At 43.5% G+C, this 144,179-nt stretch overlaps 2 protein-coding genes across 3 annotated transcripts; one reads left to right on the top strand and one right to left on the bottom strand.

Moving 5' to 3' along the window:
- The first annotated feature begins 78,002 nt into the window (after positions 1-78,002).
- On the top strand, positions 78,003-105,975 carry LOC141106332 (glycine N-acyltransferase-like). Of its 2 annotated transcripts, XM_073597014.1 has the most exons (6): positions 78,003-78,159; positions 79,022-79,115; positions 79,191-79,298; positions 94,172-94,298; positions 104,072-104,210; positions 105,545-105,975. In XM_073597014.1, the coding sequence occupies exons 1-6, from the start codon at positions 78,041-78,043 to the stop codon at positions 105,948-105,950; spliced, it is 993 nt and encodes a 330-aa protein (XP_073453115.1). In that variant the 5' UTR covers positions 78,003-78,040; the 3' UTR covers positions 105,951-105,975. The 2 variants fall into 2 exon arrangements, with proteins under 2 accessions (XP_073453115.1, XP_073453116.1); XM_073597015.1 differs by lacking the exon at positions 79,191-79,298.
- A 1,559-nt stretch (positions 105,976-107,534) lies between these two features.
- LOC141106333 (snaclec botrocetin subunit alpha-like) lies at positions 107,535-140,432 on the bottom strand. The gene is made up of 6 exons (XM_073597017.1): positions 140,301-140,432; positions 127,382-127,452; positions 121,255-121,523; positions 113,726-113,863; positions 109,854-109,962; positions 107,535-107,990 (listed from the first exon to the last, which is right to left on the bottom strand). Exons 2-6 carry the CDS (start codon positions 127,443-127,445, stop codon positions 107,902-107,904), a joined length of 669 nt encoding a protein of 222 aa, XP_073453118.1. The 5' UTR covers positions 127,446-127,452; positions 140,301-140,432; the 3' UTR covers positions 107,535-107,901.
- Between the last annotated feature and the right edge of the window lie 3,747 nt (positions 140,433-144,179).

The following is a 144,179-nucleotide window of genomic DNA, read 5'->3' as shown; positions in this document are numbered from 1 at the left end:
AATCCAAGCTGGGTGATGTCCACTTTTAATTGATAAATAGTTATTCCTATCCATTGGCTTAAAGTGCACCTTAGTGGCAAGTTCATTCCCATATCTTTCAATAGTAACATCCAAAAAGTTGACTGTGTTGACACTAAATTGGTAATCTAGTTTTATATTATTGTCATTATGGTATAGGTGAGATATAAATTCTAGTGCAGACTCCCTTGATACCTCCCAAACCATTAGCTGGTCATCAATAAATCTTTGATAGAACCTCAATTGAGGTCTATGTCTATTAAAGACATGTCTATCCTCCCACTCAGCCATAAACAGATTGGCTAGGCTGGGCGCAAATTTTCCTGCTGGGAAAAAAAAATGTCCATGGTACCAAAAATAATTATGCGAAATGCAGAAGTCTAGTGCCTTTCCCTAAATACATTTCTGAGTATGTGGGATATCATCCCTTTTACTCAGAGCCCAATTTAAGGCCAATAAGACCCCTTTCACACTGAGCCGCCCTGGACGTCAGCGGTAAAGCGGTGTTATTTTTAGCGCCGCTTTACCCGCGCTATTCGGCCACTAGCGGGGCAGTTTTAAGCCTCCGCTAGCGGCCGAAAAGGGGTTAAATTCGCCTGCAAAATGCCGCTGCAGCGGCACTTTGCCGGCAGTATCACGATGCTGCCCCATTGTTTTCAATGGGCAGGAGTGGTGGAGGAGCAGTGTATTCACCGCTCCTCCACCGCTGCAAAGAAGCTGCTAAATAAATGGGTGTGTTAAAGTTCAGCCTCAACTCTTTCAGTGACTGCAGAAGATCCTCAGTACCTTTCAAGTAGGCTTTTGGCGTTCTTACACTTGGCTGGAGGAACTTGTCCAAGTATTCTCCCAGCCTCTATGTGATCAAACCTATGCCATTAATAATTGGCCAATGGCCATGCAGGAGGTAGTTGTGAATTCTTATTCATTTTAAGTAATGTATAGATTATAGGAATTCTACATGCACTGGTATTCAGGTATCTTTTTTCTTTATAATTAATAGCTTTAGTTCAAAAGCCCAAAAAACAGGGAATTGCCCTGGGACTTTAAGGTGAATACGGTAATCCAACAATTGACAGAGTAAATGATATAATCACACATATAGGTTGGACTTGATGGACTTGTGTCTTTTTTTGACCTCAACTACTATGTAACTATGTATGTAACTATGTAAATGCAGTCTCAAAATGTATTAAAATTGTCATGCAAACATAAACATGAATCATAGCCAAGCCACTGAAATGATACATGCAGTAAAATATTTCATTCACGTATCATGATATAAAAATGTAAATTGTAAAGTACACAGGCATGGAAAGTACCCTGGCGCGTTTCGAAAGACCATGCTTGCTTTATCAGGGATAAATGCGTGTATAGTACATCTGTAGGTGGTATAATGAACCAAATAAGTATCAGCACATACATGGTATCATGATAATTAGTCAAGAGGGTCCAAAACGCATGGCCCTATACTCACCAAAGGCTGGATCAGACTATCAATTGCTTGATACCCAGAGGCGGCAGTAATGAGTGTCTGACTCCGGAGCTGAGGAGGCAGAGGAAAAACCAACCCAACAGAGCACAAACACACATACAACCATTCTGGAAGACAGTCCACGAGGCAATTACCAGAATCACAACTTATACCCCAGACTTTGCCCCGGCCCAATACTTGCTACATCACACATCTATACCTCAAATCAGCATATAAGAAATCCCTTACACTTCACCTCATCAGTGCTGCAAAACAATGTATACCTGTCCTTTGGAGAAGCTCCAATACCCCTAAACTTACTGACTTGCTGCAGCATGTGGAGAAAATAGCGGAAATGGAAAACCTAATCCATCAAGCTAAAGAGAACCCGTCGAAGTATCAGAAAACATGGGTCTATTGTCTACATTTCCGTAATTCCTTGGATTAGCCAACAAAACACATAACTTAACCATGTTGTGGAAACAAACAGACATTCCTCACACATGTCCTCATCCTCAACTAGGAGAGAGTCCTCACCCCCCACACCTACACCTACCCTCGCTTACCCATACCTATCATACCGTGCTTTCCCCCACACATTAATGGGAGAATATTAACTCCTAATGCTATATTAACATTCACAGAAAGGACCAACCTACAGATCTTATGTAGAGGAGCTCCCATACACAAATGCCTATTGCCGAAGGTTGGATATGCACACCCTCATACCTTGTGAGAGGGTCAGTCATGCCGATGGGTTAACCAACACTGATGAGCCATTGTAAAACGGTAACAACTGCCTCCTCCCTTTCACAGTCTGATCCTGTTAGGGTAAAATAAAAAACAGAACAATACCGCACTAGAGCGCTACATAAATAAAGAATAGCTGCAACAAAAACCATCAAATATCCCTATGGTGCGAATAAAATAATAAAAACATTTGTTGCGCTAAACATGAGAAATTACAATTGAAGTGACATAAAATGCAAGTAAAAATTAATATTAGAAAAGTGAGCATTCAGAAATTGTCCATAAGCCCAGATAAATAAGTGTAACAAAAATTGAAAATTAATACAAAAGAAGAAAAAGAAAATATTGATGAATGGATGAAAGGATGAAAAAGTGAACAACTAAGTCCAATGAAAATGATAAGTTCCAAAGACCATCCACCTTCACCGAGAGGGAGGGACGAGGGAGGAAGAGAGAGGGTCTCAATCTGAAGAGAGGGAGCTCTGTTAGTGGGAACCCTTACCAGAACAGGTGGATCCCCTCAAGAGCGAGGTCTGATATGCAGGCAGGTTACGCCCTCTGCGGGGACTGATGGGTTTCCAACACCTCCGAGATCCTCCAATTACGAGCAGGTATCACTTCAGCGAGATACGGTAAAGAACAAGCAGAGACTCCAATCTGGAAACATACACTTAAACTCAAAGCCGCAAGTGTAGAAGAGAGAAGGACTCCAATTGTGAAGTAACGTTTAAAAAGGGAAGCCTTTAATGCTTATAAAAACAAGTGGTAACAACCGCAATGTAAGAAATACAAATAAAACAGCCAGCAAGCTAAAAAATAGACAAACACCCGTGTTTCGGGGTCACATGTGGCGTGATGGCGTCAGCTCATAGCACCGCCCTACATGTTTTGTAATACCTTATGTCTTCATGGGACATGGGCGATGCGCTGATCCATCACTTTTATATCACACAACTGCAACCAAGCCTCGTGTTCGTCTAGGTGCCATATTGTGACTCACAGATCTAATGCAACGCAAAAAAGAACCAGACCTCGATCTGATGCTCATAGCTATCACATGACAACAATGAAAAGTGGTCTCTTCCTTTTCATTGTTGTCATGTGATAGCTATGAGCATCACAGTTAGGTTGGAAAAAAAAAAGACACAAGTCTATCCAGTTCAACCAATAGAAAAAAAACAAATAGAAAACCCTGATGTGCACAATACTATACCCACAGTTTATCCAGAGGAAGGCAAAGAAAAAGCCCAATAAAGCAATTAGCTCCAGTTGGGGGAAAAATCCTTCCTGATCCACCAGGGGGTAATTGGATATTTCCTGGCTCAACTACCCCTGGTGATAATATTCAGTTATCTTTTGTGCATTTAGAAATGCATCCATTAATATTGCGCTTGTAGTGTGAGTACAGAGATGACTGTGCTCATCGTAGAACTTTTATTTCTCTTCCATCTGTTTCAAACAGGAAGATGTATGTTTAGCTACCAGCTGTGTGTATTTGCACTGCCCTTTTATTATCACTAGCTCTGGAAAAGTCACCTTTATTTGCACTTTTCTTACAAGAACCCCTGTTTACTACCTTTGTGCCAGAGACATGATTAGGCTATTTGTCACTGCAGTTACACATAGGGTAATACTACATTTTTAACACTATGAATTTCAATAAAATGATACTGGCAGAGCATCTAAGGTACGAAAATAGTTTGTCATTTCTGTCCAGTGAGATAGGAGGAAAGTTTCATATACTAATGGTACCGGACCTGTAAGAAGTGCCTTCACTCAGTGAACGCTAGTGTCTGATTGTAATGCACCACAGCATTGTGTATGACTTTAATAAGCTATTCCTGTTAAACCAACTAGTGCCTTAATTCTGTTGGACTGATTCAGTTCAACTCCATTAAACAATGAAGGATGTGCTGTCTTTTTTTTTTTTTTTTCTTTTTCTTGTGTACAAGAAAACAACTGTTAGTGTAATCTTTGGATTATCTGCACTAGAGAAGCTTCTTGCCACAGGCACTGAAAGAGTACTGTAAGGGCAATTTGTACCGTGGTGAGAAATAAGTTATCTCATTCCACATTTTCCCTTTCTAGAAGAATCGTAAATAACAGATGTGTTCAAAATGAATGATAAATGAAGATAAAGATCAGGCATACCACTGTGAAAGCACTGTCAGTATCTTGCTCACTGCAGTTCCATGCAGGTTTCGAATATCCAGGCTTTGTAGAAAGTAGGGGATAAAGATCCAGGCTTTTGAGGCCTTGAGCTGGATGATTGTTACCCACAGCGATTGTCAAATATTCAAGATTTAGTGCAAAGTTACTATTGGGCACTTGGCAGAATAAACCAAATATGAATGTTTTTCATGTGAACATTTGGTAAGGAATTGTGGTTATATTAGATTTACTTTACATATGTCCTTGAAGTATAATTGTTACATTCTTACTTTGTTAAAGAGCAAGTCTCACTTTCTCTTCACTCCATAACAGAGTATTGTTTGCCTATCAAGTCTGAGTTTTACAAATAACGTAAATTTCCTGAAGAAGGTTCAGCTTCTCTCTGTGTGTGAAGATCTTAAGAGGAGAGAATTTAACTTAGCAAGCTTTGACTTGTTATGTAACACACATTCCATCTAGGTAGACTATTTTTTAGCAGGTGCAAAACCATAATGCATGACCTCTCTGCTGTCTTATTTTAAACTCTGACAGAAGTTATATCTAATAAACTGTACAGACAACTCCCAAAAAAAAAAAAGAAATGCATCCATTAACACAGTTAGTCTGGTTGAAAAAAAAAAAAAAAAAAAACAAGTCCATCTAGTTCAACCAATTAAAGGGGGGGGGGGAAATCCTAAAAAAAAAAATCATACAATCCTATTTACACAATCCTATACCCACAGGTGATAGAATAGTGCACATCATAAACAAACAAATGCGTTTGCAAATGCGTGCTAACTAAACCCCTGTTTTTAACGCAGACTGTTGGACAGGTTAATTTGGTGAGTTGGCAGACTGGTTGGTGAGTTGAGCTATGGAATGTTCTGTTTTTGTCTTTTATGTGTTTGCCCTTCCATGTGCTCCTTGCTGTGAAGGCCAGTTATAGGTGGGGGCAGGGGCCATTTGTTTGTTACTGGTGTAAAATACAATATACACCTTTGCTGCCACAGTGCTCGTGCTGGGTGTCCAGTGTGCTCCTGTTCCTTCAAGGGGGATTGGGCTGCCTCCAGGCCCACCTGTCCCTCATCTATCCATTTAATGCATGTGCTTCCATTGTGGAGACGCTTATAAATTCAGTAGTGTTAGGACTGCAAAGCATACACAGGGTGCCGTGAAGAGACTTTGCAGCTTATGCATGCGTTTGCAAATGCGTGCTAACTAAACCCCTGTTTTTAACGCAGACTGTTGGACAGGTTAATTTGGTCAGTTGGCAGACTGGTTAGTGAGTTGAGCTATGGAATGTTCTGTTTTTGTCTTTCTAGTGCACATCATAGCTGTAGGTTTTTGTGACAGGCAATATATATTTTTTCAAGATGCACAATACAGTTTTAGAACACAACTTTGGGCTATTTTTTTCAAATAATGCTCCAGGCAGCATTAATCCCCCAGGCAGCATGGGTTCACACCCATGCGAACTGATTGCTGTCCAAATCCACAGTTCGCACTGCGATCTGTGAACCGATCTGGGGCTGTCATTAAGATTATATTGACACCCACAGCAGTTCACAGAAGGCAGTGTAAACTGCCTGCGGGAGAGATGCGATGCGGGAGGGGGCACTGGAATAGCGCTGGTTCCCGCATTGCAATAGTGTGAACCCAGGCTTAGATGTCCACATTCTTCCAGGATGAGTGTTAACACAGGATTCACAGGATGTTATGAGTTTTTACAAAGACAGATAGCTTTTAGGCAATCTGTGTCTGATTGCAATGTCTGATGGAGCTAAATAAAGGGAGGGAACGAGAGGACCCACTGCTTTGACTCACTCAGTTGTGTGTGTTTACTGGAGCTTAAAGAGCAACTTCACGCTCCCCTCCATTGTTTTTTTTCTCCCCTGCTTACCTGACGCTGGCACAGCCACAGTTCAGATACTTACCCACACAGCAGATTCAGCAATGTATTTAAATTCTATGAATATTTTACTTGAACCGATAAATGGGAAGTTGTCACAAGAGAAGGTAATAAATCCGATGAGTTCTAGGCAACAGTGCCAACTTAGCAAAAGAATTCCTCCGAAAGACACAAGATAATATTTTAACAATGACAATGCTATATACATATACAGTATCTCACAAAAGTGAGTACACCCCTCACATTTTTGTAAATATGTTATTATATCTTTTCATGTGACAACACTGAAGAAATGACACTTTGCTACAATGTAAAGTAGTGAATGCACAGCTTGTATAACAGTGTAAATTTACTGTCCCCTCAAAATAACTCAACACACACAGCCATTAATGTCTTAACCGCTGGCAACAAAAGTGAGTACACCCCTAAGTGAAAATGTCCAAATTGGGCCCAAAGTGTCAAAATTTTGTGTGGCCACCATTATTTTCCAGCACTGCCTTAACCGTCTTGGGCATGGAGTTCACCAGAGCTTCACAGGTTAGTGTGTACCGGCGTTGAGAGAGAGAGAGCGAGAGAGAGAGACAGTGTCATTTGATTTAAGTTAGATAGAGTAGGCAGGCGAGTCAGTTAGGTGCACTTACAGTGTATTATGTATATATATATACATCCCAGGCAGCTGTAGTATTTACAAGTTAGTGTAGTGCGTCCTCTGCACAGTGTGCACCTAAAGCTACCTGAATAAAATTGGTGGTGTTCTTCTGATCCTATTAATACCACAAGCAGGCAGCTACAGTATTTACAGTTATGCCCCGTACACACGGTCGGACATTGATCGGACATTCCGACAACAAAATCCTCGGATTTTTTCCTACGGATGTTGGCTCAAACTTGTTTTGCCTACACACTGTCGCACAAAGTTGTCGGAATTTCCGATCGCCAAGAACGCGGTGACGTCAAGCACGTACGACGAGACTAGAAAAGGCCGGTTCAGAACCAAGCGCAGCACCCTTTGGGCTCCTTTTGCTAATCTCGTGTTAGTAAAAGTTTGGTGAGAGACGATTCGCGCTTTTTCAGACTCGTGGCTTTCAGATCGTTTTCTGCCGTTCAGTTTGTGCTTGTGGGTTTGTATCTGCTCTTCAGTGCGTGCAAGCAAGTTCCGCGTGACTTTAGTCACTGTATTCTTGTTCGTTCGTTACTGGTTTTCAGGTCGCTCTTCACAGGCCTTGCTGTTCTTCAGTGCGTTCTGTTACTTCGTTCTGAGCAGCCGACCGTTTTATAGCCATGTTTCGTATGCGTACTCCTCGTAGAGTTCGTGCTGTGCGGGGGCTTGGTGTTGGGGTCCTGACCTTGACACAAGTCCAGTCCATGAACAGGGTGGGGAGGAGTTCATGGACCAAGAATTGGTTGCTTCAGCGTGACCAGTTCTGTCATATGCCTTTGCTCCGTGAGATCCGTGAGAATAATCCTGATGATTTCAGGAACTTTCTCCGGATGACGGACCCCGTGTTTCACCGTTTGTTGGCTTCGCTGACCCCCTATATCAGCAGGCAGGATACCTGCATGAGGCAAGCCATCACTCCGGAGCAGAGGTTGGTCGCTACCTTGCGGTATTTGGCCACAGGGAGAAGCCTGCAGGACCTCAAGTTCTCGACAGGCATCTCCCCCCAGGCTCTGGGGATCATTATCCCAGAGACCTGTTCTGCCATCATACAGGTCCTGCAGAAGGAGTATATGAAGGTAAGATTTTTTTCCTTTTATATCACATTTTATTGTATTGAATGTTTGCTAATATATTGTATTTCTTTCCTCATTCCCTAATTACCATGATTGTATTATGCTGTGAATGTCCCCTTTGTCCTCATGCATGCTAGATTTTTATGTAATTATTATTTTATGTCCTTCATACATATTTCCCCTTCAATAACCTCTCCAGCATGGTGTCTCCTGCCCCTATATTCACCTCATGTAGTCACTTAACAATGTATTTTATCAGCTCCATAGTAGTGCTTTACCCCAAACACCCCCTAAAATGTTTGGAAATGTTATTTTGGATTTAAATTCAGGCAGAGGGCCAGAGGCTTTTTTTTGTGGTGTCCCCAAATTTTTGGTAACCCTCCCTCCCCCCAACTGCTAAGTCAGCTGATCCCAATTCTCTATCCTCAATCATCTATCTGCTGACTTTGCCAAACCCATACACACTATACCCATCTTTTTACTGGTCAGATTTATGGATGAATTCCCCAAAGCATGTAGTGCAAGGGCCTGCCTGTATACTTTCCAATGGTACTGTTTAAAGTTCTTGTATCCTATTATGATCTTGATAGGTAATAGCAGAATGTCCAAATGTGCTCAAATGTGTACAGTGTGTATTTATATCTTTGTATTATGACACTTCTTACCTGTCCAGTGGGCTGCCAATAGTGTAACAAAGGAGGGGCTGTTCCAAGTAATACCCTGTATTTAGGCATTCATCTCTCAATGAAGTGAAGAGGGTTACCTGTCCAAGAGTCCCCCCCCCCCCCTATAATGTTAGAAATGGCCCATGAGAGGGGGGGAGGGGGAATATGATAGGTGTACCTTATACTTTGTTGTTGTTAAATTCCCCTTAATAAATGCTATCTGGAGGTTGACCCATAATGTTTGTGTCTAATCTGCTTGCCAGGTTTCTGTGAAAAAATAGTAATGTTTTTTTTTTTTTCCTCAACAGTTTCCTTCCACGCCACAGGAATGGCAGACTGTGGCCTCCCACTTTGCCCAGCGGTGGGACTTTCCTAACTGCGGAGGGGCAATTGATGGGAAACACGTCCACATCGTCCCACCACCCAACTCGGGGTCGTACTATTATAACTACAAGGGGTTTAATAGTATAGTGATGTTGGCGGTGGTGTCGGCTAATTACGAGTTCTTGTATGTGGACGTGGGGAAGAATGGCCGGATGTCCGATGGTGGAGTCATCGCCCAGACGGAGTTCTACAGGCGTCTCCAGAATGGCAGTTTGGACTTGCCACCTCCAGAGGACAATGTTGAAGGTCTCCCATTTGTGTTCGTTGCTGATGAAGCATTTGCGCTGGGGGACCACCTGATGCGGCCATTCCCGATGAGGACCCTCACCCCGGAACAGAGGGTTTTTAATTACCGGCTGGCCAGAGCCCGAAGAGTGGTGGAGAACACATTTGGAATCCTGGCCAGCCGGTTCCGACTATTTCTGACACCCATCCATATGGCGGAGTATAAACTGAACCATATTATACTGGCGTGCTGTGTTCTCCATAATTTTTTAAGAAAACATTCAGCCAACTATGCTGGCTCAGTTGGGCCTGAGGCCGAAATCCCAAATACTTCCACAATGACGGCACTTGAAAGCGGCCGTCCTGGCTTGCCCTCCCTGAATGCCCGTGATGTCCGGTTACGATACCTGGAGTTCTTTGTGGGTAGGGGGGCTATCAATATGCCAGACAATATGTGACACCTTTTTTAAATAAAAAGCAACCAAAAGCAATTCTTGGTGGACATTTACTGCTTGTGTTTGTTTTAGCTGACCCTGACAGAAATGTGTTGAGTGCAGAAAATGTCGTGATTGGGTAACCTTATAAAAAACAGTGTTGGCTGGTACTTCCTAAATGCAAAAACACATTTCACTTCAAGTGCACTTGCAACTGCACTGAACCTGCACTTGTAGTGCAAAGTGTATTTGCCCTTAGGAAATAACCCCCATTTGTGCATAAAACAACAATTACATCACCCCAAAAGTGTTGTTGTAGTGTTGAGACAATAATCCACACATTCATGAGTAAGGCACTTTTTTATACCTGCACAATCAAAATGTGCATTTACCAAAGGTTTTTAAAACAAACCAACATGTTTGTAGTATAAAATGTTTGCAGTAGCATTATGAATAATCAAAATATCCATTTCAGATAAAACAGGCCTGTGTAAAACCAACAAGAAAGCCAAAAAACTAGAACTTACAAAGTTCACATTAGGTAAAACCTGAAGGCTATATCAGACATCAGTATTTAGGAACTGGGTTTGATATAGCGTTCAGATGGGGGGAACTCACCCCTGGAAAAGCCAAATTTGGAAGATGCACACCAATTTACGAATGTCAACATGTGCTATCTGCCATCAGGGGGGATCAAGGGACGTGTTTTGGGGGAGCAAGCCCTTCCTCAACGCTACTTTATAATTGAGGAAGGGGTTGCCCCCCCAAAACGTGTCTATTGATCTCCCGTGATGGCAGATAGCACATGTTGGCACACTGTGTGCATCCTCCAAATTTGGCTTTTAAAAACATTGTTAAAATTGAAAATACTGAAAACCGGTCATTTTGTGGGGTTTAAATTCGCCCCAAAACATCAATGATGTTATTATTTTTTGTAATAACATCACGTATTTGTTGCTGGATGTTTTGCAATTGGAGATTACACCCCATGATCTCCCCTATCAGTATCTGGGCACTTTCAGAAGTAAAGCGTTCTGGATCCACAACATCACGATCACCTAAAAAGAGATAAAGAACAAAAAAAAAGGTCTCAAAAATCTGCCACCAGCCATCTCTTTTACCTGAGTCTGTGGTCGCAGACACTCACCTCTTGTGGTGCCAATCTCCACTACATCTTCTTCTTCCTCCTGCTCAGCATCTTGGGTTTGGGGTAGTTCCCCTTCTTCCAGAGGGGGGGGGGGTCTGTGGTCTCCTGGGATGAGGGGTGTCCGAGTCTTTTCTCCCCTATGTAAAACAAAAATGGTATACTTAGCACACAGATATTTGATGGCAGAACTATAGAAATAGGAAACATTGCTTGGAAGTGGGGTACAATTGTCTATTTTAGCCGAGTTCAAAGATGTCTTTTTTTTATTGCCCTTTGTCAAGCTGCAATACTTTACCTGTTTGGTACAAGCTTCACACATGTAACCCCCCCTATAGTATACACTGGAGCACCTGTGTGCCCCCCCTAATAAAAATGGTGTTCTTGTGTCCCACACTAGTGCTCCAGTGTCCAGATGTGAAAACAGCTGCTCAGTGTCCTCTCCTTACACACAATCTAGTTTGCATTTCATTCTAGTAACAAACCCATCTACCTAAACAAATATTTGGCATCCAAGTAGGCCCCAAAAAAATGTGGGAAAATGCATATGGCCTAAACAATGGTGTTCTAGAGGCCGAACGAAAAATGTTTGATACGAACGAATAATGGGCCCATGAACATTAAAGTTGACCTTTTTAAACGTTACAATTAATAAAAGCATATGGAGCAGAACGAACGGAATAAAGCCAGAAAGAGTATAAACACAGCACAACTACTTACTTTTTTGCAGCACTCTCCGGATCTTTCGGTACTGCTCCGGCTCTCTCAACTTCAGGTCCGACCACCGCTTCCTGAGCTGATCTTTTGATCTTCGGACCCCGAAATTCCGCTCGAGACTCCTGACCACTTTCGCCATGATCTTGGCCTTTCGGATGTTCGGGTTGGGGTAAGGCCCATATTTGCCATCATAGTCGGACTTCTTCATGTTGTCGACCATCTCCAACATCTCCCCAAACGACATATTTGTGGCCTTAAAATGTCTCCTTCTGGATCGGGACGTGCCTGGATCCGGGCTTTCCTCCTCCTCGTTGCTACAATTAGCACGCACCTGGTGTGACTCCGCCATCATGCTCTTCCCCCACTGCGCCGAACGAAAAGGGGCGGGGAATAGAATAGAAAGAACGTCAGGGGCGGGCGGAGTTACACACATGCGCAGTGTCTATAAAGCGTAACACGCGTGCGTATTACGTACGATCTGTGAGCGGAGGAAGGAGCATTGGACGCGCCGATCGTAAGAACGAAGGTAAGAGACAAACTTGGGCCTATACTGCTTCTAGATTGAGGACTATATTGTAACAAGATTAGGAGAGTTTTGTCTGACATTAGGCTTTGTCTTGTGTTGTGTCTTGCAGTGAACATGGATATCTTAATGAGAGATACTGACTTCATGTCACTATTCATTGATATGCTAAGGGAGCTGCCCTGTCTGTGGGAGATTACCCACCCCCATTTCAAAAACCAAGCAAAGAGGAAGGCAGCACTGGAGCAATTGTGTGAAATTGTGAAGCAGGTGATCCCCACGGCAGACATCACTTATTTAAAGATCTTAATTGGTTGCCTGAGGAGCACATATCTGAGGGAGCGCAAGAAAGTCCTGGATTCACAGAGATCCGGAGCAGCAGATGACATCTATGTCCCCAGGATGTTGTACTACCACAGGCTGCACTTTCTGGCAGGCCAGACTGAACCCAGGCCATCCCTCTCCAGTCTTCCTTCCACACTTCCTTCCCCCCCGGCTGAGGCTTCTGACGCCCAACCTGGGCCTTCCAGGCCACATGTGGAGGAGCCCAGATTGAGCCAGGTATAGCATTCCTCTAAATATTTCTGCTTGTACTATCAATGATGTTACCTAGATGTTAGTTGGGAGTACTAATTTATGATTGTGATTGATGATGCAAAAACTAAAACCATGTCCCTTTTTCATACATAGGGAAGTCTCAGCCAGGAGGTGGCTGATCTGCAGGTCCCTCCACCCACCATGAAAACAGAAAGTGGCAGCAGGAGGAGTAGCCTAGAGGAGGCGGCTATCAGATTTTTTTGGAGGGCTACAGAGGTCCTGGGAGCACCACACACCAGGCAGGAGAACCTTGCGGCATTCATTGCCTATAAAATGCAGAGGATGGAGGAGGGCCAACAAGCCAGGTGTCAGGCCCTCATTTCAGAGGCTCTGGAGAAAGGTGTGAGGGGCCAACTTACACCTCACACACAGCTTTGGGATGGTCCTCCTCCTCCTCCTCCCTCTCCTCCAGGTCCTCCCAGTCCTCCTCCAGGTCCTCCCAGTCCTCCTCCAGGTCCTCCCAGTCCTCCTCCTCCTCCAGGTCCTACTCCTCCTCCTGCCACATCTCCTACTGCACAGCCACAGCCCGGAAGGAAGTGTGAAAGGAAGACCAGAGAGTGATTGCCCTGGATCCAGTCTGGTCGGCCAAAAGATGCAGCCTCTTGTGGTACCACAGCCTGGGGACACTGATGTCATCTGCTGCTATCCGAGTCTCTGTGAATCCCGGACCAGACTGCCCTCCCTTATATATGGACTCCTCAGGCCACCAATTTTGAGGTTTAAGAATTGATGTCTGCCGTGGGGGTCCCAGGCTTCACTAATTTCTGCTGTTGATCCAGTGTTGCCTTCCTCTTTGTTTGGTTCTGATACCTTAATAAAGGATTTTTGTTTTGAATTCTACTCTCCTATGTGTTTTACTTCAAAAATGACAGTTGGTTTGTGAGGATTCAGGTACATTGCAAATATACAATGTGAAATGAACAAGGGACACCAACAACAAAAAATCTCATGGAGATTAAATAATAAAAGATATCAATGGTGTTGGGGTAACTTGACACACAAAACACACACAAAAATATTCTGGAGTAAAAATAAAAATAACATTGAACAAAGATCAGCCTTGGAAAAAATCCAAACATTAAAGAAAAAAAAAGGCTTAAAAACCAAAAAAAAAATATAAAAAAAATATAAAACTGTCAGATGTGACAACTAATAACAATATATTGAGGGAATCCCACTAAAAAAACACAAATCAAACTTTGTGAGAAGTGTGTGTGAATATGAGCAGCAAAACCACTTAATTCTTGTCACATTATAAAGAAGAAGAGAGTGCGCTGTATTAAACCATTTTTTACATTGCAGCGTGACGAAAGTGGTGTATCCATTGCGAACGCTAAGTTTACCAGAACAAGCTGTCCCGTGTCGGAATTTCTTCAGAGCATGCGTGGCACTTTGTGCGTCGGAACAGGCCACACACGGTCGGAATTGACGCGATCGGATTTTGTTGTCGGAAAATTTTATCTCCTGCTGTCCAACTTTGTGTGTCGGAAAATCCGATGGAAAATGTCCGATGGCGCCCACACACGGTCGGAATTTCCGACAACACGCTCCGATTGGACATTGTCCATCGGAAAATCCGACCGTGTGTACGGGGCATAAGTGTACTGCATCCTCTGCACAGTGTGCACCTAAAGCTACCTGAACACAATTGCTGTTGTTCTGCTCCTATTAATACCACAGGCAGGCAGCTACTGTATTTACAGTTAGTGTACTGCGTCCTCTGCACAGTGTGCACCTAAAGCTACCTGAAGAAAATTGGTGGTGTTCTTCTGATCCTATTAATACCACAGACAGGCAGCTACAGTATTTACAGTTAGTGTACTGTGTCCTCTGCACAGTGTGCACCTACAGCTCCCTGAATAAAATTGGTGGTGTCCTTCTGATCCTATTAATACCACAAGCAGGCAGCTACAGTATTTACAGTTAGTGTACTGCGTCCTCTGCACAGTGTGCACCTAAAGCTACCTGAAGACAATTGGTGGTGTTCTGCTCCTATTAATACCACAGGCAGGCAGCTACAGTATTTACAGTTAATGTACTGCATCCTCTGCACAGTGTGCACCTAAAGCTACCTGAAGAAAATTGGTGGTGTTCTTCTGATCCTATTAATACCACAGACAGGCAGCTACAGTATTTACAGTTAGTATACTGTGTCCTCTGCACAGTGTGCACCTACAGCTCCCTGAATAAAATTGGTGGTGTTCTTCTGATCCAATTAATACCACAAGCAGGCAGCTACAGTATTTACAGTTAGTGTACTGCGTCCTCTGCACAGTGTGCACCTAAAGCTACCTGAACACAATTGCTGTTGTTCTGCTCCTATTAATACCACAGGCAAGCAGCTACAGTATTTACAGTTAGTGTACTGCGTCCTCTGCACAGTGTGCACCTAAAGCTATCTGAAGACAATTGCTGTTGTTCTGCTTCTATTAATACCACAGGCAGGCAGCTACAGTATTTACAGTTAGTGCACTGTGTCCTCTGCACAGTGTGCACCTAAAGCTACCTGAATAAAATTAGTGGTGTTCTTCTGATCCTATATTAATACCACAGGCAGGCAGCTACAGTATTTACAGTTAGTGTACTGTGTCCTCTGCACAGTGTGCACCTAAAGCTACCTGAATAAAATTAGTGGTGTTCTTCTGATCCTATATTAATACCACAGGCAGGCAGCTACAGTATTTACAGTTAGTGTACTGTGTCCTCTGCACAGTGTGCACCTAAAGCTACCTGAAGAAAATTGGTGGTGTTCTTCTGATCCTATTAGTACCACAGACAGCTGTAGTATTTACAAGTTAGTGTAGTGTGTCCTCTGCACAGTGTGCACCTAAAGCTACCTGAAGAAAATTGGTGGTGTTCTTCTGATCCTATTAGTACCACAGGCAGCTGCAGTATTTACAAGTTAGTGTAGTGCGTCCTCTGCACAGTGTGCACCTAAAGCTACCCGAAGACAATTGCTGTTGTTCTGCTCCTATTAATACCACAGGCAGGCAGCTACAGTATTTACAGTTAGTGTACTGTGTCCTCTGCACAGTGTGCACCTAAAGCTACCTGAATAAAATTGGTGGTGTTGTTCTGATCCTCTAATAATACCACAGGCAGGCAGCTACAGTATTTACAGTTAGTGTACTGTGTCCTCTGCACAGTGTGCACCTAAAGCTACCTGAAGACAATTGCAGTTGTTCTGCTCCTATTAATACCACAGGCAGGCAGCTACTGTATTTACAGTTAGTGTACTGTGTCCTCTGCACAGTGTGCACCTAAAGCTACCTGAAGAAAATTGGTGGTGTTCTTCTGATCCTATTAATACCACAGACAGGCAGCTACAGTATTTACAGTTAGTGTACTGTGTCCTCTGCACAATGTGCACCTAAAGCTACCTGAATAAAATTGGTGGTGTTCTTCTGATCCTATTAATACCACAGGCAGGCAGCTACAGTATTTACAGTTAGTGTAGTGCGTCCTCTGCACAGTGTGCACCTAAAGCTACCTGAAGACAATTGCTGTTGTTTTGCTCCTATTAATACCACAGGCAGGCAGCTACAGTATTTACAGTTAGTGTACTGTGTCCTCTGCACAGTGTGCACCTAAAGCTACCTGAATAAAATTGGTGGTGTTCTTCTGATCCTATATTAATACCACAGGCTGGCAGCTACAGTATTTACAGTTAGTGTACTATGTCCTCTGCACAGTGTGCACCTAAAGCTACCTGAAGAAAATTAGTGGTGTTCTTCTGATCCTATTAGTACCACAGGCAGCTGTATTATTTACAAGTTAGTGTAGTGCGTCCTCTGCACAGTGTGCACCTAAAGCTACCTGAAGAAAATTGCTGTTGTTCTGCTCCTATTAATACCATAGGCAGGCAGCTACAGTATTTACAGTTAGTGTACTGTGTACTCTGCACAGTGTGCACCTAAAGCTACCTGAATAAATTTGGTGGTGTTCTTCTGATCCTATTAATACCACAAGCAGGCAGCTACAGTATTTACAGTTAGTGTACTGCGTCCTCTGCACAGTGTGCACCTAAAGCTACCTGAACACAATTGCTGTTGTTCTGCTCCTATTAATGCCACAGGCAGGCAGCTACAGTATTTACAGTTAGTGTACTGCGTCTTCTGCACAGTGTGCACCTAAAGCTATCTGAAGACAATTGCTGTTGTTCTGCTTCTATTAATACCACAGGCAGGCAGCTACAGTATTTACAGTTAGTGTACTGTGTCCTCTGCACAGTGTGCACCTAAAGCTACCTGAATAAAATTGGTGGTGTTCTTCTGATCCTATTAATACCACAGGCAGGCAGCTACAGTATTTACAGTTAGTGTACTGTGTCCTCTGCACAGTGTGCACCTAAAGCTACCTGAATAAAATTAGTGGTGTTCTTCTGATCCTATATTAATACCACAGGCAGGCAGCTACAGTATTTACAGTTAGTGTACTGTGTCCTCTGCACAGTGTGCACCTAAAGCTACCTGAAAAAAATTGGTGGTGTTCTTCTGATCCTATTAGTACCACAGACAGCTGTAGTATTTAGAAGTTAGTGTAGTGCGTCCTCTGCACAGTGTGCACCTAAAGCTACCTGAAGAAAATTGGTGGTGTTCTTCTGATCCTATTAGTACCGCAGGCAGCTGCAGTATTTACAAGTTAGTGTAGTGCGTCCTCTGCACAGTGTGCACCTAAAGCTACCTGAAGGCAATTGCTGTTGTTCTGCTCCTATTAATACCACAGGCAGGCAGCTACAGTATTTACAGTTAGTGTACTGTGTCCTCTGCACAGTGTGCACCTAAAGCTACCTGAATAAAATTGGTGGTGTTCTTCTGATCCTCTATTAATACCACAGGCAGGCAGCTACAGTATTTACAGTTAGTGTACTGTGTCCTCTGCACAGTGTGCACCTAAAGCTACCTGAAGACAATTGCTGTTGTTCTGCTTCTATTAATACCGCAGGCAGGCAGCTACTGTATTTACAGTTAGTGTACTGTGTCCTCTGCACAGTGTGCACCTAAAGCTACCTGAAGAAAATTGGTGGTGTTCTTCTGATCCTATTAATACCACAAACAGGCAGCTACAGTATTTACAGTTAGTGTACTGTGTCCTCTGCACAGTGTGCACCTAAAGCTACCTGAATAAAATTGGTGGTGTTCTTCTAATCCTATTAATACCACGGGCAGGCAGCTACAGTATTTACAGTTAGTGTACTGCGTCCTCTGCACAGTGTGCACCTAAAGCTACCCGAACACAATTGCTGTTGTTCTGCTCCTATTAATACCACAGGCAGGCAGCTACAGTATTTACAGTTACTGTACTGCGTCCTCTGCACAGTGTGCACCTAAAGCTACCTGAAGACAATTGCTGTTGTTTTGCTCCTATTAATACCACAGGCAGGCAGCTACAGTATTTACAGTTAGTGTACTGTGTCCTCTGCACAGTGTGCACCTAAAGCTACCTGAATAAAATTGGTGGTGTTCTTCTGATCCTATATTAATACCACAGGCTGGCAGCTACAGTATTTACAGTTAGTGTACTGTGTCCTCTGCACAGTGTGCACCTAAAGCTACCTGAATAAAATTAGTGGTGTTTTTCTGATCCTATATTAATACCACAGGCAGGCAGCTACAGTATTTACAGTTAGTGTACTATGTCCTCTGCACAGTGTGCACCTAAAGCTACCTGAAGAAAATTAGTGGTGTTCTTCTGATCCTATTAGTACCACAGGCAGCTGTAGTATTTACAAGTTAGTGTAGTGCGTCCTCTGCACAGTGTGCACCTAAAGCTACCTGAAGAAAATTGCTGTTGTTCTGCTCCTATTAATACCATAGGCAGGCAGCTACAGTATTTACAGTTAGTGTACTGTGTCCTCTGCACAGTGTGCACCTAAAGCTACCTGAATAAAATTGGTGGTGTTCTTCTAATCCTATATTAATGCCACAGGCAGGCAGCTACAGTATTTACAGTTAGTGTACTGTGTCCTCTGTACAGTGTGCACCTAAAGCTACCTGAAGACAATTGCTGTTGTTCTCATACTAATAATACTACAGGCAGGCAGTTGATTTTGCTAGCTGCAGTATTAGTATATATATTCATCCCATCTTTGTGCAGCTACATCTCACTGCAGGCCATTAGTATGTCTGGAAGGCCATCAAGGAGAGGCAGACAGTCACAAGCCAATAAAAGAGGGCAAGCAGGCTCTGTGTCTAGAGGCAACAGTGCTGGTCATAGAGGCGGTGCATCCTCATCAGCACGTGGCCATGGGACACGCTTGTCCTTTTTTTCGGCAGCTGGCCGCGTTGAGCCGCAACATGTGGAAGACTTGGTAGAGTGGATGATCAAGCCGTCCTCATCCTCTCTCACCCAGGCTCAGGGTACTTTGTCTGGCAAAGCAGCTGCCAACGGGGCCTCTTCCCTCGGCTCAATGGCATCAGTCGCTCCTTCCCTAGCCCGGCCATGTCCTCCTGAGGAGTCCCCCGAACTGTTTGACCACAGTGTTGGGTACATGCTCCAGGAGGATGCCCCGGATTTTGAAGGCTCCGATGATGGTACCCAGCTAGAGGAAGGCAGTAACGTGAGCCCAGAGAGAGGGGGTGCAATCAGGCAGTCATGTTCCCCCAGCTGCAGCATACTGCCAGCTTTTCTCCAGTGATGAGGAGGGAGGGGATGATGAGGTCACTGACTCCACTTGGGTGCCTGATAGGAGAGAGGAGGAGGCACATCACCAATGAGGCAGGATGCCCTCCATGGGCCAGCTTAAGGGCAGTATACCGACTGCATCACACCGCAGAGCTCTGCATGTGCAGGGCGCTGCTGTCTGTGCGTTATTCCAAAAGTTCTTTGGTGTGGGCCTATTTTGAGACGAGTGCATCAGATCCCACCGCTGCTATTTGCAACATATGTCTCAAGCATATCTCGCGTGGCCAAAACATCACCCGCTTGGGCACCACATGCTTGACCAGACCTATGTCGACCTGTCATGCAATTCGTTGGCAAGCGTACCTAAAAGACCCACACCCAAGAACAAAGAGGACCTCTCCTTGCTCCTCATCAGCTGGGATCTCCAACCCCACTATACCTTCCACCCTCTCTGAGACCTGCATTGAGAGGAATGAAGGTGTAGAATTAGGTGTGTCACAGCCAAGTACTTGGGGGCAATCTGCTATCGGTACACCGACGTCAGATTGTACCAGGCAAATTTCCCTGCCCCAGCTGCTGCACCGCCGAAAGAAGTTCACTCCCAGCCATCCACATGCCCAGCAGTTGAATCAGGGCCATCTTAAGAGCATTATAGGCCCCCGGGCAATACAATGCACTGGGGCCCTGTCTACACTACACTATATCCACTGGCCACTACACACCACACCACACTGACCACTACACTACACACCACACTAACCTACCTGATTCCTATACTGACCACTACACTACACACAGACCACTACACTACACACTGACTTCTACACACCACACCACCCTACCTGATTTCTATACTGATCACTACTACACAAACTACACTATCCACTGACCACTACACTACTACACAATACACTACACACACACAATACACTATACACCAAACACACGCACACACACACACACACACTACACTATACAATACACACACACAATACACTATACACTACACACAATACCTTATACACTACACACAACACATTACACTATACACTGACTTTATGGCTGCTCATTCTCCCCAGACCATATCTACTCCCCCCGGGCCAGCAACAAATCTCACAAATTAGTCTCTTATCTTTTTTTCTTTCATGATCTGCTCTGCCTCTGCGCCGCCTGTCACACTGCCAGATTGCCTGCCCCGGCAGGGACATGACCTGGAGAGGAGGAGGAGAGGAGGAGAAGAAGATATCCGGCACAGACTGCATCCCCCGGTGGGGACGTGATCGGTGACCCAGAGAGGAGAAGGAGAAGACAGCGGCCACAGCTCACAGTGAAGGCCAGCCCCGCTCTCCTACGATTGAGGACAGGCCAGCCCCACCTGCCGCACAGGACCCCTTTCACCCAATCACAGGGTGCCAGGGGCCAGCCTGAGGCTGGACATAGTCACAGAAAACTGGAGCGAGGGTGACACATAGATGCTTGGCTGGGGTCGCTGGGCAGGTGGGGCCCCCCAGGCAAGTGGGACCCCCGGGCAACTGCCCAGCGTGCCCAATGGAAAAGACGGCCCTGGGTTGAATGCTAGCTTGGCTAAATTGCTAGCACTCCAACTGCTGCCTTTTCAGTTGGTAGACTCTGCCCCCTTCCGTGAGTTTGTGGAATGTGCGGTTCCTCAGTGGCAGGTTCCCAAACACCACTTTTTCTCACGGAAGGCGATTCTGGCTCTCTACCGGCATGTGGAAGGCAATGTCTTGGCCTCGCTGGACAGGGCAGTCAGCCGTAAGGTGCATATTATCGCTGACTCATGGTCCAGCAGGCATGGACAGGGACGTTGCCTATCTTTCACTGTGCACTGGGTGACTCTTCTGGCAGCTGGGAAGGATGCAGATAGAACATATAATACAGTGAAGGGTATATAGTGCAGTGTACAATATATAATATAGTGTATTGAAGTGGTTAAGGGGGGCCCTATGACAGAATTAAGAAAAAAACGGCATGGGTTCCCCCCATCCATACCAGGCCCTTAGGGTCTGGTATGGATTTTGGGGGAGGGGGGACCCCATGCCATTTTTAAAAAAAATGCTGGCATGGAGTTCACCTTAATATCCATACCAGACCCGAAGGGCCTGGTATAGACTGGGTTGGGAAACCCACGCTGTTTTTTTTTTAATGATTTTTTATGTATATTGCCAGGATCTGGCAATACATTACAGCCGTGAGCAATTTTAAATGACATTTTTTCCTTTAGAAATGTCATTTTGCTGCGGTGCTTTTCTAAACATGGGGAAAAATGCATTACTTTAAGGCAGACTAAGGGGACCCCCCGGTCACGATATTTAAAGGAATATTTCATTTTTATTGTTTCACTTTATAAGCATTCTTAAAATCACTGCTCCTGAAAAAAATGGCCGTTTTTAAAAACTTTTTTTTTGCATTGATACATGTCCCCTGGGGCAGGACCCAGGTCTCCAAACACTTTTTATGGCAATGATATGCATATAAGCCTTTAAAATGAGCACTTTGATTTTTCACATTCGTGTCTCATTGTCAGAAACCATGAACCAGACCGAGACAGAAGTACAGTAAAATCACACTTGTTTATTAATAAAAATAAAAAGGTAAATAGAGTAAGCGTAGTCAAAGCATAGCCAGAGTCCAGTAACCGGATCGGGTAGTCAGCCAAGCCAGAGTTCAGTAACCAGATCGGGTAATCGGTCAAGCCAGAGTTCAGTAACCAGATTGGGAAATCAGTCAGGCCAGAAGTCAGGGATCCAAGTAGAGGAACAGCAAGCAGGATAAGGAGCCAGAAAAAGATGTCAGCAAAGCCAATCTTAAAACAGGAACCCAGGAGATGGTTTCTTGTGATGGGACCAAGGCGAAGGCATTGATTGAAGTGAGCTGGAGATCTTTAAGTAGGTGGTACTGATGAGCAGATCCACAACAGCTGGTTAACTGTGGAGGGAGATGAGAGCTGGCAATTAGCCAACAGCTGACCGGCCAGCTCAGAGAAGGAAGGGCTGAGCCAGCCCTGACACCCATAGACTTTAACGGTGTTCGCATGTTCGCACAAAGTTTTTGTCTGTTCGCAAGTTCTGGTGCAAACCAAACTGGGGGTGTTCAGCTCATCCCTAGTTGCCAGTAGCAGAATTCAGGTCTCTTAATCGTTGACTTTTCTCTTCCAACAGAGCCTCTTCCTCTCAAACCTGCCTTATCAACTCGGGATAGGTGGGTACCACCTGAGTTCTTTTCAGCAATAATTTCAACACAATAGGATGATTGGTCCAGGCCCCGTGCAGAACCTGATCCAGACAGGCCTGGTCAACATCTTTAGGGTCAAGGCCTTTATTGAGGATGATTTGATGTAGCATCCGGTCTACTCGAGAGATGTCTTCAGACATACTTCCCCCCCCTCTGTTTGTGAGTGTGGTTGAATTTCTACATCAAATCAGCAGTAGTTTCAACTCTTCCGAAGATAGCACATAAGGCTTCGATGTAGTCCATGGCAACACAAGTCCTTATGCCCATCCTCAGTTTACGAATTACATCAGCTGCTGGGCCTGGAAGGCTCTCACTAAGCCGTTGTCGTTTCACAGCCTCTGAAACACTCCACTCTTCCATAGCCTGTAAAGCTTGGCTCATCCATGTTTCGAATTCTTCTTCTCCCACAGGCGTCGGTAATTATCTTGAGAAAAATCGAAGTCTTCGAGAACTCTGATTAGCATTCCCAGACCCATACTTCACCAGACTATTGACTAAGAGACTCATATCTGTATAGAAAGAGAGAGGAGGAGCACTGGCTCCTCGTGAGTCAGCTCCCACAAGTACAGGACTTTTGAGTTTTTAACAAGGGTGGCTTCTCGGTTTGTCCTCTCTCCAATGTGAGTGGAAGCACCCTTGCAGTCACTTCTTCCGTCAGACGGACCTCTTCCACCTGAAAGCACTCTGGCACCCCTTCTTGCCATTCTATCAGTGCCCTGACTTGATCCAATTCCTCTGAGGCTTCAGTCTCCACCACTTCACTGTCTTCTGACAGTGAAAAACGGGTGGGCAAACGGGCGGGTGGACCCCCCACAGTGGCGGGACTCCATGGCTCTGACGCAAGTGCGACTGCTGCGACCCTGGTAGTTCCGCCACTGCCCTAAATATTAGTAACAATGGCTTTGAAATGACAGAGCTCAATTCTTTTAGGATCCGTGGGTGGATGACATCTGGTCCAGGTGCTTTATACACCTTTATTCTGTTTAAATATTTCTGGACCATATCCCTCTTGAGCCATTGTGGATCATTTGGGGCTGTGTCAATACCACCCCCATTATGAACATGAGCTCCCCCATGCTCCTTTGTATACACAAAGCTGAAGAAAGTATTTAATAAATTAGCCTTCTCTTTGTCCCCAGTCACCCACTCTAGATTATTTTGTAAAGGGTCTACATGCTCAGACCTGACCTTTTTTATTATTAATATATTTGAAGAATTTTTTGGGGTCTGTCCTATCGTTTTTGCAATCTGTCGTTCGTTTTGACTTTTTGTGTCCTTGATTTCCTTTTTACATATTCTGTTATATTCTTTGTAACATTTAGAAGATGTTAGTGTTCCTTCATTTTTATATTTTTTTTAAAAGTTACTTTCTTATTATTTATAGCCATTTTAACTTTGGCCATGAGCCACATTTTTTATTTAGTTTTATTTTTAGCCTTTTAAACTTATTGCCCATGGGCATATACTTTGCAGTGGGTTTGCATACCGTCTTTTTGAAGAATTTCCAGTTCTGTTCTGTGTCCATTGATGCCAATATTCCCTCCCAGACTAAGTCCTAGAGAGCAGCCCTTAAAGTTAAGTTTTTTTTATCTTTCCCGTATGCGTTTGTTGCTTACAGCTAACATTAAATGAAATCATGTTATGGTCACTGCTACCCAGATGTTCTTTTTTTTTTTTTTTTTTTTTTTTTTTCAAATATTTTATTGAAGATTATAAAGTCTTTACAGCAATTGTGATACAAACAACAGTTAACATAGATTATAAAGTCTGTTACAGTATGAGTTTATGACTTGAGAGATAACCCAGCCGGGCTTGAAGTTCGCAGACATACTATTATGTTTGATGGGGGGTTGCAAACCCAACATGTAACTATGGGATGGTGTAAACCTCCCTATAACTCAGACTCCTTTGGCTGTGTTTTCTGTTCTCCGCCATATATTTCGTGAGATGTAGAGAGTTGATTTTATATACTTGGAGGAACTCAATCAGAGGAGTACTTTTTGTCGGTGATTGAGTGGGGGGTTTCTCTTTCTTCTTATCAGAAACTCTCATATACCTCTGGCATGCTTTTCACCAGTTGGGTATTCAATTAGTATGTGGCGTGAGTGACTTAAGAGCTCGTATTGGTTACATGAAGCCTGGCATGGGGGAGGATAGGGAGGGGGGAGGAAGGAAGGGTGGGTAAGGGGGGGGTGGGTCATGAGGGAGGGGGGCAGGGAGGAAGGGAGAGGTTGGACTGGGATGTCTCTGACTCCTCTAGGTAATATTGACATTGTCTCATTGAGTACATGTTATTTGAGTGTTTTGAAATAAGGGGGTAAATCTTTGGCAAGGTGGGAAGAAAGGATAATTGTATCTTGTTGTGTGCGTGTGGGAGATAGCCTCAGTAGCTCCTATCTCGTTATGTAGGAAGATTCAAGATGGTCTTGTATTCAGTCTGGGTCTGAAAGTGAGTCCAACATGCCCATATGTGACTAAATTTCGTTGGTGTGTCTTTAGCGGTATGTATTAGTTTTTCCATTTCTGCTATTTTGTTTATTCTGCTGAACCATTCTGCCAGGGTGGGTATCTTGTTTGATTTCCAATGAATAGGGATGCATTGTTTTGCCGCGTTGATCAAAAGCATCATTAGTGATTTATGGTAGGTGTTGTATGGCAAAGGGGATAGGTGTAGGAGAAATTGAGCTGGGGTGAAGTCTGGGTTGTATGTGGTGACCTGTCCGATTATTCTGTGGACCTCCGACCAAAAGGCCTGTAGAGGGGTGCAGGACCACCAGATGTGGAGTAAAGTGCCCCTTTCTTGATGGCACCTCCAGCACGTGTCGGGGATGTTGGCTTTAAATTTGTGTAATAATGCTGGGGTATGGTACAATCTCGACTGAATTTTGAACCCATTTTCTTGAGTGGAGACATTGATAGAGCCTTTGTGTATGTGTGAGAAAATTCGCCCCCAGCTCTCTTCCGTTATTTGTATGGCTAAATCTTTTTCCCATTTCCTGCAGAACCGACTGTCATTTGCTTTGTGGTCGATGAAAAGCAAGTTATGTATTTGAGAGATAAGGTGTGTTTGTGGCGTCGTTTTGGTGCATAGTGTTTCGAAGGGTGTGAGCTGTCTAGAGCATTGACCCTTCTTGTCCAGATTTTGGAGGTAGTGTGCTATCATTAAGAATGTCCATTGTGGGATAGGCGTTTTTTCAAAGCGTGCTGCAATTTGCGTTGCAGGGAGTATTTTGCCCTGTTGGAGGAATTGGTGGGCTCTGGTTTGTTCTGGTGGTAGATTGTCCTTTAGAAACTGATGATGCATACCTGGTGGGAAGTCCGGATTCAGTTTTACTGGTGTCAGTGGACTGGGGGTGGAAGATATTGGGACAGTTTTACATATCTGGTTAAAACATCGTAAGGTGGGACCAATCGTCGGGTGTGTTTGGATATCTTGTGGGATTTGGTTAAGGGAAATCCAAGGGAATGATTTCAACTCTAATTTCGTGACGGAGGCTTCAAGGGACACCCAATCTTTCTGATGTGTATGAACATTCCAATCCACTATCCTAGTAAGATGAGTGGCTATGTAGTAGTTGGAAATGTTGGGAAGGCCTATTCCTCCTAGATTTTTCGGTCGTGAGAGCAAGAGGTGGCTTATTCTGTGTCTATGCTTCCCCCATAAGAACTTAGAACTGATCTGTCTATATGTTTTGAAGAACATGGGAGGAATCTGTATCGGGATCGTCTGTAGGAGATATAGTATTTGGGGAAGAGCGTTCATTTTTAAAATGGCTGCTCTGCCAAACCATGAAAATGTCAGTTTGTTCCATGTATCGAAGTCGGAGGAAAGTCTGTTTAAGAGGGGGAGGAAGTTTTTGACATATAAATCAGAGAGTGTAGATGGGATCTGAATCCCTAAGTATGTTAATGAGTCTTGGAACGGAAAGTTGTGCTTACATTGGATTACTATACTTTGGGTCAATGATATGTTTAGAGCAAAAGATTTGGTGAAATTGATCTTCAGATTGGATAGGGATTGGAACAGTTTAAATTCCGCTAGTAAAATTGGTAAGGTAGTAAGTGGTTGTGAGAGGAATAAAAGTATGTCATCAGCATAAGCCGCATACTTGTATTCCTTGTCTGGTGAATGAATTCACTTAATGTCTGCATTAAGTTTAATTTTTCGTAGGAAGGGTTCTAGGGTTATTACGAATAGGAGGGGTGAGAGAGGGCACCCCTGTCTTGTTCCATTGCGGATCGGGAAGGCGTTCGACAGAGTACCATTGACCCTCACTTTCGCCGAGGGAGTGCTGTATAATGACATAATAAGTCCAATCATCTGAGGACCAAGCCCTATAGCTCGTAGCGTGGCCAACATGTAATCCCAAGATACTCTGTCGAACGCCTTCTCCGCGTCCAGTGACAGGAAGAAACCTTTTTGTTTAGTACGTGTGATCAGGTGATGTAAGTTAATTGCTTTGCTCGTATTATCCCTGGCTTCACGTCCAGGGATAAAACCAACTTGATCCAGGGATATGATGGAGGGAAGAAGGGTTAGCAGTCTGTTGGCTAATATTTTAGAGAAGATCTTTATGTCAACATTTAACAAAGAGATCGGTCTATAATTGCTCGTGTGGGAAGGGTCTTTGTCTTCTTTGGGGATGACTACTATATGGGCTTCTAACATTCCATTTGTAGGGGAGAAGGAGTTAAAAGTCCTAAGGAATGGGGTTTGGAGGGTGTCAGCAAATGTTTTGTAATAGGCCGCCGGGAGTCCGTCTGGACCAGGGCTTTTTCCAGGTTTAAGCTGCTTAAGTGCATGAGACCATTCCGTGGAAGTGATTGGTGCTTCCAGAGAAGCTGCTACTTCCAACGTTAATTTCCCGGGGGTATATTGATCTAAAAATGATTGGATGTTTCGGGCTCTCAATGCGGCGGGGGTAGGTGTGGGCTTGGATGTGTGTAAGTCGTAGAGGGAGGAGTAATATTTTGCAAATTCCCTTGCTATGTCTTCGTTGTGTGTGAGGGTCATTCCGGACGCGGATTGTAGTTTGTGTACCGTATTATTAGCTTTTTGTTTACGTAAGGCCCTAGCTAAGAGTCTGCCACTCTTGTTACCAAACTCATAAAATAACTTGTGCGAGAGAATGAATTTTTTCCTGAGGTTTGAATATATTTCATCTTTGATAAGTGTGCGGGTCTCCGTTAGTTCTGCATGGGTCTGTTGTGCTAAAGTTTGTTTGTGGGAAGCTTCGAGTTTCTTTAGTTTCGTGAAGAGATTGTATAAAGTGGCCTTCTTGGCTTTTTTGATGGAAGCTGCGAGGGATATCAATTTCCCTCTTATGATACACTTGTGTGCCTCCCATTGCGTCAGAGAGGATGTGTCTGGGGTGTTATTTTCTGTGAAGTAATTCTTCAGACAGGAACGGATTTCTTCTACCTGTATGTTGTCTGTAAGGAGTGTGTGATCAAGTTTCCACATATAGGGTCTGTGGGGGGTGTCTGAGAGATTGATCGAGATGGAAATAGGATGGTGATCTGAAAAAGTCATGGGGTCTATTGTCGCTGTTGAGAGGGTGGGGAGGTCCGGTTGGGAGAGGAACAAGTAATCAATACGGGAGTATTTATTGTGGGGGGCAGAGAAGAAGGTGTAGTCTTTGTCCTTAGGGTGAAGGATTCGCCACAAATCATGCAAGGATAGTACTTGTAGGCAGGTTTTTATCTGTTTTAGAGCTCTGTACGGTAGGTGGGATTTTCCTGTAGAAGAATCTACAATAGGGTCTAGAGGGATATTAAAGTCCCCTCCTAGGATCAACATACCTTCCTGAAAGGTTGTTAGTTCCCTAGTTATCGTGCGAAAGAATGGTACTTGGGAAGTGTTAGGGCTATAGATGTTTGCTAGGGTGATTGTTTTGTTTTTGAATGTGCCTTTTAGGAAGATGAATCTGCCCTGTTCGTCTATTAAAGTGTCTGTTATTTGCAAAGGTATGTTTTTGGAGAGGAGTATAGAGACCCCTTTTGTCTTAGACTTTGGTGATGTGGCATGATAACAATGAGGGAAGAAATGGTTCGTCAGTTTAGGAATATTTGTGCTGCAGAAGTGAGTCTCCTGTATGTAGATCACGTCCGCTTTTGCGCTACGCATCTGAGCAAGTAGCTGAGATCTCTTCTCAGGGATGTTTAGACCTTTTGCGTTGATAGATATGACTTTCAGCGAACGGGTAGCGGATGTAGTTTGGCGAAGAGCCACGATTACTTTGTCAGGGCGTATTTCCTAAAGTTTTTGGTTTTTATCTAGGAGGAGTCAGAGACTAGGTAGTAGTTGTACTGGGGTTGAGGGTTGAGAGCTAGCTGAGGAGGGAGGAAGGAAGGTGTTTGGGATGTGAAGGTAGGGATTGGAGTAGGGAAGAGAGGGGAGGATGTATGAGGGTGTATCTTTAGGGAGAGTACTCTGGGAAAACCGGTTATGTGGGTTGACCAGCAAACCCACTTAACAACTCGGTGTGGGTCAGCAGGAACCACTGGATTCCGCTGTTTGTGGGAGTGGAAGGAGATACTCGACAGAGGGTGGATGTCCTGTGTCCCAAAGAGGTCATATAGGGCTATCTATATAATTGCTTGATATGCAAATCAGGGCTCTGTTATGTATGTTAAAGAGGCTTATCTGTGAGCCCGATTAGAACCTGAAATGTTGTCTGACTATGGTGTTGTAGAATTATTAATGCATCCATAATGTGGGAGGTCTACAAGTTGTGGAGGGTATTCCGTGTCCTATGTCTCTGAGAGGTTCTAAATTAAACAGTATATTTAGGGAGTTGTGGATACCTATTGTAGGTATCAAATGTCTGCGGAATGGTATCAGCATCCTTCCATCTCTTAAGAGGGATGACCTGTAGCTATTTAGAATTAGAGTGTATGTTGTAACCAAACATTTAGAGAAGTACACAAGCGTGGAGTACAATTCGTGGGTGTGTAATCATCCTAACCCTTTTTAACCAAAAAAAAAAAATACAAACAATACCTTGAACAAACGTGCTCAACTGGGGTCTAAACAAGCTTATCTTAGTAGCAGTTTTATATTGATATTCGTACCTGTAAAAGAAAAGATGAGTCTTCTGCGAGCTCACTCTGGTGTCGAGGGGGGCACGCTCTGATGTAATCTCGGGGTATTAACCCCGTGTTTTGACCTCCATGGGGTGATAATTAGTATGTATGATAAATTTTTGAGTGGAGGGGTCAAATTGGACGTGCGTGTGGGCTTGTAGAAAGTTGTGGTGTGTTTCGCTTACCTGAGCCCGCCCCTCTCGACTTCTAGGCAGTCTGTAGCATTCTATATTTCCTATGGTTTAAGTGATAGAGTTAATAAAATAAAAATAAAATGGAAGAGGGTTGAGCCTTATGGCATAATAACAAAAAAAAAAGTAACTAAATATAAACGCCTCTATTTATCCAGCATGTAGTTATTAGGAAGAGAGACCAGTGTTTGAAGGTGAAAGCATTAGGATGAATCACAGAAGTATTTCTAATGGGGATAGAATTAGGGAGAGTGCCCTGAGAGAAGAGAATAAGTAAGGGGAAGTATAGTGGGGGCGTGCAGAGAGAAAGAGGGAGTTGTAGAAGTTCATATATTTACTGCAGGAGTCCTTAGCAGCGTATCTAGGCAGCTGTTCTTGACCCTCCTTTCAGGCGGTATCGTGTGCTAAGTCTGTATGCTTAAGTAAGATGAGCTTTTCCGACAGTCTCTTCTATGCTGTTCGAGGGATGACACAGGTATTGCATTTCAGATTGTGGAGGGAACAGTATCCATGTCTATATAGATCCAATTTCGGTTAAGGGTGATGACATTCTCTCAGTGGTGTTGCTACGGAGGTAGTGACATGGGCAGAGAAGTGGTATTCAAAGTCAGAGTAAGTAAAGGGGTTGTCTAAGATCTATGTGCCAGAGAGGGCTTTGGTGCGTTTATGCGACTTTTACAGGTATTTGTAATCGTATCTCGAAATAGGGTGTCTTTTAGAGCTACTTTGATATTGTCTCCTATGTCATACAGAAGGATGAGAACAGTATTATCATTCCTTTAGGTGATCCGGGCCCTGCGATGTGCAGGAGAGGATGTGGGGCTACCGTTTCTCGGCATACCTGAATCTCTTTGAGGTGAGTGATGAGGCACTTGGTGATGTCGGCGACGGCCAAGATGGAAGTTGCCTGCTTTTGCTATGCCGTCCATTGACGTAGCTCTGTGCATCTGTGGAAGACGGAAATCACTGTACCAATCCGGCAGAGCAATAATTGGGATGTCCAGCGTAGAGCAGAAATGTTCCAGGTCTTCTGGGACCCTGAGGAGTGCCGTTCGGCCCTGGTGTGTCGCAGAAAGGCCGAAAGGAAATTTCCAGCGGTACACTATGGATCTGGCTCTCAGAGTGTCCAACAGGGGCCTCAATTCACGTCTTCTCTGCAGAGTGATGTTTGAGAGATCCTGATAGATCTTAATGTTGGAGCCTTAGAAGAGTATCTGGTTTCTGTTTCTGGATGACCTCAGGATGTCTTCCTTAAGGGCAAAGTCTATGAGGCAGCAAACTGTGTCCCTGGGGGGAGCTGTGTCTCTTCCTCTTGGTCTTAGTGCTCTGTGTATGCGTTCGAAGGCAACCGGGGCATCTTGGGGTCTGTCTAGTAGCTCGTTCACGATGGTTGTGACCGAGCGAGACAACTTCTGTGAGTCGATCGATTCCGGGATACCTCTAAATCAGAGGTTGCGGCGTCTCCCGCGATTGTCGAGGTCCTCCATGTGGCGATTGATGTCTCTCAGGTGTATAGCGTGGGACTCTGTGAGCTGCTGTACATGGCATAGTGAGGCCTCATGGCGCGTCTGGGTTGTTTCAACCTCCTCCACTCTGAGCGAGATTGCTTGTAGGTCAGACCTCATGTCTGAAATCGCAGCCATCAGGGTATTCTTTATGTCAGCGGCGACATTATGGAGATCCTCCAGGTTGACAGCGGGTGGGTGCCTCTGCTCTGACCCCATGTTTGATTGGCTCTGATGTCCCAAGCTGGGGGTGCTGGCGCTCTGAGGTTGTAATCTACTCGAGGCGGCCGGCTGAGCGGCTGCATGGCGCCTCTGGGCCGGGGTCGGCAGATCTCAGGGATGTGCTCTTCCCGCGGGAGATTTTGGTTCCGAGGGGACCTGGACCTGGATGCTGAGGTACTGCGGGCTGTCCTTACCATAGCAGAGTGGTATATAGTGGCAGTTCGCTGAAGAAGCTAGACCTCATGAGCGGGAGCCTCAGCACATCGCGTCCATCTTAGAGTGGCTCCAAACCACGCCCCCCAGATGTTCTTTTATATAAATATTGGTAATAAGCTCTGCATGGTTTGAGAATACCAGGTCCAACAGAACATCATTCCTAGTCGGGGACTCAATAAACTGGACCATAAAATTGTCTTGTAATAGGTTTATACATTTTTGCTCTTTAACTGTCCCAACAATGCCATTACACCAGTCAATTTTCGGGTAGTTAAAATCCCTCATTATTATCACTGTCCTCAGTCATTATCACTATCACTCATTTTGAGATCACTTCTCACATAAAGACAGATACCACCACCCATCTGTTTTACCCTGTCTTTCCGAAAGAGTGCATAGCCAGGAATATTAATAGCCCAGTTATGAGAAGAATCAAGCCAAGATTCAGCAATACCAATTAGATCATAATTCTCCTCATGCACCAGAGCTTCCAACTCACCTATTTTGCTTGGCAGACTTCTGGCATTAGTAAACAAACACTTTAATTCATTGTCACATTTTGCAAACATGTGTTGCATATTTTTTATTTTAGTACAAATAGTACCATTTCCAATCGTTGTCTGTAACATAGGAATCTTCATATCATCTGCCATAGCCCTCTCTCCCATTTTTCCCCGTTCCACCCACCAATAGGGGCTGACCCCTGTCTGACCTGTTTGCCCCATTATAATCTAATTCACTCTCCCCCCCCCCACAATTCTAGTTTAAATACTCCTCCAGCCTTCCCATAAACCTCTCCCCAGCACAGTGAACCCCCATCCATTTAGGTACAAACCATCTTTAGCATATAGCGTATACATGTTTGCCCGGTATTGTGTCAAAACAGCAATTTATCGAAATCTCCAATTACTGATAGTTTACAGTAACCAGAAGTGACTAAATTGGATATCTCGATGAATTGGCTATTTTGACAGAACACCAGAATACCAGACCTTCAGAACTCTGTGTGGGAGCCACAGACTCCTGCGCGCATGCGCAGGAGTGACGTCATCGTGACTTCCGGCCACTCATACAGCCGGAGCTGGAACCTGGAAGGAAACCAGGGGAAGATGGAAGCCCTGTCAGCGGTGACAGCGTGCCGCTAGAGGGCTTCATTCTTAGGTAAGTATTTCATAATGTGCTAGTATGCAATGCATACTAGCACATTATGCCATTGATTTACAAGCCAAGTCTTCAACCCATGAGGTCCTCCATCTCCTGGCTTCATCCTATTGCCATGAAATGGGAGATGATAGCTAGGAGGACATTGTGGGTTGAGCACAGAGAATTTCCTTAGGCTACAGTCACTCAAAAAATTTTACTGATGCATAATGATCAGTAAAATATGTGCAGGTAAATATATAAAAGGAAAAAAGAGGGGCAAATGGGACTTTAAATGAAGCATGTCAATTGAAAGTATAATAATGAATACATGTGAGTAGGTAAAATGATTGGATTTAATTTATAGTCAATAACCCCTAAGGGTAGTCCATGATTTTGATGCATACAGTACCAATAAAGTAGTATAGATACAGATATGGTCGCATGAATTGATATAGAAGCATATTTGGCAGTAACAATCATTAAAGACTCAGAAATGCAAACAAATCAATGGACATGCATAAATGCAGTTCATAACAGAAATACATGAATTAAAATCGCCAATCAAAATCACAAAATTGCATGAAATTAGAAAAAACTCGATAAAAAAATTAATGAATATCAGGAATAAAATTCGGCTTGATAGGGCATCCTTAGTTTGAGAACCCGACGCGTTTCTTGGCTTCTTGCCAGTCATCAGGGGTGGGATGCATAATTTAACTGAGAAAAACAAAGAAATATCATAAATATTGATACATGTGGAACCTCAGGCTAATAGAGAAAATTATATCAAAATTGTCCAAATTGTCTACTTTAAATAGAAAAACTACTTACAAAATAGCCCAAAAATCAAGGAGAGTTACCAGCAATGGGATCTGTTAGGGTGTGAGATATAACCGTCTCAACCGGGGTTGAGGCAGGGTACCGACCATCCTCCCAAAGTGATTGGAGGGTGGGCCAGGAGAAACCACAGCCGACAAATTCCTGAGCCCTCAATATACTGGTAAATGGGTTGTAAATGGGAAAATCTGTGAAAAAGTGAAGAAAAATTGGGATGTGTCAAAGAAAGTGAATCTGAGGTTGGACGTGTTGAAACGAAGGAAAATAATTACTGAAAGAAATGTGTACTTGGTGCATCTGGGAAAGTAAATGTGTGAAAAATTAGATGATAAGGGGGTAAATTAAATGCATAAAAATGCTAGTGAGAAAGGATGGGAAAATAAATCCATAAGGAATGTGTGGAGATTATATCTCACACCCTAACAGATCCCATTGCTGGTAACTCTCCTTGATTTTTGGGCTATTTTGTAAGTAGTTTTTCTATTTAAAGTAGACAATTTGGACAATTTTGATATCATTTTCTCTATTAGCCTGAGGTTCCACATGTATCAATATTTATGATATTCCTTTGTTTTTCTCAGTTAAATTATGCATCCCACCCCTGATGACTGGCAAGAAGCCAAGAAACGCGTCAGTTTCTCAAACTAAGGATGCCCTATCAAGCCAAATTTTTTTCCTGATATTCATTAATTTTTTTATTGAGTTTTTTTTCTCATTTCATGTGATTTTGTGATTTTGATTGGCAATTTAAATTCATGTATTTCTGTTATGAACTGCATTTATGTATGTCCATTGATTTGTTTGCATTACTGAGTCTTTAATGATTGTTAGTGCCAAATATGCTTCTATATCAATTCATGCGACTATGTCTGTATCTATACTACTTTATTGGTACTGTATGCATCAAAATCATGGACTACCCTTAGGGGTTATTGACTATAAATTAAATCCAATCATTTTACCTACTCACATGTATTCATTATTATACTTTCAATTGACATGCTTCATTTAAAGTCCCATTTGCCCCTCTATTTTCCTTTTATATATTAGCCCGGGATGGAAGCATGCCATTGATATTCAGTTATGCGACTGGTCACTTTCTTCTTTTTATATGTGCAGGTAAATGTATTTAAAAGCATAAATACGCATATACATAATTTGTTTTTTATAAGAACTAGTTTTTTCCTTTTGTTTGGACCTAATTTACACGTTTACAAATGTGTATGCATGCGTTTATATGCGTAAGTGTGTAAAACACATGTTCTTAGACACAGATTTTTAGATTCTGTGTTACGGATCTGAAAGTAGCTCATGTTTATGCATCTGTATGGTTGGCTGCATTCAAATCTGTAATTTAAAAACATTTGTATGTGCATATTTTTACAGCCATGTGAATGAAGCATTAAAGTGTTATTAAACCCACATCAATAAAATTTGCCAGTACATGCAATATTACATGCTTGTCATACTCACTCAGGCACTAAATGGTTAATCGTCTGTTTTCTGTTACAAACCTGGTTGATCATGTCATTCTCTGTCCCTCCCTCCTGTCCATGTCCCCGCTCCAGCTGCCGATTCTGTAGTGGCTGTTGGCAAGCAAGTATCCATGTGCTGCTCTTTGCGTGTTTCAATGCGGGGGATTTTTTCTCCCTGATTGTTAGCTGTGCAAGTCACGTGACACACAGAAGTTAAATGACAGCCCACTTCTTTCCACCTCCCCTATGCCCGCTAACTAACAAAACACACTGGGGGGGGCTGGATATTAAATCTTGATTGATGACCCTTCGTTAACAAATCCTAATGCCTAAACACAATTTTGTAACTTTGACATGTGTTAGTAAAACTGTACTGTACATATCGTTGTCAAATTGACTTTTCTTTGACGGTAAATGGTAACAGGTATCTCCTTTTTTTTTATTATCAAAGGAAAACTGGAGCAAATTAGTAAAAAAATACAATATATTTTTCAATATAATAGCCTGTAATACAAAGCACACAGTCAGAGGCTGGAGGATAATGAATGAGGCAGTGATTGGCAGAACAAAGTAAATGTGTATTTTGATTGTGTATTCTGAAGGCTTTTTATGTGGTCATGTGTCCAGCACAGCACCAATCAGCGCAGTGTGGACACAGTGGACAGTTCAGGCTTCTTCAGCTGACACAGAACTAGCAGCTGCTCCGAGGATTTTTCCCTGCACTCAGTCAAGCTATTCATAGGAGTCAGGTGACTGCTGTATACTGCTGATCTAAACAGGTACTTAGAGGTTTCATTTTTCAAAAATAACAACACTGGCATGATTAACCCCTACGTTAACAAATCCTAACGCCTAAACACAATTTTGTAACTTTGACATGTGTTAGTAAAACTGTACTATACAGGCATACCCCACTTTTAAGTACTCAATGGGGTTTATTTACTAAAGCTAGAAAGTGCAAAATCAGGCTCACTTCTGCATAGAAACTAATGAGCTTCTAACCCCAGCTTGTTCAATTAAGCTTTGGTAATAAAACCTGAAAGCTCATTGTCAAATTGACTTTTCTTTGGTGGTAAATGGTAACAGGTATCTCCTGATTTTTTTTATTATCAAAGGAAAACTGGAGCAAAATAGTAATAAAATACAATATATTTTTTAATTTAGCTGTACATATCTTTCTGTTAACATAACTTACCACCAAAGAACAACCCAAAATAAATTCTCCTGCTCCTGATGACCGCAGTGATGTGTGTGTTATTTGTACCCATTTGTCTTACCTAAAACACACAGGCACTGATACTAATTACATTTTTTTTTAAATCTTACTTAAAATATACTGACCCTGACCCTGACCCTAATACTAACTTTGACACTGACTTAGTTATTTATTCTTTATTTTTTATTTATTTGTTTTTTTTCAACACACATTTTTGTTTATGGACATTTTTATCCTCTGGCAAGCAGAGAAATATATGTATCTTTCCATTCATGGTAGGGGAAAAAAAAAACACAGGGGCGGATGTGACTTATCTAAAGTGGGGTTGACTCAAAAGGAGTGGTTTAGACATACTCAGCATGTAATAATCAGGGCTGTCTCCGTACACCTGAAAACATCCAGAGCTGGGAAACAGGTAGCGTTGAGGGAGTGACACTAGAAACATAGAAAAGTGATGGCAGAAAAAAGAAAAAGACTGAGTAGTCCGAGTCTGCCCATTTTTTAAATTTTTTTGTTATTTTTTGTTTCTTTTTTTGTTTTGTGTTTTTAATTAATTAATTTATTTGGGGGGGGGGGGGTTGTGTTTTGTTTTTTGTTTTTTTTTGGGGGGGGGGTTCCATTAACCTCATTGTCTGACTAGAGATTTAAGTTTATCCCAAGCATGCTTGAAGCTGTTTGACTGTCTCACTACCTCTGTTGATAGTTTATTCCAATCATCAACCAACCTTTCAATGAAATAATACTTTCTAAGTGTTAGCAATTCTGGATGAACCCTCTGCACACTGCGATGTACCCTTTCTACTAAACTTACCATACAAAACAGGGATTTTTAGTTCACATACATTGTAATACATGTTTGAGCTGGACACCTGTATTAAAAGGATCCCTCTCTGGCCAGTCCCTACTCTGCTCTGTAAAATGCAAATTCTACAGTGGAGATAGTGCCAATATAGGGCAGATAGACACAAGTTTTAGCTTTAGGAGGGCTACAAGTTTTAGGTTTGGTCACTGACTTGCAATACAATAGAAATAAAGCAGCCAATATGCATTTTCTTGAGTTCAACCAGCGGACTGAATGAAAGCAAACGCCAGAAATAAAGCAGCCAATTATGCATTTTTTTTAGTTTAACCAGCGGATTGAATGAAAGCAAATGCCTCAATTTCCCCATCCACGGGTTCAATGTGGATGAGAGAATCCCTCCTGCTGTGGTATTGTATTATGAGCCTTCGCCATAGTCAAAACACACTGATTAGTGATGCCAGCTATATCCGGTGGCACTGACTGTTCAGGAAAAAGGCTGGTTGTACACAAGTCAAACAATAGATCGACCTGTTTACAAGCCTGCCTTTGGATGGATCAAACATGGCTTAACCATGTATGGATATACCTGTGCTCAATTCACAGTAGCTTCTAGATATATACTGTATAATCCATCAGGTACTGACCACATATTAGCACTAAAAATTCTGTATGAACCTTCTGCACACTGTAGTATAGCCTGCCCATAGATGGATCGAAATACACGCGGTCCCAGCTGAACAAGCGGAATTTAGATCCATCGATGGCTGGTATTTCATCTCTAGGACTGTACAAATTCGTTGCCTATACAAAAAAAAAAATATATTTGCATTAGTTTAGGAAGCTATTCTTTACAGGAAAGGCCTTAAAGCGGAATTCCAATGACATGTCGACATTTTTTTTTTTAATTCATATATTTACATCATAATATAGAATAATGGCAAGCATTATTCCTATACATTGCACCGCTAAAATTATTATTTTAGATCAAAAATCACATTATATTTTTCTTTCTTGGCATTTCCCATCTTGTTTGTGGGCATGTGAAGCCCACAAGCATAATCTTCCGGGATTCGGGGCTGCTGAATAACCAGCATGCACTGCTCGTTCTCACGCATGCGCAGTATGCACAGCTTGCAGCGCAGGAAACGTATCAGTTTGCCATCACCACGTTGTTAGAAGTACCCGACCCTGTTGTGATGGCAATGAAGATCTGGTTTTCGAATCTCACGATGTTGAGCAGCGGCGGCGAGCTACACTGACTCCTGGGAATTATGACACAAAGCTCCCAGGAGACAGTGCGCCCCATTATATGATGGTGATATACAAAAAGAACGGAATAAGAAAGGATTCCAAAAAAGGTATTCTTCAGAAAGGATTCATAAGTAAGCGGGACCAACAATTTTTATTAATTGTCCATACAAAAATTAGAAACAACATTTATATGTGGTGTAGTTTAGTAACCCTCCTCCAAAAGCATATAGTTTAAAATTAAGACAACAAAGGGTCTTAAAGAGAGACACTGGTGTCTATCACAATCAGTCACACATGTCTAACACTCCATAAACGCAGCTTGACAAGGAATTGGGGACTCTGATCTGGGTATTAGTTGGTTAGGGGTTAATTGATTATCATAACACACACTCCGAAGAGTGATTCAAGGTATAGCCTGAGAAAATCTTGCAGACACTACAAGATCAGCTGGCCGCTTTGGAAAGAGAATTGTCCAAATGTAGGTGGAATGGTCCTGCTAGATCTTCACTTGAGCATAATTAGTTGGCTTAGGCTATCGTATACAGCAGAGTACATCTATCAGCCTTAGGGGTCAACAGAAGAGTGACGTGATGAATATGGAGCGTGGTGAGTTAGATAGGGAATGGCATAAGTCAAGGAAACAAAAACGGGTGATAGTAGCAGTAAATTCACTTTATCCTCATTCACACTGTGTGGGAACTAATGCAGCTCACCGTTTTGACGTCTTGACCCGGCAATCCTTTATCCCTTTGTATAGACTTCACCAAAATGATCCTAGTACTTCAGAGAGAGACCATAGGCAGGTTATGAAGCGAGTAGTATATCTCTTCAAGAAATTCCGCCGGGTGATTAACCTTGATAGGTGTCTTTAGAAGTTTTGTTACATTCCATGCAGAGTTCGTGTGTTTGGCCAATTCACGTCAGCCCAGTTAGATCAGCTGTTAGTTGTAGGCTGGGTATGTCAGCTAAGCAGAGCGGAGCTACAGGTGGATGGATGAAGTTTCACCATGGAGCCATCGTATAGGCAGATAGACTGGTGCTCATATTGCTGGAAACAGAAGTCTGTCTTCCTTACATGTTTCGCTTGTACACCAAGCTTCCTCAGAGCATGCGCAGTTGCAACAGAAGTGTCCTTAAGTAATAAGGAATTTAATTAGGAAACTTGAAATGAAGGTAGGAAACTCTGTTTGGACTGCGGCTAATTAGACAGCATGTATCGCAACAAACATAACAGACACCCCGTGCAGCTACCCTGTGCAGAATATTTCCGCAAAACCAATAAGCAGATCAATTTAACATATAGAAAAACCTAGCGGGGCAAAATCGCTAAAGTCATATGCCATCAGTTCTAGTAGATGCCCAACAGCAACGAAATATTCCCCCAGCCAGAGTAATAACAATAATAATAAAAATAAAACTTAGAAAAAGAAGAAAGAGAGAATGTCAATAGGCGAGAAGCCTATATATCCATGTATTAAGACCCCCTAGGAAGGCTTTTTTATTAACGGGATCCGAGAAGTCTTTTGAAACAAAATACAATATATAGTGATGGTGATGGACGGACACGCATCCAGAGAGTATTATAAATGCTGTCAAAGGTGTACCAAATCGATGTACATGAAAATGACCCTCAGGATCAGAGATATTATCTCAAAGGTCGGTCATACAAACCTTAAAACACAGGAAACAATATGTATATCTTATTTTCTAGAAAGAAAGCATGTACTTCTCGGGGGGGGGGGGGGGTACCAATGCGTACCTCACCTGTTTTCTTCATACATGGTCCCTACTGTTCCAAAAATACTGACAGGTTGCACTCATTATTTAACCCTGTAGGCTGCATGCTTCTTAAATTAAAGATCCACATTTTTTCTTTCTGATATAGTATCTTGTCAAAATCCCCTCTTCTCGGGGGCAGATTGAGTCTATAGATTCCTTTACACCTGAGGCCATTGGGTTTCCCATCATGAACTTTCAAAAAATGCAAGAACAGTGGACGCTCATCATCCTTCTGAATTATACTCTGAATATGTTCACCGATATGTTCACCGACTTGGACAGGTCAACATATATATAACACGATCTGTTGTGCAAATGATAAAACTGTTGATCCTATATTGTTTTATTCCATTAGAATCTGTGAACATATTTGTTCTATGCACATATTTGCATATGTGGAATTTACCACAGGGGTACATCCCCTTGAGAGGGGGAAGATCAGTGAGCCAGTTGCATTTTTTTTGGTCTATGATATTCGGAATGTACAAGCTTATCCTTTAGGTTGGAGGCTCTCCTGGCAGTCAGTAGGGGTCTATCACCAATTAAATCACCCAAAATAGGGGCCTCAAATAGTATATACCAGTGGTGGTCAAGGATGTCCTTGACCTGTTGCCACTGTGCCCCATATCGGTTGATTAACCTTAGTGGGGTAGTTTCCCGATTTTCTTTTGTGTCCAATTTTCTGTCAGCCAGGAGTTCCTTCCTATCCGCCAGGATTGCCCTTTTCTTGGCCCTCCTGATAGAGGTATGGGAGTAGCCCCTGTCTCGGAATCTCCCATACAGTTCGTGTGTTTCATTTTTAAATGATGGAGATGGAGATATCCATGGGTGGGAGAAGCCGGAAGCGATATGGAAAAGCTTACAATCATGGTAAACTAACAGAAAGAAAGAATGCCCATTGAAGAAAATATGGCTAGTGATATATAGATTGAGATAAAGTTTATAAAGTGGGTGGAACCCTGCTTTACCTGGCCTTTTCTCATTTCAAGGGAGTTTTGCATTCTCATACAAGTCTACAAGTCTATAGGAAAGCAAAGCCCCAAGAAGGTCAACTGCAGATCAGAATGAGGTTAAAGCGAAACTAAACTCTCTCAATCAACATGAACTATTTTTACATAGTTACATAGTCAGGTTGAAAAAAGACACAAGTCCATCTAGTTTAACCAAAAAAAAAATACAATCCCTTATACACAATCCTTCACCCACAGTTGATCCAGAGGAAGGTGAAAAACCCCAGCAGAGCATGCTCCAATTTGCTACAGCAGGGGAAAAAATTCCTTCCTGATCCCCCAAGAGGCAATCAGATTTTCCCTGGATTAACTTTACCTATAAGTGTTAGTACCCAGTTATATTATGATAAGAATCCAGGCCTTTTTTAAAGCAATCTACTGAGCTTGCCAGAACCACCTCTGGAGGGAGTCTATTCCACATATTCACAGTGTGTACCGGGCCTTAGACTGGACAATAGCCAACCTCACTGCAACGTTCATAAAAAATGTAAGAAGGCAAAACTGAAACCAGGTTCAATTTTCAAGAGGATCTGAGAAATAGAATTAAGGATGTGATTGGTTACTATAAGCAACACATCGTTTTGCCTTTTTCTAGTCTTTATGAATTTAGTGCAATTTGTTTTATTTAAAATGACTTTTACTTTGTACCTGCTGCTGAACCCCCTCCCCCCAGAACAAGAAAATATCTTGGCACAGTGAGAGGAGGAGAAGGATGGGGAATTCCCCTGCAGCTGCTGACAGGTTCTCTCTCCCTTGAGAGCCTGTCTGTGTGTAAATCCCCGCGGCCGGCATGAGCAGCGGGTGGACACCCATTAAACTAAACAGTAGTGATAGTTTTTGCTGCAGGCATGAAGCACAGCATGTGACCACCTCCATCCACAGCCTTTTAAGCTTATGGAGGAGTGGATTGGGGGTGGGGGGGCACTAAAAACGAGGGTGAACTCTGCTTGTGTTTACAACTGCTAACTGCAAGTCCAAATATATACAGTATCTCATAAAAGTGAGTACACCCCTCACATTTTTGTAAATATTTTTTAGAACTTTTCATGTGACAACCCTGAAGAAATGACACTTTGCTACAATGTAAAGTAGTGAGTGTACAGCTTGTATAACAGTGTAAATTTGCTGTCCCCTCAAAATAACTCAACACATAGCCATATATATCTAAACCGCTGGAAACAAAAGTGAGTACACACCTAAGTGAAAATGTCCAAATTGGGCCCACAAAGCTCCAGGGGGAGAGAGAAAGGCATAACAGGCAAAGAGAGGGGAGACCATATATAAAGTATATCAGGTGGTGGTGGCTAGAATATTCCATAGTTCTACATCACCAGTAGATAGTTGCAAGCTGAGAGTTCAGTGTACATAAAGCAAGAGCCTGGAAAGTGATCCCTCTATCTGTAGCCAAGCTAAAGCCTATAGGAGTAGGTAGGGTCTGTAAAGATAGGACAAATAGGGCTTCATGCAGGAAAAGGCAGGGAGTCAACCCACCAAGACCTGGTCGCAAAGGTCCCAGTCTTACCTCTCTCCTGGTTGCCGGTCACGACCCCCCTGGAGAGAAATATCTGCGGTGCTCATTAGTGGGCCGGGGCCCACTAAATGATCTCCCCAACCCGGAAGCCGTACACACACCGCCTGACAGCGGTGCGTGACGTCATCGGGTCTGGCTCCCTGAACTGCGCAGGTGCATGGTACCATGCTACTGCGCAAGCGCGCGCCGTCCATGTCAAATGGGCTGGAAAGCCCAAAACATAGGCAGTGCAAGAGAGGGGCGGTTCCCTCACTAGGGGAGTCACATGTCCGCCGCTGGGGAAAAGAAACAAGCAGCCAGAAAAAGGCTGGCTAAATGTGCGGGGAAAGCAACAACCCAAATTAATTACACCAAGTTTACACCACATTAATACATAGAAAATACATTAATTACAAGAGATAATGAGGGGCTGGATAGCCCCAAATCTATAATACAGAACTTTATTTGTAAACAAAACATTTTAGAAATGTGACCTAGTTCAGGGGCAGATATGGAGGGCCAGATAACCTGTGTAGAAGGCCAATGGGGAATTGCTGCAATAGTTAACAGGGGTACACAAAGAGAACCCATGGGATAAGGGTAATTTGGATTGGAAGGGACAAAAGGGATAGGGAGGGCAAAGGGGGGGGGGGGATTGCGAAAAACCTGCAGGAACGGTTTATAAGATATCATCTCGTTGAGGCCTGGGGGGTAGTAGCATTGAGACGTTCGATCCACAGAGTCTCTCTCTGTAAAATTATCCTATCCCAATCACCCCCTCTAGGACTCTGTTGGACTACTTCAAGAACCAAAAATTTGACAGCCATAACATCAAAGCAGTGGTGCAGTCCGATGTGTTGGCCTATGGTGGTACCATTGCCGGAATAGTATAAGTGATCCCTGATTTGCTGTTGGAGTTCTCGTATTGTTTTGCCTACATAGAAAGCAGTACACTTACACAGCATAAGGTAAACCACCCCCATAGTGCCGCAATTGGAAAAGATAGGAGGTGAAAACGTTTCACCATTGGGTAACTGGAACCTCCTCCCCTAGAGAATCCAGGGCAGCGGGGACAATCCCCACATTGGAAGGTTCCACTCGGTCCTGTAACAGATTGCTTGGATGTTTGGTAATGGCTGTTAGTCAAATGGTCCCTTAACAAGGATGCTCTCCGGAAAACACCAGTTCAGGAGTAGATCTTGCATGTCTGCTCGGGACATGGTGGTCCGTCAGCAAATGCCAATGGTTGGATAGTATCGTTCTGAGTTGTTGATGGTGGGCAGAGTACTTAGTGATAAATTTATGGTTCAATAAGTTTTATTGTTTTCAACAAATATTAGGGCTGAAACAACTAATCGATTAATCGACAACTAATCGATTATGAAATTAATCGATTACTATTTTCATAATCGATTAATCGGCCAGTAACACAATGGGGTTAAAAAAAAACGAAAATTAGCCCTTTATAGTACAATAATCGCTACTGTAAATAGAACTTTCACAGTTCCACAGTAAAAAAAATGAACCCCTTACAGTAGTGATTATCTAATAATCGAATAATCGAAACAATAATCGGCCAACTAATCGATTATGAAAATAATCGTTAGTTGCAGCCCTAACAAATATATAAACAAAAAAGAAAAGGTATAGACATTTCCAGTTGCCTGAAATCAGGTCTCCTGGTCTACAAATATTACTTATACAGATAACAAAATATATTGCAATCCAATATTTGTGCAAAAGTCACTTGAAATCAAGCTTTGCGTTAGGCTCGTAAACCTGTGTCTATTTAACATATAAGTACTAGTTTTCCCTGGTTCTGAATGCCCCTTTGGGAACCTGCTGCGCCCAGAAGCTCAGGGAAACTAAGCAAATAAACTTGGACAAAGGTTGTCAGGATCATCTCAGTGACAAATTTCCAAGTCGCCTAAACAGTGGAGACTGGAAAAACACATAGTGAAGAAAGGGAAGACTTATGCATTGCATTGCTTTCAGGGGTGGTCAGAGGAGACAAGAAAGAAGAGGTCGGAAAAAAAAGAAGAGAAAGAGAGTGAGTATAAGAGAGGTCGTAGGAAAATAGGAGGGAGGGGGAGGGGATGGAGAGAGAGACAGCGAACCTCCCTCCGTGATGAGGATCACAGACCCAGCATATGGGCCAATTACTAGGACATTTTCAGCTTTTAGGTAGTGTTATTCCCCAGGAGCCTCTGTTTGAGTTTATCTGAAGTAGAGTAATTCCTCCAAATACTCCAGATGAAGGAGAACTTTGCTTGTTTGCCCAAAACCTTGGCTTGCATTTCTTCCATAAGCATAATATTGTTTAATTCACCTACCCATTTTATTAGAGAAGGGGGTGTAGTGGTTTTCCAGTGCCTGGGTATTAGTTGGCATCCTGCACTGATAAAGAATTTAAGGAGGTTATTTTTTTGTGATTTGACAGTACCAGGTAATGAAGAGAGAAGGGCGATGGGGGGTGAGGGCGCTAGTGGCTTGTCGTAAATTTCTGTATAGATCTGGAAGATTTGTGTCCAAAATGGGTGAAGCACATCACACTCCCACCAGTTATGGATGTATGTACCTTTCTTCGAGTTGCATCTCCAGCATATGTCTGAATTGGACAGAAACATGATCCTGAGGGTAGTTGGCACTCGATACTACCTCGACATCAATTTATAGTTTTTTTCCTACGTGTAGCACGAAATGGATGTCTTACGCGTGAAAAGAAAAGCTGTACTCCACTCTGCCTCAGTTATCTCTTTCCCAATCTCAAAGACCATTTTGTGGTATAATTAGGTTGAGCTCCATGAGTGTGTTCTAGGATCAGTTTCTATATCAATGATAAGGTATGTCATGGAGTGTCAGGAAGTATGCATAGTTGTTCGAACCCAGTCAGGGGTCTGTGGATCTGTTTAGAGTGTGTGGAGCTTCCTACAATAAGAGGACAGGTGTCCACGAGTGAGCCATGTCACTTTGGAAGTAGTGTCTGTTGGAGTAGATAGAAAGGTATGTAGGGTATGTAGGGTGTTGTCGACAAATTGTCGTGCCATGGGCCAGGAGTCCCTGGTATAGTTATCTAAAGTGTGGGTTGAGCTGCCTTCTGAAAGGTTTGGATTATCAAACAGAGGGGTGAGAGGGCTAGGTTCAGATGATAATGAGTAGTTGTCTCTCCTACGGTACCAGATTGACAAAGCATCTCTAGTGAGTGGGGACAAAGTTGAGAGTGATTTATAAGTCCGATCATAGCCCCAGAGAAGCGCTCGCAGATCATGTGCAGATACGTCTTGTTCCAGAGATGTGGAGGCTTTGATCATAGGGCGGGGAAACCATTCGAGGATACGGGAGACAACCGCCGATGTATGATAAAGCTCAAAATCAGGTAGGCCTAGCCCGCCTTTTGTGATAGGAGAGCATAAAAGTTTATGTTTCAGCCTCGGGTGGTTACCCCTCCAAACAAATCGGATAGCCATAGATTGAAGGGTGCGGAAAAACGCAGAGGGAAGGGCGATAGGGAGGGCCTGAAATAAGCATAGTAACTTGGGGAGTATGTCCAATGTGTTCATGCGACCTACCCAGGACAATGATAGGTCCATCCGATCCTCCGTGAGGTGTCGGAGTCTATTGAGTAGGGGGCTAAAATTCAGAGGGTATATGTCTGAGGATTGTTTTGGTATGGCCGTGCCTAGGTATGAGATAGAGTTTGGTCGCCATTGAAATTAAAAATTTGATTGAAGGGAGGAGAGTGTAGAATGTGACAGAGAGAGGTTTAGAGCTTCCATTTTAGAGATATTTAGTTTATAGTTACTGAAACACCCGAATCGATCTATTTCTGCAAGTATAGAGGGTATACTAATATGAGGTTGGGTTACGTAAAGGAGCAGATCATCCGCATATAAGGAGAGCTTACACTGGGACAAGGGGGTCTTTATGCCCTGTATGCTAGGATTTGCTCTAATAGCTTGAGCTAGGTGTTCAATTACCAGGGCGAACAGGAGAGGGGAGAGGGGACAACCCTGCCTGGTACCGTTGGTGATCGTAAATTTTTCTGATTGAATGCCATTCACCAGAACCGTGGCAGAGGGCATGGAGTAAAGAGACATAATGTGTATCAGCATTTTCAGGCCTAGGCCTAATTGGGAAAGGGTGGCTCGGAGAAAAGACCAGCTGACCCTATCAAAGGCCTTCTCTGCATCACAGGAGAGAAGGCAGGCAGGTATATGATGGCGTTGAGCGCATGTAATTAAATGTATGGTCTTAGTGGTGTTGTCCCTGGCCTCACGACCAGGAACAAAGCCCACCTGGTCCTTATGTATTGTTTTTGGTAGCAAAGGAGAGAGGCGGTTTGCGAGGATCTTTGCGTACAGTTTTAGATCAATATTTAGAAGAGATATCGGTCTGTAGTTAGGGCAGAGAGTGGAATCTTTACCAGGTTTGGGGATGACAACTATTTGGGCCTGAAGTATAGAAGAGGAGAGGGCAATGTTCTCATCAATTGCATTAAAGGCCTTTGCTAGCAACGGTGAAAGTTGAGGTGCAAACATTTTATAAAAGCGTGAGGAAAACCCGTCTGGGCCAGGGCTCTTGCCATTTTTGAGATTCTTTATGGCTGTTTGGAATTCTGTTTCAGATAAGGAGGACACTAGATCCTCCACGTCTGAGACCGGGAAGGGTGGAATTGCCATCTCCTGGATGTAGGAGGGCAGATCTTGTGAGGTAGGTATATGTGGCGGGGCCCTGGGGGTGAGGTTGTACAGGTTGGAGTAATATTGGCGAAATTCTTCAGCTATTGCTAAATTTTTCATTATTTTACCTTTAGTGGAGGAATTTATAAACAGGATGGGCCTTCTGGTTTGTTAGGGTTGGAGTGTGTTTGCGAGATGTCTGCCACATTTATTGGCTTGTGAGTAGTGAGTAAATCGCCCTTTATCACGAGCTATCAGAGACCTTTCGGCAAAAATTAGCATGAGGTCCCTTCTAGCATTGTTGAGCTCTAGAAGAACTGCATTGTCTGGGTTTTTTTATGCAACTCTTCTAGATTAGCTATAGTGGTGAGAAGACGCGTCGTGTCCACAATGCGGGCACGCTTCAGTCGGGACCCATGTTGGATAAGTTTGCCCCTAAGTACACATTTGAGCGCCTCCCATTTCCTGAGCGGGTTCGTGGTGTCTTGGGCATGGTCCGACACAAAGTGTTTAATGGTCTGCGTAATGTCTTGTGAGCATACTGAGTCGGACAGTAAATTATCGTTTAGCCTCCAGGAAGAGTTCTGTTTGTGTGCGGGGATATTCCCCAAGCTCATGTGTATGGGGGCATGATCTGACCAAAGGGTGAGGCCAATAGAGGAGGAAGGCGAGCAATCTAATAGGGATTGGGAGATAAGCAGGTAGTCCAGTCTACTGTAGGAGGTATGTGCGGGGGAATAATAAGTGTAGGCCTTAGTACTAGGGTGTAGCATCCTCCAAACATCCACAAAGGATAAATCAGTTAAAAGCTTTCTCGTTTTGGTCAGGGAGGTCGGGGAGATTGAGGACTTACTAGTAGAGGAGTCAAGACGACGTATCAAGGTGGCATTGAGGTCTCCGCCCAGGATCATTTTAGTTGTACAGAATCTTCTCTGACGGGCTATCAAAGAGGAGAGGAATTGCTGTTGGTCCTGATTTGGAGAATATATGTTAATAACAGTATAAATTCTATTCATATGTGACAGTTTAATAAAAACATATCTGCCTAATTGGTCAATATAAGTATCAAGAATATCTGGGGTGAATAATGCATGGAATGCTATAGAAACTCCTTTAGATTTTACTGAGGGGTTGGTACTATGAAACCAAACAGGGAATTGTTTATAGAAGTTTGTCTGTTCTAAAGTGGGTTTCCTGCAAAAGGAGGATTTGGGTCTGCAATTTATGAAAATGATATAGTATTTGCCTTCTTTTCTCTGGGGTATTAAGGCCCCTACAGTTCAATGAGGAGACTTTCAAGGAGGTTTGTACTGCCATTGGAAATTTGATTTATATGATACATAGAAATAAACACGGGGGAGGCTCGCTGTCTCAGATGAATGGGAGGAGGAGGAGGGGGGAGTGGAAGGACATCTAGTGGTGAAATGAAAGAAGGGAAGTACAAGAAGTAATGAAAAAAGAAACGGAAATAAAAAGAAATTGAGGCCGGAACAGCCTCGCTACTAGCGTTGTGAACAAAATATCAGCTAACACCGCAATGGGCGCTGAAGGCCCTAAGTGGGGGTATCGCGGTCACTGCACAGAGGAGCCCGACCGCGCCGGGCAACAACTAAAGGAAAAAGTTTTTATAAAATTATGAACATAACAACTCAGTGCTCCACACTGCTGTATGAGAAAAGAGCAATTATACATAATTCTCCATGAGGGTAAAACCCCCAAAGAAACACTAGGGCATGAACAGCATGTAGAGCCCCTTACCCAACAACAAGACATAACCATTTTCAATATTAAGAAGGAGAGGGGAGGGGGTAGGAGAAGGGAGGGGGAAGGAAAGGGGAGGGGGTGAGGGGAGGGGAGGGGGTGAGGGGAAGGGAGGGGGAAGGGAGGGAGGATAGGGCTGGGATGTTACAAATTGAGGGAACAGTGAGCACCAAGAGGAATGTTTCTTGTGTAACAGGTAGTCATACATCTAATAGACATATAAAAAGAGATAAAACGACAACATGAAACCTGTTTTGAAAAAGAAAGAAATTGGGTTAGTAGTGTAGTGTCCCTACAAAACTGTAGACAGGGACGTCTTCACTGGTCTGGGGCCAGTGAAAAAATTATGATCATGAATCAAAAGCGAAGGTTCAGCCCTCTGTCGCGGTGGAAAAGTCTGATTTGGAACGTTTGTTCTTCTTCGTTTGCTTCTGCCATCCTGTAGCAGCTTTGAAACCAGGAGTGGCTGCATAAAGTGGCCAGTCTGGGATGGAGATCTGTGGCATTTCAAAAGTCCCGAGGAACTTGGGGAGGTCGTCTAGTGTGCAAAATGTCGCAGATTTCCCTTCATGAGATGCAAACAGCAAAACCCCAGCAGTACTTAATTTGCTTTGCTTGGAGGGCGCCAGTAAAAGGTTTCAGGGCACGCCGCATGTCCAGGGTCATTTTAGAGATGTCAGGAAGCAGGGACACTTGGGTGTCATTGAAGTATATGGCATTTTGAGATCGTGCAGCTTGCACAATGGCGTCTTTAATCGCATAAAAGTGCACCCTGCAGATAACATCTCTGAGGTGCTCTAGGTTTGGATTCTTAGGACCGAGGACTCAATGGACTCGATCAAGTTCCAGGGGAGCATCTTTGTATTTCTGGAGGAGTTTGTTAAACATGGCAATAACTGCGGGGGCTAGGTCTTTGGTTTCAACCGATTCTGGGAGGCCACGTATGCGTATGTTGTTACGTCTGGCCCTGTTTTCTTGGTCATCTTGATGGTATATCAGTTGCTGGATCTGCAGAGTGTGCTCATGTAGAATAGTTTCATGTGCTTGCAGTGTGGATGCAGTCTCTGCCATATTATGTTCCACATCTTCAATTCTGTTAGTGACATCCCTGCGCAGTTCAGTTATCTCTTGTTTATATGAACGTTCTAGACGCTGTACACAGGCCTCAAAGTCATGCCTGGTGGGGTGCTTTAATGTATGCCTCCATGTCCCATTCTCCATAGGATCTGTGAGAGTCTGGGGAATGGCAAGCAGAGTGCACCGAGCTGGTCTCTGAGTCAGGGGGGGGACCGAGGACGTTGTCTGGTCTTCATGTGGGGTGTGGAGCACTGAGAAACAGCTCCTTGTGAGGCCACATGTGTGCCTGGGGTCTGGGCTGGCGCCATCTTGGACGGGGGGGACGGAACGATTTTGCCCCAAACAAGTAAAGAAACGATCTATATCCCCTCGAGATGTGGATCGGGGGTATGGTGTCCATCTCCCCCACCTCTCCTCCCCATAACCGACCTTATTCCTGGTGTTGAGAAGCGCTGAGAGCCTCGATAAGCCCGGCGTGTCCAGGAGCTCCAGGAGGGAACGTCTTCCTCATGTGCTCGGCTATGCCCCCTAAGTGATAAATTTAACTGTATCAGTTGATGAAGGTTTGGGTGAGGTATACAGTAAAGAGCTCCTAGTACGTGCTAGTGCTCGATTAAACGCTTTTCTTAGGTTGGTACGCGAATAAGCTCTAAGTAAAAGAAGGTCACGCAAAGCATTAGCTTGGGTCCTGAAATCTGTCTCTAAAGTGCAATTTCTTCGTAGGTGCAAATATTGCGCATGCGGAATGCTTCGCACTAGTGGACGTGGGTGGGCACTAGACGCATGGAGAAGCGTATTAGCAGCCGTTGGCTTGTGGAACAAGTCTGTGCCTATTGTACCATCCTGTTGTTTGACTATAGAGAGATCCAAAAAAGGAATCCGTCCATCATCATAACTAAATGTAAATTTGGGGTTAAAAATATTGTCATTCAAGGCCTGAATAAACTCCAACAGTTTGTCTCTGGTACCGGTCCATACTATGAACAGGTCATCTATGTACCTGTACCATAACAGGACATGTTCAAGGAAATGTGTATAACGATCATCAGAAGTTATTTGTCTCTCCCATCCACCCAAATACAAATTGGCATACGCCAGGGCATAGGATGTCCCCATAGCGACTCATTGAGTCTGCTCGTGGGGGATACTCGAGTATAGAGCTTCGATATCTATAGCCACGAGCAGGGCGCCCGGAGGGATATGGATCCCCTTAATATGTTTTAAGAGATCAGTAGTATCACGTATATAGGAGGGCAGGCTCAGTATGTGAGACATTAAGAAAGCATCTACAAATTTGCTAGCATTGTCTGTAAGTGATCCTATTCCAGAAACGATTGGTCTACCAGGAGGTGTCTGGATATTTTTGTGGGTTTTCGGAAGGGTATAAAAGGTGGAGACATGTGAAAATTTAGGAACCAGGAACTCCAGGGTATCCTTGTCAATGAGGCCCTCGTAGAAGGCCCCAGTGCAAAGATCCAGGAGTTCTGAGGCAAAGGTAGAAATAAGGGCAGAGTTCAATAATAACCCTTAAAAATAAGGGTTGTTCAAAACAGTCAGGCACATTGATTGATACTGCGTATGTGTAATTAAAACAATGTTACCACTTTTGTCCGATTGTTTGACAACAAGCTCAGAACATTTTTGTAAAGACATAAGTGCTTTAATTTGTCTAGTATTGAGATTTGATGGAATCTCATGCCAATGCTGTTTCTTAAGATCCCTGATAGCTTCATGCAGAAAAGTCTAAATGGCCGGGCAGGTCATAAGATCAGGAAATTTGCAAGATCTCAATCGAAATTGTTTGGTCAAATGGGTCTGGGATGAAGTAGAGGTGGAAACCATGGGTACCGAGGGGGAAGGAGGGGAAGGGGTAATGTCCTCTGTTGCCCTTTCATCATAGAGAAGCATGAGGTCGCAAAGCACCCGAAACTCCTCCATAGTGAAGTGTTTCGTTTGCTCCGCAAGCTCACGTTCAAGATTGAGCTGTCCTCAATCCTTATCAAAAATAAACTTAAATGTGAGATTATGAGCAAAAAGGTAGAGATCCTGAATAGTATCTGTGACAACAAGTGCTTCAAGTGGACAGAAGACCAGACCCAGCTGGAGAACTGAAAGCTCATCCTCTGTCAGTAGGGGGTCAAGTTTATGATGTTGTGATGGGTGTCGTGTTGGGAGTGTTGGGTGATGGGAGTGGGGATTTGAAAACATATGTGTCCAGGTTGCCCTGTTTTTTTTTGAGATCTAAAAAAGTTAGATCTTCATACTTCTTCGGAGTATATGTTTGGTCAGTCTTAGCAACTATCTTCACGCTCTCATCCCCTCCCTTTTTTTTCCTATTTCTATATGGTAAACACACACAGTTGTCCAGTGGTTTCATTTTACTTTCTTCTTGAACAAGTTTAAAGAGGAGTTCCACCCAGGCGGCCCATGAAAAAAAAAAAAATTAAAAGTCAGCAGCTACAAATACTGCAGCTGCTGACTTTTAATTGGACACTTACCTGTCCCTGGGTCCAGCGATGCGGGGGATCGAAGCCCCGCTCGTCTCCCCCTCCGTTCAGCGGCGCCGGTATTGCAACTGTGGGCGCTGGGCTGTGGCTTCACAGCCTGGCACCCACTGCGCATGCGCGAGCGGCGCCGCGCGCCGTGATTGGCCACTCAGTCACCTGGGACCTGTAATGGGTCCTAGATGATTGACAGGAGGGAGGGAGCAGAGCGGAGCCCTTCCTGTGCCGAGGGGGAAGTGATGTCACCAGCCCAGGCACTGGAAGGGGCAGACTACGAGGGACCCCCTAGCAACAGGTAAGTTGAAAAAAAAAATATCCAAATTTTTTTGGGGGTTTTTTTTTTAGGATTTTTCATGTATTTTTGTTTTTTTGAGTGGAACCCCACTTTAAGTCTGTTTTTAAAACCTTTTAAAGGCCCATCTCCAGCCAATGTAATTTAGTTTTGAGCATAGCATTAAAGAGTTAGAGTCTCTGCCAGGTTTTTATTGCTGATCATGTACTTTTCTGGTGACCTGCTGACTACCCACTGGAGAGTAGTCATGTTTGTTGTAACCTAACCTGGGCCCTCTGAATGTTTTTTCCCCTTGCTACTTTGTATGAACTCACATCAAAGTCCCAGAACCTTCTGTGTCTCTGTTGGTGATATTTACTGTATTTTCTTATAATGGTAATCACTCAGGAAGATGGGGGTTCTTCAAATAACCGCCCAACCAAGCAACCCTATTATCTTACATTTAGCTGTAATTGGCCCTCCTATGACTCATCCCCCTCCATTGCTGGCAAACACTCACGAGAAATGTATGGGAAGTTCCTGCGCTGCCTGTGCTCAGTAAATTTTATAGAATCATTAAAACATAGTCTACAATATCTACTATATAATCAACAATATCTGCTATAACAAACGACAAAGCATAACAATAATGCCGCGTACACACAATCGGACTTTACGGCATACTTGGGCTCCAGCGGACTTTGTTTTCTCAAAAGTTTGACGGACTTAGATTTGAAACATGTTTCAAATCTGTCCGACGGACTCTGCTTTCTAGCGTACAAACCGGTCGTCTGTGTGCTAGTCCAATGGACCCAAACTGAGGCATGCTCTGAAGCAAGTACAAGACGGAAGCGCTCGGTCTGGTAAAACTAGCCTTCGTATTGAAGCTAGCACATTCCTCTTCTGTGATCTTTTAATACAGCACATTTTTTTTTTCTTTATAATGCGAGAGGAATGAAGTTGTTTTGCTGCTTATATTCACACAGAGTTCTCATAAACAACTTTCTTCATGATTTATCCTCATGCCATGACTAATATGATATTTTTTATAAGCCAGATCTCCAGAACTAAAGTAGAAAATTATTTTTTGGACTCATCTTTTTTTTTTTTTTGGAGATTTAAACAATATCTATTTTACAATGTGTGCTAAATGATCCAAAATATTATTTTATTCAATTTTTTTTTTTTTGGTTTCTAGTTACCACAATAACCTTAATAATTTTTATTGTTTTAATGAACCTTAATGAGGTTGGTGTCCCTTGTTAATTAGACAAAGGGGGTTATTTTCAAAAGGCAAATTAATTTTTCACTACAAGTGCAAATTGTACTTGGAATTGCACTGAAAGAGCATTTGGAAGTGCATTCGCTGTGGATCCGAGGGGCACATGCAAGGAACCCCCAAAAAAACAACATTTCTCTTGCACATGATTGTATGATAAAATCAGCAGAGCTTCCCCTCATTTCAGATCTTCCCCTCAGATTTACAGCGACTGCACTTCCAACAAGTGCACTTGCAGTGCAATTTATAAAGTGCACTTTGCACTAGTACTTTGCACTTGAATAGCCAAATGATTTAGCCTTTTGTAAATAACCCACATAGTCTTTTTGACCTGTACCTGCCTACTCACAAACCAAATGTCCTTTTTGAATCAAAACACATAGTCAATAATGTAAGGTAACGAAAAGATACATTTATTTTGGTCAAAACAGAAATGTGGAAGGCAACACTGGAGACACTTTTGGAATGTGTGAAGCCTTTTGTCCCCTAGGACACACATCAAGTTTTAGGACAATAAAATTGGTATCTTGAGACTAGGGAGCACAGTCCGAAGTCAGACCAGACAGAAGCCAGGCAATCACCTTCGACTCTTCCGCTGCCCTGCCTACCTACACGCTGCCCTGCAGCCTTCCCTCCACGCTTCTCTGCAGCCTTCCTTGGGGGCTGTGCCTCTGGTGGTGTACTTGGGGCAGGAGGAGGAGGAAGAGGAGGAGGAGGAGTAGCAGTAGGAGTGGCTTCATCTGCTATATATGTTTTTTCAGTAAGCTCCCCTCTCAAGCCCTTCTGATACGCTTGAAAAATGAGACCTTCACAGAGGAGGCGTTGCCCCTTTTTGAGTTCCAGCAATCTGGTGGCCATATATGTTCCATACGCCTCTTCTGCATTGGGTGGTGTGCTGAGGATTTGGCTTCCCGAATGAGGGCTACTGATTCCTCCTCAGTTCGGGTCATCTTCCTGGGCCTTTTTGTGCTAATGCGGAGGGGAGGCACCTGACATTCTGTGAGGCTTCTACTGTGCCCAGCCACGGCCTCCTCCTCTCTCCCACTGGGCAAAGCCTCCTCCTGTATACCTCTGGGCATGGCCTCTTCTGGCTGAGCTCATCCTGGGTAAAAAAAAGGGACATACCGGTAGTTTTAATTTAGGGTTACGCAATCACACACAATTTTCAGCTCATGACTTGCAAATATAATTCTAAACAAATAGTAAAGGCTATCTTTTTGACCCCACCATTATTCTAGCTGCTCATCAATATTTGAAGTATATTTTTGGCCACTACTGTCTAGTGATATGTCTACATATTAATAATTGTGATGAAGTAATTTTTTAAATTTTTTATGTTTACATCATTAATATTTACACAATCCCAAATTTACCAAAAAAGTATTTCTGGCTGAAGCTGGGCGCATCCATTTCATCAAGGATGAAAGGGCCCAGTTCTTCATGGGACTCCTCAGCTGGGGTGGAGGGAAGGGTGGAGGTGGAGGGAAGGCTGGAGGGAAGGGTCGAAAGTCATTGCCTTGCTTCTGTCTGGTTATCCAGAAATTGCAGTTTTTGGTAGTACCACAGCTTGGGGACATAAACCTGGTCTGCTGCTGCTCCGGATCTGCGCGCCTCCTGGATCTTATTGTGTTCCCGCCTGTACATATTGCACAAGATACCAATTTTACTGTCCAGAAACGTAAGGTCTGCCTGGGGGACTCAAGTCTTCACAAATTCCAAAAGTGTGCCCAGTGTGGGTGCTTGACCTCCCACAGGTTTCTTTTTTCTTGATACAAATCAATGAAACGGGTCATAAATTCTTCATCCTTAAAGGGATTCATTTTTGCTGAAAGACAAGACACAAGATAAAAAATGTAATGTCAGTCCAAACTCCCAGTATTATTTTTGGTTGAATCTAGGGTACACATAGACACACACACACACTAAACACATTCACCAAACACACACCCACGTTTAATCTTACCTTCGTTTCTGACACTCGCTACTTCCGTTCGGACATACATAGGCCAGCGTAATAGCTTTATATACACTGCGCATGTGTCATGCTATGCCTGCGTCGCCCGCCCCTGACGTTCTTTAGTACGATAAGTCCCCGCCCCTTCACTCTTCATTGCGCAGTGGCAGTATATAGAGAAAGATGGCGGAGAGATTATCTGCAAGTAGCGCGGAGGAAAGCCCGGAGCCACAACCATCCAGATCCAGGAGGAGATATAAGGCCACCAACATGGCCTTTGAAGAGATGGTGGAGATGGTGTCCATATTGAGAAGGGAGGACTATGATGGCAAAAAAGGACCGTACACCCGACCCAATATGCGGAAGGACAAAATAATGTCCTCAGTTGTCACCGCTCTTGACCAAAAATTTGGCACTAAACGGGCTAAAGAACAATTGAGGAAGCGGTGGTCTGACCTCAAAAGTAGGGAGCCTGAACAATATTGGCAAATAAAGAAGCTGCTTAAAAAAAGTAAGTACTTGTTGTGTGTTCCTAATGAGATACTTAACTTGCATGCTGATCCATATGCTTTTCGTTTATACAGCATCGTTCGTAAAGACCGTTCTTTTGAAAATACATATGATACGAAGAAAATTACGTTTTGTTTTTTTTCGCCAAATACGATGGTACAGGGTTGGACATACATTTAGGTCTTGATAATTTGTTGTATTCCAAAAATGTGTTGATGTTGTGTAGATGTGTTTGAAACTATAATGCTTCTTCAAAAATGATTCAGTGTAATGTAAGGACAGGACATAGCAGCTGTTTCCACATTTGGACTCACGAGCACTAGTGTACTATGTGACACCAGAGACAATTTTTGGGGGTAATACACATAGGGGCTCCAGGGGATACTTGAGGTGTCTGCATCTGTGAAACTTGCATGAAAATGTGTATTTTTTGGCATTTTTGGGCAGAGTGAATTTTAATCCTGTCTCCCAAATTTTTGGGGCAACAAAATGACAATTGTCCACAACTTCTAACCAACGTTTCTTATTCGTTTTTAAAGACTGAAATATCACTGTGTTTTAACTATACCTTTTTGTTTAATTCTCATAGGGGAGAAAAGACTCAGACAACAGTCCAAGGATCCCAGGACCCCCCCAAGTCACCAGCCTGAAGCTGAAATTACCTCAAGCCCCAGCCCAAGACCACGCCCACCCAACGAGCTGGAGGAAGGAGAGGTGGAGGAAGTGTGTGATATTTCCACCCCACCAAGTGAGTGACTGACACCCCAGCTTAAGCTAATCTATTTAGGCGTGCATATTTTCCAAAAATTTTTTAATCACAAATTTTAGGTGATGTTCTGGTTGTGGAAGGCCAAGCGGCGGAGCCATTTAGCACAGACAGTGCACAAAGACTCATTGGGCAGATAATGGTGTGGAATGGCCAAATTGATAGAATGCGTGACCAAATTGACAGCATGAGAAATCGGCTGGACAGCATGCAACAGGAAATGAAGAACATGATTGATGTTTTGGGCAGAATCTAATAACTTTTTGCCTAAAAACATCAATCATGTTCTTCATTTCATTGTCAAGTTTTATTTTTAAAAAATGTTTTTACTTGATAAATACTAATGAAAAAATTTAGCAGATGCACACGGTGTGTCATCATGTGCTATCTTCCATCAGGGGATATCAATGTACTTGTTTTGTGTTTGCAACCCCTTCTTTAGAATAATGTTATTTTGTGAGAGGAACAAAGGGATTGCACACACAAAACACATCCATTGCTCCCCCATGATGGGAGAAAAGTTGACTTGAACCTTTTTTAATCCCAAATTGTGAGCATCTGCCAAATTTTTGTTTTACATGGGTGACATCACCAGCACCGTTATTAGCATGTTGAACTTTGTAAGTTCCTGTTATTTTGGTTCTTTGGTTCTTAAACCAAAAACCAAAAAAAAAAACATAAACACGTTCAAACAAAATGCACCTTTCAATGTGCACACAGTAAAATGTTTTTACTACTACAATGTGTGTGGCTTATTATTTATCAATAACAGTTTGTTATTTTTTTGTGTGGTTACAATGACAAAGGGCCTTATTAACTAAAGGGAAATGCACTTGCCACTACAAGTGCACTAGGAGACAGACAAAACTAAATGCAAACAAGAATCAAAACAAGATATTTTTTTAACGAAAATCTTAAAGCTCTTGTTGCATTGCAATGGCCCCCCGACCATTAAAATAATTGACATATCTGTCACGCACTTGACGGGCGGTTTGGGGGGCCAAGCCAATACGGCCACTTTCCAGGCCTGTGAGTGGTTCTTCAACACCAAGTCCGGCCTCGGGCCCAACAGAAGTTATATATGTCAAAGAATGATGTCTCAAGAAATTATGCAGAATGCAGCAAGCCATGATCACATAATTAATCTTGTATTCTGCCAGATTGATTGTGGAGAGGAACAAATGGAACCGGCTGGCCAGAATCCCAAAGGCATTCTCCACAACTCTTCTTGCTCTGGCCAGCCGGTAATTAAATACCCTTCTCTCAGGGGTGAGTGTCCTTTGGGGGAATGGCCTCATCAAGTGCTCGCCAAGAGCAAACGCTTCATCAGCGATGAAAACTGAGGGGAGTCCATCTACATTCTGGTCATCAGGTGGCAATCCCAGGCCACCAGTCTGGAGACGCTGGCACAGCTCGGTCTGTGCAAAGACTCCTCCGTCAGACATCCGGCCGTTCTTCCCCACGTCCACAAACAGAAATTCTAATTGTGCCGAGACCACCGCCATCAAAACTACACTATGGAACCCCTTATAGTTGTAGAAATAAGACCCCGAATGGGGTGGTGGCACAATGCGGACATGCTTCCCATCGATCGCACCGACACAGTTGGGAAAGTCCCAACGGTCAGCGAACTGGGAGGCCACAGTCTGCCATTCCTGTGTGTTCGAAGGAAACTGTGGAGTCAAACAAGAAAAAAAAATATAAGTACTTTTAAACATAACTTGGATATCAGATTATACAAAAACATTCGTGAACAACAGCAGTTGAACATTCTTAAAATTTTTAGAAAAAAAATATAAACATAAGGCCCACTTAAAAGATTACTCACCCCCTCTGATGGACCATTGATCAATTTGTATGTGGGGGTAGGGGTTCTAATTGGGGCCAAGAACACACCTGACAGTTGCTAACATTTGAGGGGGTGGGGGAGGGGTTCTAATTGGGGCCAAGAACACACCTGACAGTTGCTAACATTTGAGGGGGTGGGGGAGGGGTTCTAATTGGGGCCAAGAACACACCTGACAGTTGCTAACATTTGAGGGAGTGGGGAGGGGTTCTAATTGGGGCCAAGAACACACCTGACAGTTGCTAACATTTGAGGGGGTGGGGGAGGGTAAAACAGTACAATGGAGCTGACAATATACATTGTTCAAGGGACTACAGGCTAGAGGTATAAATGGGCCCAGGATTGCATGGTGGGGAGGTTATTGAAGGTAAATATGCATGTAGGGCAAAAAATGATTAATGTAAAAAAACAGGCATGCATGAAGATAAAGAAAGGGGACATTCACAGCATATTCCAAACATGGTAATTAGGTAATGAGGACATTTAGACAATACATTAGCAAACATTAAATACATATCATGTAATATTAAAGGAAAAAACTTACCTTCATATAGTCCTTCTGCAAGACCTGAATAATAGCAGAACAGGTCTCTGAGATTATGATCCCCAGAGCCTGTCGAGAACTTCAAGTCTTGAAGACTTCTCCCAGTCGCCAAGTAACGTAAAGTGGCAACTAGCCTCTGCTCCGCAGTGATGGCTTATCTCATGCAGGAATCCTGCCTGCTGATATAGGGGGTCAGCATAGCCAGCAGATGTTCAAAAATGGGGTCCGTCATCCTGAGATAATTCCTGAAATCCTCAGGATTATTCTCACGGATCTCACGGAGCAAAGGCATGTGACAGAACTGGTCACGCTGGCGCAACCAATTCTTCATCCATAAACTCCTCCTCACCCTGTTCATGGACTGGACTCGGGTCAAAGTATTAACCCCAACACCAAGTCCCCACACAGCACGACTCGGAACGAGTACGTCCACGCAACATGGCTTCAAAACGGTCGGCTGGTCAAACAAACAAACTTAGAACAAACGCACTGAAGAACAGCAAGGCCTATGAAGAGCGACCTGAAAATCAGGAACGAGCAGACCAGAACGGTCTGCTAGGCAGGTTACGAACTGACCACCACGCACTGAAAAGCAGATACAAACCTCACAAGCACAAACTGAACCGCAGAAAACAATCGAAATAAGCTGAAGTGTGAAAAGCGCGAATCGTCTCTAACCAAACTTCTACTAACACGAGATAAACACGAGATTAGCAAAAGGAGCCTCGTCGTATGTGCTGTACGTCACCGCGTTCAAAACCATCTGACATTTGAAGTTATCGTGTGTGTCCAAGTCCGTCAGTTTTTAAGTCCGGCGCACCTACGCTACAAAGTCCGTCGAAAAGATTGCCGGACCAACTATGCCGTAAAGTCTGATCGTGTGTACGCGGCATAAGAGTTTATATAGTGCTGTGATTCTTCAATATCGCGATGATTCCTTTAAAGTGCCATCCGTGCAGAAAAAGTTCTTTAAAAAGTGAAAAGTGCAATCTGTGCAGAAATATATGTATATCTGTGCACAAATGGCTGCATACGATGGGCATAAGTGGCTGCATTTGATTGGCACAAGTGGCTGCATATTATGGACACAAATGGCTGCATATGATGGGCACAAGTGGCTGCATATGGTGGGCACAAGTGGCTGCATTTAATTGTCACAAGCGGTTGCATATACTGGGCACAAGTGGCTGCATTTGATGGGCACAAGTGACAGCATATGACAGGCACAAGTGGCTGCATTTGATTGGCACAAGCGGCTGCATATGAGGGGCACAAGTGGCTGCATATAAGGGGCACAAGTGGCTTCGTATGAGGGGCACAAGTGGCTGCATATGACAGGCACAAGTGGCTGCATTTGATTGGCACAAGTGGCTGCATTTGATTGGCACAAGTGGCTGCATATGAGGGGCACAAGTGGCTGCATTTGATTGGCACAAGTGGCTGCATATGAGGGGCACAAGTGGCTGCGTATGAGGGGCACAAGTGGCTGCTTATGATGGGCACAAGTGGCTGCTTATGATGGGCACAATTGGCTGCGTATGATGGGCACAGTGGCTGCGTTTGGGTACAGCGGCTGCGTTTGATGGGCACAGCGGCTGCGTTTGATGGGCACAGCGGCTGCGTTTGATGGGCACAGTGGCTGCATTTGATGGGCACAATGGTTGCATTTGATGGGCACAGTGTGGCTGCAATTGATGGGGGGGGGGGGTTCAGTGGGTCATAGTATGAGATTTCACAATCAAAATAACAAAGTTATGCATAATTATATTTCCTTCAGCCAATCCAGTAGAAGGTTTATGCCACTGGTGAATGCTCAGGGGGATAAATATCTGGGACAGGAAATGGGTCGAGGCCTAGGGAAGTGCTGCTGGATGGAGCTTTCCAATAGCCTGTTTGGGGCTTAATATGTGCTGAGTCCTGAAGCTGTCCTGTCTAGTCTGGAGGAAGGAGGAGTCAGGAAGAAGGTTGGTCTCTGAGAAGGGCCTGGTGACTCACTTGGAGGATGAACTGAAATTTGAGAACATGATTACAGTGTTGTCAGGTTGGCTTAAAGGTTCTGACACTGTGAAGCTGGACATTTGGAGACTGGAGAGTCTGTAAGTGGTCTGGGAACCCTAACCCTCACCTCCTTAACTGTTCTGCAATAAAACATTAAAAAGCACATCTCTGACCCCCCCGCTAGGTCTAGCTTTCTCTCTTCCCAAAGTGCTCCCCCCAAGCACATATCTAACCCCCCAGGACTAGCCCTCTCCCATCCCAAAGCATCCCCCAGCACATATCTAACTCCCTCCACCCCCCTGCTAGCACTAGCCCTCTCCCTTCCCAAAGCAACCCACCCCAGCACATGTCAGACCCCCCCAGCTAGCACTAGCCCTCTCCCCTCCCAAAGCACTCCCCCCAACACATATCCAACCCCCCTCCCCTGCTAGCACTAGCCCTCTCTCCTCCCAAAGTGCCCCCCAGCACATATTCAACTCCCCCCCAGCACTAGCTGTCTCTCCTCCCAAAGCACCCCCCAGCACATATCCAACTCCTCCCCCACTAGCTAGCACTAGCCCTCTTCCCCCCCCCAAAGCACCCCCCAGCACATATCTGCCCCCCTCACTAGCACTAGCCCTCTCTCCTCCCAAAGTGCCCTCCCACCTCATAGTCAACTCCCCCCCATGTTCTTTTGATTTTGTACTCATGACTCCTCATGACTACTATGCATTACACACTCCATTCCAAGCATAACACTGACAATTTGGCCACACCCACTGTTCACCATGCGCCGCATTACTGCTCTCCTTGGGGCAACCAAAAGTGTCCCATGTCTTTTACAATCTTATAGTGTAAACTCCAAAAAAAAATGCTGTGCACCGCTAAAGTGTTCGGGTTTAGCTTGAAGAAAAGGTGGTAACCCTTTATAGCGAGACTGATCAGATCCTCCCAAGCATTTATCCCTCCAGCCACACCTCCTGGGTCAGCCTCCCAGCAATAATTCTAGTGCTAGAGCTCATGGTTAATTCTAAGCTGATAAGCAGTAAAGGCTTTTAAAGTGTCTCCTATGGAGATTTTTGGGTACCATAGTTTTTTGCACACAGTTTTAAGACTTGACATGTTTTGTGTCTATTTACTCGACGCAACCTCATATTTTAATGTTCAATTTGTCTTTATTGTATAATAAAATATAACAATAAAAATGAAAAAGTAAAAAAAGTACAAGAGAAAAGCAGAAAGAATATACTGTCAGGACATGAAGAAAACTGAAGAGATCACATTTCAATCAGAGTTACAGGCATTAACGTATCTACCAGGAGGCAAACAAGATGTTTGCCTTGGGCAGCATTTTTGGGGGGGTGGGGCGGCGCCACCCCCAGGCAGAAGGGACATCACAAGCAGTGGCATCGCTACGGGGGTGTGGACTGCACTTGGGTGACACCCGCCAGAGAGGAGACATCAGGGGCAGCCGCAGACTGACTGTTCAGTGGCAGGGGAGCAAAGCCGAAGCGGGAGGCTGGGTGGCTGAAGCCTCCAATCCAGGATGTAGCTCACTTGGCAGAGCAGGTCGGAGTCCTGGGCTGTGATCGTGCCTCGCAGCCTCGCTACACACAGCTGATTAAAAGGAGCTGGCAGGCTGTGAGAAAGTGAGAGTCCGGTGTAGTTTTATGGGGGGGATAGGAACACCTCCTGCAGTAGTCTCAACCCCCCTCTCTTTCTTCCCCTCTCTCTCTCCCCAACCTCTTTCCCCCTCCCTCTCTTACCCGCTTTCTCTTACCTCCCCTCACCCCCCTTTCTCTTTCACTGCCCTTTCTATCTCCCCACCCCTTCTCTCTCCTCCCACCTCTAAAGAGGTGGAGCTCTAATAGGAAACGGTGATGTCTAAAGAGGAAGAGGTGGATCTTAAACAGGAAGGGGTGGGGCAAAGTTAGATGGGGCACCCAATGTTAGTCTTGCCTAGGGCAGCACAAAACTAAAATACACATACATGTAGATAATATCCCCCCCCCCCCCCCCAGTAAACATCAAGTCAACCTATACATGGATCTCTTTACATTATAATATCACATTTTTCAAAACTTAGGGATGATAAGGAGTCACACAATCCAATGTTAATATCATTCCAAAATTCTAGCCAACCTCATCTTTAATGAAAAGGATTCCCCTCATGCACTCCTATATGTGTTAATAAATAAAAATAATAGACATGTACACTGCCGAAAAATGTTTTATTTTCATTTCATCCGTTTTTTACGATAATCGTAAATTGGAAAATTCGGAAATTCGGAAATTCAGAAATTTGAAAATCTGAAAATAAGAAAGAAAATCTGAAAATTTGAAAGAACGAAAATCCAAAAATTCAAAATAATAACTAACTAACTAATGATAACAAACCATTAAACTACAGGTATTGGAATTTCCTTTCAAATTTGGCTGTTAGTCAACGTAACAAATACGAATTTATCTGAAGTTACAAATTATCCGAAATAACGAATGCCGCATCTAAACAAATGGAACGGAATTAATTATTATAAATAATAATAATACTTTTTATTATTGTTATCTATTATTATTAATTTGTTACGTTCCATTCATATAGATACGGCATTAGTTATTTCAGATAATTCGTAACAGCCAAATTTGAAAGGAAATTCCAATACCTATAATTTAATAGTTAGTAGTAGTTAATTTATAGCTGAAACAAACAACAACTGCAATTGAAAACAACTACAACAAGAACTACTGAAACAAGAACTACTGAAACAACTATTGAAAAACAACAGAAAAAACTGAAACAGCAACCGAAAACAACAACTGAAAACAACAACTACAACTGAAATAACAACAACTGAAAACAACTACAACATCTACAACAACTGAAACAACAGCAACAAAAACGGAAACAACAACTGAAACAACAACAACTGAAACAACATCTGCAACAATTGAAAACAACAAAAACAGCAACTGAAAAGAACTACAACTGGAACAACAACTAAAAATACAACAACTGAAAACAACAACAACTGAAACAACTACAGCTGATACAATAGCTACAACTGAAACAATAACTACTGAATTTTCGAATTTAAGAATTGTTGAATATTCAAATTTACGAATTTTCAAATATTTGAATTTACGAAGTTCGGGATTTACCAATTTTCTAATGTTTGAATTAACGAATTTACGAATTTTCAAATTTATGAATATTCAGAAACATTTGTTAAACAGGTTTTGTTATTTGGATATTTCTAATTAACGAATTTGTCGAAATTCGTAAAAAAAATTTGCAACAAAACGAATTGCACATGTCTAAAAAATAATAGAAACCAAACAGACAATGATACAATCACAAATGTGCTGCTGCTAAAATATGTCAATGATTTGGCTCTGCAATAAATCCAACAATATATGGTATATAAAATATATATACTGAATGTATACACAAAAATAACAAATAAAATAAAAAACAAATAAGACAAATACAACTAACAAAATAATGAAGTCCATGTAATGATGTCCAAGAATTTTCAAATATTTGAATTTACGAAGTTCGAGATTTACCAATTTTCTAATGTTTGAATTAACGAATTTACGAATTTTCAAATTTATGAATATTCAGAAACATTTGTTAAACAGGTTTTGTTATTTGGATATTTCTAATTAACGAATTTGTCGAAATTCGTAAAAAAAATTTGCAACAAAACGAATTGCACATGTCTAAAAAATAATAGAAACCAAACAGACAATGATACAATCACAAATGTGCTGCTGCTAAAATATGTCAATGATTTGGCTCTGCAATAAATCCAACAATATATGGTATATAAAATATATATACTGAATGTATACACAAAAATAACAAATAAAATAAAAAACAAATAAGACAAATACAACTAACAAAATAATGAAGTCCATGTAATGATGTCCAAGAATTTTCAAATATTTGAATTTACGAAGTTCGAGATTTACCAATTTTCTAATGTTTGAATTAACGAATTTACGAATTTTCAAATTTATGAATATTCAGAAACATTTGTTAAACAGGTTTTGTTATTTGGATATTTCTAATTAACGAATTTGTCGAAATTCGTAAAAAAAATTTGCAACAAAACGAATTGCACATGTCTAAAAAATAATAGAAACCAAACAGACAATGATACAATCACAAATGTGCTGCTGCTAAAATATGTCAATGATTTGGCTCTGCAATAAATCCAACAATATATGGTATATAAAATATATATACTGAATGTATACACAAAAATAACAAATAAAATAAAAAAAAAATAAGACAAATACAACTAACAAAATAATGAAGTCCATGTGTTGTGTCAAAACAAAGTGTCTCTCATCCAGTTATTTTGCTTCTTCCTTGCAATAAACACACCACCACACCGTGATGCACACACCATCACCAATAGCAGCTCACCTCACTAACTGGCCTACATACAATAGGTCACCTGCGCATTTCCTTTTGAGGGATAAAAATCAGATGGATATATGTCTTTATTAGTCCGAGTATATTATATCCATGCTCCCATATATTCAGAAGAAAAGCTCAGAAAAAAAACATACAGGAACTGTAATGAGCCCCTTGCTCGCTCGGTTCCACTCTCCCGACACTCCTCTGCAGCTATTGAATCAGATTGCAACGTCTGATGGTTCGGTCATCCGATGCTCCGGGATTAGAACTACAGCTCTGTGCCTTTCTAACCCAGTTGTGATAGCTCAGAACAAACACCAGGCAGGCTGTATGTAAGTTCAACCAGGAATATCTTTTATTGCAAAATACAGGCTTTTATACACTAAAAGTGGAGGTGCAGACCTCCTGCTCATATTACTCTAACAATACAGCTGTAACCTAATTAACCTAATTAACATGAGCTAATTAACTAATCCCTTTAGACAGCCTAGATGACTCAGACATGACCGTTAGGCCAGACTGGCCGTCTTGTAGTTCAGAAAATCCAATCAACATTATCACAATCAACATAGACTCTTCTTCACACAATAGCAGAGTTAATTAACACAAATAACAATGGGGATCTAATGACTCTTAGATCCCATAGTAGACTTATTTACAATACACATTTTAGCAGACAATAGACAGACAGGTGTTGGAATTTACATCAGCATCTCCTAACAGTATCTGTCCCAGCATTATGAATCAGCCACTATTCCAATATGGCAAATCCAGGGTCCCCAGAGTCTGTGTGTCCTGGGGGACCAGGACCCGAATCCACAGTAATACCACCTCAAGGGTCCCCAGGCATACAGCTCACAAAGAGCACCGTTCCCCCAAATGCAAGGGCCCCCGATCGATCGGCAAGAGGCTAGCATACAGTCCCCTCCAAAAGTCTCTTTCCCGGCTAGGTCTGTCACAGGAACCATAGTACTTTTCACAAAAATACGCTAATTTATTTAAAGCAAGCAATAAAAAAACACCCAGAAAGACTTGCACTGTAACTGGTATACTGCAGATCGTTTGCTTTTGCCACTCACAGATCAGAGGGGGCATAAAACATAGAGGCTGCAGCTTGTGGCCACTCTGCCATCCATAAACATGAGTTTTTTTTTGTTTTTTTTTTAACAATCAGGAGTGCTTTATTGAAGGAGAATATACAGTACAACATAACAGGAATACCTTTAGCTTGTGGAGTAAATACAGTATATATCAATGTAGATATTTCACATGTAACAGATTTGATATCTAATTGGCAGTGTGAACAGTAGATCAATACAGGAGAAGGTACATTATTTAAGGTTTATGTTGCAGGTATTAGGTCCCTTGGATAGGGGGGGCGGGGAGGAGGAAAGGGGGGGGGGCGAGGAGAAATAAGGATAGGGGGGGAGGGAAGAAGAGGGGTCACGGTTCACCTTATCCAATTACTTAGAAAGCAGTCCATGGCAACCACACTTTATCAAATTTCCAGGGGAATCTGCGACTAATGTATGTCAACTTATAGAGAGGAAGGGCAGCATTGACTTTGTTTTCCCTGGAGGATACAGGGGGCAGAGGAGGTTCATTTACATTCTTTTTTGGCATAGAAAAGAGGGTATGAAATCAGCAGTTTACTATGATGTAATCTTTGATCGTCATCAGGAATACCCAGCAGAGCTAGTTCAGGTGTCATAGGGACAGAGAGTTCAAGACGGACGTTCAATTGTTCAAAAACACCTGCCCAAAATGTTGACAGCATGGGGCAGTCCCAGAACATATGTAGATAGGTACCCAAATGCGTCAGACATCGAGGACAGTGTGGGTCTCTATAAGGATATATTCTAGACATATGTACTGGGGTAAAATACACCCTGTGGAGAAATTTTGTTTGTATGAGTTTGTCTCCTGCAGAAATAACCTGCTTGGGGCCTTGTTCCAAACAATCCTCCCAATCTTCCCTCTCCAATGCTGGGATATCCGCCTTCCACCTTTCCCAGAGCCCCATCTTTGGAGAATCAATGGGTAGCAGGGTACCATAAAGAGCAGAGAGAGGCTTCTTCAGATCGTCACAGGACAGGAGGTCCTCTACCGGGTCTAATTGAAAAATTGGGGGTGGGGCATAGTTTCTAGTTAACTGGGGGAGTGTCAGCAAGGTACCTGTAGGCATGATGTCGCTTAATGTCTTAATGCCGAATCTCGCCCAGATCTGTGGGTCTGGTATCGACCTAAAATGAGGTAGATTGGGATTCCCCCAGAGAGGCTGGACCAGAGACCAGCGCTCCGCCTAGGAGAACCTGCGTCGAGCGGCAATCCATACCTTGATTGGCGCCTTGGTTGGGGCAGGAAGATCCTCATATGCCCCTATACCCCTATACACCAAGTTTTGTAACGCCTGCAATGAACCCAGCCAGGCTGCCTCTACACAGACCGCAGCATTAGAGCGTTTTGCCTCGAACCACCAGTATATCGTGACCAGCATCGCTGCCCAATGATAAACCCGGAGATTTGAAAGGGCCAGACCCCCCAGGTGAGTTGGTGAGTACAATGTGGATTTTGCCAGTATTGGGATGGATCCATTCCATACAAAGGAAGTGATACATCTATCCACCTCCCGAAAAAAAAAGTTGGTATCCAGACCGGGCTGTTCCGAAAAATGTAATTGAATTTGGGTAGTATAATCATCTTTAACATATTTACACGGCCCAGTAAATTTAGTGGGAGTCCGGACCAAGACTGGCATTTCTCCTTCAGGAGTCAGAGCAATGGAAGTATGTTCAAGTCATAGTATTGATAGGTATCCCTGGCCACCCTCACCCGAGGTATTTGAACTCTGTTACCCATTGCAGTGGCGTGGGACTAAGCGCGGCCCGGGACTGGTCATCTAGAGGAAAGCGGACCGATTTGGACCAATTGATACGAATACCTGACAGTGATTCAAACCTGTCAAACAGCTCTAGAGCAGCCGACAGGGACGGACCAGCATCATTCAGGTACAGCAGAGCGTCGTCTGCATAGAGGGATATTTTTTCCTCCAGATTGCCAATCTGCATCCCCCGGACCTCCAGAGACTCCCTGACCAAAATCGCCAGGGGTTCCAGTGCCAGGGCAAACAGACTGGGGGATAAAGGGTGTCCCTGGCGAGTACCTCTGTGTAGTGGGAAGAAGTCGGATATCCAGTCATTGGTACGCACCCTAGCCCTTGGTGCTCTGTAAAGCATTTGTATCCAGCGTAGAAAATTAGGGCCAAAGCCAAAGTACTGCAGCACCCCCCAGAGATACTCCCATTCTACTGAATCAAAAGCCTTTTCGGCATCGAGGGAGGCTGTCACCCGGGATCCAGCATTGTTATGGGTTAGAGACAAATTCAAGAGGAGGCGCCTAATATTTATGTCCGTGCCTTTGCCCGGCATAAACCTGGTCTGGTCGACATGGATCAAAGTGGATATTACCGAAGACAGGCGGGTGGCCAATATCCTCGCCAATATTTTTGCATCCACATTAAGTAGTGAAATGGGTCTGTATGACGCACATTCTTGGGGATCCTTACCGGGCTTAGGGATCAGGACAATGATGGCCTCCTCCATGGACTAGGGCAAAGCATCTGCCTCCGCGCGGCCAGAGAAGAGAGTTTTTAGTCTAGGGGCAAGGAGGTCTGCTTGCTGTGAGTAGAACTCTGTAGGTAGGCCGTCCGCACCCAGGGGCTTACCACTCTGTAGACCCCCAATTGCAGTCTGGACCTCCTCCAGGGAGATATCCTCATCCACTTGTGTTCTATGCTCCTCTGACAGAGTAGGGAAAGGGACCTCATCTAAATAGTCCAGCAGTTCAGATGGGGAGAGATGGGTCCTAGATGTGTACACCTCCTGAAAGAACTCTAGGAATCTAGCACTGATGTCCTCAGGCGAAGATACCATCTGCCCATGGGCATCCCGAATGCTAGCTATGTGAGTGAAGGCTGTCTGGCCTTTTGCCAGCCAAGCCAGCAGTCTACCATTTTTGTTCCCATGTTCAAATATCCTCTGCTTAGAATACAGCATGGATTGTTTGGTCTGTTAAACATTGTGTAGGGAGAGATCCTGAAGGGCCCTCTGCCATGTCTTATGATTAGTGTCATTGGGGGATTGAATATAAGTTGCCTCCCACCTTGCTGTCTCCCCCTCCAGAGTCTCTAGGGACCGGGAGGCCTCTCTCTGCAGTGAAGAGATGCGGGAAATATATTCCCCTCTTATCCAGGATTTAAATGTATCCCATAGTGTAGCGGCATTAACAGATTCCCCATTCAACATCCAAAAGTTACAGATGGCTTCCATCATTGATTCCATACGTCAGTGAGAGGGAACGAGTCCGCCCAAATTTATAAATCTGATGAGAGGTGGGTTGTTGTATGCAGTCTGTCCAGGTCCTGTGACAGCACCTGATTAAAATCACCCAACAGAAAAACTTCCTGTGTATTAAAACCCATCACAATCTACATAATATCATAAAGTTGTATGCTAGTGGGGGGAGGGAGGTACAGGCCCACCAGAACTAAACTCCTATTGTACAATAAGGCATGTATGATCACAAATCTACCCCCCGGGTCCGTCCGGACATCCAACCTCTGTAGTGGAAGAGACCTGCGAATCAAATTGCTTACACCCCTAGCATAATTAGAGTAGGTGGAGTGATAATGAGCTCCCACCCATGCCCTCCGAAGGCCGAGTATCCGTGTGCCTATCATGTGGGCCTCTTGGAGAACACATATGTGGGTATTTTATTTCTGTAGGTATTTAAAGACCAGAGACCTTTTGGTGGCTGAATTTAGGCCCCAAACTTTCCAAGAGATGAAAGAAAGATTGGCCATTAATTAGTGGGTATAGATAAATGACCGTAATCCACATGTCCCCCCACCATCCCAACTGGACCCCAGAGGCAGAAAATCAAAGCATTGTATGTTTCCTGTTAGTTGTAATATCACAACACATAGTACAGCATCATGAACGTATTAATAAAGTTGCGCTAAAGACAAACATGAAATACATGTGAAAAATCATAAATGGTATATATGCACAAATATACATGCAATATATAAACTGGAATCATAGCGTGAAAAGAATATTATTGCATCAAATCACAATATGCAATGAATCGAACATGTGATAATGTCCACAATGGATAACATAAATGGATGAGTGCACACGAACAATATATGATGAATCCCAAAGAGAGAGATGATAGGTGAAATATTAGGAAACTCCCTGGGGCATGGATGGTGGACGGATGGATCACAATATCAGAGTGGCAATCTGTGTGTGAAGACCCTTACCAGAAAGGGTGGACCCCCTCCAGCGCAGGGTCATTAGAGCAGACAGATTACCCTCTGTGGGGAGCTGTGGAAGCTTCTGATGTTTGGTGTCTCCGGTCTCTGGTTCACTCCAAATGATGAATAAAGGTGTCACACAGGGATACAGTTAAGCCCGATACAATAGCTTGTCTGGCTCTGAAATGAAACACACTCGGGCTCCTGGCCCGAGTGTAAAAACAAGAAGACAAGGACGTTCCTCTGCTGCTACTTCCAGCAATGTCTTCTCTCTACTTCCTGGAAGTATTGCAGTAAAGTGTTTCCAAGGAAAAGGTGTCTGTACACAGTGTTCAGCTAAAGTAGCAGAGAAAGGTTAAAAAAGGATGGGCAATTGCCCTCTCAGCAACCACCAGACCGGCTTACACCTTGCAGACAGCGATCCTGAAAGAGACGTCCTTCAGTGACGATGACCCACGGCTAATGGATGTAGGCGACCATAGTTTAGATCTGCTGGGTGGGTGCCACGTGGATGTCCGATGAACAGCAGGTCACAATTAGGTCCCCGGGGCCAGGTTGGAGTCACTGCGTGGTAGGCCACAGCCACAGCTTCTCTCCCCGCACAGGGAGATGGGACCCACAAGCACTGGGCTGGGCCTGTCACTTAGCCACAGACAGAAGACAGAGCGGCCGAATGGAGTACAGCAGCGGAGGCCGCATGGGCTGCTATGTCTTCTGTCTGTGGCTGGGAGAGGGGGCGGGACAGAGCTGGGAGTGCACCGCTGGTGGACACTGATGAGATGGCACTGAAGGACACTGATGGGCTGCACTGGTAGGCACTGATGAGGTGGCACTGATGGACACTGATGGGCTGCACTGGTGGGCACTGATGGACACTAGTGGGTTGCACTGGTAGGCACTGATGAGGTGGTACTGATGGACACTGATGGGCTGCACTGATGGACACTAATAGGCTGCACTGATGGACACTAATGGGCTGCACTGGTGGGCACTGATGGACACTGATGGGCTGCATTGGTCAGCACTGATGAGGTGGCACTGATAGGCTGCACTGATGGACACTAATAGGCTGCACTGGTGGGCACTGATGAGGAGGCACTGAAATACACTGATTAACACTAATAGGCTGCAATGATGAGGTGGCACTGATGGGCTGCACTGGTAGGCACTGATAGGTTGCACTGATGGACACTGATAGGCTGCACTGCTGGGCACTAATGAGGTGGCACTGAAGGACACTGATAGGCTGCACTGGTGGGCACTGATGTGGTGGTACTGATGGGCTGCACTGGTGGGCACTGATGGACACCGATTACCTGCACTGATGGGCACTGATGAGGTGGCACTGAAGCACACTGGTTCAGGGCTGATCCCAGACAGGGTGCACGGGGTGCAGTGCACCCGGGTGCCAGAGAGGTGGGGGTGCTGAAGCGCCAGAGTGCTCCCCTCCCTCCTCCTCCTCCTCCTCTCAGTGTCCAGAGGCGGCTCCCTCCGCAGGTTACAGCCGCCGCTGTAGTTTTCGAGGCTCAAGCGGCAGCCCACCCCCCCTCCCTCCTCCTGTTAGAGAAGGAAAACAGCTCTGGAGATCGGAGCGGCTGGTCTCTGTGTGGAGAGAGGCCAGCCGCGCAGTAACATCGCTGCGGGGGGGGGGGCGCTCCGTGCCTGACGTGTTCTCCTCCTCTGTCTTTCCCTCCCACCCAAGCCTGTCTCAATCTGCTCTCCACCCGGGCGGCGCGGCTGCACACTGTCCTTTCCTCTCCAGCTGCCGCCCGGGTGTTTTTATGTATGCTAATGGAGGGGGGTCTCTACTAATAGAGGGGGGTCTGTCCTAAGGGGGTCTGTACTAATGGAGGGGGGGTTTCCTGGGGGGGTGTACTAATGGAGGGGGGGTTTGTCTTGGGGGATCTGTACTAATGGAGGGTGGGTGTTCCTGGGGGGGTCTGTACTAATGGAGAGGAGGGGGGGCAGTTTGTCCTGGGGGGTCTGTACTAATGGAGGGCGGTTTGTCCTGGGGGTCTGTACTAATGGAGGGGGGTTGTCCTGGGGGGTCTGTACTAATGGAGGGGGGGTTTGTCCTGGGGGTCTGTACTAATGGAGGGGGGGTTGTCCTGGGGGGTCTGTACTAATGAAGGGGGGGTTGTCCTAGGGGGGTCTGTACTAATGGAGGGGGGTTTGTGCTGGGGGGTCTGTACTAATGGAGGGGGTTTGTCCTCGGGGGGTTGTACTAATGGAGGGGGGCTTTGTCCTGGGGGGTCTGTACTAATGGAGGGGGGGTCTGTACTAATGGAGGGGGGGTTGTCCTGGGGGGGTCTGTACTAATGGAGGGGGGTTTGTCCTGGGGTCTGTACTAATGGAGGGGGTTTGTCCTGAGGAGTTTGTACTAATGGAGGGGGGCTTTGTCCTGGGGGGGTCTGTACTAATGGAGGGGGGGTCTGTCCTAAGGGGGTCTGTACTAATGGAGGGGGGTTTGTCCTGGGGGGTCTGTATTAATGGAGGGGGGTTGTCCTGGGGGGTCTGTACTAATGGAGGGTGGGCGGTTTGTCCTGGGGGGTCTGTATTAATGGAGGGGGTTTGTCCTGGGGGGTTCTGTACTAATGGAGGGGGCTTTGTCCTGGGGGGTCTGTACTAATGGAGGGGGGTCTGTACTAATGGAGGGGGGTTTGTCCTGGGGGGGTCTGTACTGATGGAGAGGGGGGCGGTTGGTCCTGGGGGTCAGTACTAATGGAGGGGGTTTGTCCTGGGGGGGTCTGTACTAATGGAGAGGGGGGCGGTTTGTCCTGGGGGGTCTGTACTAATGGAGGGGGGTTTTGTCCTGGGGGAGTCTGTACTAATGGAGGGTGGGCGGTTTGTCCTGGGGGGTCTGTACTAATGGAGGGGGGTTTGTCCTGGGGGGGTCTGTACTAATGGAGGGGGGCTTTGTCCTGGTGGGGGTCTGTACTAATGGAGGGGGTGTTTGTCCTGGGAGGGTCTATACTAATGGAGGGGGGGGCTTTGTCCTGGGGGGGTCTGTATTAATGGAGGGGGTTTGTCCTGGGGGGGTCTGTACTAATGGAGGGGGGGGCTTTGTTCTGGGGGGATTCTGTACTAATGGAGGGGGGTTGTCCTGGGGGGGTCTGTACTAATGGAGGGGGTGTTTGTCCTCAGGGGTCTGTACTAATGGAGGGGGTTTGTCCTGGGGGTCTGTACTAATGGAGGGGGTTTGTCCTGGGGGGGCTGTAGTAATGGAGGGGGGTTTGTCCTGGGGGGGCTGTAGTAATGGAGAGGGGTTTGTCCTGGGGGGGGGTCTGTACTAATGGAGGGGGTTTGTCCTGGGGAGTCTGTACTAATGGAGGGGGGTTTGTCTTGGGTCTGTACTAATGGAGGGGGGTTTTGTCCTGGGGGGTCTGTACTAATGGAGGGGGGTTTGTCCTGGTGGGGGTCTGTACTAATGGAGGGGGGGTGGTTTGTCCTGGGGGGGCCTACACCCAGGAAAGTACACCCAGGACTCCAGAGGGAGAGGGCAGTGCTGAAAGAACACCATCAGAGAACCTCGCTGCCCTGCGCCACCAGAGGGAAAGCCACACAGCCTAACGCCATCCCTGGCGGAGAAAGGAATGGAGTCATTGCAGGAATACATATCTGGGTGCTACCCAGCGGAGTCGCCACGGGCAATTCAGAGTGAGCTGACTCCTGATCAGAGGAACCATTGCTGTATCGCTGGGTCAGGTGAGAGGGCCGATCGGCCATTATCTACTAATGTCCATAGGAACTGCAGTCTCTGACCATCTCCTGTATTATTTCTGCAGTCTCTGACCATCTCCTGTACTATGTCTGCAGTCTCTGACCATCTCCTGTACCATGTCAGCAGTCTCTGACCATCTCCTGTACCATGTCTGCAGTCTCTGACCATATCCTGTACCATGTCTGCAGTCTCTGACCATATCCTGTACCATGTCTGCAGTCTCTGACCATATCCTGTATTATGTCTGCAGTCTCTGACCATCTCCTGTACCATGTCTGCAGTCTCTGACCATCTCCTGTACCATGATTGCAGTCTATGACCGTCTCTTGTATCATGTCTGCATTCTCTGACCATCTCCTGTATTATGTCTGCAGTCTCTGACCATCTCCAGTATCATGTCTACAGTCTCTGACTGTCTCTTATATCATGTCTACAGTCTCTGACCTTCTCCTATATTATGTCTGCAGTCTCTGACCCACTCTTGTATCATGTCTGCAGTCTCTGACCATCTCCTGTATCATGTCTACAGTCTCTGACTGTCTCTTGTATCATGTCTACAGTCTCTGACCTTCTCCTATATTATGCCTGCAGTCTCTGACCGTCTCTTGTATCATGTCTGCATTCTCTGACCATCTCCTGTATTATGTCTGCAGTCTCTGACCGTCTCTTGTATCATGTCTACAGTCTCTGACCTTCTCCTCTATTATGTTTGCAGTCTCTGACCATCTCCTGTATTATGTCTGCAGTCTCTGACCATCTCCTGTATTATGTCTGCAGTCTCTGACCATCTCCTGTACTATGATTGCAGTCTCTGACTGTCTCTTGTATCATGTCTGCATTCTCTGACCATCTCCTGTATTAGGTCTGCAGTCTCTGACCATCTCCAGTATCATGTCTACAGTCTCTGACTGTCTCTTATATCATGTCTACAGTCTCTGACCTTCTCCTATATTATGTCTGCAGTCTCTGACCCACTCTTGTATCATGTCTGCAGTCTCTGACCATCTCCTGTATCATGTCTACAGTCTCTGACTGTCTCTTGTATCATGTCTACAGTCTCTGACCTTCTCCTATATTATGCCTGCAGTCTCTGACCGTCTCTTGTATCATGTCTGCATTCTCTGACCATCTCCTGTATTATGTCTGCAGTCTCTGACCGTCTCTTGTATCATGTCTACAGTCTCTGACCTTCTCCTCTATTATGTTTGCAGTCTCTGACCATCTCCTGTATTATGTCTGCAGTCTCTGACCATCTCCTGTATTATGTCTGCAGTCTCTGACCATCTCCTGTACTATGATTGCAGTCTCTGACTGTCTCTTGTATCATGTCTGCATTCTCTGACCATCTCCTGTATTAGGTCTGCAGTCTCTGACCATCTCCTATATCATGTCTACAGTTTCTGACTGTCTCTTGTATCATGTCTACAGTCTTTGACCTTCTCCTATATTATGTCTGCAATCTCTGACCGTCTCTTGTATCATGTCTGCAGTCTCTGACCATCTCCTGTATTATGTCTGCAGTCTCTGACCATCTCCTGTATCATGTCTACAGTCTCTGACTGTCTCTTGTATCATGTCTACAGTCTCTGACCTTCTCCTATATTATGTCTGCAGTCTCTGACCATCTCTTGTATCATGTCTGCAGTCTCTGACCATCTCCTGTATTATGTCTGCAGTTTCTGACCATCTCTTGTATCATGTCTGCAGTCTTTGACCGTATTATGTCTAGGGGCTCTTTCTAACAGACAGCCCTCTGTGCGTGCATCAGAAAGACTCCCCTCCAGGTCTCATTAGTGTACTCTCTTTCTGTATTTTCTTTATTGTTAAGAGATCATGGGAGGATCCCAGGGTAACAAAGATTTCTAAGGGGAGCATCTCTGTGTTTGATTCGTTGCCATAGAAACATTTGTAAAGGGGAGGAGTTGGTAAGATGACCACGCCCCTTTTGTGGGGGCGCCAGAAATATTTCTGCACCCAGGCGTCTGTGACCCTAGGATCGGCCCTGCACTGGTTGACACTGATAGGCTGCACTGATGGACACTGATGGGCTGAACTGGTGGCCACTGATGAGGTGGCATGGATGGACACTGATAGGCTGCATTTAATGGGCTCTAGTAAGGCTGCATTTCATGGGGGGGGTCGGCCCCGGGGCAAAGCGTCACCTCCCTGAAATAAGTTTGCCAACTCCCTGAAATTAGTTTTTGCAGGTTGGGATGTCTGCTGGTGGTTTTGATCCAAATGCGTCCAAGTCCGTTCTTGTCTGCAACACTAGCTCTTGGACTGGTATGTCTGTTTAGAGATGGCACAGCCATGTAAATCCAGTATATTGTGCCATGTCAGGAACTTTTCAGACTAGTAAAATTGTTCCATTTAATAAAGTGTTCCATTTTATTTTTCAGTTCTAACTAAAGTTGGCAGCTATAAGGAAGAAAGGATGAACCAGTAACTACAATCAGTTAATACTGCATAGAGAACGAGTACAATGTGTACAGGGTGAATGCAGGAGGCCAGGTGAGGGGGGGGGGGGAGAGTGAGCGTGCAGATCAGGCCAAAAAAGGAATGTAATGGGAAACTTAGGATACTTTGGAACACAACCCACTTCCCGCTGCAGGCACAGCTCACATTTGTTAGCCACATGCAGATATCTGGCCCAGAAGAATTGCATTGAACTAGGTGATTGCAGGTAAGCAGATTACTTAATGGTAGATGCACTGACGGTTGTTGTTGCTCTCAGTATATCAGTATATATCAGAAGATTAAATATATTCAGTAACTGATAGTCACCTGTATAGCAACTGGAATAGGCAGCATGCATTTATTAAAGAGGACTAACCATGCTATTATTGTCCTGGTGTATCTAGTATTAATTGCTTTGCCTTACACATCAAAAATCAGTCAAAGGGAATCAGTCAAAAGCCTGTTTCACATGGGTTTCAGCTTGTATAAGAGCAGTGTGAATGGCAAACCCTTACAAAAGCGTTCAGCAAGCTTTATTGAAACTTTAAGGCTGGGTTCACACTAGTGGAGCCGGTTCACACATCTCTGTGACGGCCGCAGAGCGGATTGCATAGGGGTCCTATGCATATTTGGCTCCATTCCAGGTCCGAATTCAAGCACAAATTTGGGCCTGATTCGTCCCTGAAATGGAAAACAGGGATGCACCGGTCCCCTGCTGTGAGCCGTGTCCGCACTAAGTGTGAACCCAGCCTTAGTGCACCTTCAGCTCCAGTTTACAAATGTCAAACACAGATCCTAATGGGAGTGCTAATTGCCACTTTAAACAAGCTACTAGCAGGCTTCAGCACTGCTTGAATATTGTTGAAAGTCTGCTAGCAGATGATTATGATCTATCTTTAACATTTCCTTTAAAGACTTAGAGAAAGCTGCTGGAAGCTTGCCGAAAGCTTTGCAAAAGCTTGCTGAAAAACTCATACAAGCTTGCTGTTCACATTGCTCTTATAGAAGGTGAAGCCCACACAAAAGGTCACAAAAAGAGGTCCCCTTCCTCCTTTCTACATATAATCTATATTACAACTTTCCTTTAGCTCTTCATTCACAGGTATGATTTTCCTAACCTGTTCCTCCAAACTGGCTACCCTGAGAAAACTACTGAGCCACAGCTTCCCAGAGTCACTAAAGGTGAGTAGAAATATATGGGATTTGTGTTATAAAAGCTGTGTACAGCACATAATCCTCACAGTGTCCATCCTGCAGGTTTATGGAGCATTGCATTATGTGATTGATAAAAACCCATTCAGACTGCAGGTTCTGGTGGACCAGTGGCCGGACTTCACTTCTGTCATTTGCCGCCCCTTCCTGGAGGTAAGTTCCTCAGAGGACTAGAGAAGTTAAAAGGCAGTTCATACATTTTTTTTTTTTGAAAATTTTTGCTTATGAACAATTTTCAACAACACAAACAGTACAAAGTACCGAAATTCCCCCCTTAACCTCCCTCTCCCTCCCCCTTCCCTCCCTCCTTCCCTCCCTATCCCTTGTGCAGCCTTTCAACAATCACAGGATCAAAAGCTTAACAAAACAAGATTCTTTAGACTCAGGAGTCAGTAGTGCACCCAATCATCAGTCAGAGAAGTATTTAACCATGTTTACAAGGTCATTTTACCCACATCAGAGATAGCTGTTTTTAAAGCATTCCCTCACCGTAGCAGGTCAACTCAAAAAATCTTTGGCATCACGCCAGCACTGCCACACTTTCTCGATTTTTTTCAGACAGCCCCTGCTTAGGTATGTTGCTTTGTAGAATGGCAGTGCTTTATTGATTAAATCCTTCCAGTATAACACTGTGGGCGGTTCAGGTTTTTTCCAACATAATAAGAGTAAAAAGAGGAGCATTTCGTCTGCATAGAGCCTTACGTGCTTAGAAGAGGGAAAGGGAAATCATGGTTCTCTGTGCCCTCCTCGGCGCCAAGTCCTCCACCAGGCCTAATAGACAGACTGAGACTGTTACAGGAATCGGCACCGAGAGTAGCTTCTGTATAGTGCGTGATACCCCCATCCAGAACTCCCGTATCAGCTGGCACTGCCAGAATATATGGTCAAAGTCCGCAGGCCTAGTTGTGCAGTGCCAGCACTCTGCTGCACCGGTACCATAGATACCGTCTATCCTTGCTGGGGTATAATAAACCCTATGTAATATTTTATATTGAATAAGCCTATCTCTGGCCGACACCAAAGTCCGGAATGAGTGATCCCACATATCGTTCCAGTCCTCCCCTCCAAAATCTGTCACCAGTGCACTCCATGTATCTCTGCATTTGGTAAGCATTTTCGGCCTCTACAAATAATTCCTTATAAACTGTCGATAGCAGTTTTTGTAAGTCTTCCTTACACAGCATATTCTCTAATGGAGATGCTCCCAGCTCCAGTGTGTCCGAATTGAACTGAGTCAGTAATGCGTGTTGTAGCTGGAAATATCTAAATAGATACCAATTGGGCAGATTGTATCTGTCTTTGAGTTGATCAAAGGTAAGCAAATTTTTCCCACCCACTATGTGTTTCAGTTGTTTGATGCCAACCCTGGCCCATATTATTGGATCAGGGATTGCACCAAAATGGGGTAACCTAGGTTTAAACCAAAGAGGCGTGTCCTGTGACCACCCCCCATCTGCAGATTTAATTAATTTCTGTGCCCCGTCCCAGGCGTGTATAGTGACCCGCATCGAGCCAGTCAAAGAAGTGGCCTGAGGTCCCCTATGTACAAGGTAAAATAAACTTTCATATGATCCCATGAGGGCCACCTCCAATACTGTTGCTGCATCCCTATTATCTCTTGTCAGCCAGCGTCTAGCAATTACCATTTGTCCTGCTGTAAAATATTTAAACAAGTCCGGTAGCGCCAGTCCACCCTGACCCCAGGGTTCCTGCAGGGTTCGGAGGCTAATTCTAGGATGTGCCGTGGACCATAAAAAGGAGCTAAATAAGCTATTTACCCGTCTAAAAAAGGAACAGGGAATCCATATTGGTGAGTTTCGCAAGAAGTACAAGAAGACTGGGAGAATCTTCATTTTAAGTAGATTAACCCTTCCGATCAAGGACAATGGCAGATGTTTCCATGCATCTAGCTGCAGTTTGACCTTGGCCAGCAAGGGGAATAGATTGAGAGGCATAAAGTCTCCCACTCTGGATGAAATGCGTATGCCCAGATACTTGAACTCCGACATCCAGGAAATGGGAACCCTTTTGGTCACCAGAGCCTTAGCGTCAGGGTCGATAGCCATCACCCTGGACTTCTCCTAGTTCACCCGTAGCCCTGAAAAAGTGGCAAAGTTATCCAATATCTCGACCACTGCCTCTAATGATGGCCCTGCATCTTGTAAAAAGAGAGCATGTCGTCTGCATAGAGTGCAATGCATTCCTGTATACCTCCCACCTTTAGTGCTCTTACTTCAGTAGATTTCCTCAGAGCTATGGCCAGAGGCTCTATCGCTAATGCAAACAGGGATGGCAACAACGGGCACCCCTGTCGTGTGCCTCTACCCACAGGGAACTGAGGGGAAACCGAGGAGCCCAACTTTATGGCCGCTTGAGGCTTACTGTATAGTAGCGAGACCCAGGTCATAAACACGTCCCCAAACCCCATATGGCGTAGCACTGTCAGCATATAATTCCAATCTACAGAATCAAAGGCTTTCGCCATGTCCAGAGACACTACCACTCTAGTCCCTGAGTTGTCGTGGTCGATTTGCAAATGCGCAAACAGTCTACGTAGGTTGGTGTCTGTAGATTTTTGGGGTATGAACCCCGTCTGGTCTGTCCACTAAGGTAGTGATAACTTGTGAGAGTTTAGTGGCTAGTATCTTTGTTAGAATTTTGAGGTCCTGATTTAAGAGTGCTATGGGCCTATATGAGGAGCAGGCCAATGGATCCTTGCCCAGTTTTGGCAAGAGAATCACCTGGGCTTCTAACAAAGAGTCCGGGAGACACTTATGTTTCAGACAGTGGCAATACAGGGTTTTTAGTCTGGGAATCAAGTCCTCCAGATGTAATCTATACCATTCTATACAGAAGCCATCTGGGCCAGGTGATTTATGAGGGGGGAAGGCCCTGATAGCTGCCTCTATTTCTTTATCTGTTATCTCAGCCTCCAATATGTCCCTATCTGGCTCCGACAACACCGAGACATTCAAAGACGACAACAGTGCCTCTAAATTTTGATTATCATAGGCTAGAATAGGAGCACACAAGTCCTCGTAGTACTCCACAAACCTGTCCATGACATCTGTTGGGTTTTTGAGAATGTCTCCCTGGGCGTTCTTAATACATGGTATATTGGTCTGTATTCTCTGCTCTGCCACTAGCATAGCTAATAGTTTTCCGTTTTTGTCTCCCTGCTCGAAATTGGATTCTACGCTTTTTGCTCTGGAAGTATGCGTAAGTTCAGTGAAGTGCAGTGCCAAAATGCAGCATGCCTCCAATAAATCTTCATTTGTTGTATCGGATTGAGCATTGGCATGAGCCAATTCACAAGTCCTTTCCTTGTCTTGCAATTCTTGCTCCTTCCTATTGTGAACTCTACGTGTCTGCTTAATGGCTGAAATGTAATGTCCGAGCATATACGCCTTGAATGCGTCCCAGACTGTAGTGGGGTCAGCCGAGCCAAGGTTGTCCCTCCAGTAGCCAGCAAAATGTGGCATCACCTGGGAAGACACCTCTTCTACCTCCAACCAGCCTGGGTTCAATCTCCACGCCCCACCCCAGAGAGCCGAGGGGATACCAATATGTATTGAAAGTGGTGTGTGGTCCAAGATGCCACCCGCTAAATAATTTGCGCCTCCCGCTAACTGTAACATTTGCGCATTGGCAAAAGCCTTGTCTATCCTCGAGGAGGACCTATGCATTTTTGAAAGGTGCGAAAAGCTTTTGGTAGTGGGATTCTTCCATCGCCAGAGTTCTGTCAGGGAGGCCGTAGCCGCCCTGGCAGAAAGGTTGGCAGATGCCACCCTGGATGCATTAGACGAGTCCAAGGCGGCAGACAATATGGCATTGAAATCCCCTGCCACTATGAGAAGAAGATGCATGTAAGGGGCCAATTTACTAAGGAGATCATACAGGACCTGAACCTGGAAGGGAGGCTGTATATAGACATTTACCAAAACCATCTTGCACGTGCTAATATCGGCTTTAACTACTACAAAATGGCCACCAGGGTCTGAGATGACATGGTGTATGGTAAAGGGTACTACCTTGCTAATTAGGATTGACACTCCCCTAGCATAGGTGGAGTATGTCGCATGTATCGCCTGCTGTATCCAGGCTCTACGCAATGCCAGTATCCTGCTCCCATCCAGATGTGTCTCCTGTAAAAACACCACGTGTGGTGTGATCTTCTTTAAATATTGGAACATCAAGGCTCTACGAAATTTGTCATTTAAGCCTCGGACGTTCCAAGATACCACATTAACAGTTGCTCCTGCCATGATCACCTTTTAGTTTAACATACATTATGCAGTGTACCCGCATCATAAATAGGTAACTAGGTAGACCATGCAAATCTTGTGTGCACCATATCATTGGTAGATCAGAGAGTCTAAAGTGAAAAACTGCACCTGCTAAGTAGAAAAAAAACCCAACTCCCTGCTGCTGTGTAGCAAATCACAACAAAAAGTACACGCAGCTTTTTCCCCAAAACTTGACCAAAAAAAGTCCTGGATAGCGTGACCATTGAAGAGTTCAGAATAAAACAGTAGAAAGAAAAAAAAAAGAAAAAAGTGCAAAAAGAAGTACAAAAAAACTGTTCTGGAGTCCATCAGTCTGAAGACATAGTGTCCGTGCCTGTAGTACTCTGTTGCTCCGCAAAGTATACCCCGTCAGTTATACAAATGGATAAATTGTTAGTTCGTGCCCCTTCCCTTCCCTCAGGTTTGTGATGTTCCCCTAGGAGGGGGTATAGATGGCTTACACAGAAGTTTGGGGAAGCCTGCACATTAGCAGATGTTCATGCATGAAGAAAGGGTAGGGCAAAACTACCCATCTCCTCCTCCCAACCCTAAACAGGAAAATCCAGAACAGTGTTAACCAGTGATAAGAAAGCAAACAACTTCAGCCTCCGGATTGCGGCCCTTTACTCACAAACTATCAATCCAGTCGCTGGCTTCCATCGGCGTGTCGAAGAATCGCACGGTGCCTTTGTACGGGATTCTCAATCTACTCGGGTATAATAACATACTGTACTTGATGTCCTTTTCTCTCAGCCGGCGTCTCACATCATTGAACGATCTCCGTCGCTTCTGTACCTCCGCTGAGAAATCAGGGAAAAGCATCACTTTAGTATTCTCATAAGGCAATTCAGGATGTTTCCGTGCTTTGGACAGAATCATGTCCTTTTGCGGTAATTGAGGAACCGGACTAAAAATGGCCTCGGTGGGGCCCCTTCCGGACGACGGCCCATAGGTACGCTGTGACCTCTCTCTACCACATATGTGGGAGGCATATCAGGCAGGTTTAGCAGATTTTTAAACAGGGATTCAGCAAAAATTGCCGGGCGGAAACCTTCCTCACCTTCTGGCAGTCCCACCATGCGAATATTTTTGCGTCTTTGTCTGTTCTCAGCGTCGTCCACTTTGTGGACCAATGTGTTCACCAGGGAATGCAATTCAGCGATCTGAGATGAGTGGGATCCCTGCTGGTCTTCCACCGTGCTTATGCGACCCTCAGCCTCATTAAGTCTCCCTCTGATTTTGTCTAAGTCATGATGAATGAGGGTGCATTCAGATGCCAAATGTTCAACCTTGACCATCAGCATGGATTTGAAACCTTCTATAGCCGCCAGGATGGACTTTGTAATCTCCTTAGGTGTTGCCTCCACTAGTGCAGGGGACAGGGGCACTTCAATCTCCTCCAGCGGGGCCACCATTGCCACAGGAGAGCTAGCTGGGCTCTGCTCCTTCCTCCCTCAGCACTGTGCTTCGGAGACAGAGCCTAAGATGGCACCGGGAGAGCCCGCCCCTTACCCATCCTCTGTACCTTTACAGCGTTCTGTGCTTTTCCGTGACCTTTTGCCGACATAATTACAACCGCCGAGGGATCCAGGGTGTGTGGGTATGATGCAGGTGCCTTTCCAGCGAAAAACAGGCAGTTTTGCTGGGTGAAATTGCAGGATTATCACGGAGCTCCACAGACATATGTCCTCTCCAGCTCACATCCTGGCCATGCCCCCAGCTTAAACATTTTTTAAACTGACCTTTCACACCTGCATTTTTAAGATTCATAATTTTTTAATAAAAGACAACATAAAGGAGTTTTTACTAGAAAACAATATTTTAAGTAATAGTCAGCATGGATTCACCAAAGACCAAAGTTGTCAAACAAATATGATTTATTTTTAGGAAGTAAGAAAAATGTAGACAAAGGAGTAGCTGTGGGTAAATTATACTTGTATTTTGCAAATGTGTTTGACACAGTTCACCACACACAGCTAATGGGAAATTAAAGCCTTCGTGCTTAGAAAATCCAGTTTGTAAATGGATATGTAGCCGAGTGCTCTGCCGATTGTAGGCCCGCTCTCCCCACTCACTCTCTGCCCGCTGCTGTTGGCAAGACATCGGCTGGAAAAGCAAGCTGGGTTCCTCTTTCCCCTCACTTACTGCCCTGTGCAGTGACAGAGCAGGAAATGCGGGCTGGAAGTGGCTGTGCTGAGGGACTCTCTGCTTTAACTTCCCTGTGTTCAAGTGGCTCTATGTGAACATTCCCCTGATCTCCAGCCCTACTGGCAAGCAGCGGCAGTGGTCCAATCAGGGGAGGCAGGAGGAGGATCATGGGACCTGTTGTCCCCTTTGGAGCAGTACAATATAAAGTAATTGGAGCTTGAACTGCAGTGCCCACCAAGCCAATGCTGGGAGAAAGAAGGATGGTTCCCAGGCAAATTGTCCCGTGAGAGGCAGTGCAATGCACCTGAGAGACATAGAGGACGAAGCTGACGGGACCATTCCAGAGAAAAGAGAGAGCGAGAGAGACTGTGCCACTGGAAAGTCCTCTGCTGTGCTGAGGACCAGAGAGTGCAGAGATGTGACCAGTGTGCTGAGGGATGGAATCATCACCATCACACTGTGCTGAGCACTGCAGTTGCCTTAGGCAACCCAGAGTGAGCAAACACCTAACCAAAGAGAATTGACTGTTCTCATGCACGTCAACGGTACCATTGGACTCCAACATTAGCAAGACTAAAGACTGGCCATTACAGTTGTAGCAGAGTGACAGAGGTAAAGAAGGAAAAGGAAGGCGCGTGGCCTAATGCATGAATCTTTTAAAAAGGAGTTTATTACAAACAAAATAGGTATATACAGTGCAATACTACGTATTCGTACATGTGAATAAAAAGTAATGTTAAACACTTGGTAGATAGATATGAGGTGATATCCGCACAAGGGATACTCGAATAATAGGTTAATGAGTTTCAAGGGTTTTCCTCTTCATCAAAGCCTTATAGAGCCAAATTTGATTTGTGGATCACTGGGTGAGTAGTGTAACACTACATAGGTGGTAAAGCTTTGCGGGTGGATTTTCCTTCACTGTAGGGATTATCCTTCTGCATCACAGCGCTCTCAGCACCGTAAGAAGGGTGTATACATATAGGGTCGTCTGTTTATTGCTGCCGGTCTTGGAGACCCGGTGGTTGATTCCGGTATTGCAGCTTAAGATCTGTGACTGGATGTCCACATCATTGCTGGGCTATTCCGGACGATTCACTTATTCTGTGGCTGTACAGTGTCTTCTACTGAACTGCAGCCATGCTATACTCTGCAGCACCAGTACCCACAGTGTGGGTGCTCCGTGAGGTAGAGATGAGCGGCCATGCAAGATCATTTTATGCAGTGGGGACGGAAAGTATTCAGACCCCCTTAAATTTTTCACTCTTTGTTATATTGCAGCTATTTGCTAAAATCATTTAAGTTCATTTTTTTTCCTCATTAATGTACACACAGCACCCCATATTGACAGAAAAAAACAGAATTGTTGACATTTTTGCAGATTTATTAAAAAAGAAAAACTGAAATATCACATGGTCCTAAGTATTCAGACCCTTTGCTCAGTATTTAGTAGAAGCACCCTAATACAGCCATGGATCTTTTTGGGAAAGATGCAACAAGTTTTTCACACCTGGATTAGGGGATCCTCTGCCATTCCTCCTTGCAGATCCTCTCCAGTTCTGTCAGGTTGGTTGGTAAACGTTGGTGGATAGCCATTTTTAGGTCTCTCCAGAGATGCTCAATTGGGTTTAAGTCAGGGCTCTGGCTGGGCCATTCAAGAACAGTCACGGAGTTGTTGTGAAGCCACTCCTTCGTTATTTTAGCTGTGTGCTTAGGGTCATTGTCTTGTTGGAAGGTAAACCTTCGGCCCAGTCTGAGGTCCTGAGCACTCTGGAGAAGGTTTTCGTCCAGGATATCCCTGTACTTGGCTGCATTCATCTTTCCCTCGATTGCAACCGTCCTGTCCCTGCAGCTGAAAAACACCCCCACAGCATGATGCTGCCACCACCAGGCTTCACTGTTGGGACTGTATTGGACAGGTGATGAGCAGTGCCTGGTTTTCTCCACACATACTGCTTAGAATCAAGGCCAAAAAGTTCTATCTTGGTCTCATCAGACTAAAGAATCTTATTTCTCACCATCTTGGAGTCCTTCAGGTGTTTTTTAGCAAACTCCATGCGGGCTTTCATGTGTCTTGCATTGAGAAGAGGCTTCCGTTGGGCCACTCTGCCATAAAGCCCCGACTGGTGGAGGGCTACAGTGATGGTTGACTTTCTACAACTTTCTCCCATCTCCCGACTGCATCTCTGGAGCTCAGCCACAGTGATCTTTGGTTTCTTCTTTACCTCTCTCACCAAGGCTCATCTCCCCTGATAGCTCAGTTTGGTCGGACGGCCAGCTCTAGGAAGGGTTCTAGTTGTCCAAAACATCTTCCATGTAAGGATTATGGAGGCCACTGTGCTCTTAGGAACCTTAAGTGCAGCAGAAATTTTTCTTGTAACCTTGGCCAGATCTGTGCCTTGCCAAAATTCTGTCTCTGAGCTCTTCAGGCAGTTCCTTTGACCTCATGATTCTCATTTGCTCTGACATCCACTGTGAGCTGTAAGGTCTTATATAGACAGGTGTGTGGCTTTCCTAATCAAGTCCAATCCCTATAGTCAAAAACAGCTGGACTCAAATGAAGGTGTAGAACTATCCCAAGGATGATCAGAAGAAATGGACAGCACCTGAGTTAAATATATGAGTGTCAGAGAAAAGGGTCTGAATACTTAGGACCATGTGATATTTCCGTTTTTCTTTTTTAATAAATCTGCAAAAATGTCAACAATTCTGTGTTTTTCTGTCAATATGAGGTGCTGTGTGTACATTAATGAGGAAAAAAAATGAACTTAAATGATTTTAGCAAATGGCTGCAATATAAATGTAGCACTAACTCACAGTGGAGCTGCTGGTTTAAGCGGGTCTGTTACCTTCACTCTGCTTCCCTCTGTTTCACTGGCACCGGGTCTAGGATTCCGTTGAGTTTACTCCTGGACAACACACGTACCAACACTGGAGTACGTTTTCAATGCTTCATTAAAACAAACGACTTAGGAAGTAGCAGGAAAGAGGTAGAAAGGAAACTTGCAGAAGAAACTCAAATATTCTCTGGTAGGGTTCTCTTGACAAAATGTCCTGGTAGAATTCAAATACTATTGAAATGCGCTCCCCTCGTGGGACACACTCCTTGCTCGTCTGGATAGGCCTCTCTCACCGATATAGCAGCCAGCACGCAGCACGAATCAAAGTCTCTGCCACAGACTTAGTTGGGAACAAAATCCGTACGATCCTCTGCCACAGGATGTATAGATTTCTCTGTAGTGAAAGTCAGTCACAGTGCTTGAACATTTAAGCCGAGCCGGCAACACTATGCTGTATAGTTACTTTTGGATACATCCTCCAACCGAGTCACCAGGCCCCTCTATAGACCAGCACGCTGCGTGATCTCTCCAAGACGGGTCCTCCCCTGGGATCTCCTCGGTTGTCCAGCTTCGTCACACAGGACCGACAGCTCAGGACCATTCCTCGGCCGCGGTGGCAGGCTCCAGACAAGCCTCTGAACCCACCCTGCGCCGCTGTATCGTGGGCCTCCTGTATCGCCCAGAATGCAACTCGGAGGACCACCTCCACTGAGCGTGCCTCCGGGACAGAGGAGCATCCATTCGCTTCAACATGTTGCCTTTCCAACCCTGACCAGTGGTTACAGCGACACCCATCGGTCAGCACGGAAACACACACATTGTCAGCCAAGCTGGAACAGAGGCAAACTTTAGCCTTCCTAACGCTCAATTTACTAAATTTACCTAACATGCGGTAGATTGCAAATCTACCAGCGCTACATAAAAAAGAGTGAAAAATTTAAGGGGGTCTGAATACTTTCCGTCCACACTGTATATACACCATCAAGAAATACTACCACCCTTACTAAGGCCCTTGGCACCAGCGCAGGAGAATATCTTTTCTGTTTATTCCTAGTTGTGTCAGAGGGGCTGAGATTGTTCTTGGAATCAAGGCGCAGCAGAGAGATCCCAAAATTACCAAGCAGCTCATTTGGGGTAGTGCAACAGAAAACTGATTAAAAGACCTAATTCAAAGAGTACTGATTATTGATTCATACTCTGATTAGTCTGAGTATATAAGTGGTGTACACCAAGGTTCAGTGTTGGGAACCTTACTTTTTGTTTCACAAAACTTTTATTAAGTTTTTAAGTGTTAATACAAGGTATGGAAGGCATTCACATAAAGAAAATAATGGAACAACATTAAGGGTAGAGTGGCAAATAAAAACAACATAAATAGGATCACTGATTGGAGCACAGGTAATGCTGCAAGTGACATCACAAACCGTAAGGCACAAACTGTTCATATTAAAAAAAATAGAGGAACAAAACCAGGAATTGGTCGCACACTGGAACTCCAAATTATCTCAATGTCATCTTTATTGTCAAAATGGTCAGACAGATACAGGCAATGGTAGACATTTCACAAGCGATAGCTTGCTTGTTCACATCGCTTGTGAAACTTCTACCATTGCCTGTATCTGTCTGACCCTTTTGACAATAGAGATGACATCGAGATAATTTGGAGTTCCAGTGTGCGACCAATTCCTTGTTTTGTTCGTCTTCCACTGTGGTGAGCAGAGGTCTGCACCTTCGATCCATCCTGCACCTGATTTTGCCTGGAGCGGTGTGCTTCTGTTTGTTCTTTGCTTCAGAAAATAGAGACTGGGAGAATCTCCATTGGTAACATTACCATATGAGTCAGTAGAGGGAATAGGGCACTCTAAAGCCAAAGACATGGGTGAAAGGTGGGAGAGAAAAGTGACGCGTGCAGAGAAGACGCTCAAGATCAACGTCAGGCTGCAAAAAAAAAGGAGAGGGGAGGGAAACTTGCCTTAGAAGAAAAAGGAGGGGGGCAGTGGTGACATCTGGAGAATCCTGTGTGAGCTGTCCACCAAAAATAGTCAAATGGAGAGTAAAGGGATCCCATATCTTCAGAAATTTGGTGTGGGTTTCAGTAAGTATGGAAGTGAGCTTCTCGTGACGTCAGTAAAATAAAGGAATGGTTGTCACCAGGCCAGGGTCTGCCGAGCTGCCAAGAAAGCACCTCTGAACATTCACCTGACAGTGGGAGATCTGAGCCTGAGATCGAGAGTGAGGACACCCATGGGCAACGCAGCACCACCCACATCATAGCACCTGCACCACTGCCACAAGGAGACTGGAGCATTCACTCACCCTCTGCTTTCCACTTCTGATGAAGGGAGGACTTTTGGGAGAGACTGAGGATGCAAGGTCACTGCAACATCCCAGGGACTGATGAGAGGGCTATTTGCTGTCACTGTTGTTAAGTGCACCAACACTCTTAAAGTACCCCAATGATAGCTGTAAGAAGAACATCTCAAAGAGCTGCCCCTCCTTTAATAATTACTCTGCAAGTCCCCTGTGTTCCCCTGCTCCTCCCCTCCTCTACCATCCTCCATTTCTTTTGCATAGTGGATACCCAGTTGGTTTAGGACAAGCATTGCTGGTATAAATGCACTCAAGCAGTATAGTTTGAGCGCTCGGTAGATTTAACTTTACTACTGCTCACTGCTGCACTTGAGGTGGCCTTGCCACTGTTTATGCTGATCTGGACGCCAATTGTCATCTTATGCCTAGTCCTTACTGTAACTTACTGTCACTTTGTATGCTAAATTGTGTTATTACCTTTGTTAATTCAGTTTATACTTGCCGAATTACCAACTATATTGGGTGACAATATATTAAGTTTGCCTTTACTACCTGGTTTAGTGCCTGTTTTCTTTGATATAGCACTACTACTGGGTACTAAATATTACTTTCAGCGATTTCCTGCAATATTGTATGCTTGTACACTCAACCTGGTGTGCCAGAGTGGCTGAGGTTTTTGTGAAAGATTGAGGCAAAGACCCATCCTCATCAGCAGCTTCTACTGTGGTTGCGCATTCGAGGATTTCTCTGTTATGAGTGCCAGTAACCTAGATAACGAAAAAGTTGACATGGACCCCGATGCAGCTGTCGAACAGAGCCAAAAGCAAATGGTTGACAGAACTCTATGTAGTGCTTGATATTCCGGGAGATGAATGGAGCAGATTCACCAAGAGGTAAAGACACTAACTCTAGTGTTCATGCTAGACATGAAGGTGGATCCAGCTTTTACTTGTACCTATGTGGTACCTGGTTTGGTGCCTGTTTTCTTTGATACTGCGCTACTACTGGGTACTAAGTATTACTTTCAGTAATGAGTATTTTAGTAATATTTTCAGTATCTATGAGGAAAGATTAGCTGAAAGGAATTTATTATCTCTTCGGAAGATGCTATTAAGGGAGGTATGAATATTATCTATAAATAAATAAGTAGTCCATATAGTGAACTTGATGTACAGTGGTTCACTTTGAGGTCATCAGAAAGAACAAGGAGGCACTCTTTACATCTGAAGGAAAAGAGATTTACATCCATATATAAAAAAGCTTCTTTACAGTAAGAGCTGTGAAAATGTGGAATAGACTCCCTCAAGAACTAGTTCTGACCAGGTTAGCAGATTGGGGGTTATTTACTAAAGCTGGAGAGTGCAAAATCTGGTGCAACTCTGAATAGAAACCAATCAGCTTCCAGGTTTTATTGCCAAAGCTTAATTGAACAAGTTGAGGCCAGAAGCTGATTGGCTACCATGCACAGTTGCACCAGATTCTGAGTGCACCAGTTTTAGTAAATGTACCCCACTGTGTTTAAAAAGAGCTGGATATATTCCTATATGCACAAATTATAATGGCACATTATCATTTATAGGTAAAAAGACTAGGGATTGTTGATCCAGAGAATGTCCACAACTGTGTTCTGGGGGATTAGGAAGGAATTTATTTTTTTCTAAGCTGGAGCAAGTTGGACCATGCTTCACAGGTTTTTTTATTACCTTATGATCCACTGTGCGGTTTTTGATTGTGTATATGGAGGTTTTCAATTTATTTATTTATTTTATTTCTATTGGTTTAACTGGATGGACTTATGTCTTTTTTCAACTATGTTTAACTATGTTTATTTTACAAACAAACATTTAGTAGATTCCAAAGAATGCTGAGAGCTCTGTGGTTTAGCTGCAGAGGGAAGATGAAGCTGTAATTATCTGCTTTTGGACATGCTGTCGTTGACTGAAACCTTGAATGGAGTCACACTGAGGAAAAGGTGGGGGGGGGTCAGTCTTCAAACTCATTCACTTGTGGCTTGAGCTTCTGAGCTCTGTAAACAATGAGTTTTTAGCAAGAGGTAAGGACAAACTGTTAAACATGAAAAGGACAAACAACAGGGTGGTTGAACAGAAGTCAATTGGTTAGTTGACCCATACATGGACCGAAATTTGATCAGTCCCTCCTGAACCAGCAGAATTGTGATCCATGTATGGCCGGCTTAAAGCTTCCCCTGCTGGCTGGGTATCGACTCTTCCTGATGTCAACATGTGTGAGGGTGGGGCCCACTCACCCCACGCACACTGGAAAAGAAGAGGTACTTTTCCACTCCTACTCTCTTGTGTACACGCTCATCAATGCCCGAGAGCAACCGGAGCTGCGTTCATGTAAAAGTTAACATTAAGGCTGTACCCCGGCTTAGAGATAAGCCATTCATTGTGTGCAGTAATGTATCATACAGAGCTCCACAGTGAAATGTTCTGACCCATGTCACTACATGCATTCTCCTGTTTAATGTTGCAATTACGAGGGACACTGCAGAGCCCATGCCCTCTCCACCAGTCCAGCATGACTCTGCCATTTCACTCCCTGTAAGAGAACTGTGCACAAGCGCGGACCTCATGCATGCACATAATTAGCTCCTTCTCTCTCCCGTACCATGCTGCTGGATACGTGGGGACCGTAGCGAGGGTTCGGTCCCAGTTACGGCTGGGGGAACTAGAGAGGGAGGCAGTATAACGACCCCCTCTCTACCAGAGGACCTGTCACCTGAGCCTGTCTGACTGCTATTTACGACCCGCCAGTTCTTGGTTACCTGTGACAACTATTCTCCTCCTCCAACTTTCCTGCTGAGCTAACCCTTTGTGGTGGCTTTCCTCCTCTACCCCTTGTGTGATTTACAGGCCTTTGAATAACTTTAGACCAGTCTTAGAACAGTTAAAATACTTTACTGAAGTTCTCGTGGCATCACAAACTCATAGTACAAGGACCACAGTCTCCTAAATAACATTCACAGCATCTTACTAAATAATCTTGGACTGCCCAGGTTTACCACTGCAGGTAGAGGTCCATAATTGGCAGAAGATTCCCTTAGGGAGGTAGTCGCGAGTTGCTCCAAGCTACATCTTCTGCTTCTTCCCACGCAATACCACTTGCTCTCTGAACCCCGCCTTGCATTAAAAATATACCTAAAAATGTTCTTGATAAATACCTATACCTAAATAATACCTATCTTTTAGCTGTTTTTTTTTTTTTTTAAACTTTTTGGAGTTTAGCTTTAAATGTCTTAAAACAAAGGTGAGATATAAATTTATAATCCAGTCATCCAATCACAGAACTAGTTTTTATCACAAGCTGGTGCATATTTTTACCGAAACTGTCTTTTTTATCACAAAAGAGATTGAGATGCCCCAAAAGGGAGGAGAAGATGTCTTTAGGTCCTTTTTATGTGGATTTTCTTTGCCTCTAGGAGATGAAAAACCCATTAGATCCTTACACCAACACCTACTTTGTGTTCAGTAAAGACCCACAGAGCCTGAGTCACATGCTGCAAGATCCACAGACTGTGAACTGGAGTCAGAAGTTTCAGATACAAGGTGAGAGCTATACAAGCTGTTCAGGGAGCAACTTTTTTTTATCTCTTTGCAATGAGGTAAATATGAAAATACGTTGTAAAACAGCAGTTTAAGGCCTCATGTATTGTACACTACAGCAGTTAAACTCAGAGGCGTAACTAGAACCTTCACGGCCCCGGTGCAAGGAACCATGAAGGGCCCCCCTGACTTCTGGTCCTGGGGCCCTTTCCAATGATCCTGGGGTTGTTTTCTCCCATCGAGGGGGCCATTGATTATGGTCCTGCAGCAGGACCCCTTACTGACGTCCTGGGTAGATTGCCACCTTTTCTTCGAGCCAAACCCAAAGACTTTAGTAGTGCACAGCAAATTAATTTTCTTAGTATACACTATACATATCTTTTGTGATTAAATAACAATTATAATTGTATATATTTAATCACAAGTATCCCTCCTTACATCAGAGTCCACAGAGTTCTGCTTTACATCTAAATACACAGAGATCCCCTGCACAGATGAGTTCTTGCTGTGAAAAAATAATTTAAGCAACAGACAGCATGGGTTCACGAAAGACAAAAGTTGTCAAACAAATCTGTTTTCTTTTTATGAAGAGGTAAGTAAAGCCTTGGACAGAGGGGTGGCTGTGGATGTGGTACACTTGGATTTTGCAAAAGCGTTTCACACAGTTCCCCACACATGGCTGATGTGTAAGGTAAAGTATACAGGCTTGGACATATCAGTTTGTAAATGGATAGAAAACTCGCTAAAAGACAGAATTCAGAGACTATTGGTAATGATTTTTACTCTGAGTGGTCTAAGGTTATCAGTGGTGTACACCAAGGTTCAGTGTTGGGACCCTTACTTTTTAATATCTCTATAAATGATATAGGGTCTGGGATTAAAAGCACCATTTCAGTCTTTGCAGATGACACCAAGCTAAGCAGTGGAATAATGTTCTTACAGGATGTCTCCAATTTACAAGCCAACCTCAATACACTGTCTAATTGGGTGACTATGTGGCAGATGAGGTTTAATGTTGATAAATGTAAAGTTATGCACTTGGGGGCTTAGAATATGCATGTATCATACATACTAGGGAAGTTCAACTGGAGAATTCTGTAGTGGAGAAGGATCTGGGGGTTTTGGTAGATCATAAGCTCAATAATAGCATGCAGTGCCAAGCTGCGGTTTCCAAAATGAGCAAAGTCCTTTCTTGTATTAAGAGAGGTATGGACTCCAGAGAGAGCGACATCATTTTGCCCCTGTACAAATCATTAGTAAGACCTCATCTGGAATATGCAGTTCAGTTTTGGGCACCAGTTCTCAAAAAGGATATTGGGAAACTGGAGAAAGTGCAGAGAAGGGCAACCAAACTGAAAAGAGGCATGGAGGAGTTCAGCTATGAGGAAAGATTAGAGGAACTGAATCTATTGTCTCTTGAGAAGAGGAGATTAGGGAGGGATATGATCAACATGTACAAATATATGGGGTCCATATAGTGAACTTGGTGTTGAGTTATTCACTTTACGGTAAACACAGAGGACAAGGGGGCACTCTTTAAGCCTAGAGCAAAAGAGATTTAATCTCCCAATACGAAAAGGTTTCTTCACAGTAAGAGATGTGAAAATGTGGCCACGGGCACACACAGGAGGAGGGGAGGATCCTGCTCTCTATCTTTTCCATCTCCTGTCTGTGTGAGGAGAGGGGGGCGGGCTGTCAGTGCGGGGTCTGAACAGTGTGACATAATGTAATAGACGCTCTCTGCTCATAGCTGCAGTCAGCAAGCCTGGAGCCACATCCCAGGCTTTTGGGACCCCCCACAGTGGCGGAACTCCAGGGCCCAGTCGCAAGTGAGACTGCTGCAACCCTGGTAGTTCCGCCACTGGTTAAACTGAAGTTTAGGAGCAGTTGGGCGTTTCTTCAGCAGCCCCTGAACTCTCCTCTATGTTATCTTATGTGTACATGTACACTCAGGCATTTATAGTAGTTTAAAGAGGAAGTAAACCCATAAGGGTTTTACTTCCTCTTTATTTCCCTGCAAAAGTAAAGCATAATGGGCTACTATGCATCGCATAGTAGCCCATTATGTGTCACTTACCTGAAAACGAAGCCTGCGATGTCACCGCCATCCCCGCTGGCTGGAAGCGTCCATCTTCACCCCTCTTCCTTCCGGGGGCTGCGGACTCCGGCTCTGTGACTGGCCAGAGTCGTGTGATGTCACTCCCGCACATGTGCACGGGAGCCACCAGTCACTGTGTCTTGCCGAGAAAGTTCCCCCATTGGATAAGGACCCCCCTGTACTGCGCATGCATTGCGCTTGTGCAGTACGAACACGGCGCCTGTGTTTCAAGCCCCACCATCCAAGTGGATATAGAGTTTGAATTCGTGCCCGAAGCGTGGCGAGCGAAGCGAGCCCATGAGGGGCCCTGTTACAGGCGCCGTGTACAGCTGACTCTCAGCTGTTCAGCTTCGGCTATTTTTGGCGGCTCGTACTGCGCAAGCGCTGCGCCTGCACAGTACAGGGGAGTCCTTATCCGCCAAGGGGAACTTTCTCGGCAGAACAACAGCATGATCCCTTTAGAAACGGCATGATCGCACCCTTTCTAAAGTGTGCATGCGTCGATGACATCGGCGCACGCGTATATAGTAAATATTTCCTAAACCGTGCATGTTTAGGAGATATTTCCAGCACCTACAGGTAACCCTTAATATAGGCTTACCTGTAGGTAAAAGTGGTTGTACAGAGTTTACAACCACTTTAAGGCAGTTGAGGCTACAGACATTTTTTTGAAAGCAGAATCACGTTCAGGACTGTAGTTTACTGGCATCTCAAACAGCAAATGCTTGTATAACTGCGGTAAACTGCATTTATGCGCATTTGCGTTTATAAGCAGTTTTAAAGAAATATTTATGATCATTTTTGAACATAAAAATGTTGAAAAAAACATAAATTTCACCACATCCTGTTGCCTGCATCAATGGATGAGTCCAGTAGCGATAAACTCTGGTCCTCTCACGCAATTGTCTACGTCTCTGGAGCCTCAGCAACATCAGGGGTATTTCCTCACGTGCTCATGATGGGATCCATAGTGAAAACACACAAAAATAAGACAGCTATCTGCAAGCACACTGCTCTCTCTGCTGCTCCCCTCTTTTCTCTTACAGAATGGCTGAAATATATAATAATTTACTTGTTTTTCATGCATTGTGGGCATTTAGGGGGTCTCCTGAGGTTATCTTTAAAAAACGCTTCTAACGTCAAATGCTCATAACCGCTGCTAAACTCGCATAAACGTGATATGTAAAAGCTATAAAAAGGACGTTTTCCACCGTCGGTTACCAGCTGTCAATTTGCAAGCATTAGGAAAAGGTTTTTAACAGCCCTGTGTACATGAGCCCTAACTGAGGCTCATAAACCAGCTTGTGTTGTTTTGCTAAAATATATATCTGGGCAAATAGAAAAAAATCTCTGGAAAACATGCACATTTTCCTATGTTTTGTCTCTTAAGGGCCAGTCCACCAAAGAAACCGGTAGCGGCCTGTCCATAAGGGGCGCTCAGGCACCGCCACCTCTCTCCAGTCCACCCCCCTATATGGTAATGGAGGCTGTCTACAGTCTCAGCCACTGATTCAGAACAAGCATTAAGCAAGTTAATTCAAAAGTAGTCATTATCTGCAACATCAGTAAAAAATAGTACTAACGCAAAGATCAGCACGGCAACTGACATGGAAAAAGCAATCAGCAATGGCAGCCCTATTTCCAACAAAACAGATTTACTGGAAGCCAGATGGACCATCTTGTCTTAGTCACAGCCAAGTTTTCTCCAAACATGCAGGCAGTGAATTGTTATTAGAAAGCCTACTAGAAAGCCTAACATGCTTTGGAAACTAAGAGCCATTGATGAGAAGTGCTAAAGTGAAACTATAACAGTTTGGGGGTCATTTTTATTTAACCTTTAAAGTTTACCTTTAAAGTAGAGGAACTGGTGTAGTAAGAAGGGGTTTGGGTTCCTGGAGAACTGGGCCGACTTCTCAGTCGGTCACCAGTTCTATAGAAGGGACGGACTGCACCTAAATGAGGAGGGTGGAGATCTGCTGGGAGTGAGAATGGCCAAAAAGTTAGAGGGCTTTTTAAACTAGGCGATGGGTAGAGAGGTCTAGAGATAGGCCAGAGATAGAGATAGTCAGCAATGAACATATTCCAGAGGGTAGTATCGGGGGCATTAGTGGTAGGTTGACTAAAGCACATAAACCTGAGGTAAGTATAGTAACAAGTCCTATTTGCAATCTCAGAACACCCAATAAGAGGACAGTATGCGACCGGTCTAAACCACATGGTATGTTCACCAATGCCAGGAGCCTGGCGGACAAGATGGGTGCAGGGGCGGAAGTATAGGGGTTGCAAAAGTCGCCATTGCGACTGGGCCCCATGCTGGTGGGGGCCGTGTGCCCCCCTCTCCCCGAGCGGTGGCTGCATATGGGACCGAGCTCCCTGAACCTCAGCCGATGCGTAAATCATTCGGCAGTGCAGGAGCTCGGTCACAAAGTGAAAGTGAGACATGTCTAGCACACTGTGTGCTGTGCTCTCTGCCTCCCCCTACAGTGCAGTACCCAGCATGGAGAGTTTAAGGTACAGAGCTGCAGCTGCAGATTTTTAAAAAGGCGATCTATATATGTTTGTATGCATGTGTGTGTGCATGTGTGTGTCTGCATGTGTGTGTTTTATATGTGTGTGTGCGTTTATTTGTGTGCATGTGTATGTTTACATGTGTATAGAGTTATATGTGTGTGTGCATGTGTATAGAGTTATATGTGTGTGTGTGCATGTGTATAGAGTTATATGTGTGTGCGCATGTGTGTGCATGTGTATAGAGTTATATGTGTGTGTGTGTGTGTGTGTGCATGTGTATAGAGTTATATGTGTGTGCGCATGTGTGTGCATGTGTATAGAGTTATATGTGTGTGTGTGTGTGCATGTGTATAGAGTTATATGTGTGTGCGCATGTGTGTGCATGTGTATAGAGTTATATGTGTGTGTGTGTGTGCATGTGTATAGAGTTATATGTGTGTGCGCATGTGTGTGCATGTGTATAGAGTTATATGTGTATGTGCATGTTTGTGTGTTTGCTCATGTGTGTGCGTTTATGTGTGTGCGTTTATGTGTGTGCATGTATTTATATGTGTGTATTTGCGTACATGTGTGTTTACATGCGTGTATGTATACACATTACTTGTAATTCTGACCTCCTTTTTCTTTACGATCAGAACAGATTTTTTTAGGGTGGGTTAATAATACCAACAAGAAAATACCATTCCTCTGAAAAGCGATGCAGATCGCTTTTCAGAGGCATTTGACAGGCAGTGAAGAGGCAATATGTTGCACCTTGACTAAAATGTTGAAGAAATGTTGAGAAACACTGATACAGAGAAACTGATCTCTCCATTCTCCTCCTGCAGCTGCTGAAAGGAGATGAGAAGTGGGGGAAATGGAAAGATCAGTTCCTCTATATGCAGTCGCACCCACCACGCCTCCTATGCAGCTTCTTTCTGCTGCCCCCCGTGTGCTCTCCAACCCCCCTGTACTTTTTCCTGCCCCCCGCTCTCTCCTGGCCCCTCCCCTTGTCCCCACAGCTCAGCAGAGTTCCCCCCTCCCCTCTCCTGCCATCTGCTGTAGGGTATCTGCATGGAGAGTCAGTGATCCATACCGATCACGGACTCAATCCATTCATAACTGAAACATAGTAAACTGTATTTACTATGCTTCAGTTTGGGAATAAAGGGGCAGCTCTATACAGAGCTATTCCTGTCCATTCATTCTGTGCAGCTGAGGCTGTGCTCTCAATCTCCTTTCTCGTTCTCAAAGGTGAAACATCAGAGGTCTTAGACCCCTGATATCTCACCAAAGCCCCCCAACTCTTAAAAAAAAAATTAAAATATTTTTTATAAAATAATATTGTAAAAACAATAAATAATTGGTAGAAAAATACAATAAAAATAAAAAAAACAGACGCCAGTGGCAGAACTACCAGGGTCACAAACATCACACTTGCGACCGGGCCTTGGCATTTACACCATCGGCTCGGAGGGAAGGGCCCCAGCTGGGGGTCAGGGGGGCCCTTCATGATTTCTTGCACCGGGGCCCTGAAGGTTCTAGTTACGCCTCTGGATGGGTGAACTAGAGATATTGTTGAACGAGGAGGATTTTGATTTTGTGGGAATTTCAGAGACCTGGTTCAACAGCTCTTATGATTGGCTGGCAACCATTCAAGGGCATTCCCTTTATCACAGGGATAAAGAGGGTAAAAAAGGGGAGGAGTATGCCTATATATCAAGAATAATGTACAAGTGAATGTGAGAGATGACATCAATAAGGGAGCTAGGGAGGGTGTGGAATCCTTATGGGTAGAGCTCCAAAGGGTTGAAGCTAAGGGGAAAAAATATATACTGGGAGTATGCTATAGGCCCCCTAACCTGAGGGAGGAGGGGGAGACGGACCTTCTATGACAATTTGGATTAGCAGCAAGGATGGGAAGTCTTATCATAATGGGGGATTTTATTTGTCCAGACATAGACTGGGCAGAGGGAACCACGCATTAGTCTAAGGCTCACCAGTTCCTAAATGTTTTGCAGGACAATTTCATGGGTCAGATGGTAGATGCACCAACTAAAAACAAGGCATTACTAGATCTACTGATTACCAACAATACAGACCTGATCACGCATGTGGAAATACGGGGCAATTTAGGAAACAGCGATCACAGCTCAATTGGCTTGAGTATAAATCACACAAATAGGATACACAAGGGGAACACAAAGACACTGAATTTCAAAAGAGCCAACTTCCCTAAACTTCCCTTGCTAGAAGATATAAATTGGGATAAAATCTTAGAAACAAAGAACATGGAGGAGAGATGGGTTTGCTTTAAGAACATATTAAATAATGGCATTTGCCAGTGCATCCCATTGGGAAATACATTTAAAAGAGCGAACAAAAATCCTGGATGGCTTAACTCCAATGTAATAATGCATATTAAATCAAAGGAGAGGGCCTTCAAAAAATACAAGGCTGAGGGATCATCATCAGCATTCAGACTTTACAAAGAATGCAACAAGATATGTAAGGATGCAATTAGGGCAGCTAGGATAGAACACGAAAACATATGGCGGAGGAGAGCAAAAAAAATCCCAATAAATTCTATAAGTATATAAACAGTAAAAATGGGAGGACGGACCATATTGGCCCCATAAAGAATGAGGAAGGACATCTGGTTACAAAGGATGGGGAGATGGCGAAGGTATTACATTTATTCTTCTCCTCAGTCTTCACGAGGGAATAGGGGGGCTTCAGTAACCAAAACTGCAGTGTTTGTGCTCATGACACATCACAAGAAGCACCCTCATGGCTAACAGAGGACAGAATTAGAAATAGACTTGGGAAACTTAACATTAATAAATCACCGGGACCAGATGGCTTGTACCCGAGGGTACTTGGGGAACTCAGTCAAGTAATTGCCAGACCATTGTTCCTAATTTTTACTGACAGTCTACTGACTGGAACGGTACCAGCTGATTGGAGAAAAGCCAATGTAGCACCGATATTTAAAAAAGGGCCAAAATACATCCCTGGGAATTACAGACCATTTAGCCTAACACCAATAGTATGCAAGATCTTGGAGGGGACGATAAGAAACTATTTACAAGATTTTAGTAATGAAAACAGTATAATTAGCAGTAATCAGCATGGATTCATGAAGGATCATTCTTGCCAAACCTTCTATGAGGAGGTGAGCTGCCATCTAGATAAAGGAAGGCCCGTAGACGTGGTGTATCTGGATTTTGCAAAAGCATTTAACACAGTTTTCCATAAACGTTTACTGTACAAAATAAGGTCAGTTGGCATGGACCATAGGGTGAGTACATGGATTGAAAACTGGCTACAAGTGCGAGTTCAGAGGGTGGTGATAAATGGGGAATACTCTGAATGGTCAGGGGTGGGAAGTGGGGTCCTGCAGGGTTCTGTGCTGGGACCAATCCTGTTTTATTTGTTCATAAACAACCTGGAGGATGGGGTAAACAGTGCAATCTCTGTATTTGCGGACGATACTAAGCTGAGCAGGGCAATACCTTCTCCGCAGGATGTGGAAACCTGGGCAACTACATGGCAAATGAGGTTTAATGTAGAAAAATGTAAAATAATGCATTTGAGTGGCAAAAATGTGAATGTAATCTACTCACTAGGGGGGTGAACCTCTGGGGGAATCTAGGATGGAAAAGGACCTGGGGGTCGGTCCTAGGAGATGATAGGCTCAGCAATGGCATGCAATGCCGAGCTTCTGCTAATAAAGCAAGCAGAATATTGGCATGCATTAAAAAGGGGATTAACTCCAGGGATAAAGCAATAATTTTCCCACTCTACAAGACGTTGGTTCGGCCTCACCTGGAGTATGCTGTCCAGTTCTGGGCACCAGTCCTCAGGAAGGATGTACTGGAAATGGAGCGAGTACAAAGAAGGGCAACAAATCTAATAAAGGGTCTGGAGGATATTAGTTATGAAGAAAGGTTGCGAGCACTGAACTTATTCTCTCTGAAGAAGAGACGCTTGAGAGGGGATATGATTTCAGTTTACAAATACCATACTGGTGACCCCACAATAGGGATAAAACTTTTTTGCAGAAGGGAGTCTAATAAGATGTGTGGCCACTCACTAAAATTAGAAGAAAAGAGGTTTAACCTTAAACTGTTTAGAGGGTTCTTTACTGTAAGAGCGGCAAGGATGTGGAATTCCCATCCACAGGCGGTGGTTTCAGCGCGGGGGGGGGGTCATTGATAGTTTAAAAAAACTATTAGATGAGCACCTGAACGACCGCAACATACAGGGATATACATTGTAATACTGACATATAATCACACACATAGGTTGGACTTGATGGACTTGTGTATTTATTCAACGTCACCTACTATGTAACTATGTAATATTAAAGCCTTGTTTTTTTTTTGTTTTTTTTCAATATAACAAACATGTTGTACGTACCTGCTACCTGTATGTGCAATGGTTTTGCATAGAGTAGCCTGATTCTCCTCCTCTTAGGTCCCCCCAACCCCCACTGCCACTTGTTATGAGGCGTTTGTGCATGCTCGCTCCTGAGCCGTGCTTAGTGTGCCCATAAGAGCCTACACCCTGCTCACTCATCACTAGCTCTGATTGAGAGCAATGAAGCCAATGGCTCCTGCTGCTGTATCTGAGCCAATGAGGAGGCAGAGACCTGGGAGAGCCTTGGCTCTCATGCACATTGCTAGATCAGGATGGGGCTCAGGTATGTATTGAATAAAATGTATTGGGGGGCTGTGAGGGGAAGCTGCATGCAGAGGGTTTTTTACCTTACTGCATAGAAATGCAATAAGGTAGAAAAAAACCTTCTGCCTTGACAACCACTTTAAGTATATCAGCTTTTAAAGTGATTTATTTTTCTCTTTTTTAATCCATTTACTTAATGTCCTAACCTACGGATAAACCCATGATGTGTCACAGAGCCCTATGGGTTTGCAAAAGAGTAGCAGCAGGTTGCTTTTAGACTGCCTCTCTGTAATTGGTTACCTTTAGGCCTCTAAACAAAGCAGGCAGGCAAAAGAAAAAGTAACTATGAGCTATTGAGCTTTCCTAACAACAGGCTTTTCAGAAGGCAGCTAATAATAAACAGGTGAGAGGGAGCATGGATCTCCAACTTTTGGTATTTTTTTCATTAGTAAGAAATAATAATACATTGCAGTAATAACTTTTTGTTACATCCGTGTCATAGGTTGTCAAGCAGCACTGGAGGAAGTGATTCACACATTACTCTCCAAGCATGGAGGCCATATGATGACTGTGAGTAACGTGTTATACATGAGAGACAGTAAGATAAGTTCAGATGAAGTGGAAGCACTCAGCAATACAAGGTAATACATTCAATTACATATAATATGTCAAATTAATCAATAAAGTATTGAAAATAGGAAAACACACAAAACAAACAAACCTTGCACCTCTCGAGCACCAGCTAAAATTTAATTTCAGGCTGACTATAGTTATACCTGTTCAGGTTACTGAAAGGAGAAAGCAGGTTTCATTAACACAAATAATTTATGCAGGCCTCCTACTTGAAGCTCAGATAGTGTCATACGAGCCTGTGGCTGGACTAGAAAGAGAGGTCCTAAAGTCAGGATGCGGTTAGCCTTAAAGCTGAATTCTGAGGGAATTCCCCCCCCCCACGCTGCAAGGGTTAAATGCTAATTTTGCCTAGGGTACCAGGAAAAAAGACTTTTTCTTATCTTATTCCCCTGCTCTACCTGCAACCGGTACTCCCCACTTCTTTTGGACACTCCTGGTTTTGCAGGCCTTCAGTTTCCTCAAATACAGTACAGTAGATAGGAGGACTACTGACCCTGCTTTGTAGTTAATGAAGTAAGAGCTACAATCACAGGGCAGAAGCCTTCGAGAAGAGACCTTGGGGAACCAGTCACATAGAAGGAGGAGCATATGGTAGCAAGAGATTAGGTAAGTAAAAGTCCTTTTATTTCACACCCCAGGTAAAAATGAGCATTTAATTCTTGCAGTGTAATGCCCCGTACACACGGTCGGATTTTCCAATGGAAAATGTCCGATCGGAGCGTGTTGTCGGAAATTCCGACCGTGTGTGGGCTCCATCGGACATTTTCCATCGGATTTTCCGACACACAAAGTTGGAGAGCAGGAGATAAAATTTTCCAACAACAAAATCCGTTGTCGGAAATTCCGATCGTGTGTACACAAATCCGACGGACAAAGTGCCACGCATGCTCAGAATAAATAAAGAGATGAAAGCTATTGGCCACTGCCCCGTTTATAGTCCCGACGTACGTGTTTTACGTCACCACGTTCAGAATGATCGGATTTTCCGACAACTTTGTGTGACCGTGTGTATGCAAGACAAGTTTGAGCCAACATCCGTCGGAAAAAATCCTAGGATTTTGTTGTCGGAATGTCCAAACAAAGTCCGACCGTGTGTACGCCCTATAAGGGGAACACTACAAGAGTATTTTTTTCGTTTCTCCAGAATTCATCTCTAAAATATTTGCCCTTTGATCAATGGGATATTTAGTGCTTTTTTCTGTAAAGTGTTTCCACCTATTTAAATCTCACCATTTTTTGGTGGACTCCAAAAGAAGCAGGTACAAGCTATTGCAATTCCTTACACTTAATTTCTGTTTTAACTGGATTTTCCTAAATAATGTTCACTCTCTGCTTTCTCCAGCTACAAAATAGGTGACCTGCAGTTCTCGCCATTGAACCAAGATGAAGCACCTCTAGTAAATGCACAGTGGCTATTTGGTGGTAATGAACTAAGTGAAAATTATATCAGACGATGTATCCAGACATTTTCCACCTTGTGTGCCAGAGTACCTGGCATGCCAAAGCCTATAGGCTGGGCGCTGAGTGAGCAGTCAGCAGAAATACGTATGGGTTACACTGAGAGCTCCTACCGTAGTCAGAGACTGTTTGGGAATGTAGGAACAAGACTGATGGCTATACAGCAGTCGAGAGGGGCACCGATCTACTGCCATGTGTCACCCGACAACAAGAAGAGCCAATCTGCATGTATGGCAGTTGGATATGTTCCAGTGGGAAGATGGCAACAGTGGAGCTTTCAGCCCAGCTAATAAAATACTCAATTGATTCCATGTATATTCACTGAAATATTTCTAGACTTCAAACTGTGGAAATTATCTTAAGTAGACATATTTGTTAATACTGTACTCTGCCAAAGGTCTGCTTTTGAATCAGTCATTCAAAGAAACTCTGTCACCTTGCTCATTCAGGACAAACTAACAGGATCTCTTTGAAGTCCACCTCCTGATTTACTTATACTCACCTTTACAGCTCTCCACTGTTGCTCCTTGCTCTGTATTTTGGGGCGTCTCACAGCCGCCCCAAAATACCTACTGTCTTCTTTTGTCAGAACTTATACTGACAAAAGTATAACAAAATGACAAAAATGTCTCCTCCTTTATCACATGACAGTGTTCAGGCCTAGCAATTGACCACTAGGCCCAAGCACTACTACATGGGAGGAAATCACATGCTTACTCATACCTAAAAGTACTGGTCATTTTTTGCTTATTATGGTTGAAGATGGGGAGGAAGAGCACTGTATCGGTAACTATAAGTGGACCAGGAAGTGCTCTTTAAAGAGACCCTGTCGCTTTGCCTTAAATAGGCAAGGTGGCAGAGTCTTGTTAAGATCACTTTAACAAGACCAAACTCAGGAGAATAAACTGTGCCTAGTTGTTAAATTATTTGAGTTCATCTGACCATCTTGTTAAAAAATTATGATGGAAGACACCAAATGTATAATACTAAATACTAGATAAACTTGTCTCTATATTACGGTTGGCAGTGTTCCATGGTAACCTTCCCTAAAAGCCACCTTCCCATTTAGGTGGTGTTGGCAACTAGGGGAAGCCGTGACATCACTCCCTCTGTCATGTGCCTAGCGACTGGCTGTGAGATCAGAGTACTGTCACATGGGAGGTGGTCATATGCCCTCCTATTGCGGAATAGGGTAGCATGTGACCATCATTTCTCCTGAACCAACCTGTATACTAGTAGCCCTCACCCCAACTTCTTACATACCTCTGTACTAGCCAAGGGTGGACAATGTTGCTATGGGGTCCCTGTGCAACACCAATTTGTGGACAACTGCCATCTAACTACTGGCCAAGTAAGAGGACTTGTTTGCTATAGATCACAGTTTGATAGCTTGATAGAAATGAACAGTGTCCATTTATACATGACAGCCGGAGAAGCCCATGGCTCATCTAACTCATACCAAGCAAAAATGAACCACTAAGTCCCAGAGGACCCCTGTGTACAGACTACACAGATGGTATGTCTATCTCAATGGAATGTTTACTTGTCCTCTGGTACAAAATTCTAGAGTCATATGTGGCCATCCTGGGCACTGGTGCTGCATTCCAGATTTGCCCTATACAGGTTTTTAAGGTGTCAGTACACAGTATGTGGTACAGAGGTAAGAAATTGAGATGAAGGGTTTTAGTGAAGGTTACTTTATTAAGGATGGGGAATGGGTAAGGGTATAGTTTAAAAGCACAATTGTCATTTAGGGCACTAGAGATGTACTGTACTACAACAGGTTGCCATATAATTCCAGTCTAAATTGAGACATAAGACATATGTAATAGAAACATAATCATAAACTAGATACAATGATGCAAGTAGGTAAATGAAGGCAAGGGAAACAACGCAGTTTTTATTCCAAAAAAAGAAGTAAAGGTTCAAGAAATGGGGGATTAGGAATCTTTTATAACATTGTTCGACTAGGGCAGTGCTTCAAGCCCCATCCCTGTGTTAAGTTCCACCCCAGATTTTAGGCTCCATCCCTAACTATGGTGGCCAAACCATAGATGAAGAGGCAGAGCAATGAAACGGATCTTGCATTACTACACAGGTTTTCTGCTGTCGTGGGAGTAGGCCTGGAAGCAAGGTAAAGACTAAATTTTATTACACCCCTGGAGGGTGCCACCTGAAATAAGGTTATAAAATTGCCTTTTGGTAGGAAAAGCTGTAATTGTTTGAAAATTATAATTATTGCTACTTTGAGTCCCAAGGCTGAGTTGGCTTGTATATGCACACAAATGGAAGCTTCTCACTACAGCTTAGTTGACTCCAAAAATTTCCACCTAGGGAAAAAAAAAAGTTTAGTGTTAAACTTTAGTGTGATGATGGCTCAGGTTTTAGGTAAAAACTGTGTATTTCCACTTTTGCAGCCAAAATTAGCATAGCACCTACTAAAACACATGTGAAAAATAGCATCTTATCTTTTTTTAGATGCCCTATTCTTGACCCTCCAGCAAGAACAAATTCTTGCTGTGTGAAGGGGAACATATATCAAACATAGTTGGGCTTTCTCAAATTTGACTGCAAAAGTAGATATACGCTTTAAAGAAAAGATGTTTTCAGACCCCGTTGTGAGTTTACCTCTCCACATTATGCAGTAAATCAATCAGGACATTAAGTTTTATATACTTTACCTCTCCCTAATTTAACAGTAATAAAGGAGGGCTAAAATAAAAGACACAAGCTAGCAATTTAAGTTGGCCATACACTGATCAAAATGTGTCTGGTCCAGCAAGGACTTGCTGAATTTTGTCCAGAAGTCAAATGGAAATGTCAGAAAATTTGTGGACGAACATCTGCAGCAGGTAGTCAGCTACAGCCACTGATTAGTATATTCCGACAGCGGTGGCTGGCATTGTCAGACTATAAGTTCCCGGGGGGGTGGGGGAATCCTCCATCTCCCTTGTTTGTATGGATGGAGGAATCCATTAATTTTTTTTTTTCATTAAGTCTGCTGACTGGATGAGAAAAAAAAATAACCACGTGTGGTCAGCTTTAGTTACTCATAAAGATACAAAAATAAATGTCATTAGGATGCATAAAATGATACAAATATTTTTACTAAAAACAGAATTAAATTTATAACTCTTCCAGTCAGCTGTCATAGCACTAAGCAGGAATGACTCCAGACCTAGCATCCAACACCATAGAGATATAGAATGGTGTTTATTTTGGTCACAAAAGAAAAAACTAATAAATACAAATGGGAGCCTTACATCCTTACGTTTTGTTCTGGCAGAGAGAAATTACAAGCAAACAATGAAAAAAAAAAAATTCAAGCAACCTCTGAGAGCCAATTCACACCTGTGCATTTCATTGCTCACAGTTGTAAAGCATATTAAAGCATATACAGTGGTCTGCAATTCTTTTTTTTAAAGCGGGGGTCCACCCATCTATCTTTTTTTTTTTTTTTAGTTCATTCACAAACTTTTCTTCTCAGCATTACATACTCACATATTGTGTGTAATATGTCCGCCTGTGTCAGATTTCGTCGGAAAGAATAACTTATATTATTCACTGCAGGCGGTTTCCATCTTCATTGTGGGCATTTGAAGCCCACAAGCATTTATTTCCTGGATGTGGTGAATGCTGTGCTCCCAGCATTCACTGCTCATTCCCGCACATGCTCAGTGGCATCCTGGGAAGCCTGAGACTAGCTCCCAGGAGTCTGGGAGAGGCTAGAAACACACCTACTCCCACGGGAGGAGAACCAGGAAGTGCAAAGAAGAATAGAAAAATAAAAGGTAATTACGGCGATTTAAATTTTTTTAAAAGGCATGTCAGCATCTAGGCAAGGAAGAGAATACATACAGATATTGTTCAAAATTTGGGTGGAACCCCGCTTTAAGCTTGTTCCCATCTGTTCAGTTTATTTCTGTTTTTTTTTTAATAATTGACATGCGTTGTTAGGGCCTTCGCTGGAATGGTAGAGCATTTCAACATACTTGTCCAAAAAAAAATTAAAAAAGCAGGAAAACATACATGCATAGATATAAATCCAGGCTTCAGAAGCAAGACTGCTCCATAAAAAAAATTCAAGAGTGGAGATAAAGATTATTACAGACATTTAATTCTTAAATTTAATTTTTCAGCTGTGCAGGTAAAAACACTTTTTCTGAATCAATTATAAACAGAGTTATATTTACCTCCATGGCAGATGCTCAAACACAACTTTCCACCAAATATTTTTTTTAAAAGATTGCCTGGTAATTTCAAAAAGTTTAATGGAGATCCATCAGCCCAAGAATTTGAGCCCTAAGAAAAAGTAATGACAGGTTAATAATTCTAATATCAATCAGGTTACTACAAACAAGGCAACCTCAATCCCTAAGGCTGGATTCACACCTATGCATTTTTAGTGCTTTTTGCATTTTTCAGATTTGCACTACAGTCCATTTAACATGGTTTCCTATGGAACACGTTCTGTAGTGTGAATATGCAAAATGCAAAAAGCACTAAAAATGCATAGGTGTGAATCCAGCCTAAATCATTTTTCAGCATGTCTGGCACCATCACGTATACAGTTTTCTTAAACAAAATAATTTTCTGTGAATTTGTTGCAAAGTTTTTCAATAATAGCACTTTCTGTTGTGGGGTGACAATGCTAAGCCCCTGCCTAGCATTTCTCAGCAGCGCTGTAAACCTGCCATGTGCACTCCTTCGGTTTGCAATTGAACAGATGGGCAACCCAACAACTAACTGAAGGTTTGCAATAGACAGACATTGGCATAAAATCAGTCTGTGATGTATTGCTCTAGGTACAAATGCTATTTTCATGGTCAGTTTTTCTATCTTAAGATAATGAAAAAAAAACATACACAATACACCTACACATTTCCTGGAAGCAATGTTTCTGTATGATCTGGTTAGTCTGGATTGAGAAGTGAGACCTGTCTTACTAGAGGCCTGTGTGGGCGACTAGGTCTAGATTCACACCTTTGTAGTTTTTCCATTGGAATTTCATCACATACACAGCATTCTGGATTTTATTTCTTCCCTGTGGGTATCCTTTAGGCCAAGCCTTGCCACTTATCAGAGGACCTCATAAAAGTTATGGTATCAGAATTAGAATTGTCATTTTATCAAAATTTGATCTTTATAGTAAGGTTATATGCACAGTGTTCATCAGTAATTTGCTGGGCCCCAAGCAGAGCTGGACTGCGGAGTAGGCAGAAGAAGTGGCTTCTTGGGTGCTTCAGCAGGAGTAGGGATGCAAAAACGGCAGGAATGGCTCATAAAGTTAGTGGGGGGCACTTTGGCCCTTTTTGCTTTGGGTGCTAAAGGACCTTGTTTCAAAATACGTCTACACCTATGTTCTAGGGCCCAATAGTTAGTTTGCTGTTTTCTTAGGCCTTGAGAGAACCCCACAGGATATTAGTGAGGATTATTGTATGCAAGTGTTAACAATTGGGTTTGATGGGATTTTAAAATAAAAATATTGTAATGCTCATTTAGAATCTTAATTCACATGATGCATACCTTATGGTTAGACTATTAACAGAATTCCTGAAAGAAACACAAATGCTGCAATAACTGAGCTCGTTTTCTGAAGATACGAGCTGTCTGGCTATTAGGCTTGGGGTTCATGGCACACAGTATATGAGGCCAGCCTGAGGTGTAACTATGAGATCCATGGCAAAGTTTTATGAGAAACCATCAGAGATGGTAAATTATAGCCTTAGCACTGGTGGTCAACCTATGAGGCGCCCCTACTTAGCTACAGTGTATATTAACATAGATGATCACTGTTATTGAACAAGTTGTAGCCAGGGACTATGAATAGTTCACTGCACAACTTGTGAGTCGGGAAGAGTTGCTCACAGATTTTTGTTCTTTTTGGGCTCCTGCCATACTGTTTACTATACTATAGAAGAGGATCTTCTGCTTTGTGGTCACCCAGAACTAAGCTGGCTTGGGCAGATGAATCAATGCACAGAAAAACTGTGTCTCTTAAGCCATGAGTTAAAAGGGACAGATTGATGAATGTAGTAGGTAAGCAAACTTTTTGTACCGACAAATGGGGATGGTGCTGCGCTAATCCTACAATAAATTCCCCTGGAAGCCACGTGACCTGTGATGCCACGCATAGGGACAGGCACCGCCCACTGTCAGCAGTGTATGAGCTCGCCGCTCGTCTGGATACACTGTACCTTTCTTTTTTTACTGTGTGAGTACCCTGTATGCTGCTAATGTTGAATAAAGTCTGATACATGCTTGAAATACTACACTATATGGTATCTTCATCTCTCCATTTACTATGATGCTCCCCATGGATCTGAGGTCTGATAAATGACAGTCCATTACCTAGGACCCCCCTGCACAGGAGACACCACAAGCGCTGTCTGCTCTATGCTGTAACCTCAGTATAGTGAGGTAAGGGGCCATTATCTACCACTAGAGGATTGTTGCATGGAGGAGATCCTGCTGCACACTTTACATTCACCACTCTTCTGAACAAATGATTTTTAAACTCAGCTGCTATCCACACGACTTAATTGTCTGGTATCACTAAGGAAGCATTGAAGCAGTTTTTTGTTGCTCTGAGTCACCTTTATTGGATTGTATTATTTTAAGTTTGAGCACCCCCTGCTGGACACTATATTGCATGATGCACAACTATGAAGATCACTTTGGACATTCAATGTAACATTGTATCATTTGGCAATTTTTGCTTTTATGTTATTTAGTTTTTAGCCATATATTTATTTATATGAATCATGGTTCACTGAACTATAATAATTTCCGGATATTAATTCACAGCACTTTGTACTGGCATTTAATGTCTCAGCGGCAATCACTATCTTATTGAAAAAAATATTTTATTTTTTTTTTTTTTAATTTTTAATTTTATTGTAGATTTCACCATGGTTTTATTTTTATTTAAGCTGAGAGATACATATGTATAGATTTTTGGTGGGCTCCACCCTTTATTTATTATTATTTTTTTCTATTATGCACATACTGCCTGCACGTCCACATAGTGCTATATTCCCCATGGTGGTTTAGATCACCATCCTATACCTCAGTAAAGACAAGAGTTGATACCCAGTACACCTAGATAGTATAATTTATTGTAGGATTAGCGCAGCACCATCCCCATTTGTCAGTTGTTAGTCGCACCAGGGTTTAAGGCTGGACCCCATTCGGTACAAGCTGCTTTTCCCTATCTAAAACCACCTATAACACCACTGCTTGGTAGCGCAGGAATAATACTCCCTATATAAACTTTTTGTACCATTCCTTTTCAGACATGGACCAGCCTTTCTCTGACTCCTGGGCTCCATAGCAGTTGCAGAATAAATGGTAGGACAAGGTGGAAAATATCACATATAAGAGATAGTGACTTCACTAAATATCCAATAATTTGTAAGTAACGTGTAAATATCAATAAAGTAAAACCAATGTGTTATTGGGGTACAGCACCACCATCACCTAGCATGGGAAGCTATAGGGATAGGATGGCATTTCTATAGATTCCCATCAATGAGACTGAATAGCATTGCATCATGTGAGTCATACTGCCCATCTCCTGCACTTTTAGTGAACCTGTCATTTATGTTACTACCCACCCTGTAAAAATGAACGTATATATTTTTAAAAATTGCAAACAGTGTATTTGACATGGTATCACCATCCTGCAGTCCTTGTACAGCAGAGAGCAAAATGGAAGAGGAAGAAGTATCCATCACAAGGAACCAATCAGTTCATATGCTGACAGAGAGCATACCGATAGGAGGAGAGAGCAGTGTCATAGACAGATGAGCTCATCAGTGTGCTACTTCTCCTTCATGGACCTCTCAGAGGACAAGAGGACCTAGAAGAATGTGGAAGTCTTGTGCTGAAAAGAAGGACTGGAGGTCTTGTGACTGTGCCCCAACATACACAGTTATGACCCTACCACCATGAATTAAATAGACAAATATCTCAACCGCCTAACCCTACCAAAAAGGCACAGCGATAAAAAAATAGCCCATTAATGCCCGTACTTTATTTGTCCAGAGGTTGGGAGAATGTTTACCTTCTCACTGTTGGCTCCAGTCCAGAACTTGTCATTAAGGGAGCCTTGTGATTCTGCAAGAGCCATAAGGAACAGGTTGTGGTTCTCATTCAGGACGCTGGTCAGATGGGCACGGCTGAAGAGAGACTGGCAGTTACCCTAGGTATAATGGAGATAACTGTGAGTAATTAAAGGCATTAACAAAAGATGGTTGAATTAAACTTATGATTTTTGCAAATAGCCTACTCTATTGTCTTCAGTTAAGCTTCTTTTAGCTTTGATGGCTGAAACTGTAACAAGAAGCTGAATTCAAATTATGTTTTTATTGAAGGAGACCTATTTATACATAGATATGTTGCCATTGTTGACCATCTTTTAAAAAGTTTCCTGGCAGTTTCTCTCCCCAATACCTCCTACAGTAAATCACTGACCCAGACCAAAAAAAAAAAAAAAAAAAAAGGAAACTCCTAATTTGCACATTTTATGCAGTCAGTGACCTACAGTGTTGAAGTCACAGGATCATTTCTACAACTAGGGAAGTTGTAAAGGGGGAAGGCAACTGGCTTTTTTTTCACATGGCTGACATGTGCAGCTGGGACCCACCTGCATACAGGGTCTTCAGGGCATCACCCTTGTGTTCTGCCTAAACCCACACACAGTATTGTTCACGTGCACAGATGCTGGCCCCTATTGGTCACCACACATTTAACCCCTTACATAGGCCTAGGTTTTCTGTGGTACAGATAGAAGCTCCAGAAGTCCAACTGACCACCCAGGGCCCATGAGACATTGGGGCCCAGGTTACCTGATGCATAAATGAGGGGGTTTACTCTCACAACACGCAGAGACTTCTGGCTGTAAAGTTAACTCTTTTACTTGTATAACAGAAACAGAACAGTCCAAATCCATGGCAACACAATCTTTCATATATTAGCAATAAAGCTTGGCTTCAGCAGACAAACATTGTTCAGTATTAGCTGGAAAGGAACATGGCAGTACTCACTCACACACCAAATCTCAGTCATCATCTCAATTCCCACTCTCGGCCCTTACAGTGATGCTTCTCTTTGTCCCCAGAAGGGGAGAGTACACCAAACCCTCTCTGATATCCCCTCCTTGGTGGTTCCAAACTCCATCCAATATCCAGCTCCTCCCACCTATATATTGGTCACCCCAATGTCACCACTCCACCCCTAAGGAGGAGCTAATATTATAGGGGACCTTACCTCTGCCTACAAACTAGCATTTTCAGAAAGTGTTACTAGCAATGATAACTCTTCATGACCATGTCGAGTCGTGGTTAATAGGCAATTTTGAGGGGAAATGCCACTCCCCACACACCTGTTTGAAGAGGGACTTCACATTGAAATCCCTCTTCATCTTGCCATAACCATGCCCATTCATTTCTATGGGGTGTGATTGCAGGCAGTACACCTGTCTACCACAACATTTTTTTTTTTTTCTTCCAAACCACCCCAATAGACTCCTTGGAACCCTTGGGACCCAGGAGGGAGAGCCGACAAGGAGGTGGGCTTAGTTACCACCTACCTGCCTACTATAGGAGACAAGAAGGTTGTTGTCCCCCTCTGGTGAGCTGGTTTTAGTACCTCCCAGGTTCCAGCTTTTTCCAAAAGTTTCCTGCAGCATCCTATCCACCATTGGCAAGTCAGGGGAAGGAGGAGCACAAGTCTCCCCTTGCTCACTGCTCAAACTCCGTTTGAGTAATGAGTAAGTTCCCACCACTGGCACAATTTATAGTGCCCAGGTAACCTCAAGGAGGCAGACATCACTACCAATATTTGGTAGTCCAGGGTGGGGGAACTCCTTACCCAAAGTGTACTAAAAACATTATGTAGTTGAAGAGCACCCTGCATTAAAAAAAATCCAATATCAGTTTGCATCTCACTGTTTGGGGGGTCAAATCGAACCCCTGTAATTCACAGGAGAAAGGTTGCAGACACATTTAGTCCAAACATGAAACCGTTTTCAAAATAAAACTGTAATTCTAGGTGGGAGATCATTTTTAACACAGCTGCTTTAAATTGATTTTAAACAGTTTCAGGAAAAAAGGACATCAATTTTTGTTTGGGTACAACATTGCACGGCCACGCAATTGTCAGATAAAGCCACGCAGTGCGGTATCGCAAAAAATGGCTTGGTCATTAGGGGGTAAATCCTTCGGGGGCTGAATTGGTAATCCTTGCCTATGTTCCAGTTTAAGCTAGTGCCATGACCACTGCCCCAGGTTCCCTGTTGCTGGGTGACTCCTTTCTAATGCAGCTTCCTCCGGAGCCACCCTTGCATGCAGGGATTACAGACGTGCCTCCCTACAGTGTGTGCAACAATAAAAATACACAGTCCTGTGGCCTAGGATGCTTCCCCCTGCCTTCCTTTTCAAAGCTAACAGACTGACACGAAACTGCACTGTCCACAGTTAACTCTTTCCTGTAAAGACCAGAAGTTCTGGGGAAGCAGCACGGAGGAGCAGGAGGGCTGGGGTAAAAAACGTATCAAATAGTTTAATAGGGGATATGTACTTTATTGTGCTCAATGTGATAAGCTAAAATAACACTGATTAAAGAATTGGAGGAGCTGGAGGAGAAATGTGTCAGCTGAACAGTGTTTGCATCTAGTCAGATGCAGCCGCTACTGGGGTGTTCTGACAGGCGCTGACTGCGGCTGCCGTAATACAGTTGTCACACTGAGAGATTCCCCCCATCCACACTGTAGAATATGAATGCTGTACTCTGTTAGATTATTTAAATTTAAATAATATATGTGTATATACCCAGTTTTAATGTGACACATTGAAAGCTACTGCAGGCTAGCCTGGCTGATAACATAGAACATTTGGCTGCATAAAAAATGTTATATATAAAAAAAAAAATCTCAGTTTCTTTACACAGGTAGGTTTACTGGCTCTTTATTGAGCACACAGCATTTATATGGGCAAGCCTTAGAATGTAGTGTAAGTGTGTGTCTCAATTATGTTTACAGGGCCTATAAAAACAGTTACACATATCGCTGTAATGCTGTACACTTTTTCCTGCTAACCACTTTCAAGTGAGTAATCAGCAGCTCATTGAATCACTTACTGAGTATTGCAGCTTCTTTATCTTTATTAATCCTTACCTATGTTCCAGTTTAAGCTGGTGCCATGACCCCTGCCCCAGGTTTCCTGTTTCAGACCGGCTCCTTTATCGTGCATCATCCTATGGAGTAACCCATGTCACCCACTTCACTAAACTCCGATTTGAAAAAAAAAATCCATTCAAGTATAATATCCTTAAAGCGTTTGTTAACCCAAAAAAAAAATGATCCTGCACATTTAAAGCATGTTATATGACACAGTGCTTGTCCTGTGTCATTTGGCCCCCTGTAACAGCTAAAAAACCTGGCTGATCCTGTCAGTTTCTCCCCACCCCTCTGTAAACTGACCACTGACCACGGTGTATCATGGCTGCTGAGACGTGGTCAGTTTACGTGTCTGTCATAGGCAGCCTGCTATCTGCTCTCCTCTCTGCTCCTGTGTCCTCCTCCCCCCTCCCCTCTGTCTGTGTGTGAGCCGCCCCTCCCCCCTCCTGCTGCTCTCATAACACTAACCTGTATACACCATCAGCACTGCCTCCCATTGCAGTGTCCCCCTCTGTGAATGATTTATAAATATAAATGCTGTAAATACCTAATTTAAGAGCCAAGATTGTGATCACATGACCAGCCAGCTCTCTCCTCATCTTCTCCTCCCCTCCAGACTGACATCAGCAGAGGAATCTCAGCCCTGCCCGCTGCATCTCTCAGAGGAGGAAAGGAGAAAGCTGTCTGGTCATGTGATCGCAATCTCGGTAGTGAAATTAGATATTTGCAGCATTTATTTTTATACACACAGAGGGGGATTCTACAATAGGAGGCAGTGCTGATGGTGTATACAGGTTAGAGTGGCTTAACAACCACTTTAACTCAAAAAGTCCCTTCTATTTCTTCCAGCCTCCTCCAAATCTCCAAATTCTTTTTTTTTTTGACAGCTGTGATCTGACAACAGTTGTAGGTTGACTAAGTTCATTCTCCATGGTCCCACTGTATCTAGGAACATAGCCACCCTCTCCTGCTCACTCCAGAGAGGCACTAGGGGCTATGGACCATATAATTTGTAGGGTGCATAGAGCACTGCACATTACTGCAACTAATGGACACTGCTTGTTTCAAACACACAGAAATAAGGCAGAAAATGAGAGGTTTGGGAGATCACAAACTACAGTACAAGGAGGCAGAAAAACATAGTAAGAAACAATTTCATGAAAATTAGCTTTGGCAGCTCCCGCTCCCCTGTCCAGTGCTGTCCTCCGATGTAAATCTCTTTGCATCCTAAATCAGTGAAAGTGTCATTCATTGGTTTTCATTTTTTTCAATGCTATAGTTAACATAGCATTTAAATATTTACTTAACAAGGCAGTAATGATGTGTACAGTACCTATAGTAACCAATCATATTTTATCCTCATTTTATTTATCACAGTCAGATCAATGAAATTTAATTAGATTAAAATTAAAATTAGACTTGGGAAACTTAAAATTAATAAATTAGGGAACTCAGTCAAGTAATTGCCAGACCATTGTTCCTAATTTTTACTGACAGCCTACTGACTGGAATGGTACCAGCTGATTGGAGAAAAGCCAATGTAGCACCAATATTTAAAAAGGGCCCAAAATACATCCCTGGGAATTACAGACCAGTTAGCCTAACATCAATAGTATGTAAACTCTTGTAAGGGATGATAAGGGACTATATACAAGATTTTAGTAATGAGAACGGTATCATTAGCAGTAATCAGCATGGATTCATGAAGAATCGTTCTTGCCAAACCAATCTACTAACCTTCTATGAGCAGGTGAGTTGACAACTAGATAAAGGAAGGCCCGTAGACGTGGTGTATCTGGATTTTGCAAAATTGACACAGTTCCCCCTAAACGTTTATTACTGTACAAAACAAGGTCCGTTGGCATGGACCATAGGTTGAGTACATGGATTTAAAACTGGCTACAAGGGTGAGTTCATAGGGTGGTGATAAATGGGGAGTGTAGTGGGGTCCCCCAGGGTTCTGTGCTGGGACCAATCCTGTTTATTTGGTCATAAACGACCTAGAAGATGGGGTAAACAGTTCAATATCTGTATTTGCGGACGATACTAAGCTAAGCAGGGCAATAACTTCTCTGCAGGATGTGGAAACCTTGCAAATAGGTCTGAACAAATGAATGGGTTGGGCTACTACATGGCAAATGAGGTTCAATGTAGAAAAATGTAAAATAATGCATTTGGGTGGCAAAAATATGAATGCAATCTATACACTGGGGGGAGAACCTCTGGGGGAATCTAGGATGGAAAAGGACCTGGGGGTCCTAGTAGATGATAGGCTCAGAAATGGCATGCAATGCCAAGCTGCTGCTAACAAAGCAAACAGAATATTGGCATGCATTAAAAAGGGGATCAACTCCAGAGATAAAACAATAATTCTCCCGCTCTGCAAGACTCTGGTTCGCCCGATGTACTGGAAATGGAGCGAGTACAAAGAAGGGCAACAAAACTAATAAAGGGTCTGGAGGATATTAGTTAAGGAAAGGTTGCGAGCACTGAACTTATGCTCTCTGGAGAAGAGACACTTGAGAGGGGATATGATTTCAATATACAAATACCGTACTGGTGACCCCACAATAGGGATAAAACTTTTTCGCAGAAGGGAGTTTAACAAGACTTGTGGCCGCTCATTAAAATGAGAAGAAAAAAGGTTTAACCTTAAACTACGTAGAGGGTTCTTTACTGTAAGAGCAGCAAGGATGTGAAATTCCCTTCCACAGGCGGTGGTCTCTGCGGGGGGCATTGATAGTTTCAAAAAACTATTAGATAAGCACCTGAACGACCGCAACATACAGAGATATACAATGTAATTTTGACTTATAATCACACACATAGGTTGGACTTGATGGACTTGTGTCTTTTTTCAACTTCACCTACTATGTAACTATTTCTGGTATTGGTTATTTTATTTTTTTATTCAGTGTAATTACACTGAATATGTAAATAAATAAATAAATAACCAAGACCAGCAATCGGCAATCATATTTCATTGATCTGACTGTGATATGATTGGCTACTAGAGATACTGTACACATCATTACTGCCTTGTTAAGTAAATATTTTAATGTTTTATGCCATATTCTTTGGCGTGTTTTCTCTTAATGCCACTCTTTCACTTAGAGCATTTTTTTCATCTTTACAATCACACGTAATAGAATTTCTCTAAGTTTATAAAAGGTTTGAGCAGGTACACTAAAAATTTTGTTTCCCTATTCATGCAAAACTCTTAATTTCCTTTTATGTTTACATTGCTTTATGTTAGTATTGTTAAAGTTGTTGTTGTTAATATTTATTTTTGGAACTTTATTCTGGATAAAACATTTAACATTGTCACAGTCAGATCAAGTGATAGTTTACGAGGGCGTGTTTAGGAGTGGGGCAGGGTAGAATTTGGGTGGGGCAATTGGTGGCAAGTAACTCTTAAAGTGGTTGTAAACCCTTTACAACCACTTTTTACTATAGGCAAGCCTATAATTAGGCTTACCTGTAGATACACTGGATATCTCCTAAACCTGCACGGTTTAGGAGATATCCCTGTATTGACGTCATCGGCACAAGCGCACTTAAGCAAACTGAAGCAAGGGCACGAACGTGCCCTTGCTTCAGTTAGGATGTGCCTTTACCGGCGGCTCCCGTGCGCATGGACGGGAGTGACGTCATCGCGGCTCCCGCCAATATCCCGCGATTCCCGGAAGTAACACCCGGGAGCGTTGTCAGCCGCCAGAGTGGACCGCTGCGGAGGCTTCGATCTCAGGTAAGTAATTTATAATGAGCATACTAGCTCATTATGCCCTTGTCTTGCAGGTTTTTTTTTTTAGGGTTTACAATCACTTTAAGGCCTGACTAGTAGCTCGGGACTTGAAATTTTGAGCCCTGGATTACAGGGCCATTAAATAGTGGATTTGTATGGATTACTTTTGGAGTATAAGAATATAATTTAGTGTCACTTTAAGGCTTAAATCATGGCATTGTTGTCAGTCACTTCCTTTTGCATTTAAAAGCAGTGCTGGTTAAATGCATGTCTTCCCATGTAAAATGCAGCAAAAGTCCATGTTTGATCTGCTTCACCTGTGGTTACTTGCTGGATCAAAAGAAAGCAAAGCAGGTCAAATGCAGCCTCGGAACTGTCATCCACAAGCACAGGTTTAATTTAAAGTGTTTGTAAATCCCTAACAGAAAACAGGCAGTGGTCTATCTACAGCAGCCCGACGTGCTCCCTGCTTGTCAGACAGATAGCTCTGCAGTCATAAAAACACATGCTCCCTGCTCTAACACACAGGGGGCATATTGGACCTCTGCAGACAGACTTCTCTTTCCACACAGAGAGCAAAGGGCCTTCTCTATGGCATGTTGTCAAAGGGACAGGCTTTTCTACTCAGGCTGTAGTTGCTGCCTAAAGAACACAAACCGTAAAAATTTACCTCAGCATCCTTCCAGGTGAGTTTCTGAGAGACGTATTTGTGACAAAAGCCAAGGTAGGAAATCCATCCATCTTTACATGGGCCCTGACAAAAGTACTTTGGGTTTAAGTCATCTGGAACCAATGGCACTTGTGGTTTTTCATGCTTTTCTTCTGATGAAGAACTCTTCCCGAAGTGCAGGAAAGGCAAGCGGATTTCCTTTGACTTAGAACCTTTATGGTTCTTTTCTTCTGATGAAGAACTCTTCCCATGCTTCCCAAATATAAAGCCTACAAAAAGGGTTCTTGGGTTAGTGGTCTTAAATGGAATGTAGATTGTTTTTAATTTTTTTTCTTTATAAGGATCTAAAAATAACTTATGTACATGTTTGAGAATGGAACTAAACTGAAAAATAATGATAAACACAACACACACAAAAATCACTGCGCTATCATAAAAAAACCCCCCGAAAAAGCAGCAGTTCAACCGCGAAATATTCACAACAAGCACGAAAAACAAAAAAAAAACTGCGCTATATAGTGAAATGTGAAGAAACAGTATATGCAGTAAACACACACATGTATATCAATGATATCAAATCAGTATTGCAAAAATAATAGCAAAGTTCATTGGTGTAAAGGAAACAGGAGTCCTCTGGCAGTTCTCCGTGAGATTCCAGTGAGAAATGGAAAGCAAGCAATCGCCGGCCGGCAAGCGAGCGCCCGTTCGTGGTGAATTGCGATGATGTCAGAGCGTCACCCTCCCGACGTACGTTTCGTCTGTCACTGACGTCGTCTGGGGAACAGAGATTGCTCCTTTTACAACTGTTATTTTGTAAGTGTTTTACCATTTTTAAAATAAATCTCCTTATCGGATTCACACTATGGCTGCCCTTCTTCCACCCTTATGTTTTTAACTCGGGTTGTTGGTTGGTCGGAGCCTTGCTGCACGAAGGGAGATTGTAGATAGGACACCGGGATCCAGCTTACACGCTCACCATCCATAGTGGTATCCAGAGGGATGTCTCCATTGTCTAGCAGCCCTTTCCGAATGTCGTCCTGAGATGTGCTTATTTGTGCTTCCCATCTGGTAAGCGCATATGTTTGGTGGTGGAGGTTCACTGTGCAGGGTGTACTTGCTTTCCATTTCTCACTGGAATCTCACGGAGAACTGCCAGGGGACTCCTCTTGTTTCCTTTTAACCAATGAACTTTGCTATTATTTTTGCAATACTGATTTGATGTCATTGATATACATGTGTGTGTTTACTGCATATACTGTTTCTTCACTTTCACTATATAGCGCAGTTTTTTTTGTTTTTCCTGAAAAATAATGTTACTTGATGGTGACAACAGTAGTCGATGCTTGTGCAATGTAATGGCTACTTGTAATCTTCATCAGAAGTCCATGTAACAGGATGCCAATGCAGGAGAACTGTTTGGGGGACAGGATGGGCCTAAAAGAAAACCTTCATGGCACTAGGTAATATTTAAATGAAAGCTGTAGATTTAAAAGATTTTGAAAATAGATTTGCTCTGACATGAAAATACTAGATTAGTGACTAGATTTGCATATACTTTAGTTATTTTCTACAAATGCCAATGACAAAAAATATGTCACAAAGCAATCATGTCCACAGGGCCTTGATAACTGGAGCGAGGAAAGGAAGGTGCTAAAACTGGGCCATGAAACAGTAATTAAAGCCTGCAACACCCACAAGCCACCACTAGAGGAAGACTAAACCAAATCTATCTGGCTGGACAGACACAGGCAGAAGCTAACCCTGCATACAATCTGGTGTGCTTTAAAAGCTAACTTCGCTTTTCACTGCTTGCACAGTCACATAATTTATTTACTGGAAGTTGTAAATGAAAATACTACAAGTCCCACCTACCACCATAGAAGAGGGACTGCAGTTCTCAATGCAAGGTCCAGTGCTGGGACACCTATCTCTTAATCTATTTTAAAATGATACAGTCTGGGATTAAAAATATCATTTCAGTGTTTGCAGATGACACCAAGCTATGCAGTGGAATTATGTCCCTACAGGATGTCTCTAACTTACAAGCCGACCTCAATGCACCGTTTAATTGGGCAACTAGGTGGCAAATGAGGTTTAAATGTAAAGTTATCCACTTGGGGGGATGAAAACAAGTATGAATCATACCTACTAAAGGTGAACTGTGAACTTTGTTGTGTGAAACATGTGCAAACTTCCTCTTCTATGAAAAGTGCAACCGAACACTCTATGTTATGTGAAAGGCAAACTTTGAGGCCTGCGGTCAAACACACAGTCTATGCAGCGAGACCACTCTGTAGAACTATGAGTCTCAGCAATCCTCTGAACTAGGCTGCAAAGTGGAAAAGTAATAAATAAATCTTGGGCAACAGCCATCTCACCACTGGTTTCTATGGAGAGATCAGACGAAAACGGACAGCATGTCTGTTTTCATCAGATCACACCCGATCCGATCCGCCAGCGACGGATCTGAATGTAGAGGCATTCGTCTGCTTTTAGCGGATCGGACGGGGTCGGATGTCAGCGGACATGTCATCGCTGACATCCGTCGCTCCATAGACTAGCATGGGGCGCCCGTTCAAAACTGACAGGCGGACCTGAACTGTCCTATCGTGTGAAAGGGGCCTTAGACGGAATAACTCTCATCTCCCCACAATTAGTATTTTGGACTTTACAGTATGAGAAACGGAACATATGTGCTCTGATCTGAGAAAATGACAAATTATAGCAGACAGTTTGGAGCCTCGGTATATAAAGACCTATCTTGCCCTGCTAAGTATGCAGTCATCAGGTATAGGGGATTCTTTGATGCCTTGTCCACCTTTATCTGCACAGAAGCCTACAGGATCCTGTCTGATACGTGAGCAGTGAGGTGTTAACTCATATCTACAAGCATATTTGAGCATTAAACTACGATCATTTGTCCACTTCTGTGAATTAGAAACATTCTTCTACTATCATCCTACTTTTATATATAATGTTCCAAACAACTTAGGATATATACAGTACATAAAGTCACATTTAGTTTAAATGGAACTCTAATGCCCCGTACACACGGTCGGACTTTGTTCGGACATTCCGACAACAAAATCCATGGATTTTTTCCGACGGATGTTGGCTCAAACTTGTCTTGCATACACACGGTCATACAAAGTTGTCGGAAAATCCGATCGTCCTGAGCGTGGTGACGTAAAACACGTACGTCAGGACTATAAACGGGGCAGTAGCCAATAGCTTTCGTCTCTTAATTTATTCTGAGCATGAGTGGCACTTTGTGTGTCAGATTTGTGTACACACGATCGGAATTTCCGACAACAGATTTTGTTGTCGGAAAATTGTATAGCCTGCCCTCAAACTTTGTGTGTCGGAAATTCCGATGGAAAATGTGTGATGGAGCCTTTCACACAGTCGGAATTTCCGACAACAAGGTTCTATCACACATTTTCCGTCGGAAAATCCGAGCGTGTGTACAGGGCATAAGTGAGACAGCTTTAGGAACTGTTTCACCTTCAAAAGATTGGCAGTTCTCTTCAGCCAGTTTTGTAATTCACACACCCTTGCCACAATGCATGATTAGATAACTAGGGTATTAAAGATGAATTTTACCTCTCATGCTGCCTGACCACCACATGTCAATACCTAAATAACCCACACAAGACACCAACTGGAGTTTAATGGCCACAGCAGCCCTTTATTATATAAATAACAGAATAACATTCAATACAATATGAATGGAGCCCCGAGGTCCTTATAGGCATTTCTACTGTAGCGCTTACCCCCGAAGGAGCGGCTGATTAATTATTATATCCGTTATTCACGTTTACCACCTGACCCATCGCAGCCCATACAATCAGAAACACAGTCCATATTGAATTTTTCTCTTGCTTTTATTAAGTAACATGAACTGGGATAGGAGAAGGGTTTCATTTGAGATGTTCTTTTGTTGCTTTGTAATCTTTTCTTTGCCTCTCATGCAAAAACCTAGCATCACTGCGGATAATAGGAAATCACTCTATGTGATTTCTTCATCGGGAAAGATGGAAGTAGAGAATAATTGATAAAGAGTCACTCTGAATAACTTCTTCATCTGCATAACTTTTTAAGAACAGTCTGTATCTCTATATGTGTACTAGTAGCTTTATCGCCACCTCTTTACCACTACTTCCCATCTGCATGGTACTTCCAAGTTGAGCTAAAGAAAAGTCACTCTGAATAACTCCTCCCGCTTGACTGATTGGAATCCCGGGGCATTGTTGCACCCAAAGTCACAGGCCATCACCGCCTGTCTCACTGACTTGCGTACCAACATCCCTCAGCCTCTGGCAGTACCCTACCCTTGGGCTTTCACTCACGTGATTAATAGTCCATGTGCCACTCATAAACGATTGATCGCTTTGATCGATTGAGCGTTTCCTTCCGCTTAATTGCTACTTCTTCTGCAATGATTCTCTGTACCCTTTTTGCTTTTCTGGCACGCTCCCTTCCCTGCAGGGGCGGCCAATGACACCAGCGACTACATGCTGTATGGTGTCATCTACTCCTCTACGGGTGTCGGTTCCCCACCCTCCTCGCAGGGGGGGGGGGCTCCATTGGCCCTCCGGGAACCAGGCTGGGCTTCTCTCCAAACTCGAACTCCTGACTCACCATGTGACCTGGCTTTTTATATGAGAGTCCCTCCTCCTGCCAACCAAATTAATGATTGGCCAGAACTCGCATACAAACTACCTGTCACTCAGATCCCAAATAAACAAACAGGCCTGCTATATGGTACAAGCCTGCCTAAATTTACCTGGAATTGTAAGCTAACAAAAAGGTCACCTACATAAAAGTAGGTGCCTGCTACACTACTTAAATACTCTAAGTACCTATGTAAATCCATAAGGTAGGCCTTCAGCTGTACAACACAAACTTGAAGAGAATTGTACCAATACCTTCTGATTCTACCATGAACAACCCCAGTTCACTGTCACTGAACCATACAAAATAAGAGAAGCTGTACCTTAGACGGGTCCCCACTAATTCATATTTTAACATAATGACCACCTTTAAGGACTTTGAATCCCGCCAACCTCTGCAGTATGACTATGTATCAACCTGAAACAATCTACACTAGAAGGACAAGAACAATCAAATAAAATTAAGTGGGGAGGGAGAATGGGAAGATTCCCCAGAAACTACTCCTGTGCCTGTCTGACCACCAATCAGGTAAGCACCCAGACTCCATGTTTACTTTTTTTTTTTTTTTTTCACCAAAACTCATTTACTCTGTGCCTAACCTTATTGTCTATATTTAGTTTTGCAGCCTTCTAAATCTTCTTCCTTAGTGTGCTGATTTCACACTACCACAATGATGAGGTCTACAATGCTACTCTCATTTCTTGTAAACTGGATCCCAGTGCCTGTAAACATGTTTGCCAGCGGTGACGGGCTAAAAGGAAGTCCGAAAAAACATCCACCTTGGGTGCTTCAGCAGGGGGTGCAAAAAGAACAGGTTCTAAAACCTATGCTGTTGTATTAGTTTACAGCTCATGGAGGAAGGTGCAATTTGACCTTTTCTCCTTTGGTGCTAAAGGGTCTTGTCCCACTCCTGCTTGCCAAGCAATGTTATAGAGTTTGATTGGACCATAGTGTTGGTCTTAGTCTGGGTTGTGGTGTACAGGGTATTATAGGTAGGTAATATAAAGATTCATGTCACGTCCTTTTACTAGCATTACTGAAAAATGAATGTTTTTTAGAATCACTTATCAAGATTGAAGGGGGATTTTATACAGTTCTTTCAAAAGTCTTAAAGCAATTTTTCAGCTCAAGTTAGTGTATCTGCCTTTACAGTATAATAAGGAGCCACAGGTGAGCTGAAAGATTGTAGTGGAAGCTTCTGAGTTTTTGCTTAACGAGTGATGGGGGAAGAATCTATCCGGGTCTCTGTCCATGGCCCTTTGTAAGTCCGCTGTGGCATTTTAACCCACATTTTGCATTGACCCCTTTATGTTCCCCAAAGGTAGGTGCAACCAGGAACTCAGGTCTCTTTGTAAATTTAAAATATCAGTATATCCAATTATTTTCTAATGACCCCCTTAATATGATATATTTTTCATAATATGGAGCTACATATTAAGACCATGTTTCTTACCTTGAGAATCGGGAAATAAAGACAGTAAAGTCACCACTAAGACCAAAGTTGATAACAAAGACATTTTAGACCTGCAGAGTGAGGAAACATAGTTATATAGTTAATCTGGATAAAAAAAAGACACATGTTCATCAAGTTCAACATGAAAAAAAATAAAAATGTAAAAATAATAAAACTTTGCATCCTCAGAAGCATAAACATTCAGTTTCTTCGGAGGAAGGCACAAAAAAACCCTTAATGCTATAGTAAAGCCTTGTTTTTTTTTTTGTTTTAAATTAATAAACATGTTTTATTTACCTGCTCTGTGCAATAGTTTTACACAGAGTAGCCCCATTCCTCTCCTTCTCGGGTCCAGCCTTTCTAGCTCCACCAATCCGCTGAGTGCCCCCACAGCAAACCACAGGCTATTGGGGCACTGATGGGTGCTTGCTCCCGAGCCCCATTCTGAGTGGCCATAAGACACACAGAGAGGGACTTGGCCCCCGTTCCCTCCCCACTGGCTCTGTTGCTGTATCTGAGACAATCAGAAGCAAGAGACCCTAGATAGCCTGTCATCGGAGGTGAAGGCTCTGTGGAGGCCAAATAATCACTTCCAGGACTCCTTGTTCTTTTTTACACTAAAGGCTATTGAAGACCCGGCTGTCATGGTGCACGTTGGCACCAATGACAAAGTCAAAGGAAGATGGAGTGTCCTAAAAAACGATTTTAGGGATTTAGGAGCTAAATTGAGGAATAGGACCCCCAAGGTAGTATTTTCAGAAATACTACTGGTACCTCAAACCACACCAGAAAGGCAGCGGGAGATTAGGGAAGTAAACCAGTGGCTGAGGAGCTGGTGTAGAAAGGAGGGGTTTTGATTCCTGGAGGACCGGGCCGACTTTTCAGTCGGTTACCAGCTCTATAGAAGGGACGGACTGCACCTAAATGAGGAGGGTGCAAATCTGCAGAGAGTGAAGATGGCAGAAAAGTTAGAGGGGCTTTTAAACTAGTATATATAGTGGAATTAATTAGAGTCATGAATATGTAGTCAAGACCCATCTATATGAATAAAACAAAATATGTCATGGAGTACCAACCCTAATTATGTAATGGAGAAAGGAGAGAAGGAATTGTGGGCGTTAAACGGTCAACTCCAGACACCTGTATTGCATAAAGTATAAAAAATATGAAAATGCATTATAGATAGAAAAAACATACAGAAAAGTATATATAAACAAAATATGCACACATATATATAGGAGAAAAGAGAATTGAATCCCCTGTAACACAAGACAGTGATACATATACAAAATATATTACATAAAAGCACGCGATGGCCGACATGTTTTGCGGTTGTTATCTATATGCGCTTCTTCAAGGCTTGGTTGCTGTGTAATTGAATCAAAATCTATATCAAAATAAAAACGTACACAATCCACATAGTGTATACATGTAATACTCCTAGAGGGAAAGGGGAAAGAAAGAAAAAGGGAAGGAAAAGGGTGCAAGTATGCATTTATATCTACCTAATGGCCGTCTGAAGCGTCTGGACTAAGGGGAGACCAAACAAATAAGGCATGCCATGGGAAGAGTCCACGCAGTATGGACAGTGCCTCCAAAATGTAAGACTATTGAGGTCATCCCTAAAAGGGTAAATCCAAATAAATAAAAAATAACGATAATATCATAAACTAATCATAAACACCAAGGAGCCAACCTTGAGAAGACAGTAGATGTAAAAAATTACATCACTGTAAATGATGAAATATGATTCAACAAGGTATCTTAAGCAATCCAAAAACCTCACTTGCAGATAACTCCTATAAGGCAAGCGGAACACGAACAAAGTCAGCAAAAGCCACATACTAAGGAAGGCAATGGTACATTAGGTTCAAAACAAAGCTTAATCATATACATCCAAAAGCAAGCTTACCTGCTATCTTTAGCAGACAAAAGTGGCATACAAAATCCCGCATGTGTGACTATCCAAATGCAGTAAAGTCATAGGAGATACTCCCCCAAGAAAGGACTCAGCCAGATGCCGTGAATCTGGGTCTTCTGAGAATCCCGCACCCCAGCATAAAGCCCCATAGCAGACTTCCACCTCTATATAAACCAATGCATGGAGGGGAGGGTCCACGGGATGCTGGACGGGTCCTGTCTCCATAGGACCAATCACATCCAACAAAGAGAAGAAAGAAACGGCACCAAATATAAGCGAGGCAGACTTCAAACAAACAGAGAGCCTGAAACTTCAATGATTGGGCATAGAGAGAAGGCCTGTCCACGTGCGTACCGACGCCAAACCTCAAGCCAGAAGTGATGTCTAAATGACGCATGTGGGCGTAAGGGCTGACGCTGCGTTCCACTGCTGGATAACGTCCAAACACAAAGGGGGGGCCATGCCCAGATGGCGGGACGCTGAGAGATCCAGCCATGGAAATGAATGAATGAATGAAAGAAAGGTGGAAAGGGGGCTATCTCAGCAAACAATCGGGAGTCCGGCCGTAAACCCACCGCGTATAGACAAGCAGTCATTTCGCCAGCCCAGCCAAACATAAGCTCCCATAGAAGCCCAAAAAGTCAAAAAACACCCTGTAACCCCTACAGGCACGGTTGGCAAAGAACCATCCGTGCAGGGCAAGGCAAAGACAAATGGCCGCTTTCAAAAACTGTGTGGAAAATTAAAAAAATAACTATTCCACACCAATACCAGCAAAAAAATCAAATTGTAAAGCAGCCCATGACCCCAAACAAGACAGCAGGGACAATGGGCCCAAAACTTTAGATCAAATATAACCTATGGAGACCTAGTCCCGAGGTGTCAAAGGGCCAAAAGGCAAGACTTAAAAAAAAAGGGGGGGGGGGGGAATATATAAATTATTTGAATATATTAAAGATGGAAACTTAAATAAATAAAACATCCCCACAGTATTTGATTAGAAAGAAAATGGGCATAACTGATAAATTCATTAAGACCAGGGGCATGATTGGCCCTCAACGTGAAAATCCACTGAGATTCCAAGCAAAGGATATGATTGTCAAAATCTGCACCCCGGGGACCCCAATGTATCCTATACAAGGCTCGGAATCTACACATAGTCGGACTTTTCGACCGGACTTGTCCGACGGACGCCGACGGACCATATCCGGTGGACAATCCGATCGTGTGTGGGCTTCACCCGACCTTCAGCGGACTTTACCAGTCGCAAATCTGATGGACTTTAGATTTGGAACATGCTTCAAATCTTTACGTCGTAACTCTGCCGGACCCAGAAATCCACTCGTCTGTATGCTAGTCCGACAGACAAAAACCCACGCTAGGACAGCTATTGGCCACTGGCTATCAACTTCCTTATTTTAGTCCGGTGTACGTCATCACGTACGAATCCGTTGGACTTTGGTGTGATCGTGTGTAGGCAAGTCCGGTCGTTAGAAAGTCTGTTGAAAGTCCGCCAAAAGTCAGTCGAAAGTCTGTCGGACGGGCTGTCGGACTTTTGTAGCTGAAAAGTCCGACCGTGTGTACGCGGCATAAGGGTATCAATAGTACAGGACGGACAGTCGGCAAAATGTCTGGCAATGGTGCTGGTAGGGTTTTGATCCTTAACAAATAAGGTTGGTCTTTATTGAGGAAATATGGTATGATACATTCCATTTTGCGGATTCAGCAGAGCAGTCTTACATAAAAAATATGTTTGCATCATAACATGTTACATGTAACCAAAAGAGATAAATACACAGTAAAAGGGGAATCAAATTGGTTCAGTCCACGGTTGACAAATCCGCTCAAACTTCTGGGACCCTCTATTGGTATAGGTCAGCTTATACGACACTGCATTGACAGAAGTTTTCCTTGCCCTTGCTGTAGGGGCCGAGGGGGAAGCCCATTTTAGCAGGATCTCCTTTTTTGCATAGAAGAGCAAGAATGAGACCAGCAACCTGGTATACCTAGGTTGCTGTTCATCATCCTAAATACCCAACAGAGCCAATTCAGCTGTCAACGGCATATCCAGCTGCAAGCTGGTATTAATATTTTCCATTATTGCAGCCCAATATTGTGTCAACTTAGGGCAGGCCCAGAACATATGGATGTAAGTGCTGTCAGTGGATTTACACCGTGGACAGTTTTGTGAATGCTGTGGATAGATCTTATGCAGTCTCTGAGGCGTATAGTAAACCCTATGCAGGAACTTGGTTTGTGTAAGTTTATCTCTAGAAGATATCACAAGCCTGGAGCTATTCTCAAAACACTATTCCCAGGTTTCTCTATCTAAACTTGGAATGTTTACTCTCCATTTTTCCCACAGCGCCTCTATTTTAGGTGAGTCTACCCTGAGGAGTGCAAAGTATAATGTAAAAAGAGGTTTACTTAAGGATTCCTGAGCCAGCAACTTTTCAATAGCATCAGCTTTAAGGCTAGGTACGATAAGGAATTGTGCTCTGGTCACATGGCGTAGCTGATGGTATTGGAATACCATCCATTTAGGAAGACCATATTTGCCAGCGAGGTCTCGGAAGGAGAGTAGTGACCCTGCGGGGATAATATCCCTCAGTATCTTTATCACAAACCGGGCCCAAAATTGTGGGTCTGGAATCGTCCTAAAGTGAGGGAGGGATGGGTTGCCATACAATGGACAATAGGGGGACCACTGATTGGGATAAAGAAACCGCCGTCTAGCCACTCCCCACACCCATAGAGTCACCCTAGTAGGATTCGGAAGGGAGGGGTACGCCAGTGCCCCACTATAGACAAGGTTACTGAGCTCCATAAGGAATCCTACAATGGCCACCTCCAGACAGACTGCAGCATTGGCTCTGGACTGTTCAAACCACCACCTAACTGTGACTAACATAGCCGTCCAGTAATATACCAACAGATTAGGTAAAGCAGGTCCACCACAGCTTACCGGGAGCTGAAGAGTCGATCTGGCAAGCCGAGTAGAAGATTCCCGCCACAAAAAAGAGCCAATGCAGCTGTCCAAGTCTTTGAAGAAGGACGAGGGGATCCACGTGGGGCAGTTCCTAAAGATATAGTTGAATTTAGGTAGGTAGATCCTCTTTAGAATATTAATGCGTCCCAGAAGATTAAGCTGTAAATCAGCCCACTGAGAGCAATGGTCCTTAAGTCGTGTGACTACCGGTTGAAGATTGAGACTTTGGAAATACTGCAGGTCCCGTGTCACCCTAATCCCCAAGTATGTGAAATCCTCCACCCAGAGCAGAGAGGTCTGTGTCACGGTCTTCCTGGCCTGTACATCTATTGGGAATAGAACTGACTTAGTCCAATTTATGCGGATGCCCGAGAAGCACCTAAACTCATTGAAGGCCTCAAGGGCTGCACTCAATGAGGAAGGGATTTCATCCTTAATGTCAGCTGCATGTTTCTTCACTTGTTGTCATAGCATAGTCTAGTCTTCCCAACATAAAAAGCACTACATCCCCCCGTAAGTAAATAAACCACACCCCTAGTCTCACAATCAACAAAATGCCTAGGTTCAATCACGGTAGATCCCAAGCTGAAAGTCCCATTGCCTGAGTAGTTGACATAATGGCAGAAGTCACACTGTCCACATTTGTACGTACCCCTAGGGCGGGTACCACATTGGTCCTGGCCAGCCTATCTATCAAAGTGGCTAGCTTTAAGGGCATCTTTAAATGACCGATTTCTTTTGAATGTAATATGGAGATTAGAATCCACAAAGTGTCTTACCACGGGGTCCTCAGTAAGTAGATACCAGTGTTTGGACAGAACCCCCATTATGTCATCACTCTGCTTATTAAATTTAAGGATGGGTCTAGCGTTAATTCATTCCGGTCCCTTCTCACCCTGAAAAAGTAATAAGTCACGTGGGCTTTCAAGAGCCTTTTTATACACTCTCTTAAGAGCCCTAGAGAATAAAATGGCGGTTGTTGCAATACTTTCTGTCATACCGTATTTGCGCAGCGGTTTTACAAGCACAGTTTTTTTGGAAAAAATACACTTTTTGGAATTAAAAAATAAGACAACAGTAAAGTTAGCCCAATTTTTTTTATATTGTGAAAGATGATGATACGCCGAGTAAATTGATATCCAACATGTCGCGCTTCAAAGTTGCGCCCGCTAGTGGAATGGCGATAAACTTTTACCCTTAAAAATCTCCATATGCAAAGTTTTAAAAATTCTACAGGTTGCATGTTTTGAGTTACAGAGGAGGTCTAGGGCTAGAATTATTGCTCCTACGCTAACGATCGTGTTGATACCTCACATAAAAAAACAAAAAATATCTGCGCTTAGGAGTAAAGAACTGCACCCTCCCTAATATGGAACACCACCTAAGTGAGGTCCTAAAACATTAAAAAAGCTGCTTCAGGGAAAATGGCGCTGTTCAATAGTTAATTGTACGTGCATCCACTACACTACTTGAATATTACCAACTCTCCATATAATGTGAATAGTGCTTCAAATAAATATGCATAAAAAAGTAAGAAAAAAAGCATATATAGGTGTAAAAAATATATATACATGAAAAATATAAATCTATATATATAACAATGATTATACAGCACATCACAAATGATAAAGTGTTGCATGCTTAATAATATGTGACTCAATTGCTGAAAAAATTATGTTGCATGTAAACTGGAATAAACATATTTAAAAAATCAATATCGCCAAAACACATTACATACTTCTAAACAAAATCAAAAAATAAATAAATAATAAAGTGACAGATGCCAGTATCAGAGTGATGTATATATTTTTTTTACACCTATATATACTTTTTTTCTTACTTTTTTATGCATATTTATTTGAAGCACTATTCACTTTATATGGAGAGTTGGTAATATTCAAGTAGTGTAGTGGATGCACATACAATTAACTATTGAACAGCGCCATTTTCCCTGAAGCAGATTTTTTAGTGTTGATACCTCCCATGTGTGGTTTGAACACAACGTTTTCATATGCGGGCGCTACTCACGTATGCATTCGCTTCTGCACGCAAGCTCGGCGGGATGGAACATTAAAAAAAATGTTTTGTTATTTTTTCTTATTTATTTTACCTTTTATTTTTATTTTTTTACACTGTTCTTTAAAAAAAAAAAATTGTGTCACTTTTATTCCTATTGGAAGAAATGTAAACATCCCTCCTAATAGAAAAAAAGCATGAGAGGACCTCTTAAATATGAGATCTGGGGTCAAAAAGACCTCAGATCTCATATTTACACTAAAATGCGATAATAAAAAAAAAAAATGTTGTTTGAAAAAATGTTGCTTTAAGAGCTACGGGCTCCATACCACAGAGGGGAAAGGACCCGATCGCCTCTGCTGCTGCTGGTGGCTCTGGTAAGGACACCGGAGCACGGCGAGAGGGGGAGCCCTCTCCCGCCACTGATAAAAGTGATCTTGCAGCGAATCTGCCACTGGACCATTTTTATCTTAAAGCGGACCGTCCACTGAAGAAGAGGATACCAGGGTTATGGCAGCTAGCTGCTGCCATAACAACGATACTCCTCTTCAAAGTACTGCCGTATAATGATGACGGGTGGTCCGTAAGTGGTTAAATATTGTCCAACAGGTATGGCCTTAGTCAGATGTCTGGGATGGGCACTTGTGGCTTAAGACCTGACTGAGAACATCAACTACAGTACTTTTAAAGATCCAGTGCCCCACACCTTTCTTTTACTTCCCAGGTTTTTACTGCAGTTTTTACAATAGTTTCCGAAAAGCACTGACCAGGAACAAGTATGCACAAAGGAAAATCAGAGAAAAGGTCAGAAACTCTGATCTGTGTACGTGTTCTAGGTCAATGACTCAAAGTTATTGAAGCCAAAAGGACCACGTGACCATGTAAGACTTTTATCTAAAAAGATAATGGAAAAACAAAAGTGCAGAAGGGCTCTCATAGTGTAGTAAGTAAAAACAATGTATTTAATAAAAGCACAATAAACACACAATGGAATTGCATTCATAAGAGCAGCAGTACATATCCACCCTAAAATACTAAGACCCCTTTCACACTGAGCCGCCCTGGGCGTCAGCAGTAAAGCGGCGCTATTTTTAGTGCCGCTTTACCGTTGTTTTATCGGCGTCATTCGGTCGCTAGCGGGGCGGTTTTAACCACCGCTAATGGCCGAAAAGGGGTTAAATCCGCCCGCAAAACGCCGCTGCAGCGGCGCTTTGCCGGCGGTATAGCAGCGCTGCCCCATTGTTTTCACCGCTCCTCCACCGCTGCAAAGAAGCTGCTGGCAGCGCCTGCATTTGAGGCTTTTTTCAGGTGCTATGCAGGCGCTATTTTTAGCGCTGTAACGCCTGAAAAACGCCTCAGTGTGACAGGGGTCTTACTGTGCCGGAGTTCAGCTTTAGGTGTCATCCATTCAGACTAGATATTTCATTTTTGGTGGCTACTGAGAGTTAAAGCACCTAAAATATTTTTCTTCCCCTCGGGAACTCAGGAACTGTTTGTGCAATCCTTATGCTGAGTTCTTGGATCTGCATACTTGTTGTGCCAATTAAGAGGGGTTCACACCATTTCTGAATCTTATCTACATTTATATTATGGAGCTGGAACACACATAGGTGGGCAGGAACACCCAAAACGCCAAGGTGGATAGGAACAGCATCAGGAATTGCAGCAGGAAATCTCTCTGTTGGAAGAGTCATGGCTCAGCTTCCACATATGATTAAAATAATTGTCCTTAACCGCTTCCCGACCGCCTCACGCAGATATACTGCGGCAGAAGGGCACGTACAGGCAGATTAACGTACCTGTACGTTTCCCTTTAAGAGGCAGGTTGCGGGCGTGCACCTGCTCCCTGTAATCGGGAGCGGTGATCAGTGTAGTGTCACACACAGCCCCCCCACCCACAATTAGAATCACTCCCTAGGACACATTTAACCCCTACAGCGCCACCTAGTGGTTAACCCATTCACTGCCAGTCACATTTACACAGTAATCAATGCATTTTTAATCGCACTGATCGCTGTATAAATGTAAATGGTCCCAAAATTGCGCCCAAATTGTCCGACGTGTCCGCCATAATGTTGCAATGATCGCCGCCATTACTAGTAAAAATAAAATTATCAATAAAAGTGCCATAAAACTATCCCCTATTTTGTAGACGCTATAACTTTTGGGCAAACCAATCAATAAACTCTTATTGTGATTTTTGTTACCAAAAATATGTAGAAAAATACATATCGGCCCAAACTGAGGAAAAAAAAAATTTTTTATATATTTTCTAGGGATATTTATTATAACAAAAAGTAAAAAATAATGCTTTTTTTTCAAAACTGACGCTTTTTTTTGTATATAGAGCAAAAATTAAAAACCGCAGAGGTGATCAAATACCACCAAAAGAAAGCTCTATTTGTGGGAAAAAAAGGATGTCAATTTTGTTTGGGAGCCACGTCGCACGACTGCGCTTTGGTCTTTATCCAGCCAAATGGTCCGGGGCTTAAGTGGTTAAAGTGTATTTAATAACCTCTCTTGTACAAAAAGAGATGGAAAATCCAAAATTTTGCAGTTGTCTTAAAAGCAGAAATCTTCCCATACGTAGACCAGTTTTTTAGTAATGACTATTTAAGAGGGTATTTCCTCTCACTTTGGGGAGATCTCCTCTTCTCCTGTGCCTATGGGACAGAAAGTCAAGGGAAATCTCTCCAATGGAACACAGACATTAAAACAAAATGATGAGGTTTTCAAAGTGTATGTCCAGCAAAGCATCTTTTTTTAGTTTTACAATAGAGTGAAAAAGAATTAGAACACCTGTTTGGAATGTAAAGCCATCTAGGACATTAGCCCTTCACATGGGCTTCATCTACATCCTCAGCATGTGGGGGTGGTAAAAAATGCCCAGATGAGCAATGTTTTACCACCCCCTAACCACTTCTTCTTAAGCTACAAAGGCAGCGGATGGCGTACACATGCCGTAACGCTTTGCATCACCGTGCAACAAAAATATTCCTTCCTTGTTGAACTCAATGGGGACTACCACCTGCCAAACGCAAACCCATTCAACTAAATAGGGCCATGCCACAAACCGCTCCTCAACCACTTGCAGTGCACACGGTTGTGGCTCAGTGGTGCAGGTTTTGTGAGGGCTAACGCTAGTGTAAACAGCCCTCACTGTCCCGGTGACAAGGGTTTTACTAAACAGAAATAAATGTGTTCTTAGATGATTTTGGGAAAGGTAGAACCCTTGTCTGCTTTTTTTTTGTAATAAGAATTTAAATTGAAGAGCCACACCACCGCTAAGGTCCAGAAACAACTTTATTCCATTAAAAGTCAGGGGTACAAGTAAAAAAAGTAGCCAACACGTTTCAAGGGTTCAAGTGCCCCTTCAACGGGGCTAGAAAGAACATAAGAAGGTTTATATATCAATCTATTACTATAGTATCCCCTCCACATGGTCATAATTTGCTTCGATTTCAATTTTTGTTACATTGCACCACAAGTCAAGGACACTGGGGTGTAGAAGCTGCCTGCCCAGGAACCACATCATCTACACCAACATCAGTACATTAACCACTTCCCGCCTGGCCTATGACAGAATGACGGCTGGGAAATGGCTCTGTTATCCTGACTGGGCGCCATATGACGTCCAGCAGGATAACATGGCAGCACGCTCCTGCGGGGCTGCGCAGCGTGGCAAGCGTGGGATCTCAGTCTGACATGCTGCATCTCCAATCGTGATAAGAAGCCTCTGACAGAGGCTTCTTACCACGTGATCAGCTGTGACCAATCACAACTGATCATCGCGAGAACCAGGAAGTGCCGGTAAACGTCATTACTCGGTTCGCGCTAACAGGGAGAGCCGATCGGCGGCTCTTCCTGTCAGAGGGGGGGGGGGGTCTGTGCTGATAATCAGCACATTGATTATCAGCACAGCCCCATCAGATGTGCCAATCAGCTGCCAATCAGTGCCCAGCAGTGCCTCAATAATAAAGTCTGCCAGTGCCCACCACAGTGCCAATCAGTGCCCATCACAGTGCCAATCAGAGCCCACCACAGTGCCAGTGTCCATCACAGTGCCACTGTCAGTGCCCATCAGTGCTACCTATCGGTGCCCATCAGTGCTGCATATCAGTGCCACCTATCAGTGCCCATCAATTCTACATAATAGTGCCTCCAAATCAGTGCCCATCAGTGCCACCTTATCAGTGCCAACTCATCAGTGCCGCCTCATCAGTGCCACCTCATCAGTGCCGCCTCTTCAGTGCCGCCTCATCAGTGCCGCCTCATCAGTGCCGCCTCATCAGTGCCCATCTTTCCTGACTCGTCAGTGCCCGTCAGTGAAGGAGAAAACAAAATTTTATAACAGAAACGAAGAAAAATATTTTTTTTTCAAAAATGTCAGTCTTTTTTTAGTTTGTTTAGCAAAAAATAAAAACCTCAGAGGTGACCAAATACCACCAAAAGAAAGCTCTATTTGTGGGAAGAAAATGATAAAAATTTAGTTTGGGTACAGTGTTGTATGACCGCGCAATTGTCATTCAAAGTGCAACAGCACTGAAAGCTCAAAATTGTCCTGGGCAGGAAGGGGCGAAAGTGCCTGTTATTGAAGTGTTTAAGTTAACAATACCAGTAAGACCCTATGGGGGAGATTTAGTAAAACTGGTGCACTCAGAATCTGGTACAGCTGTGCATGGTAGCCAATCAGCTTCTAACTTTTAGCTTGTTTTACCAAATCTAGACTGCCCCACATACATTTACTGCAGCAAGCCGGCCTCTCTGGGCGAAATCACGTACCTGTATATGATTTTGCTCCTCCAGATCTGGGGCCACGGCGGGACCCACCGATCTGACCATTCCCGAGGTAGACAGAATAGCGGTCTGCCTATGTAAACAAGGCAGATCGCCATTCTGTGACAGGAGAAGACAGAGAACTTGTGTTTCTGCTAAGCAGGAACACGGATCTCTGTCTTCTTACAGTACAAGCCCCCCCCCCACAGTTAGAAAGCACTCCCTAGGGACACATTTAACCCTTTGATTGCTCCTGATGTTATCCCCTTCCCTGCCAGTGTCTTTAGTACAGAGACAGTGCATATTATTTAGCACTGATCACTGTATTGTGTCACTGGTCCCCCCAAAAAATGTCACTTAGTGTCCGATTTGTCTGTTGCATTGTCGCAGTCCTGCTATTAGTCGCTGATCCCTGCCACTAATTAAAAAAAAAAATCATAAAAATATCCCATAGTTTGTAGATGCTATAACTTTTGCGAAAACCAATCAATTTATGCTGATTGGGATTTTTTTTAACAAAAATATGTAGCAGAATACATATTGGCCTAACTTGATGAAGAAATTCGATTTTTTACATTTTTTTATTGGATGTGTTTTATAGCAGAAAGTAAAAAATATATATATTTTTTACAAAATTGTAGGTCTTTTTTTGTGTACAACCGTGCAATTGTCAGTTAAAGTAACACAGTGCCGTATCACAAAAATGGCCTGGTCTTATGGGGGGGGGGGGGTAAAACCTTCCGGGGCTGAAGTGGTTAATTAAGCTTTAGCAATCAAGTCTGGAAGTTGATTGGTTTCTATGCAGAGCAGCACCAGATTCTGCAGGTTCCAGATTTAGTAAATAACCCTCTATGGGCCCAGCACTGTCTTTTTACTTTCATTAAAGGCTTTTTATTTGTGACTGTCTCCCTATGGGAGCAAATCTCTCAAATGGAGCCCCAGCCAGCACTAAAAGCCCAAAAATGGATCTATTCTAATCCCACTCTATCTGAAACTAAAAGAAATTATTTTGGCTAGACTTACACTATTCCCTATTCTATCCTAAACAAAAAAAATAAAATAAACTTTGGTTTACAAACATTTTTGTTATGAACCATGATTTGAAAATTAGGTCACTTCAGTATAGCAACCCAAACTGAGCTTAGATGGTCGGCAATGACTTTGCTCAGAGGTCCTGTATTCTTACACCTACAAAAGTAATGAATAGAATTACATACCTGTAGATGTCTCAATGCCTCCTCTCCAGTAACAGGGAGGACCTTTATATATCTGCAGAACTGGTTGAAGGTGCAGTAAAGTGCCAGCAATGAGATTTATGTTGTTTGTCTTCTAAATATATAAGTGGTAAAAAAATTTACACACCCACTGTGCAAACACAAGTGTGAACACAGTCACCCCTCTCCCTTGTCACTGACACTTGTATGTGCATTCTGCTGGCACACAACTGGCTAAGATCAACTCTGAAATATGACGATGCAAGAGGTGTAATAGGGTGGGCACTCAGATAGGTATTAGTAACATGATTTAGCATTGTTGAAAAATCGGTCAAACAGTAAAAATTTCTGCAAAATAATTCACTTAGTAAAAAGAATCCTTTTGCTTAGTAAGATATTGGAGGTATAATGTTAGGTAAAACTACCGAATAAAATAGAAAAAAAAAAATTGAAAAAATAAAGAAAGAAAATTTTTAAAAAATTACATTACTAGGGGGATCAGCAGTTTGGGGAAGGAGGTCCTGATGCCATTGTATAGTGCTTGAGCTAGATTCTATTGACAATACATTGTACAGTTATGGGGACCTCATTTACAAAAAGATATTGATATGCTAGAGCAGCCTTTTTCAACCTGGGTGCCTTGAGGTTTCTTCAGGGGTGCCTTGACAAAATGCCTAAAAATTGCCCCAAAATTGTATACAAGCCAGCAGTCGGTACAAGCCTGCCTTTTAGTTACACAAAGCCTCCAGGTTTTCATTATGCACCATTATGACCTTCTAGCAGCCTGCGTCTTAACAAGCAATGATGTCATCAGTTGATAAGGAGGATGTTGGTCGTCTGCACAGCATCCTTGTTTGACCCTCCCCTCTGTCAGCATTGTGGTCACATTAGCTGAGTGATGGGGAAAACTGAGGGAGAAGAGAAACATTGGAATACTAGTCAGTACCAGTGTACAAAGTGTATTGGATTTGAAAGAATAAATCCCCTAACGTAGGTGTCCTACATGTGTGGATGTTGATGTATTATGTATTATTAGAATAGTTTTTTACATTCTAGAATAGGGTGCCTTGAGACTGTCCATAATTTTAAAGGGTGCCTCAACTGAAAAAAGGTTGAGAAACATTGTGCTAGAGTGGGTCCAGAGTCCTGCAACAAAAATGGTGCAAGGTCTGAGGCCACAATCACATCTGGTTATTTGGGATCGAGGGCAGGATTGTGAGCTGCTTTTGGGCAACAAGCTTTGCGCAATGCGGTTTGCCACGATTACTGTACGATTTACGGTGCGACAATCGCAGTAAAACCACTGTGTTTAGATGCCATTAAAATGACTGGCACCCAAACTTGCATGGTGCATTTTGCCACTATTGCACTGAGATTTGGGACTGCAGGCAGTAATTCTGCCGCAGTCCCAGATCACCAGATGTGAACGTGGCTTTAGGGGCAAAGCATATGAGACTAGGAAAAAGTATATGTACAGCTTCAAGAAAAAAGGGGAGCATAATTACAAATAATTGAAAAAAAAGATGCAAACCCATTCAACCAACAAAAAAATCAATAAATTGATAATCCCCATATACACAGTCCTATACATGGGCATCCGCAGAACTTGTTTCGGGGGGGGGGGGGCGCTTCCGGGGGCGATGCACAGTCGCAATTAACCCTTTCTTTGACCACTAGCGGGGGTTAAAAGCCGCTAGCGGCCGACTAGTGCCGCTAAAATGATGGTAAAGCACAGCTAAAACTTTACCGATAATGCGGCCAGATGGCAGTGTAAAATAGCTCTTGAGATAATTCAGCTTCACTCCATGCCCTATAAATATAGCCTAGAGAATGTACATCTTTCTATATTGCAATACATCTGTTGTGGCCATATTTTGATACTGTATAGGTTGTTTTCATCAATATCAAAATGGGGTCCCGCCCACCCCTGACATGCAACCTCAATTTTGACCGCTCCTCTCTCTCTCTCCATACAGTTTCACACACAGCAGTGCTGCTCTGCCAACACCCACATTCCTCCTCCCTTCTCCGATACATCGGTCAACCTCTACCTTCTTACAATTCCAGGGGGGGGCAATTGCCCCCCCTTGCCCTATGCTGCGGATGCCCATGGTCCTATACCCATTTTTCATCCAGAGCAAGTAAAAAAATCTTTAAAAAGCATGGTCAAATTTGCTCTAACAGAAGCAAAATTTTTCCTTCCTGATTTCCTAAAGCTGTTAGATATTTACTGGATCAACAATTTCTGTTATTATTACTTATAAATGTCAATATCAAGTTATATTCTGTGCATCCCGCATTTTTTTAGCATTCAACTGAGCTGGGATCCTGAGGGAATCTATTCCACATTTTCACAGCTCTTACTGTGAAAAAGCCTTTTTGTTTGTGGAATGTAAACCTATTTTCCTGTTTTCCTGGGCATTCCCCAGGCTTTGTTTGTATCGGTTTGTAGCCCTCCAATGCCGCTTACTGCGATAGCCAGCTATAAATGAGGGTGGTGGCAAGTTTTTTGAGATCACGTTGGTGTGTGTATTGGTCCAGCAAGGCACCAGCACCTTTGCAGCCATTGTGCTATTTGCTGGGTGTTTGGTGTCAGTGTACCTTTAAGAAGGGATGGGCTGCCCTTCAGTCCACCCGCCCGCATTTATCCATCAGAATGCATGTGCATCTGTTTGTATCTATTTTCCTGTTTTCTCTGCAAAGGGAATAACTTTGCACCATGCTCACGATATGGACCACTTACAGTGCATCCCGATAGTATTCACAGCGCTTCACTTTTTCCACATTTTGTTATGTTGCAGCCTTATTCCAAACAGGATTAAATTCATTATTTCTCTCCAAATTCTACAAACAATCCCCTATAATAACAACATGAAAGAAGTTTGAAATCTTCACAAATTCATTAAAACTAAAAAATGAAAAAATCACATGTACATACGGTAAGTATTTACAGCCCTTGCCATGACACTCAAAATTGAGTTCAGGTGCATCCTTTTTCCACTGATCACCCTTGAGATGTTTCTACAACTTGATTGGAGTCCACCTGTGATAAATTCAGTTGATTGGACACGATTTGAAAAAGGACACACCTGTCTATATAAGGTCCCAAAGTTAACAGTGCATGTAAGAGCACAAACCAAGCCATAAAGTCCAAGGAATGTCTGTAGACCTCCATGACAGGATTGTATTGAGGCACAGATCTGGGGAAGAGTACAGAAATATTTATGCAATATTGAAGGTCCCATTGAGCACAGTGGCCTCCGTCATCTGTAAATGGAAGAAGTTGGCACCACCAGGACTCTTCCTAGAGCGGGGCACCCAGCCAAACTAAGTAATTGGGGGAGAAGGGCCTTGGTCAGGGATGTGATCAAGAACCCGATGGTCACTCTGACAGAGCTCCAGCATTTCTCTGTGGAGAGAGGAGAACCTTCCAGAAGAACAACTATCTCTGCAGCACTCCACCAATTAGGCCTGTATGGTAGAGTAGCAAGACGGAAGCCACTCCTCAGTAAAAGGCACATGACAGCCCACCTGGAGTTTGACAAAAGGCACCTGAAGGACTCTCAGACCATGAGAAACAAAATTCTCTGGTCTGATGAAACAAAGATTGAACTCTTTGGCCTGAATGGCAAGCGTCATGTCTGGAGAAACCAGGCACCACTCATCACCTGGCCAATACCATCTCTAAAGTGAAGCATGGTGTTGGCAGCATCATGTGTGCTGTGGGGATGTTTTTCAGTGGCAGGAACTGGGAGACTAGTCAGGGTCGAGGGAAAGATGAATGCAGCAATGTACAGAGACATTCTTGATGAAAACCTGCTTCAGAGTGCTCTGGACCTTAGACTGGAGCAAAGGTTCATCTTTCAACAGGACAAAGACCCT

This window comes from Aquarana catesbeiana, linkage group LG08 (genome assembly GCF_042186555.1).
Source record: "Aquarana catesbeiana isolate 2022-GZ linkage group LG08, ASM4218655v1, whole genome shotgun sequence".
Classification (NCBI taxonomy): domain Eukaryota; kingdom Metazoa; phylum Chordata; class Amphibia; order Anura; family Ranidae; genus Aquarana; species Aquarana catesbeiana.
This window is presented reverse-complemented; position numbering and strand designations above follow the sequence as displayed.

Coding starts and splice junctions, on each gene's coding strand:
- LOC141106332 (XM_073597014.1), top strand. CDS start 78,041: ATGGGAAACTTAGGATACTTTGGAACACAACCCACTTCCCGCTGCAGG. Junction 78,160..79,021: donor ATTGAACTAGGTGATTGCAG/GTAAGCAGATTA, acceptor ACTTTCCTTTAG/CTCTTCATTCACAGGTATGA. Junction 94,299..104,071: donor TCAGAAGTTTCAGATACAAG/GTGAGAGCTATA, acceptor TCCGTGTCATAG/GTTGTCAAGCAGCACTGGAG.
- LOC141106333 (XM_073597017.1), bottom strand. CDS start 127,445: ATGTCTTTGTTATCAACTTTGGTCTTAGTGGTGACTTTACTGTCTTTA. Junction 121,524..127,381: donor TTTATTTCCCGATTCTCAAG/GTAAGAAACATG, acceptor CCCTTTTTGTAG/GCTTTATATTTGGGAAGCAT. Junction 107,991..109,853: donor TTTGAGCATCTGCCATGGAG/GTAAATATAACT, acceptor TTTTTTCCCTAG/GTGGAAATTTTTGGAGTCAA.